Source organism: Triturus cristatus, chromosome 7 (genome assembly GCF_964204655.1).
Source record: "Triturus cristatus chromosome 7, aTriCri1.1, whole genome shotgun sequence".
NCBI classification, from domain to species: Eukaryota; Metazoa; Chordata; class Amphibia; order Caudata; family Salamandridae; genus Triturus; species Triturus cristatus.
This window is the reverse complement of record NC_140590.1, coordinates 369,414,022-369,558,200: the sequence shown is the minus strand read 5'-3', so window position 1 is coordinate 369,558,200 and position 144,179 is coordinate 369,414,022.

Genomic DNA, 144,179 nt, shown 5'->3' with positions numbered 1-144,179 from the left:
AATAAGAGACACGATACAAAGGTATTATAGTCTTCCTATTTTTCATCTTGGAGAGAGAGTATGATGGGGATGCCATTTGTAGTGTAATATGGGAGGTAAAGCTAAAAATGAAAACTCTCTCATACAGGTATACGGAGAATTTTTAATAAATATCGTATGGATCGGGGCTTTTTCCAACAATAAGAAGAAATAGAAGGTGTTGTTTGCTGGTAAGTAAGCACTGTGTCTGGATACAAGAAAGGCCCATAAAGATTATAGTAGAGTATAGTAAAATGAGAGCCCGTACATAATCGCAACTACCCTTTTGTTTTCTTTTTGTTTTGACTCTCTGAGGGTATCGTTACACAGGACATATCTGTGGTTACTGTCTGTTGTAACATCAGGAAGTATTGTACCCCAGTATCAGATTCGTATATAGTAAGTATCTATTTATAAAATTATGGCAGGACTAGACTAGAATACTCAAGCTGTACTTTAGAAATATTTTTTCTCATGTAATATAGCCTCACCTTGATAAGCCCCCTTTTTAGACTTGCTAGATCACTTCCCTCTATTTGTTTCTTTATAGGGGATGTAAGGTATCATTAAGCATATTGTCACATGTGTTGGGGTTACCAATATTTGTACCTCTGTATGAGACAAATACGATACCTGTGTACTGTAATATTTGGTATATATTGTAAATGTAGGTTATCTGGTCCAATCAGTGTCTTTTAAATTTTAGGTCGTTTCTGGGCTAGTAATTGATTTCATTTTATATATTTCTTTAGGAAACCCCAGGGTTTGAGAACCTGTGATGTGAGAAGTAGCGGGTCCTGATGAAGGTGGCTTCTACATTTCCTTATTTCCTTATGCCACCGAAACGCGTTGACCAAGTCCTTTTCAAATCCTACTAATGTTTTAGTAGTCCCCTTTCAGGGTTATAGAGACTGTAATCATGCTACAAGCGCTAACTGGGATAGCTATTTAGACTTACATATGGGATGTGTATGGTATGTGGATGTATGAATGAGTAGTATGAGTGATTTGTGTTCTCTACCTGGGTTTGGTTTGGAATAATAATTTTGTATTAGGGAATTGATGTAAATAATGGAAATGTATAATTGTGATAATGTCATAAATGAATATTGATTTATATATAAAACAAGGATAATCTAAAAACAAAATAAATAAGAGGAGTGATTCCATCTGGTCTTAGGGTAAGTAATGTCTCTGCACTATTTGTAGAAGTCCGTAAGTTCCTGGAGCGGTGGTCGCTTATTGCTAACCGCTGCTCCAGGGACTGGATGATTCTTATAATAGAGACTACTAGGGAAATGATGGAGGTTTTAAGTAAGGAAATTACATCTTTGGAGGAGAAATTGAATATCTCCGCGGCATTAGAGGAAGCTAAAGCTAGGTTAGAGAGAATTAACACTGATATGAAGGACTTTGAGGTGTACCTAAATAATAAAAAAACTGATAAGCTAAGGAAAGATATCAGGTGGTATACACAGGGGAAGGATTACCCATATCTCCGCCCTACTTATTATCAGGAGTCCAGTTACAATCAAGATTATCAGGGCAAGAATAATAATTACCAATGGAAAACTCTGAATTTTTCTAAAACCTTCTCATCAGATTCTGATAATGAGGCTATACAAGACTCAGATGTAGCCCAATATGACACTCGCCCGCGCAGGGGTAGATATATGGGAGCACAACCATTTCGTTGTCAGATACCTTTTTTATCAAGGGGTCAATATCAAGGCAGGAACAGGAGATGGGCACCAGACAGAGGGGACCCACAATCAATGGCCCCTCAACATCAACAGCCATATTTGAAAACCCGGAACCAACAGTATTGGCGCTAGGAGCCACTGTGGGTGGGTGTCAGAAAAAAGAAGATGTATTACCTATTTTTAATCTATCATCTGTAAATTTGGATTCGGAGGAGTGCTCCGTTTTGAGTGGAGGCTTGCCTTTTGTTCCTAGTACACGGCCCAATTTGTTTAAATTACATGAGGACTTGTTCACCTTCTTTAGGAAGGTGAGATTGAAGAAATACTTTCTGGACAGACCCTTAGAAACCTATGATGAGAACCAGTCGAAGTGTAAACCTCCATCTCAATTCACTCCGACCTTAGAAATGGTCGGCCCAGAAGTTAACATCTTTGAAAAGAATGTCCTAAAGGAGATTACCAGAGTTACTAAACATCTACCGTGGGTAAGGAGCAATTTATCCCCTACAGAAAATGTGGCTCTTCAAAAGATTACATCTAATAAAAACCTGATTGTATAACCATGTGATAAGGGTGGTGGGATAGTTGTTATGGATAAGTTTGATTATGATGATAAAATCTTTAACATGTTGGCTGTCCCCCAACATTACAAAAAATCCCATCCCAGACAACTATCTAACTTAAAAAAACTATTCAGGAAGTGATGACTAGAGCATTAGAGTGTGGCGACATTTGCCAACAAGAGTATAATTTTTTGAATAAAACCTGTCCTAAAACCGCTGCACTCTATGGTCTTCCAAAAACTCATAAGGATGTATTTGATCCACCTATGCGTCCAATTATATCGACCATAGGCTCTAGTACTGAGCCACTCTCTAAATATGTGGAGTCATTCTCATGTCCCCTTACCCAGACATATGTCTCCTATATCCGAGATACCGGAGACATCATTGGCAAGCTTGAGGGCAGACAATTTAACCCTATGACTGACATTTTGGTAACGCTTGACATTGAGGCGTTGTATACTAACATCCCTCAATGACAGGCTTTTCAGGCTGTATCCTCTTTGTTGCAGAGATTCCCTGGAGATAGACCTGATAGTTTTGTACTTAAATGTTTGGAAATTGTTCTGTTGAATAATTATTTTGAATTCAATGGATCCTTACACCAGCAGGTCAAAGGCACCAGCATGGGAGCCTCCGTTGCTCCCAGTGTCGCCAATACATACATGGGAGAATGGGAAATCAAGCATGTCTTCAATAAGGCGTCTCGATTTTTTGACAATGTCAAGAACTGGAGGCGCTTCATTGTTGACATTTTCTTTATTTGGAAAGGTGACAGTGACTCTCTCAGTGAATATATCACGTGGTTGAATGCAAGTGATGATAACCTGAGCTTCACAGTCAAGAGCAGTGCTCATTCTGTGGAGTTTTTGGATATCATGATGTCAGGATTTAATAACATTCTGTTTAGGAAACCCACTGCCAAAAACACCATTTTACAGTATCAGAGTTATCACCCTAGCATCCAAAAGGATTCTATCCCATTTGGTGAGTTTCTACGGGTAAGGAAAACTGTGCCAATATGTTTGATTTCCATATTCATGGTGATGCTCTCAGAACTAGACTTTTGGCTAGGGGATATCCTAAGAGATTAGTACGCCATGCATACAAGAGGGCAAAGTACTATAATCGTGATGCCCTTTTGGAGGGAGTACATCGTGCATCTAAGGAGCAAGTGGTTTGTGTGATCAATCATTCCTCTTTAAATTATAAGATAAAAACATCATCCAAAAGAATTGGAAAATCTTGAATACTAACACTGAAGAAATCCAGTTACAACACCCCCTTGTAGCTTATCGATGAACCTACGTGACATCTTGGCTCATACTAGACCTAGCACACATAATACCATGCGTCAGACTACTATAACGGGTCTATCGACTGTAACGGGAAACCACACTTGTGGATCCTGTCATGCCTGTGACTCTGCTCTAGTTACGGATTTATTTGTGCATCAGGGGTATAATGCCAAGCTTAAAGACCTTACAAATTGCAGAAGTCAGAATGTCATTTATATTCTCATGTGTCCTTGTAATCTAGCCTATATAGGTGAGACAGCACGTGAATTCAGGGTAAGGTATAGTGAGCATAAATCTGCTTTACGCACCTGTAAGGTTGCTGCCCCCCTTGTCCAACACTTTATTACAAAACACCATGCTGAAAAAGATATTAAATGGTATATTCTTGAGAAGGTAAAAGGTCAGGCAGGGACTCCCATCGAAACCTTACAAAAAAGAAGAGAAACTTTTCGGATTTTCACTTTGGACAGTGTGAAGCAAGGTTTAAATGAGGAAATCAAATGGAATATCACGCAACCATGGTGAATTCCTATAGAGTGACTATTCAAATTGATTTCAGGAATTAGTTGTGCCCCTCTGATAACCGTTTAGGCAGACTAATGTAGTATTGGTGAGTGATATGCCTAAGGTAATTTGGGTAATTTGAAAACGGACGGCTGTCCGTTCATGTACTTGTGGTTTCAACCCTATTAATATGTGTTGTTATTATGCTGTAATTCTTTACACACTATTGGTAGGGGCAGTACCAAGGAGTCTTTTGAAGATCTAATTTGGGTCTATTTAAGTTAGCCAGCAAACTGAATATATTCGAAAATTTGATGTCATCAATAGGTCCGGATGTAGACCTTATTGTCTCAGTACATGGTGAGATAAGTAGTGGCGCCTGCAATCCCTGGGAAAATTCTTTTAAAGTCTTTTTTCTATTTTTGTAATTAGCTTGTGATTTTGTGATTTTGTATTTTTTGTCTGTATTAGGTATTTGGGTATAGGTGAATAAGAATAGGTTATGCTTTTGACTTTGTTTATCAATCACAACATAACGTCGCTGGTCTGGTCATGACAAGTCTTTTTACGCTGTCAGTTAAACATCACACAAGTACCCTCTTTGTTTGCGGCGATGAAGCAATATACTCACTCAAGATGGCGCCGCAGTAGTATAGGTGGATAGTCTGTCATCCCTGTCAGTGATATTAACAGGTGATGTTGCTTTGGCAATCTTGTATGCGTTGCAATGGAGACCGGAATGGTATAAATAGAGACACATCTTTGCGGTACGTCTCACCGACCTACAGGAAGGAGACCCGACGACTTCGACATGCGAATGGAGAATTGATACGTAAAGTAAAAATGGTGAGTTAGGAGCGAATAGGCTGGATTTATTGTATTGGTAAAGTTTTAGACTTTTACCAATTGTAAAGTTCTTTTTTCAGCCTCCGCTTGTAAATGGATATTGGGGTTGTTAGCTTGAATTACTAAGAGATTGCCATATTGGAGTCCTCTTGTTTAGGGGATGTGGGTACAAGTCTATGTTGAGTAGCTTAGATTATTTAGTGTCTGCCGTTTGGGATTTTCTTCTACCCATGGGATGTAGGTATTATACTGTGTCGATTCTGAATACGTCACTTATATTGTTGAGGCTCCGCACTTTTTATTTTATTTTTTGATTCCGTAGTAAAATACATTACTACATTCATGTCCTGTTGTGATAGGAACACTACGAAGAATTATATAAACGCGAATCCCATCCGGGGCTGCTGTGTATCCGGATATTGACGAAATGGAAATATCATTGTGACTCCAATAAGAGACACGATACAAAGGTATTATAGTCTGCCTATTTTTCATCTTGGAGAGAGAGTATGATGGGGATGCCATTTATAGTGTAATATGGGAGGTAAAGCTAAAAATGAAAACTTTCTCATACAGGTATATGGAGAATTTTTAATAAATATCGTATGGATCGGGGCTTTTTCCAACAATAAGAAGAAATAGAAGTTGTTGTTTGCTGGTAAGTAAGCACTGTGTCTGGATACAAGAAAGGCCCATAAAGATTAGAGTAGAGTATATAAAATGAGAGCCAGTACATAATCGCAACTACCCTTTTGTTTTCTTTTAGTTTTGACTCTGTCAGGGTATCGTTACACAGGACATATCTGTGGTTACTGTCTGTTGTAACATCAGGAAGTATTGTACCCCAGTATCAGATTCATATATAGTAAGTATCTATTTATAGAATGATGGCAGGACTAGACTAGAATTCTCAAGCTGTACTTTAGAAATATTTTTTCTCATGTAATATAGCCTCACCTTGATAAGCCCCTTTTTTAGACTTACTAGATCACTTCCCTCTATTTGTTTCTTTATAGGGGATGTAAGGTATCATTAGGCGTATTGTCACATGTTTTGGGGTTACCAATATTTGTACCTCTGTATGAGACAAATACGATACCTGTGAACTGTAATATTTGGTATATATTGTAAATGTAGGTTATCTGGTCCAATCAGTGTCTTTTACATTTTAGATAGTTTCTGGGCTAGTAATTGATTTCATTTTATATATTTCTTTAGGAAACCCCAGGGTTTGAGAACCTGTGATGTGAGAAGTAGCGGGTCCTGATGAAGGTGGCTTCTACGTTTCCTTATGCCACCGAAACGCGTTGACCAAGTCCTTTTCAAATCCTACTAATGTTTTAGTAGTCCCCTTTCAGGGTTATGGAGACTATAATCAACCTCCAAGCGCTAACTGGGATTGCTATTTAGACTTACATATGGGATGTGGATGGTATGTGGATGTATGAATGAGTAGTATGAGTGATTTGTGTTCTCTACCTGGGTTTGGTTTGGAATAATAATTTTGTATTAGGGAATTGATGTAAATAATGGAAATGTATAATTGTGATAATGTCATAAATGAATATTGATTTATATATAAAAAAAAGGATAATCTAAAAACAAAATAAATAAGAGTAAAGAAATAAACTAGAGTGGCAAATTGATTTGTTTGCTCAAAAGCCCATGTTTCTTTATATGTCTTAATAACAGTTTGATAAATACAAGCAATTATACATAGGTCGTGAGGGAGCTTTATTTGTTAGATTGTTTATTATTTCCCCTCTTCTCCCTGACCTCTTGGAAAAGTATATTGTTAAGAGGGGGTCCCAATATTTTTTGCATTCCAACCTCCCATTACCAACATCCTATTTTATTGTGCAATGTTCTGAATGTGGAAAATCTCTACAACAGTAGTAGTATGTCCTATCCTATCAAAATAGTAAAATCTGGTTGGGCATTTTGTTGGCGGGAATTGTCGAAAAACATCAAGATTAATAAAGCCTCAAAGATTAAGAAGAATAGAAGGAGTACAAGAGGACAACCCAAAGGACTGGACTCATCAGTGGCTAGAGCTACTGGTGAATCTGAGTTTTATTTAAAACCTTTCAAATAAGAGTGGCCAACTGGGCAAGGGCATGCTTAGCTACTTACAGACTAATAGTAGTAGTACAGAGAGTCATAGCAGAGGCAATTAGAGGCAGGGATAACAAGAATCTAGAAACAGATAGTCTAGATCGAAGCGTACTTGTTGGTAAAAAATAGCATTAGGAAACGGAAACAATAGTTCGGGAAAAAAATACGGTGCATAAAAGTTAGTGAATAAAAATTAATATTAAAAACAGGAAGACTTACTGGGGCCAGCAGAAGAGCCCTCGTTCTAGTCCTCCTGTCCGACTGGAACTGCTCCCACCGACTTTGCCCCCGTCTTCTTGTCCCTGGGTGCCGATCATGAAAGATATAAGAAAGAAAGAGACAAACATTGATGATTGGGGTGAAACAAATATAATATTTTTATAAGACTGTCAAAAAAACATTTGTGTAAACAACAATTGCAATAAAATTGACCTATCTAATCTGGTCGACAAGTAGTATCTGGAGATTCCAGGACAGACTAGTTATTATTGATCTACACTAATCCAGTGTTCCTTTCTGATTCCAGAATACTAACTAATGCTAAGTAGTACGTACCACCTGACCTAGCTCACCTATTCCAGGCGTGCCAATTGTACATTAAGTAAGCATTTCCACTTATTTTAGTCCTCAAAAATGCATAAATGGAGGACATATGCCTGTATTGATGCAGATGTTCTGCTAGTGCTAAGCCTATTACCACTCACTGAACAAACTACAAAAGGTTCTACTAAGGAGTGGGGTAAGCACTAGCAGCACTCAGCAGCACGTGACGTAACAGAGGGGGCGTCACGCGTCGCAGACCACTAAAAAATTACAAACTTATAATAAGTGACTGAACCTAAGTATCAATCCACTCCTATCTCTTAGTGACAGGACAAAGAAAGGACTAGAGTCACTCTAGCATTACCTAACTTAAGTTTTCTAAAATAAACTCTTACATAATCACGCAAAACTAGCGCAAACGCAAAGTTGCAAATAACAAGATTAGTAGCGCAGAGCACCTGTGTCATAACAATCTCAGAAGACTTTTAAACGTAAATTACCTGTAATGTATGTAAGCAGCAGCATTCTAGCTGGTCGGAAAAAATTCGCAATATATTACACAGAGCAGCAGAACAGACACAAAGTAGTAATAATTAAATAGCTACTCACCAAGACCTGGGACCTCCACTCCTAGCAGGTCCAGCAGGTCCTGCTCCCGATCCAGGATATCGGACCACCGGTGCGTCAGCTGGTTCTGGCTGCGCCGGACACCCGAGCAGCGAAATACTGCCAGGCGCACCTTTCCCCACCGCTGCCGATGCTCTCGGAGCCCGTACACGGACCCAGGCCTGCTGCCAGGGTTGAGGGGAGGTGGCGCTGCACAAAAAAAACCAGTGCGGCCATCTCCACCTCCCCAAATAAGGCCCGTGCCTGCACCCTTGTGGGCGCCGCCTTCCACAAGGAAGGCAGTCGTGGCTCAGGCTGCGATGCCCCCTGTGGCCCTTTGCCATGGTTCTGGCGTAGGCGGGGGGTGGAAAAGAAAAGGTAAAAATTAAAAAAGTAAGTAAAAAAAATTAAAAAGCAGGTAATAGAAAAAGAGTGAAAAAGTAGTTAAAAACACACAAAAAGTAGACAAAAACAAAAAATATGGAATCAGGAAAATAGAGAGAGAGATAATAAATAAAAAAGATCAAAAAAAGGTCTTCAGAAACAAAGAATTGAAAAGATACAGGGAAGATTGAAAAGCAGGCCCCAGAACCATAGCATAGAGTGAAAAACAAGATGGCCGCGCCCATTGCGACTGCATGGGCAAGTTCGTGAGATATTTTCCCCCCGAGCACGCAAAAAGCGTTGCGAACACGTAATACGCGTTCCCGAATAGGAAATACCTATCGCGAACAAGCGCGAGCATGCATTGCGCGACCTGGAACAGGAAATAGCGTCGCGAGCGGGCAGGACAAGTGAAAACATGATGGCTGCGCCCATTAGCGACCGCATGGGCAAGTTGGCGACACATTTCCAACGCGATCACAGAGAAAACATCGCGAACAGGCAGGACGAAAACTTCCGCGTCTTCGTGATATTTCCACATGTTTGTGGAGATTTTTTGCGTTTTCACGAAGATTTGCGTAGCGCGATTACGCAATTTCCGCCCGCCCTTAATCCAGTTCCCAAGGAGGAGAGGTAGAACGTCCAAGTGGGAACACCTTCCTCAACCCCTCTAAGAAATCCTTTACTACAGGGATTTGGAAGCAGTAACTGCTGTGAGATGAACCCTAATAGAGGAGAACTGCAGAACAGATTTCCCCCGGAATAGGATGGAGTTCATTTTTAACACACGACATATAAAATCTCTTCCACTTGACAGCATAGGAGCATCTGGAAGATGGCCTTTTGAACTCCCTAAAAATGCCCATGCACTCCTGCGAGAGGCTTAAGTGTCCATACTGCAGGAATTCAGGAGCCATGTTGTCAAGTTCAGCGAGGGAAGGCTGGGGTGGAAAATCTTCCCTTCAAGCTTGTAGAGGTGATCAAGTCTGCATGGCAGCCTCCTGTGTGGTCTTTCTGAAAGGTGGAAGAGATCGGGGAACCAACACTGGAGAGGGCATTTCGGAGCCATTAGGATCATTCTGGTCCTGGCTCAGTACAATTTGTTGATGACTGTCGGTATCAGTGGGATCTAAGGAAACGAGTACAGAAATGACCCAAACCAGTTTATCAAAAGGGCATTCCCCTTTGTTCCTGGTCGGTAGAACCTGGGTGCGAAGTCTGGCCACTTTTTGTTGCTTTCGTCTACAAACAGGTCTATTCGCGGATGCCCCCATTCTCAAAAAATGTCTCGTACGACATCATTGTAAATAATCCAGTTGTACGTTTCTGTGAGTTTTGGATGAGAGAGTCCGCTTGTGTGTTCTTGGCAAGTGAAACGCCGAGACTGTCAGCTTCCTCGCTATGAGCCAGTTCCTGATGGCCTGCGTTTCCTGGTATAAGGGGCGGGAGTGGGTGCACCCTTGCTTGTTTAGATAGTGCATAGTGGTTGTGTTGTTCGCTTGGACCAGGAGAGCGCTGGTTTGAATGGATTGATAGAAGGACTTGTGGGCTAGATGGACCGCCCACAGCAACAGCATGTTGATGTGCTATTGTTGCTTCTTGGCTGACCACAGGCCCTGCATCTGTGGGAACCCATGTGAGCATTCCAGCCCTGGAGAAATGCATCTGTTATGAGCATTTGCGTCAGTGTCCTGGTGAAAGGGGACACCAAGCAGCAGATTTTGTCAGTGAGACCACAAAGCTAGCGATCATTTTGCAGCCAGTGACAGGATGAGTTTGTTGTCCTACTGGTCTGTGAATTGATTCCACTGAACGACCAGATTCTGTTGTAACGGTCTCATGTGCAGTCTGGCATTGGAGGCAGTGAAGATACATGAAGCCATGGATCCGAGAGGAGATGCCATCGGTATGGCCGATGGGCTTGAAGTGTGAAGGAGGTTGGCACACTTCTGAGCGACTGAAGATGGCCTCTCCTACGAAGGACACACTTTCTTGATTTTTGTGTCCTGGGTCACACCTAGATAGTGTAAACACTGAGTTGTCATTTGGATTGATATTTCCAGATTGATCTGTAGACCTAAGGATTAAAAGGTCTCCTTGCAGATGTGGTAATATTTTATCGTCTGATGTAGAGAGGAGCTTTTTACCAGTCAGTCGTCTAAGTATGGGTAGATGAATATACTTCTCCTTTCGTAAGGCTGCTGCTTCGATGGCCATGCACTGAGAATGTGCAGGGAGCTGATTTCAGGCTGAAAGGCAGCACCTTCTACTGATAATGCTTTTATGCCACTTTGAACCGTAGAAACGTCCGAAGCTTGCTGGCGACTGGTATGTGGAAGTAGGCATCCTGGAGATCAATGGAACACATCCAATATCTCTGATGGAGCTGGGGTATATCAGGTGTAGAGCAAATATTCTGAACTTCTCCTTGCGTATGTATTTGTTTGGCAGATATACGTCCAGAATGGACATGAATTCTGTATTTGGGCCTTTTTTCCATATGAGGAAATAAAAGAGAGTATACTCCTACTTCCCTTTGAGAGAATAGGACCTCCTCTATTGCTTCCTTGCGAACTAGAGTGAAGACTTCGCTATGTAGCAGCATTCTCTGGTGGCAAGAGGCTTCTGAAGGTGGAACAGCTGTAGGAGGGGATTTGAAGCATAGTGAGTACTCATTCTCTACAATATTTAAGACCAGTTGTAGGTGGTGATGGAGTGCCACTTGTTCAGATGTTTGGTGATACTTCCCCCCCACCGGAGTGGGTAACAAAGATGGGGAAAGTGACAGCTTATTGCTAACCTGGTGTCTTGGAGGAAGCTGGTGGTTACCGATTAGCTCCTCATCCAAGCGCTGATCTGCAGGAATTGTAGTGAGATTTGGCTTGTTGGCGGTGTTGTTGCTGACGTGGAACCCAATGAGGGGTTTGAACCATCTGATGCTAGGGGCACCTGTCATAATGCCTGTACCTTCTGGGGAAATCTTTCCATTTTATAAGACCCACTGCCTTGAGTGTGTCTAACTCGGTTTTCATTCTGGCCCTCTCGTCATCTGTGTGGGACCCAAACAATGAGTTGCCAGTAAATGGAAGGTTTTGGATGCGCTGTTGTGCCTCTGGCTTAAGGCCTGTAAGACGAAGCCATGATGTACGTCTCGCACTTATTCCATGCAAATATCCTTGTACAGCCAGGTCAGAGCAATCCGCAGCTGCTCTAAGTACCTGGTTAGTCACCAGGTCTCCTTCTTGTAGGATATCCTGGAAGTCCTGTCTGTCTTCCCCGGATAGCGTTTCTGAAAATTCTGGACAGTGAGTCCCAGAGAGCATTGTCATATCTCCCCAGTAATGCTGATTTGCAAGACACCTTCATAAATGAGGCAGAAGTGCTGCACATTTTCCTGCCCGAGGAATTATTTGTTTACTGTCCTTGTCCGGAGGGATGGATGATGAAGCTGCGATGGAGAGCGTCTTTCTGGCGCCGGCTATAATGACCGAGTCTGGTGGAGAGTCAGTTCTCAGACATAAAGGGTCTTGATCTGGAGCCTTATATTTCTTTAGAATCCTCGCTGTAGCCGCTCGTAGGGAGGCTGTGGTAAGAATAATTTTCATTACCGGTTGGAGCAGGCCTGCGACCAAAGGAAGTAATGGCTTTGAGGAAGAACTTTGATGTAAGTTCTTGAAAATGACAGATGAGGTTGTAATGGGTGCTGGAATATCAATATTCGGATGTATGACGTTACAACACATGCTGTTACAACGCATGCTGTTACAACGAAAGTTTTACAATGCGAGTGCATTGACAACGCAGGACATTACAACGCAAGTCTTTACATTGACTTGCACTAGATGGCGTGCTAACATTAAAAAAGTGAAATTTACTATTCCAACTCCAGTCCACGTAACAGTAGGGAAGGTGTTGGGATAGTAAACTACACTATTTTTAATGTTAGCACGCCATCTAGTGCAAGTCGATGTAAAGACTTGCGTTGTAATGTCCTGCGTTGTCAATGCACTCGCGTTGTAACAGTTTTGTTGTAATGGTAGTGCGTTGTAAAAGTTGCGTTGTAAAGGTTGTTCCCCTCAATATTCAGTTAGCAGCCCCTCTAACCAATACCTCCTTAAAAGTATTCAGGCCAGCTATAGGGGGATACTCTCACTGGTGGAGTGTCCGTAAGTATGGGTGAGTATCAGAATTGTATGTGCGGGAATGAATGACAGCTGTACAACAATTTTAAGTATGGATATTTAGAAATGGTTTTATTATTCTTCTGATATAAGTTTCAGGCCTCTAATGTCTCTTTCCTTTTCCTACCCAGGTTTGCAATCTAGGGTTTGGAGTTTTCCCTACCGAGGATCTTGGATTAAAATTAATAAACACAGGTAAGTCATTGGCCTTTTTCAGTATAACATGCTCCTCCAGCAATTTATCACCCGGTGGTGTTGGTGCAAATGGGTGAGCACTGGCAGCCACAACAACTATTAATGAACACAACAAAATAAACAAATAATAAGGGTAACAACACAAAGCTACGTACTGTTTTTAGCTTACTCGAGACTCCCAAAATAAGGATTAAGCGCTGCTACAGGCTTTGCTTGTGAAATTTTAGAATGGGGAATTGAAATGTTGCAATGAAACTTCAGCTTTAGTCTCCATGATTTCCACCCAGTGAACAAACAGTACTCTTCTTTTCCCGCCACCCCCAAGCCTGGATTTTTTAACACACCTGCTCAAACCACGGTCCTCCAGAAGACTTGTTGGGGAACACGGTGTTTAGCTTGGGCGTTTTTCTCTGGCCGACAGTATCTTCTTACGTCTCTGGGTCCAGTGGCTTTCCTTTCAGCAGCGTTTGGATCTCTCACTGTAGTCAGCCCACGGCATCTCCAGCAGACCATCCTTCTCTCTGCCTGATGCACCTTCTGGCTTATGCGTTATCCAATTATATCGATCTCCTTCGCGGGACCCAAGGTCTGATTTTGCGGATGTAGACCATGTAAGGGATCTTCGTGTGTGGTGGTGTCATCTAGAGCTTCAGGCAGATGTAGAGGATTGTGTTCTGGCGCTGAATTAAGATCTACTCATTGTCTGTGAGCAGGTTCTGCGCCGAGGACTGCTCTCTCTAGGTAACCTGGATCTCGTTGGGGACCTAGGTGGGCTGGTCTGTGCCAAACGGGCAAGAGGAGTCTCAGCTTGTGGTGCTGGGTTCGAAGACGGTGTCCGTGGAGGAGACCATGACGGAGAATATGCCCTTGAATACTGTGCTACTGGACTCTGGATCAGGCCATTTCCGTAAACTTTCCAGCCATCGTGGAGATAGGCGCATAGGGGTCTCATCTGCTTGATGAGGAGATATGTGTCCCCCTAGAGATGAGTGGGAGGAAGCTCCTGAAGTCACAGTTGAAGTTTGCCACTGTGGCGCTTGTCTAAAAGACAAGTGATGCTTCGACGTAGGCCTGGCAGTGTGTGAATGTTGCCTCAACATCGAGCGACAAGGGGCTGGTGTTGACGCGGGTCTTGTGAACGAATCATTATGTGAGACCCTGAATGAAGTCTTAGCCGGCGAATGAGACCTCGACGTCGGACGGCTTTGTCTTTCTCGATGTCAAATGGCACCTGGCTGCCACTGACGGAGATGTCTGTCTCGACGTCGAACGGCGACTTGTTGCTGTCGACAGAGACTATCCCGGCAAAGTGTGTCTCAACATCGAGTGGTGACGTGGGACTGTCGACAGAGTCTTTGTCTGCCTTGATGTCGAATAGCGATGGCCGGCAGTCAATAGAGTTTCTGTCAGCTGTACCTGCCTCGATGCCGACCAGTGAAGACCTGCCGTTGATGGGGAATTCTCCCTACAAGCATGTGTTGATGTCAGGAGACGGTGGCCAATGATGGAACTTCCCTCAACGTTGTGCATTTCAACGTCTTGCGGTAGTGTGTTGCTATTGATGGACACCTTTCAGGTGTAGAGTCTCTCGTCGTCGATCATCATCGTTTTATCGCCGACGGCGGTCTTGCAAGTGAAGATTCCCTCATGGAGGAGGGCACTTTTGATGTCAATCCTGATGCAGGCGGGGAACAGATAGGTATTTTCCTACCTCTAGCTATTGATCCTGTTTGCCTTTTTTCTGGCCTGTCAGGAGATCTGCTTGTGGAGATCACCTTGTGAAGAGAGGTAGTCTTTTTGTAAGAAGATGAAAGGAGTCCTCCTCCTGATCCAGTTTTACCTCTCTCTTGTAGACCATAGAGACGTATTTTCTCGCTATCCTTTAAAGTTCTTTTATACAGTTTCTGGTAATGGTGGCAAGACTCGGGCAGATGAGTGTCAGGTAGACACACAATGCAGACTGAATGTTGTTCAGCCCGTGCCTTCTTTTTGCCACAGGCAGGACACTTGACAAAAGTAGAGGGCATTTTTGACAGAAAACAATTTAATTTCCTGTCAGAAAATTCTTTTATTTTCACTCCAGATGGAAAAAGACGTAGAGTGAAGCTAAGAAATGTATCTTTATAAAGCAATTTCTTGACAAAAAGTCAAAGAAATGGGAGAGCTCAGTGCATCAGGATTCTCACTGAAGGAGCCGGAAAGAAGAAGTGCAATAACTGTCACCTTTGGGGAATGATGGAATACAGGAGGTCCTGGAGGTCTTAAAGGCACGATGCCTGTATAACACTTGTTATGCTTTGAATGCAGCCTGTTGGCTAATAATGCCTTTGCATTTCCTTGCACTTTTTTCATTCAATATATGTTGTGTTTGCATCTTATGCTCTTTTATTTTATTTTTTTATTTTCTGATGCACAGAAATATTTGAGTCTGGTGAGAGGTTCATTACATGAAATCTTAATGCAAATGGGGTATTTTGTAGCCTTAAGTATAGGCTGCAGGCTGCATATATATAAATTTAAATACGCCAGGAGAACAAAAACACAGGCAAGCAACAACAAGAGGAAGGCGACGAAAGAACAGACGTTGGGGCAAACACTATACAAAAAACAACCGTACAGACGAGACAGACGCAGGTAAATTTAATAAAGACATTGAAAACACAGTAATCAACCTTACCAATATGGCATTAACTGAAAAGAAACAAATAAATCTTGCCTTTGGCCTATCATTTTGCAACAAAACAAATTTTGACTATTCTCAAGCCCGAATTGATTTCTTTCAATTCGCAAGAAAACTAAAACTCAAAAAGCATTTCTTTAACGTGTCCAACAAAGACAATGAAGATACTTTGAGCGGAGAAACCAATAGTGGTCTAAATGTGGCATATGTCATTGCTACAGGATTTGATTCAAATGGAATGTGACGAACCAACCAACCTAGAAACATCAATGGAGAGAATGACAAATATCGGACTAGACACCTATGGAAGTGTGCGCATACCATTCAGACTGAAGTCAGTGTTCACGCCTATGATGCCTAAAGATGGGCCCAACATTTTTGCCGAAAATGTGATAAAAGACCTCAAGATTCTGGCTCTAACTAGCGGCAAAGAATTCAACAAGGCGCACAACGCGAACAGGACTGATTACAACAATGTAATCAACAAAATCAAGGAACGCCAAGACATAGTGGTTAGATGGTCGGACAACGGCGGCAATGTGGTCCTCTGGGCATTGGAAAAGTACAACACCGAAGCACTGAAACAGTTGAACGTTAGAGAATGCTGCAGCCGCATTGCCCCAACCAGCATCATGGGTATCAAAGAGAAATATCACAGAGCACTCTATGAATGGAGAGGCACAGGACTTATCACCAAACCTGAATTTGCATATCTAAAAACTGATTACCCAACAACCCCACTACTGTACCTAATTCCAAAAATACATAAAAATGCGACTGATCCCCCAGGTAGGCCGATCATCGCCGCAATTGGTGGCCTATTTAAAAATACCTCACGTTTTATTGACTATTTTCTACAACCAGCAGTATGTGAATTGCCATCTCACATAAGAGATATGGGTGACATTTTGACAAAAATGTATGATGTAGCGTGGCAAGATGACTGTGTTCTAATGACACTTGATGTTAACACGTTGTACACCAGCATTAGACATAAGGATGGTCAAAATGCATTGAGGTATTATCTTGATAAGAGACCGATACACCTACATGGGCACTCTTTGATGCTTCTGCAAATGGCTGAGTAGTGCCTGGAAAATAACATTTTTATTTTTGATAAATTGTATTACAAACAGCTACAGGGCACGGCCATGGGTACTTACTTAGCCCCCAGCTATGCTAATTCGCATATGGGCTGGTGGGAGGAGCAAGTACTCATGGAGACACAGAAAAAGGCCATGATAGAAAATGTGGCACTTTATGTCAGGTACATTGATGACATATTTGTCTTATAGCATGGTACACAGGAAAGTGCAGAATCTTTTGCACGTGAGCTTAATAATAACAACCTGAATTTATCATTCACTAGTCACACCAGTAGAGACTGCATACAGTTTCTGGACTTAGAGGTATATGTAGAAAACAACAGCTTACAATCCACAACATACATAAAGCCTACTGCAGGAAATGCTATCCTGCATGCCAACAGTTTCCATCACAATAGTGTAAAGGAGGGTATCCCCTATGCGGAGTGCTTAAGAATGAAGTGCAACTATAGCACAGAAGAGAGCTTACAAAAATCTACTGATGACCTCTTTCACAGACTACAAAGAAGGGGATATAAGACAGAAACCCTAGTAAAGGCAAGGGCTAGGAGTGAAAAACTGATGAGAGAAGATCTGCTATTTAACAACAAAAGCAAGACTCAAACTATGATAAGTAAACACTCCTAGAGTAATCACAGATTTCAATATCTATCATGCTTCACTGCGTAAAATACTATACAGACACTGGGGCGCCGTACGTAATGACCCGGTTTTGGGCCCCACCTGCGCAAAAGTTCCCTCAATCAGCTTCAGAAGAGCTAAATCCATGCGCCAGGAATTAGTGTGTAATGCGCCTACTACTGTCAGAACTAGGGGTGGGCGACAGTTTCCGTTCCGCCCGCGGAAATTGCGACAATTTGACATTTTCGCGTTCCGCGCGGAACGCGAAAATGTCGAATTGTCGCAATTTCCGCGAGGGAACGGAAATTGCCGCCTTGTCGAGTTGAAGGCAGCAGGCAAGCTCAAATTCAGTATCGCATTAATCAGCACAAAACATTCAGGAGCTAGGTCGAGGCTGGGCAGGTGTGCTTTTCTCCCCATATCTACCGTCAAAAATTAGCTGTGGTCCTGGCGACTCCTTACCCGATGGTGCTCTGTGCAGCCATGACTTTCTTGAGCGCAATCCCCGTGTAGTTCCTGACACCAGGAGGTTCTGTCTCCTCGTCTGCTGCTCTGATCGGTCTCTGGCCCGCGGCATGTGAACTGCATGGAAGCCCCGCCCCACACACCAGCGGTGGGCAACGTCTTCCCGCCCTTTCCCCCACTATGATGGACAGCTGACTCGAGGGGGCCCGTCGGCGCTGTGGTGTGCTTTTCTCCCCATATCTACCGTCAAAAATTAGCTGTGGTCCTTGATGGAGCTCTGTGCAGCCATGACTTTCTCGAGCGCAATCCCCGTGTAGTTCCTGACACCAGGAGGTTCTGTCTCCTTGTCTGCTGCTCTGATCGGTCTCTGGCCCGCGGCATGTGAACTGCATGGAAGCCCCGCCCCACACACCAGCGGTGGGCAACGTCTTCCCGCCCTTTCCCCCACTATGAAAGTGAAACCCCAACCGGAAGCACAATCTCCGTGATCACGCGAAATATCGCGTGATCGCAGAGATTTTGTGCCGTTTCGCGATATTTGGCGAAAGGCACTTCTGGTAATTCCGCCCACCCCTAGTCAGAACACCAAACTGGTTACAATCACCAAAGGGATTTACTAAATGCAGTAGATGCAAAAAGTGTAGACATGGAGCCAATACTAAAACAGTACATGTGCCTTTCAGACAAACACCCTATGAAATACGAGGTAGTTACAACTGCAAAACGGACTTTGCTGTGTATGTCCTGCAGTGCACTTGCAACAGACACTATGTAGGGAGCACCATCCACCTTGTGCATGTCCGCATTCTGCAGCATCTGAGGGCCATATCTAACAATGACTAATCCTACCCGGGTGCTAGGTGTATCAAATCATGCCATGCAGGAAAAGCCCAAGACCTCTCCTATTTTGTCATCGACACTGTTCCAAAAAATCAGAGGGGAGGTAACAGACAATTGGCATTAAGGAGATTGGAGTCAAGACATATTATTCTCCTCAATTCCAAAATCCCACACAGGATAAATGCTGATGAAGCGCTAAATGTACATTTATAAACCAATGCCTCTAATGCCACACAACTGATCCATTCCTCACAGCGTTAGGTTCTCTCTTATTTTTATTTTGGTTGTAATTTTGCACTTTTCCCTAAACACTTTTGACCGGCACCATCTCTGAATTGTGTCGGACTCTAATGGGGCAAGGACACCTTTCACACTCGTTGGTACGCCCACTGGGGCCCAATTCAACAACTTGTACAACTGTACATGTTTACCGTTACACTTCCTACGCCTGTGCATCTCATGGCGTTTGTTTACGCTCTCTATTTTAGGGAGCGCAGTACTAACTGATACCAACACAGGAGAGCTTAATTAGGAGGGGAACCTACATTGACTAGGGAGACATTGCCTTTTAATTAATTCGAATATACGAACCCATGGCAACCGTAACTGTAGTTCTGTTTCCGGAGTACCATATTGACCGTGTGCAATCCCGAATCAGGAAGGGTGAGAACGTCTATGTCCATCAGTTACTACGCACACATAACGGACACACCAAGATGAACAGGTCATTAGTATTTTACATAACACTATTTATGTTCTTTATCACCAATTGCTAGTGTGTGAATTCTTAACCTTAGCAATTCCTTGGTTTCAATTTATATTTATTTTTAATGCATTTGTTTTCATTGGGTTTGTTTTTGCATTGTCATGTTAACTCAGCAATATATTACCTTCTATGTCTATTGCTGAGGTAGGTTGCTGGGACAACCATGGGAGAGTGAAACACATGTATAAAAATATAAAAATGGCAGAGCACTTGATGCACTGAACAAGGCGGTTTTCCGCCGAAACGCATCTGGGTCCATGCCTATGCCAATTACTCACGGAGTCGGTGCCTGTTTGTGTATGCTGTCAGGATGGAAACATAAATTTAAATATATATAAATTTAAATATACTTAAATAAAAAACTTTTAAAAAATGATATAGATATATATATATTCCAGCTCCAAAGTTGCCCTGAGGTAAGAAGCACTCGTGTCACAGTACTTAGCTAAACAGCCTTTATAAGGTATGGGCAAGATTCAGCATGCAGATAAGTTGAGAACAGCGATTCCGTGTGCGGAAACAAAGCGTGCTCTTCCGGTCACCTTCCCTAATTAAATAATGTCCCGTAGCTAACTATAACACCCCTGAAACCTATGGTTTTTTTCAGTGAATTTCTAAGGTTTTTTAAATGCCAATTCCTAACTATAACGCCCCTGAAACCTTTGGTTTTTTCAGTGAATTTCAAAGGTTTTTTAAATGCCAATTCCTAACTATAACGTGCATGAAACCTTTGGTTTTTTCAGTGAATTTCAAAGGTTTTTTAAATGCCAATTCCTAACTATAACGTGCATGAAACCTATGGTTTTTCAGTGAATTTCAAAGGTTTTTTAAATGCTAATTCCTATCTATAACTTATCTCTGAAGATATCATGTTTAATGATTTTGATTGGATTTGTATATTTTTCAAATTCAGTGTGTCAATTTCATTAATTACGTTTTTTTTAAAATACTTTTTTATCACCATTTTTTAAACTTATTTTTTCAATTAATGCTTTTAAAAATTTAAAAATATTATTTGAACTTAATGGGTTTTTCAAATATATTTTTTTATATTTTTCAAAATATTTTTTTAACTATCTGTTCAAAACTTTATTTTATATATTTTTTCAATGTTTTTGGATCCGCGCACCCTATGCGCACTGTTCTCGATTCCTATGCGTTAGCATCCGCGCATGGTATGCGTCAGGTACGTGGTTAATGCGCGATTCCAATGCGACCGGTACGCAACTCCCAGCCTATACGTGACGCGCTCGATGTACGTAACGCGACGTTTACGCGCTTCCGCGATGCGTCATCTGCGTCTATGACGCGGTAGGTGTGCGGATCCCGCGAAGTATTTAACATTTAAAAAAACATATATATGTATTTCATGTGAATAATAATTGAAGACAAACTCTAAACTAGTCTTAAAAGTAATATATTTTTACATCTAATCCTATCATTTTTTTTAATTCAACTTCGCGGATGCGCACTGGGTGCGTGCTACATAAGCGCAGGGTGCGCGGATCCCATGTGACCTGCAAAAAAAGAGATTTGATTGGTGCATTACACTTCCTCTTCTATCTATTGAAAGACCCCACCCATTTCAATCATTCTTCTTTGACCTTCTTTAGAGAACCATCTCTTTGGAGAGAAGAAGATTTTTTAGACTAAGTTAACGCTCAGCTCTAACTTTTCTCAACCAAAAATGGCTTCAGGGCAGCAGGCATCACCTGCATCTCCTCATATTACTGAGGATGAATTTTTGGAGGAGGCACCACCCAAAGAACGTTTTTCTTCAGTGGTGTGGACATTTTTTACTTTTCCCGAGGGGCAGAATAAGACCAATGCCACCTTGGTCACGTGCAAGATTTGCAAAAGAGTCCTGTCGCGAGGGGATCCTAACATTAAATACTCGTGCGGCACGGCAAGTATGATGAAGCACATGAGGACCCTTCATCCGAACAATCTTGCACGAGAAGAGTGCCGAAGGATGAGAAACACTCCTGCTCCTGCGCCTTCCACCTCATCGCAGCCGAGCACATCAAGAGTGCATCCATCAGCCCAAACCTTGGACATCCGTCCTCAATTTCAATTTTCTAAAGTGCTCTGCACTAAGTGCAATGCGACTTTGTGCTATGGTGAGCAGTCGATCGATCTAATCTGCCGCCGGCAAGAGAGTCACATTTGCTAGTTTTTTTTTTAGTTTTTTTTTTATTGTTCCCTGAAGTTCATTGTTTGGTTTCTCCTGTTTTCTTTTTTGGGTTTTTTTTGCAGAAAAAACAAAAAAAATTAAAAATTGTTCAGAAAACCCCAAAAAAATTATAAAAGAAGAAAGAAGACAAAAAAAAGTTCTTGTAAGAACTAACTTTCCTGGTTTAAAAAAAGAGCTAAATTTCTTTGTTAGAGTGTGAAAGTGTAGATGAATGTATGTGTAGTACGTAATTGACTGAATGAATGCATTAGTAGCGTATGGTGAATGAATAAGTGCAGAACTATGAGGAAGTGCTGCAGCATCACACAGTAACCTCTTTAACTGCAGTGTGCTGTAGTAACTTTCCTGGTTTAAAAAAAGAGCTAAATTTCTTTGTTAGAGTGTGAAAGTGTAGATGAATGTATGTGTAGTACGTAATTGACTGAATGAATGCATTAGTAGCGTATGGTGAATGAATAAATGCAGAACTATGAGGAAGTGCTGCAGCATCACACAGTAACCTCTTTAACTGCAGTGTGCTGTAGTACTTCCGAAGCATAGGGATGCAACATATGTACATAAATATGTTGCAAATCTATGCTTCTGTCTGCACGGCTGCTTAAACTGCAGCCATGTGGTGACACAGGCACCCTTGCACCATAGTGCAAGGATATCTGTGTCATGTGCTGTTTGTTTTTCTACAGGAAGACACACCTTCCTGCACAAAAACAATGAGAAAATGCATTTTTCTCCTTCAATGTATGCTGAACATTTCAGCATGCATTGAAGATATAAAAATGTGGAGAAATTAAAACAATTCTCCTTGTTGTGCTTTCCTACACCAATTTTAGAATGGTGCACCATTCACACACATATCGAGATTTATGATTTCTGATAAATCTAGACATGTGTCTTGTTTTATGAGTATTAAGTGCAATCATGTACAACAACACTTATAGAACACCCTTTCAACACAAAGTGGTCTACATGATGAGGTTGTATTTACATGGACTATAAAAAGTGCACAGAGTGCCTTTGCCTCTTTGTAAATATGAAAGAGTATCTTACACAATAACTATGTTACAAAAAGTGACATATTTCCGTTTTTAAAATTCCTTGCGAATGATAAAAGGTAAGCACAGAGATTTGTCTGCAAAGATGTTCAAAGAAGAATGATTGAAATAATTGCGGTCCTTCAATAGCTATAATATTTTGAACCCCTCAAATCTCTTTTTTTGCAGGTCACATGATATCTGATTATGGTCAGATTTCAAAACTACATAGGTATAAACAGAGTGTTTTTAGAAACATGTTTCAACTTTGTAGCTTCTTGCAGACCTCCTCATTCTTCATATTGAGACTTAGTTAAACTTACCTTCACAGTAATAGGAATAAAAAATGGTACACATATTTTTCACATTTTCATTCAAATCTAAATTCATAAAAGTTGCTTATTTTAAAATGTTGGATCTGTGAAAGAAAAGGAAAAAAATATATAACATGTAATAATACATTTTTTACAACACAGCATAATTTCCACAAAGTAATTTTCTTGCCTTTTTTGCTGTTCTCCGAATATATTAAATTTCACTAAAAATAGTGATTTCAATCGTACTCATCACTTAAGAGCGGGCAAAAAAAAAAACAATCTCAAAGATTGTTAAAAAAAAACAACATGCTATTCTCAAACAAAAAAACAAGATACAAATCACAGATATATAAAATACATACAGCTCACAAAATGTTATAAGTTTAACTTACAAAAACTGTAAATGTTGTCGCTTTAAAATATTCACCGAATCTAAGGATGAATTTTTGGAGGATGCACCACGGCCACAACGTTTTCCTTCAGTGGTGTGTAAATTTTCGACTTTTCTCGAGGGGCAAACAAAGACCAATGCCACCTTCGTCACGCGCAAGATTTGCAAAAGAGTTCTGTTACGAGGGGATCCTAACAAAAAATACTCGTGCGGCACGGCAAGTATGATGAAACACCTAAGGACCCTTCATCCAAACATTCTTGCACGAGAAGAGTGCAAACGGATGAGAAACACTCCTGTTCTGTAAAAAAGAATCACAAATAAATGTATATTAATAACTTTCAAATTTATACTATTCCATTACTGTACAAACACATTTTATATAAAAACTGACTAAGAAACTATAGCCCTGAACCACAAGTGTGACGATCGTTAAAACACTAGGGGCCATATGTAGGTAGCATAACATTTACCGATTCATAAATACCGAATTTTACCGATTCGGTATTTATGAATCGTAAATAGTTTGTAGGTAATTAATCGGTAATCATTACCGATTCGGTAAATATCGGTATTTATGAATCGGTATTTACCGAATCGGTAATAATGCATCCCTTCTCATTGATTCCTATGGGCCTGGAGGCCCATAGGAATGAATGGGAAGCCAGTTACTATTACCGATTCGGTAAATACCGAATCGGTAATAGGGGAGGCATTATCATGGGTGGCAGGGTGTCACATTGACACCCTGTTGCACCCCTGATTCGTGCATGTGTGCACATGTGGTGCACATACATGCCCTAAGGGCATGTATGTCTGCCACATGGCACTTCACAAATTGCACAAAAATGCTTTTTTAAAGGTATTCGTCATTTACCATCAGCTTGTAGTTGGTGGTAAATAACGAATCCAGACACCAATTATGCACTCACTTGAGTGCCCCCTACATAGCATTTCTGGATTCGGTATTTACCGAATCGGTATTTTACCGATTTCTTAATATTTCGATTCGGTAAATACCGAATCCAGAAACCAGCCACCTACATCTCAAGTGCCTCAATACCGGTCGGTAACGGGATATTTACCGAATTTCGGCCGTTACCGACCGGTATTTGGCTTCCTACATATGGCCCTACATGCATAGTGCATACTACTTTAAAGCAGTTCATGCCCTAAAGCCTACCTCACTAAAAGACCACATGCTAACTGACTAAATGATTACAGTACTATAAGGAGACAAACTGGGTGAGTGACAGGGTGTTTGCTAGAAGTGTAGGAATACTAACTAGGGAATTGAAGGTGTGAAAGACAACTGTGTAGGTGATTAGAGGACTGCATCCATACTGGATAGGCACTTAAAGCAGTCCATGTGCTAAGGCCTGGCTCACTGCATGAGTACTTGGGTACTGACTGAATGATTAGAGTACAGCAAGGAGAGTGCCTAGGTGAATTTATAAGTGATAGGCTTTTCGCACAGGGAATGGATTAGTACTTGGTACTGAATGGGTCATTAGAGGAGTGCAAAGGGAGTGACAGGATGTTTGCTGGACTGTAAGGATACTGACTAGGGAATTGAAAACGTGAAAGGCAAGTGTCTAGGTGGTTAGAAGACTGCATACATAGTGGATAGGGGTTTGAAGCAGTCCATGTGCTAAGGCCTGGCTCAGTGCATGAATACTTAGGCACTGACTGAATGATTAGAGTACTGCAAAGATAGTATCTTGGTGAATTTATAAGTGTTTGGGTTTTGGCACAGTGAATGGATTAGTACATGGTGCTAAATGGGTCACTAGAGGACTGCAAAGGGAGTTACAGGGTGTTTCCTGGAAGTGTATGGATACTGACTAGCGAATTGAAAATGTGAAAGACAAGTGTATAGTATGTTGGAAGACTGCATGCATACTGCATAGACATTTGAAGCAATCTATGTGGTGATGTATGGTTCACAACATGAGTACTTGGAAACTGACTAAATCATCAGAATACTGCTAGGTTAGTGCCTGGGTAAAACTTTTAAATTTTCGGTTCTGGCACAGTGAAGAGAATAGTACATGGTACTGCACTTTAGTGTCAAACCCTGACTCATTTTATCAATGCATAAGCAAAGAATAGCTTCTAAAGCTACTAAAACTTGACAGCATGACCGATTTTAAAACAGTTATCTGTCATCAAATACACTATGTTACCAAATGCTTCTCTCACAATCCTTACCCAAATGTACACAGACTCACAGTGTGATTTTAGACAAGCAACACTATCCCTAGCAGTTTACCAAAACTCATTCACTAGTCTAGAAGAGGTAATGGTACTGCACACAATCTACATATTTAAGTACAGCACATTAGTGTCAAAGCACGACTCATTTAATCAACGCATAAGCAAAGACTGGCTTCTAATGTTACTAAAACTAGACAACATGACGGGTTTTAAAAGAGTTATCTGCTAAATAATACACGATGTTACCAAATGCTTTTCTCACAGTGGTTCCCAAATGCACACAGACTCACAGTGTGATTCTAGACAACAACTACTATACCTAGGAGGAACTTTTCTACTTTTCTAGAGGGGCAAACAAAGACCAATGCCACCTTCGTCACGCGCAAGGTTTGCAAAAGAGTTCTGTTACAAGGGGATCCTAACAAAAAATACTTGTGCGGCACGGCAAGTATGATGAAACACCTAGGGACCCTTCATCCAAACAATCTTGCACGAGAAGAGTGCAAACAGATGAGAAACACTCCTGTTCTGTATCTGTAAAAAAGAATCACAAATAAATGTATGTTAATAACTTTCAAATTTATACTATTCCATTGCTGTACAAACACATTTTATATAAAAACTGACTATAAAAACTGACTAAGAAACTATAGCCCTGAACCACAAGTGTGACGATCGTTAAAACACTACATGCATAATACATACTACTTTGAAGCACTTCATGCCCTAAAGCCTACCTCACTAAAAGACTACATGTTAACTGACTAAATGATTACAGTACTATAAGGAGACACACTGGGTGAGTGACAGGGTGTTTGCTAGAAGTGTATGAATACTAACTAGGGAATTGAAGGTGTGAAAGACAACTGTGTAGGTGATTAGAGGACTGCATCCATACTGGATAGGCATTTAAAGCAGTCCATGTGCTAAGGCCTGGCTCACTGCATGAGTACTTGGGTACTGACTGAATGATTAGAGTACAGCAAGGAGAGTGCCTAGGTGAATTTATAAGTGATAGGCGTTTCGCACAGGGAATGGATTAGTACTTGGTACTGAATGGGTCACTAGAGGAGTGCAAAGGGAGTGACAGGATGTTTGCTGGACTGTATGGATACTGACTAGGGAATTGAAAACGTGAAAGACAAGTGTCTAGGTGGTTAGAAGACTGCATACATAGTGGATAGGGGTTTGAAGCAGTCCATGTACTGAGGCCTGGCTCAGTGCATGAATACTTAGGCACTGACTGAATGATTAGAGTACTGCAAAGATAGTATCTTGGTGAATTTATAAGTGTTTGGGTTTTGGCACAGTGAATGGATTAGTACATGGTGTTGAATGGGTCACTAGAGGAATGCAAAGGGAGTTACAGGGTGTTTCCTGGAAGTGTATGGATACTCACTAGCGAATTGAAAATGTGAAAGACAAGTGTATAGTATGTTGGAAGACTGCATGCATACTGCATAGACATTTGAAGCAATCTATGTGGTGATGTATGGTTCACAACATGAGTACTTGGAAACTGACTAAATCATCAGACTACTGCTAGGTTAGTGCCTGGGTAAAACTTTTAAATTTTCAGTTCTGGCACAGTGAAGAGAATAGTACATGGTACTGCACTTTAGTGTCAAATCCTGACTCATTTTATCAATGCATAAGCAAAGAATAGCTTCTAAAGCTACTAAAACTTGACAACATGACCGATTTTAAAACAGTTATCTGTCATCAAATACACTATGTTACCAAATGCTTCTCTCACAATCCTTACCCAAATGTACACAGACTCACAGTGTGATTTTAGACAAGCAACACTATCCCTAGCAGTTTACCAAAACTCATGCACTAGTCTAGAAGAGGTAATGGTACTGCACACAATCTACATATTTAAGTACAGCACATTAGTGTCAAAGCATGACTCATTTAATCAACGCATAAGCAAAGACTGGCTTCTAATGCTACTAAAACTTGACAACATGACAGGTTTTAAAAGAGTTATCTGCTAAAAAAATACACGATGTTACCAAATGCTTCTCTCACAGTGGTTCCCAAATACACACAGACTCACAGTGTGATTCTAGACAACAACCACTATACCTAGGAGCTTACCAAAAATTATTCACTACTGTGGAACTGATAAGGGAACTGCACACAATCTACATATTTCAGGACTGCACTTTTGTGTCAAAGCATGAATCATTTTATCAATGCATAACCAAAGACTGGCTTCTAATGCTACTAAAACTTGACAACATGACAGGTTTTAAAACAATTATCTGTCAGAAAATACACAACGTTACCAAATACTTCTCTCACAGTGGTTCCCAAATGCACACAGACTCCCAGTGTGATTCTAGACAAGCAACACTATCCCTAGCAGCTTACCAAAACTCATTCACTACTGTGGAAGGGGTAAGGGGACTGCACACAATCTACATATTTCAGTACTGCACTTTAGTGTCAAAGCATGAATCATTTTATCAATGCATAACCAAAGACTGGCTTCTAATGCTACTAAAACTTGACAACATGACAGGTATTAAAAGAGTGATCTGTCAGCAAATACATGATGTTACCAAATGCTTCTCTCACAGTGGTTCCCAAATGCACACAGACTCACATTGTGATTCTAGACAACAACCACTATACCTAGGAGTTTACCAAAAATCATTTACTACTTCGGAAGTGGTAAGGGAACTACACACAATCTACATATTTCAGGACTGCACTTTTGTGTCAAAGCCTACTCATTTAATCAACGCATAAGCAAAGACTGGCTTCTAATGCTACTAAAACTTGACAACATGACAGGTTTTTAAAAAGTTATCTGTCAGAAAATACACGATGTTACCAAATGCTTCTCTCGCAGTGGTTCCCAAATACACACTAACTCACAGTGTGATTCTAGACAAGCACCACTATCCCTAGGAGTTTACCAAAACTCATTCACTACAGTTCAAGTGGTAAGGGAACTGCACACAATCTACATATTTCAGGACTGCACTTTTGTGTCAAAGCCTGACTCATTTAATCAAAGCATAAGCAAAAACTGCCTTCTAATGCTACTAAAACTTGACAACAAAACAGGTTTTAAAACAGTTATCTGTCAGCAAATACACAATATTATCACATACTTCTCTCACAGTGGTTCCCAAATGCACATAGACTCACAGTGTGATTCTAGACAAGCAACACTATCCCTAGCAGCTTACCAAAACTCATTCACTACTGTGCAAGGGGTAAGGAGACTACACACAATCTACATATTAAAGTACAGCACATTAGTGTCAAAGCATGACTTATTTTATCAATGCATAAGCAAAGACTGGCTTCTAATGCTACTAAAACTTGACAACATGACAGGTTTTAAAACAGTTATCTGTCAGCAAATACACGATGTTACCAAATGCTTCTCTCACAGTGGTTCCCAAATGCACACATACTCACTGTGTGATTCTAGACAAACAACACTATCCCTTGCACTATACCAAAACACATTTCTTCATCTAGAAGAAGTACTACATTTTAGTATAGAAACATAACATAACTAATTTCATAAATTCATAAACAATGACTGGTTTCTAATTCTACCAAAATATAAAAACAGCACAGTTATCTGTTTGCAAACACATGAAAAACACAAATGCTTATCACAGAATGGTTTCTACATGCACACACACTGTCAATAAGATTGTAGAGAAAAAAAAGTACTCCCTACACTTTAGCAGGAGAAATACATTAGTCTGATTAAAATCAAAATAGTCTACATACATCCCCTCACAATTAAATAACTCACCTTTCAAGTTGTTTTGTAGATTAAGAAGTATATCAGTCACACACCTGATTTTCTTTTACAGAATCTCTGCACTGTGCACCTCTCAGCAAAAACAAAGAATGGAAAAGTTTCCCTTTCATTTTCCACACATATACATGTAAACATCAAATCACAATCCTTCACACATAAACTCAAAAGCAAACACACATTTCTATTGGTTAAACATTTCAACCCTTTCCAACTTAAATACATTTCAACCCTTCCCCCAATCTGCCTTCTGCTTCTTACCATAGAAACAGGTCATGAAACACTGCACTGAGCACACAGGTCACAAGTTCAGCACACAATGTTGCTAAACAAGACAGGAAGTGTGCTTGACTTTTCAACATATCAGCTTAGCATATATAATGTTCCTTACAATCTGTTTTTGTTAACCAATAAGAATCATACCTTTAAAAAACAGAAATATACACCCTACCTTTCAGTGTAGAAAGTAGTCATACAACCAATGATTTCTTGTCTTTTTTCAAGAAAAAATTCCGTGGAACCAACGCGATAGGAGGGCCCCAGGGTGTCCTTCTAGGACCCCCTAAGCACCTCTAGAGGGTCAGAGTATTTCCACTCTGCCCCCTTTATATGTTTTACACACTTATTCCCCTTGCTTCTTCAGCCTCGCTTCTACCGAGGCAGAAAATGGCCGCCAACAGATCCTGGTTTCGAATGTAGACAGACACTCGAGAGCCAATTAGCATTCAGAGCGCGATCGGGTGGGTGCGCGCTCAGTTCGGGGAGGGTGCGCTCACGGTGCGGGTAGGGTCCGCGGATCCTCCCCGGCCATAGATATTTATGTACTTTTAACTCTAATTTTCTCAGGAACTACTGAACAGATTTACACCATTTATGCAAAAGGCACGAGTCTGAACTGAGGACTACCTCTTTGCCAAATTTGGTGTAATTCCGTTCAGCGGTTCGGCTGTAGCTGCGACAACAGATCCTATGGGAAATTGCATGGGGAAAATGCGTTTTGGAACCCCCCTTTTTTCTCGGCCCCCGCTTGACGAATCACCACGAAACTTTCAGGGTAGGAGCGGAGCGGAGCTGGCCAAAAGTTTGGAAAATTTTGCGAGGATTCGTCAACCGGCGCCAGACTTATTGGAATAGAATGTTGCGGTATCCTATGGAAAATAGGTCCTAACTATAACTATCCACTGGCGACCGCCAGTAGATAATATATATACATATATATATATATATATATATATATATATTAGCAAGACGACTCCTTCATGATGTCTGTTTCCACAGCAAAGAGTCACGGACCCAAGAATGATGGCTCAAACCGTATTTATTTCACCAAGCCTTATATATATATATATATAGCTAGCAAAATACTACTCCATTTCGTTGTTTTCTCACTCTGTTTCTCTCTCTCTCTCTCTGAATATATATATATATATATATATATATATATATATATATATATATTATAATGTGCTCCGGATACCTGCACGCAGGCAGGATTATTCAGATATTCAGTGCCTATGACTTTGATGAGGATCCCCTGGAAGAGCAATAAAACTTCCCACCCTGTTCCCCTACAAACCCAATTACTCACTACTCAAGTATAAATTACTAACATACATTTATAACATAAAATATAAATTAAATTTAACAAATTAATTTGAATAAATAAAATAACAATTAAACTATTTTTATAACTAATAGTCAGCTAAACATGTACTGAACAATAAAAATAATGTACTTTAGAATAAATTGATTATAATTTTATTAACTTTCCATCCTTTTTTTTCCCTACAAACTTAACTTGCTGGTACATTATAAATTACTAATTAAATTTAAAAAAAACTAAATTACGCATTTAAAATGACAAACTATGAACGATGACACATGACAAGTGTGCTTCTCCAAGCTTTCTGAGGCGCCCCGGGGGTGACAGTCTATAAACTTCCCAGGGAGGGGCCGTTCATATCTCCTTGACGACTCCAGGAACCGACTCCAGGAATTATTCCCTCCTTCACTCCACGGACTCAACATATATTCTTTGTTGCTTATGGACCTAACGTACAGCTGTAGCTGTTCACGATTTCCTTATCCGAACTCATGGAGGGGGGTCCATCTCTGCCATAGTCATGTTCCACTAATCGTTTTAGCTTAGCAACCAGTCTCTTGTTGTTTAACTTGTTTTCCTTTGCAGGGCGACAGATGCTTCATGTTCTGAAGTGTAGGGTGGGGGGAAATGGGGGGGCAAAAGTGGGGAGGGAGACCGTTGTCTCTAGTTTGCTTGTTGTTTTTAGCTACCTAGGGGCCGCTGTTCTCTGTTCCTTTTGGTAGCTCCACACACATACACGCTGCCCGCGACGACACATGGGTAACCTTGGAGTGCACCTCCTGCCCCGAGGTCCCGGCCAGGGGGGATTTGTCCACACTGGGACCAGACGCTGCCTGCGCTTGCAACTCCTTTTTATACCACAAAGCTGGCGCCTACCTTATCTAGGGCTCTCCACCTAGTCTCGTGGAATGTCAACGGCCTCCTAAACGCATAAAACGCACACGCCCACCGATATACACCGGATATCCTGTTCCTGCAGGAAAAGCACCTACTGGGCACACAATGTAATTTCCTTGCCCGGTATGAGTTTGACAGGGTCTGGCACTCTGGGTTCACGAGGGGATCCCGGGGGTGGCCATTCTACTCCGGAAAGGGCTGCCCTTTACCTTGACACATGCCGACACGGACACGCATGGCCTCTACGTGGCCCTGACGGGTAGGATTGAGGGCCATCCCAATTTTTTTCCACTAATGCAGGCTCGGTCTCCCCATCGAGCACGCTGTGGGAGGCCAGCAAGGCTGTGATGCTCGGGGTGGCTAGGGGCTTGGTCCACGCGAAACGCCTGGAACAAACTGCCCGGCTTACACAGCTAGAAACCCAGGCGGCGCAGTTGGAGGAGGACCAGGCTACCACCGAAAGTGAAGACTCTGCCCGTCAGCTCACCCTGATCTGTGAGGAAATTCTGCGGATCTCAATGGAGTCCGCTAAAATGCTCTGGCGCTCTTCTGTCACGCGGGTGTATGGTTGGGGTGACAAAAACAGCAAACTTCTTCACAATCTGGTGTCCTATCCTAGAGCCAATCGCATTATTCCCGAGATTCGGGATGGAACCGGAACTCACCACACCACATCCCAAGACATCGCCCAGACTTTCGCGGGCTACTACACAACCCTTTACGCAGCCTGCCCTCCCCAGTCCTCACTGGCAGCTCTGCTGACCGAGGCCGGGACTCAATTGCCCCGCCTCTCCCAGATAGATTCTGAGGCTCTGGACCAGCCATTTACCCCGGAGGAGATACATGGGGCTATCTCTCTGTTGCGCTCCGGCAAAACGCCCGGGCCCGACGGTTACCCCCAAGAGTACTACGCGGCCTACCGAGACACATTGGTTCCACACCTACAAGACCTGTTCAAGCAGGTAGTTGAAGTGGGGGCCTTCCCACCAGACACGGATATGGCCACCATAGTAGTCCTCCCAAAGACGCAGCCGCCCTCCCTCGAGTGTAAGGACTACCGTCCCATCTCCCTTATTAATACCGAAATTAAACTCTTTGCCACCGTGGTGGCCCAACGGCTCCGTCCCTACCTACAAGACCTGGTGCATCCTGATCAATGCGGCTTCATGCCTGCCCGGGGAACCCGACACTGTATACGCCGGCTTCACCTCGCCCTTGCGCATCGTCATCTGCTCACCCCGTATCTCACATTGCTTTTCCTAGACGCTGAAAAAGCATTTGATACGGTGGATTAGGGTTATCTGAGGGACGAGCTGGAGAGGATGGGCTTCGGCCTCTCCTTCCGACGCCTCGTTCGGGTCCTCTATTCCACCCCCAAGGTGAGGGTCCTCATTAACGGTGTGGTTTTGGAGGCATTCCATGTCCGGAGGGGCACCCACCAAGGCTGCCCGCTCTCTCCGCTCCTATTTGCACTAGCAATGGAACCCCTGGCCTCCCTCATCGACCAGGATCCTCTCATTCGCGTCTGGGCTTGGGACCCGCACCAGATCGAAAAAAATTGCCATGTACGCCGATGACGTCCTCCTCTTCCTGGCGGACCTGGAGAGCTCGGGCCTGCGATGTCTGGTTGCCCTTTCGGCCTTCGAAGGGGTCTCCGGCCTCAGGCTCAATCCGGCTAAGTCCACCCTAGTCCCCTTGCACTCTTCTCGAGCGTGCTTCGATTGGCAAACAACCATCCCCCTGCGTGGCAATCCTTCAAGTATCTGGGGGGGTGGGTGGCCCTCCTCCCGGAACTCGAGTCGGCCCTGAATATCTCGCCCCTGGTCACTAAAGCCAAGGCGGACCTCAGAAGATGGCAGACCCTTCCCCTTAATTCCCTCGGAAGGAGTGCCCTCTTTAAAATGATGGTCCTACCCCGCTTCCTATACATCCTGCAAAATGTGACCATTCATCTCCCGGGTAGTTGGTTTCAGGAGCTAAATGGAGTCCTCACCCGATTCTTATGGGGTGGAGGGAGAACGCGTGTGTCTCTAGCGCATTTCCTCATACCCCCCTACGATGGAGGACTGGGGGTGACTAATCTCCACCTCTACTATTTGGCTACGAGGTTGATTGTGATCCACGATTGGATCGCGGGAGGCTGGTCTGACCCGGCGTACCGAGTGGAGCTCTGGATGACAAACTTTGCTCGACTCCAGGCGTACCTGTGTGGGAGCCCAGTTCCCCAGGATCTCCCCCCTGTCACTAGAACGGTGCTTATGGCATGGAGTACTGCTTTACGGTATGTTAAATGGGATCGGAAACTCACGAGGCAGACGCCTCTGTGGAGTGGGGCTTGGTTAGAAGAGGTCTCGTCCCACCAATACTTCTGTAAATGGGACCACATCGGGATCTCGCAGCTCGGGATGTTTGGGTGGGGGACCATGCAAGATCGTTTGCAGACCTACAACACCGCCACTCCCTCCATTCCTCCCAATTTTACAAATATTTGCAGTTGAGGCACGCTCTCCAAGTTCATATCCCGGCCCCTAACTCCCTTCCTGAATTTAGTCTCCTGGAGGCCCAAGTGATGATGGGGAACCTGGGCAGAGTGTCCCCGATTTACCGCTCCTTGGTGAATAATGGCCCAGCGTCCTTAGACTCGCTCTGTGCCCGGTGGGAGGGGTGGTTGGGCCCCCTAGAAGACGCAGAGTGGAGGGACGCCCTTATGGCACCTAAGACCCTGACGACCTCCTCCAAGCTGCGTCTAGTTCAACTCTACTACCTTCGCACGGCTTACCTCACTCCGGCGCTAATGTTCAGCGCTCACTTGCGGTCCTCCCCAGCTGCACCCACTCCCCTGCCGACTTCTATCACATGGTGTGTCAATGCCCCGCTCTTGCCCCGTTCTGGGCAGGGGTGTAGTGTGAACTTATGCAAGCTCTTGGGTGGGAGGTCCTCCATGACCCGCTGCGTCTGATCCTGGGAGTGTTCGACAGCCTTGATGGATCAAAGGCCAATAAGCATCTTTTGGGCACGGCTGTGGCGATAGCAAAGCGTGATTTTGCTGAGCTTTGGTCCCAGGCCAAGCCACCCACCATGAGGGCCTGGAGGCGGGGGTGGACTGGTGTGGTACCCAAGAGGAGCCCCTCTTCGAGGCTCGAGGCTGCCCAGACCTCTTTGGCAAAATATGGGGCAAATGGTTTAATTTATCACCAGTGTGAAGGTCCAACTGGTAGTGTATGTGCTGAGCAACGGGCGTGGGCAGGGTTTCACCCACTAGTGTTTTTTGAGCCAATTGTGTCTCGCTTATTACAAAGTACTTGTATAATGTGTATGTGTGCTACCAATGTTTTTTATTCCGAAAAATTCAATAAACTTGATTATCAAAAAAAAATGACAAACTATATTTTAGTAAATTAAAAGCAATTATAACAATACGAACACCTAAAACGAATATACTAATTAACATATCTTAAATTAATAAAAAATTATATTTTTTACAACTATATTAAAGTAAACAATATAGCCTTATACCGTGCAGCCGAGGGCTACACAGGTTGTTAAAGTCCCTGAACCCGCCTTTGACGCGGGTGAGGGCCTTTAACAACTGGTATAGCCCTTGGCTGAAGGGCTATAAGGCTATTCAAACATTCCATCCACTAAGGGTAGAATGTTCTACATTAAAAAGAGAGAAGTATGAAGATAAGCATTGGATTGTTGGATTTTTGGGTGCATTACCTTGCTAAGATATCTCGGAAGGATTGGAAAGAGAGAATTTATGAAGAAATAAAAAGTAAAATATTTGTTTTCCTTTTCTTTTATGTGTGTATGTTATGGGGGGCTGGAGGTTGAGGGATACTGTTTATACAAAATACGATTTATTTAGTATATGTAAAATAGTTGTGCAATTCTGATATATTTATTTAAAAAATCAATTATTTAAATGCCTTTTTTTACTTTTTTATGAACACTAGCGTTAGAATTGTAAACCTCATATATATTTACCCTTAGTTTAGTAGAATACAGTTAGATTAATAAATCTGACCCCTCCAATGTGTATACTTTCCCCAATGTTTGTTAGAATGGAAATAGATAAGTAAATCTGACACCAACAACCCCCCACACCCAATGTATGCATTTCCCCAATATTTGTAGTTAGATTACTAAATTTCAAATGTATTCTATTTTTTTAATGATTTTGGATTGCAATTTCATTAGTACATGGAACTTTTTTAAAGATATTTTGTGTATATTTGATTTACGATTACATTTCATTTCATTATTGCACTTTTCGTTTTTTTTTAAATTAATATGATGTTTTTAATCTTGGGGAATGTGATTGAATTATTGATGTTCTATAAATACACAGGGAATTATATTGATTTGTGTACTTATCACTTTTTCCAGCCCTGATGACGTCCAAGTGAGGTCGAAACGCGTAGGCTGACAAATGGATATTGTTATATTTGGTTAACGATTGGATACTGTTATATTTTCTCTATTGTCCAGAGTTTTCTGACCCCCTTCTGCGGAGCGTATTGCCTTCCCAGCTTCCAACTCTTGGTGTGAGAAGCTGTCCTGTTTCTTCATAGATAAGATCCAAATGATCCAGGACAGTTTTGGGACTAGTATTATTGGGTAGACGGGACTCCATATTCAGAATGCCCCAGTCTCTGATCCTGTCCTCACTTCTTTGATGGGTTTTTCACCCATTTCCCTGCATGATTCACTTTCCATTCTCAAATCCCTGAAATCGGGTTCGCCAGCCGATCCCTGTCTAGCTAGGCAGATAGCAGCAGCTGCAGAGGTGGTTAACTCTGAGGTTAACACCATTATCAGTATGTCGCTTCAGACTGCCACAGTTCCACTCGAGTGGCAACAGGCTAAATTGCTGCTGCTGTTTAAAAAGCCCTCTTTAGATCCTGCTACGCTAGATAGCTACCGACCCATCTCAATCCTCCCGGCTGTGGCGAAAGTGTGTGAGAAGGCAGTTTATAAACAACTTTCCACGTTTGTTGAGTCATCTGGTGCCCTCCACCCAGCCCAGTCGGGATTTAGGGCCACATACAGCACAGAGACTGCCCTTGTTGAGATGTCGGAGGCTATAAGAGAATGTTTGGATGCAGGCGGCAGCACAGCCTTGATTTTACTGGATCTCTCTGCCGCCTTTTATACAGTGCCTCATTGCCAACTCTTGGCCCGTCTCTCAAACATTGGAATCTCAGGTTTAGCTTGGGATTGGCTTAAATCATTTTTAGAGGACAGAACACAGCAGGTATGGCTGCCCCCATTTTCCTGGGCCCCAATAAAGGTGACAACGGGAGATCCACAGGGCTCCACTTTGAGCCCCCGTCTCTTCAATGTATACATTACGCCTTTAATCTATCTCACAGAGGAGCTGGGAGCCAAGATCATAGCTTACGCCGACGACACTCAGCTCCTCTTTACGTGGAAGGAAAAAGATTTGTCCCCAGATTTACCCAAAAATTATCTTTCAGACGTTTTTAACTGGCTTGCTAGGGCCCAGCTCAAATGCAATGAGGACAAGTCTGAGGTTCTTCTGTATAGGTCTTTCCCCCCCCCAATTCAGGGAAGACCTTTGGCCTGCAGATTTTATCAGGCCTAACTCAGTTGGCAGTCGGGTTAAGAATCTGGGGGTCTGGTTTAGCAAGGACCTCCGATTTTCTATGCAGATAAAAAAATTGGCCGGAGTGTGCTTTGGCACACTGAAATCACTTTGGAAGTTCCTGCCATTGCTGCCCAGACCGGCCAAGGAATTCGTAACTCGTGCCCTCATTTTGTTGCGTATTGATTACGTTAATGCATTACATATTGGCCTTCCTGGATACTAGCTGAAAAAGCTGCAAATCATTCAAAACGCGGCAGCAAGAGTGCTGCTAGATATCCCTGGCAGATCATGCACAAAGCAACATCTTCGGGATCTGCATTGGCTCCCTGTGGCACAACGTGTCCAGTTCAAGGCCCTCACTCTTGCCCATGGTGCAATACATATATCCAGGCCTCCATATTTCAGGAGATGCTTTGATTTCTATGTTCCCTGAAGACAACTGCGTTCAGCCGCATTACGACTTGCAGTTATTCCTCAATTTCGCCTTACACGAACAGGGGTTGCTCCCTTTCTTTTAAGGCAGCTAAAGCCTGGAACGCCCTTCCTTATGAATTGCGAAATACTCAGGATCTCAGGTTGTTTAAAAAGCAGTTAAAGACCTTGCTTTTTAACTAACTCACAGCTCCTCCTAGCTCCATGCTCTTTGTTTTCTGCAGTGGGCTTTCGCACCGGGACACTCTTGAGTATTCGTACACGCTATAAATGCTTTATAACATAACATAACATATTTTGGAGCTATGATTTTCCTTTGAATTAATACATGGAAAATACATATGAAACAAGTTTGCCTATGGTTTTGATTCTCGAAAAACAATAATTGTTTGGATACCATAGCGGATACATTGACGCTCCTTTCCATTTGTAGACTTCATTTTTGTATGTTACATTAGATTTATGTAAAATCAAAAATGTTTGTAGCAAATGACTGGACCACAATTTTTTTGCACAATATTTTTGTGGTGATATTTTATCATAAACTGCATGCTGGTACCTGTGCTCCTGCATTCATAATGGCAAAAGCAAACAGAAGTTAAAGAAAGGAACTTAAATGCCATGACTGGATAGGCTACTCAGAGCTTACCATGGACATCTGCAGAGTTGTGACATGTATTACCCAGCCGTGCCTTTCTTTTATTAAAATCTCTTATCTTTCTCATGCATTTCTTAAAGTGGCTAAACTCCCACAGCCTGTTTCTCTACTATCGCGATGCCCCGATTTTCACACTTCAACCCTGGTTCCTTGTTCTTTCAACCTAATCCTCCTCTGTTCTTCATTCCACATTGCCTAATTCTCTTACAACCTTCTCTCTAATCTTACTTCCCTCCCTATCGCCTTTTCTTTCAGATCGCACTGACCTTATCTTTACTATATTAATGTATTCCCCCTCCTGCCTTCTTCAGCCCACTTCTTAGTTATATACTATTTTCTCTCTTGCTCGCGTTTTGTCTCTTCCATGTGTACAGCATCAAGAAAATCGATAATATACAGATTCCTTATGTACTTCTACCACTGTGTTCATATATATTTTTATTTGCCCACCCTGTAATTATTATTGTTCCAATTTCACAGTGTTCTTACGGATTTGGACCCTTTGTGTGTTATATACAACTGCAAGAGAATAATACATAAGTAATAATAGTGGCCCAGATGGTTTACATTTTTCCGATATAGTAAATCAATGCCATCTTGTCCACAGACTGTAGATGGTATTACCACAGCATAGCAGCAATAATACTGCCAGGCGTAATTCCGTTGGTCAATTGCACCAATGGCCGTTTTAATATATTCACTGGGGATTTGCAGACTTTACTCTCTCTTCCACCTTTATATCAGGCCCTGTCCCTTCCTTGGGTGGATGTGAACCTGTGACTTGTATTTTATGCAAAGATCTCTGATTATTCATCCCTAATTTATTTTTATTTCTGCTACATTAATGTGACCTTAATGTGTTGACACTTAAATTCTAGTGTCCTGTCCTGTGCTCTGAAACCTGTTATGTAGGACAACATATGAATGAAAAATTAAGGACCTGAAGTACTACGAATGAAGGCAAAAGTGGTCGCAAATTTTGCACCGACTTTTATTGAATTCTTTCTGTTTTTGCAAACTGACCTAATTACTAATAGGTCGATTCACAAAAACATAATTATTAGAGGGTCACAATTCAACCTACCTCATGAATACTTTTGAAGTAGGTCGTAAATACGATTCACTATGAATCACAGCTGTCACAGGCCAGCAGACCACAGGGTCTGGGATTGTTTTTAAAAATTTGTTTTTTTTATGCAACCTGTTTTCCTCAAACAAAAACGGGATGAGTTAAAAAATATGAAAAGTTTAAGGAGCATTTCTTAAGATTAGCCAGGGGTTCCTGGAACCCCTGCCCAATCTTAAAAAATGCCATTTGTGAATGGTTTACCACTACGCGTTTGTAGTTGGTCAAGTGTTAAGGTTTTGTAACCGGATTTCGGTCACAAAACGTTAATACATTTTATTCGAATACAGAGTATGGAAAGGGCACCACTTCACAGGTACTTCCGCTCCTATACTATTTTATTGTAATTTGAACCTGTGATCTGCAGTTAAGGTACAGATGTCCGTAGTAGGCACATTTGATAAGGATTGGAAACAATGAACTATGTGCCTGGCATATTAAATACCCTGGGTCCCCAGAACTTATCTTGGAATTGGAATTTAAGATATGTAATTTACACATTGATATCTGCTGCATTAATATTAATCTAACTGGAAGCAGTGACCTGCAAATTAGACAAAGATCTATGTAAAAGGCACAATAGGCCAGATGTATCAAAGGGTTTTACCCATTCTGTGTCTGTGGGAAAATGTGTTCATACATATGGCCCAATATCTTCTAAACTTTCTTACTGGAGTTTGAACCTGCAGCCTGTTAGTTAGACACAACTTTCTGCAGCTGGTGCATTCAACCCCTAGACTATCTTGTTGAGCGTGGAAGATGTCACTTGAGGGGTGCGCTCACATCTCCGCAGCTGTTGCATTATCCACTGAGGTATCCTGCTTGCACTAGAACCCATGACCTACACGGTGCACACAATTCTCTGCTGCTGAACTGCCTTAGTGGGATCTGAACCGCAAACTTGCAGGTTAAACTCAAATCTCAGCTAAAGACACTGTACCCACGGAGCAATATCTGAAGGAGTAACAGCACATTACTGCTTTGTGAAAGAGGAGCAAGCAGGAGAGAATTACAATCCTGTCAATATCTGGTGTTAATTAACGACCCTGCTCTGGGAAGTACGTGTTTCTGCAGACAGCAGCGGACTATTTGTCAACACAGCGAGTCAAACTGGAGCCTCCTGTCCGGAAGGCTTTACGATACCTTCCCAAAATCCTGCCAAACAATGCCTCAAGTGTGCGTTGGGAGGCGGGTTCCCAGACCTCGGTCACCAGGGACTGTATGACGAAGGCTTACGTACAATGACTGCAGCTCGGTCATGTGATCCACCTCCTCCCATTGGCCCCAACACCCCGCCTCTGAGCATGCCGATAAATGTAATATAGCAGCAAACTGTGCAGTGACGTAACGTAAAATGATGCCCTTCATCACTGGCAAGTGACAGCAGGGCATTTGGAGCTCTAACCTACCCCCCCCCCCCCCCCCACCCCCGAGCTCTCCCCCCACCCCCCCCCAGCCTGCACCGCAGGGGCGGTAGGCTGTCCATTAGTACCACAGTGGTCAAGTAGCCCTGTTTAATTCCCACCAACAGCCACCAGGGAGCAGCAAAAGCACCCCAAAAAAATCTGGAATTAATTCAAACAGCATCCCCTCGTGTCACATTGGGTTGTTATTTTACCTGTTATCAACGGGTATGTTTAGTTGAGTCATATAATATTGCGTGGAATGTTATATTTAACGTAATATGTCACCACGCTACTTTCATTGTCAAAATTATTATCGTAGTATGATTTATTATGGAATGCTGTTGTGTGTTTTGTGACACTGTATCACCTGTTATTCTGTATACTGAGTTTTATAGTTCCTCAGACAAGCGGAAGTTTCTACTGGGAAAAGGAAGGTGGTTACTGGGCAGCATTCTTCTGCAGCTTGCTCACGGTGAGCCAGATTTAGAGTTACTACATCCAAAGGGGTAGCTCACTGGGTTGAATCCCTGTTGAGAAGATATCCGAACACGTGACACGAGTAAAGTCATACATTCAGGCTCCCGCAAACGTCGCCTTTCATTCTTTCCAGACGGATGGAAAGACTACGACTCAGATGGCCAGGAGGATAATAATTAGGTCCCGAAGTACTATTCAGATACGCAAACGCAATTTTCACACCAATTGGTTTGCAAATTGGAATACAATTTGCAACGCACACTATGCTTATAGGAAACACACAATTTCCTTTTCACAGAAGGTTGCAAAACAACCTGGCAAATGAATATTAATTATGTAGGTGGCTATTTGCAACCACGTGTGATTAGCTACAAACACAAGGATGGTGGTCTGCAAGGGACAACAGACCACAATTTGTCTAGCGGGCGGTGCTTCGGCAGTCCCAGGCGGTGAACCTTAGAAAGACACTGACTGGGAGCGCCAAAGCCCATTCCTGCACGACATGAACTGTGAAGTTCATGCCGTGCAGGAACAGGGGGTGCAGGCATACAGGAGGGCACAAGATGTCCCCCCGCATGCATCCCCTTGGACCTGAGGCAACAAAGGGCCTCATACGGCAGGGTGGATAATAATTAGGGCCTGATGCACTATTCTGATACGCAAACGGAATTTGCAGACCAATTGGTTTGCAAAGTGGAATACAATTTGCAAAGCAACCTATGTGCTTATATGTCACACACACATTTCCTTTTCACAGAAGGTTGCAAAACAACCTACCTGATGAATATTAATTATGTAGGTAGCTATTTGGAAACCACGTGTGATTAGCTACAAACACAAGGATGGTGGTCTGCAAGGCACCGCAATGGGTATGTCAAAGCCCATTCATGCACAACATGGACTGTGAAGTCCATGCCATTCAGGAACAGGGAATGCAGACATACAGGGGCAAACATGTGCCTCCCTGCATGCATCCCCTGGCCCAGAGGCAACAGGGGTCCCTGTAGGGCCCCCTTTGTTCCCTCGCCGCCACAGTTTTAATGACGGACTCACCGGCATAAAAACTAGTCCGCCAATAAAACTGTGATGGTGAGGAAACTCCTTATATACTCGGTTGTGCAGCAACGGCACCACCAGCATATGAGGGCCTCACACCGCTGCGACACCGCCGCAGGATCCATGATCCTCGGCAGCAGCGACGGGCCTATGACGGTGGGGGATGTATGACATTACATCACATACCAAAACCACACGTGCCATTACAACGCGGGTATTACTACGCGATGTCAACGACATGCCATTACATCGCAAAATTTGACCATGATTATGCTTTTGCCACGCATGCCATTACAACGCAAAGGCATGCGTGGTAAAGCTATACTCGTGGTTAAAGTTTGCAAGGTTAGTGACTCTACCCTACTCCTGCACAACCCTACCCCGACCCCCCAGTCCTCTCCCTACAATACCACTACACTACCCTGCACGACCCCCCTGACACTGCCCTAAAGCACTACACTACACAAACACTACCCTAAAACACTACACTAACACTACAACACTACCCTAAACCTTAAAACACTACACTACACAAACACTACAACACTACCGTAAACCCTAAAGCACTACCCCCAGCACGACCCTGCCCCTACACCCAGTCCGGACCCTACACTGAAACACTACCCTGCACGACCCCCCGGACACTACCCTAAAGCACTACACTACACAAACACTACAACACTACCCTAAAGCTAAAACAATACACTACACAAACACTACAACACTACCCTAAACCTTAAAACACTACACTACACAAACACTACAACACTACCGTAAACCCTAAAACACTACCCCCAGCATGACCCTGCCCCTACACCCAGTCCAGACCCTACACTGAAACACTACCCTGCACGACCCCCCCGACACTACCCTAAAGCACTACACTACACAAACACTACAACACTACCCTAAACATAAAACAATACACTACACAAACACTACAACACTACCCTAAACCCTAAAACACTACACTACACAGACACTACAACACTACCCTAAACCCTAACCCTAAAACACTACAGTACACAAACACTACAACACTACCCTAAACCCTAAAACACTACACAAACACTACAACACTACCCTAAACCCTAAAACACTACCCCCAGCACGACCCTGCCCCTCCCCCCAGTCTGGACCCTACACTGAAACACTACCCTGCACGACCCCCCCGACACTACCCTAAAGCACTACACTACACAACACAAACACTACAACACTACCCTAAACCCTAAAACACTACACTATACATACACTACAACACTACCCTAAACCCTAATCCTAAAACACTACAGTACACAAACACTACAACACTACCCTAAACCCTAAAACACTACCCCCAGCACGACCCTGCCCCTCCCCCCAGTCCGGACCCTACACTGAAACACTACCCTGCACGACCCCCCCCTACACTACCCTAAACCCTAAAACACTACACTACATTAACATTACAACACTACAATAAAAGTAACCCCCACCCCACGCGCAATTCCCCTTACCTCACTCTCCTCGTGGTTCCTCTCTCCTGCTTCCAGCGTTGTCTGAGGGGCGGTGCGCGTCGTTGTGAGGAAACAACCTCAGTTTCCTCACAACAACGAGGATAGCCATTACATCGCATGCGTTGTAAAAGCGCATGCGATGTAATGGTATGCGTAGTAATGGCTACGCGTTGTTACATCGCATGCATTGTAATGCATGCGATGTAATGGTACTGCGCAGTAAAATCCGCCTTGTTATTGCTGTTTCCCACGGTGGGACCGCCGCACTCGTAATGCGGTGGTTGGACTGCCAGATTGGGGGTACCTGCCACCCCACCGCGTGTTTCACTGCCAAACTCGTAATCAGCCCCTTAAAGTCCTACCTATGCATACTGATATTAAAAGGCAAGCGGTCCACTTTTTAAGGAATCAGTAAATGATGTGGTTGAAAACAAATGAAAGGTACCAACGTGGCTCACAAACAAGAGGGCATGCCTTATTTATGTCCTCTCGTAAATGCAATTCGGAAAGGGTCGCAAAAACAATTTTCTGACTCCCAAAATGGGGTTAATCATTGCACTTAAGTCTTCGTTTTTGGAAACTCTGTCATTTTCAGAATCGCAGGGCTTGGGAAAGCAAAACTGTAAGTACATGAGGCACCTTAGTTACACACATCCAGTGTGTAGGTGCAAAGCAGTTTTCAGTCTCTGACTGTGCTACACAAAGAGTAATATTAGTATTATTTATAATCATGTTGAAGCACCCCCTGCAAGACTGTTAGTTTATTCCTGCCACAGTCCCATGCCTATAACCACTGCCTTTGACGGGCTGGAGGGAGGGAACAAGATGGACATCTTGAAACCAGTGTGAACCTTCTAAGACAGGTGCATAACTCTATAGTGACGTGTGCCAGGTTACATGGAGGCATGGACCGCTTCGGGGCGATTGGGGTTGCGGATTAAGGTATCCTGACAACGAGCAAGGCGACAACAGTTCTAATGTTGGTGTATTATGGTACCCCCAGCCCCTTATGTTATGTTATCCAGTTTTTAAAGCGCAAACAGCTGCCCCAGCAACGGGGCGTCCCGGCGCTAACCCAACCAGAACCTGAAGGGTGAAGGAGGAAACCAACAGAGGACTAGATAAGGGAAAAGAGATGCGTTTTTAATTCTTTCCGAAAGGCAGTTAAGTTGGTTAGGGTACGGATGTGTAGAGGCAGGGAGTTCCACACTCTTGCCCCCAGGACCTTGAAGGAACGTCCACCCATTCTACACAGCTTGGAGCGGGGGATTGTCACAAGGTGTTGTCCTAAAGAGCGTAGAGTACGCTGAGGGGTGTAGGGAACAAGGAGCGGGCGTAGGAGTTCAGGGCAGTCCGAGTTAAGAATTTTTAATGCCGTGGTGAGGGTTTTAAAATGGATGCGGGATTCAATTGGCAGCCAGTGCAGCTTGCGGATGGTGGCTCTGGCCGAGCACCTGCGTGGGAGGCCAACCACTGCTCTGGCGGCCGAATTCTGAATACGCTGCATCCGTGCTAATTCTGCTTTATTTGCCCCTAGGAATAGCACATTGGCATAGTCCAGCCGGGCGAGAATCATGGACTGGATGATGAGTTGGCGGGTTCTAGAGTCGAAGAAACCGAGTATCGGGCTAAGACTTCTCATTAGGCCCACACACGTAGCTGCCACTTTCTTTGTGTGGGACTGGTAGTTAAGAGAGGAGTCGAGCCAAACACCTAGGTTCTTCACCACGTCTTTCGGCACGGGGGTTGGACCCAGCAAAGAGGGCCACCAATGGTCACTCCAATGGCTAGGGTTTTTGCCAAGGAGAAGCACCTCCGTTTTCCCGGCGTTCAGCTGCAGACAATTGTTTGTCATCCACTGTGCAACTGCCGCTAGCCCATCCTTGAATTTAGTGGCCGAGGTGGAAGGGCCTTCGGAGAGTGTGATGACCAGCTGTGTGTCGTCGGCATACGATACAAGCGTAAGGTCCCACTCTTTTGCCACTGCTGCAAGAGGCTGAACGTATAGGTTGAAGAGTGATGGGCTGAGCGCCGATCCTTGGGGGACTCCCTGTTCGATGGAATGGGGTTGGGAGATGTAAGGAGGGGCTGAAACTTGAAAAGACCTGTCTTTGAGAAAGGACCGGAACCACTCAAGGGCGAGTTCGTTGATCCCTATGGCCTCAAGTCGAGTCAGCAATATGCTGTGTGAGACCGTGTCAAAGGCCGCGCTGAGATCCAGCAGGATCAGCGCGGCACTTTGACCTTACTGATGTCATTGTTATAGAGGACAGCAGGGCAATTCCCATTTCCTACAGTGATGTTCATGCAATCGAGTTTGTGAAAAAACAGCAAAATATATAAATATTTACAAAGCCAAAATGAACAACCGAGACATGGCGCGCAGAGGACATCTTAAGTAATGAAACAAACAAACATCTGCAGAGGATTTGTTAGAAGGTGAACTGCCTGCAGAGAAATGTCCATTTACAGACTCTTCTCAGGCTTACTTTTGCATTGCAAAAACTCCAAACTTTGTAGTCAAACATTCTTTCCTGCTATCTCGAAACTAGAAACCTGTTGAATAATTTCCAGTTGTTGGATAGCAATCAACCTCTTGCAGTATGGCAGAAGAGCTAGTAACCACTAATAAAGACGAGCAAGCCTGTGCAGTGATCTTTTCTGAAGCCCTCCCCACCATCTACTGCAAGCAGTTGACCCAACGCGGTATACATCTTTCAATATTTATTAATGTTTTCATTTATTTATATATTGTCTTATTAAGTGCAAACTCTACCTGAAACGGGGTTCCGAGCACTGTACAATCTGAGTAAAAGCTGCAGGCCTGTGGTATGGAGGACTGGAACAATAAAACGGGATACACCTGCAACATGGCATGAAAATCCCAATTATTCAAATTGAAAATTATAGCAGATTGTAGGGGAGAACTTTACAATCAGGATTAAAGTGAAAATACGTGGCTAAAAATCGATATAAAAACAGCAGTATCCAAGAATCACATTTAGTCACAAATGAATTGAGAGTTTGTCATCTCACTTATGGTATAATATGGTATTTAAGTAATGTTTACTACCCCTAACAAGGCTTTGGACTTATTTTTGGATAAGTAGCATGCTTCTTTGTGGGAGCGCAGTGATAATAATTTAGTACTGCACAGTAAATGGTCATGCTTCAATTACTTACTGGTAAACTATCGCTCCAATTCTACTTTCTCGTCCCAATCTTTACATCATGAGATGTGTCCACACGCTGGAGACAGGCCCCATATTACCTACTTACAGAAAAAAACCTATTGAGTCGACTGCCAAAGCAGCCCAGCAGACGTTGATGGAAGCCAGGCACATACACACAAGGGAGGGCGGGAGGAGCGTAAGGACTGATGCGAGGAAGTAAAATCACAGTAATGGGTTTACCAGTAAGAAATCACAACATTTCCTCCATCGCCTCCTCTCTCTAGTTCTTAAATTATAACGATATACCAAAACAGTCAGCACCTGCACCAATCACCCACAAATTTAGCTAGCCTAAAAATGGCAAAGTCCAGCCACAAAGGAAGAAGGGACATACGCAGAAGGTCAGCAAAATCCTATGTGCCAGTACCAAATCAACCCAATAAGCACTAGAAGCCTAAAAGACAGAGAGCACAACCAGTGCGCCCAAAAGACCAGGGACTCAAAAGTTGAGGATACCCGCAGAAGCGACCAACAAGAGTAAAAAAAGGAGTCAAGGAAGCCAAAGGCATGAGCGTTTACCCACTACCAGCGATGTAGACAAACAGCAAGAAGAGACCAAAAGATAAGAACACAAACACCGTTCAGAAAAAAAGGCATTCCCCAGCTCGAACAAAAAATGAGAGCTCAAGGAAGAGAAAGCCACCAAAATCCACCACTAGAGAGAGGCACGAACAGAAACTACAAACACGAAAACCCTTACCTGAGACAGGAGACATATGCTCCCAAAACAAACCCAACCTCAAACACCATTGAATTTGAAAGGGAAAGAGCATAGATATGCAAGCCACACCTAAAACAGGGGACAAGAGAATATCCGCTCAAGCAAGTAACCAAAAGAAAGCCAGAATCATGGCTAACAATCGCCAAGAAGGCAGCAGATCAGATGGGAAAGATCCATCCAAAAGGAACTAGTATGTCACGGTTTAGAAAAAAAAGACAAAGAAAAATAAGAAGACCCAAAGTAAGTACACCCTACAGATATTCTAACTAGGACATAGTATGCAGCTGAAGGAGATATGCCAGAGAAGACAAAATATATGCAAGCCATGCACCAAGGCACAACTAACCACACCAGAGGACAGAGAACCTGAACAGGAAGCAAGGAACCAAAATAGCCACAGCCAAGGGCAGATGCAGCACCTGTCAGGTGCCTAACAATGGGCATCGATCAAGGGCATGATTAGATTACACACCAAAAAATGAGAGGACGAAGCATACCAAGACCGCCAAAAAGAAGGCAGGCAACAGTAGGCAATATAGGCTCTGGGAAAGTGAGATCCCACCCCAACAAATAGCAGAGGATGAGAAGCCAAAAGAATCCTGAGCAAACAGATCGAACAAGAAAGGGTGCAGCAATCGGAAGAAGCACTTCAAGATTATTATATGCACTAAGTGTAGGAAAGTGCCCCTTTTACATGGTTACCCCCTAACTGTTTGCCTCGAACTGATTCTAACCTCACTAAAGTGTGTGCTGGGGACCCGCTCACCAGGCCCCAGCACTTGTGTTCCTTGCCATAACTGTACCTTTGCATCCACAATTGGCACAACCTCTAGCCCACATGTTAGTCCCTTGTAAAAGGTACACCTGGTACCAAAGGGCATTGTGACCAAAGAGAGCCTCTGAGGGCTGCAGTATCTATAATGCCACCTTACATATACACACTGCCACTGCAGCCTGTGTGTCAGAGTGGGACCCCAAACCCAAAAGTCGACATGGCACTCGACATGCCTAACAAGCACTGCCTGTGGCATAGACAAATCACCCCTCTAGCAGGGTGCACTATACCCCAGGTGAGGGCACAGTGGCACAAGCAATGTCCCCTACAGTATCTGTGCCATTCACAGACATTAGAAGTGCAGTGAAGTCATTTTGAGTACATGGGCTGGGAGTTTGTCATCACTAACTCCCCAGCTCCATATTGGCTTTACTGAAGACTGAGAAGTTTAACATCAAACTTCTCCACACATTAAACCTGCACTTATGCCAGTGTCTGCTTTAATGTAAAATGCACTCAGAGGGCATCTTAGAGATGCTCCCCGAAACACGACCAGCCCGGTGTCGTTCCTGACTGGCTACCAGCCATGTTTCTGGACCCCTGGGTAGAGAGCCAGCTGCTCTCTGGGTCTGAAAACAAAACACCACCTGGGCAGAGGTGTCATGCCTCCTCCCCCAGGATGGGTAGGGTCCACAAAGAGAGAGCTTCAAAGGCCTGCCGCCTTTGTTAGCTACCCCCAGCCTTTTGCTGCTACCAGCAACCGGTTCCCAAACAGAAAAAACTCTGCAAGAATCCCACAACTTGCACCCGGTTCGACAACTGGTCCTACTGACCTTCCAGAAACCCTGCCTGGCCTCCAAGAAACCCTGGAGGTCCTGCAACCTGTGCAATAGAACATCCCTTCGGACTAGAGGCGGTACAAGAACTGCTAAAGTGAGGACTGACACTGGTGTCGATGCAACTCACTGCTACAAAAAAAACTCCCCAACCGCAGTGGTAGAGGACTGGCACTTGAGTCGACACGATTCTGCCCAGCCAGGAGAAAAGCATCCCAGCCAGACGGCGTCCATGACCTCTAGAGATCCTCTATGCCCCACAACCACAGCTGTGCCCAGTAGGTGCCCAACAGCCCGCACCCTCCTTTAAGTGGCCCTGGAAGGCCTCCTCCGGCACCTCTGGCCCTACTAACCGATCGCGACCACCCCATGATGGTCTGAAAATGGCAGATCTCTTTCAGTTGGACGACAGCAACCAGCCGCTGGCAACTGCGATGGTAACTGTGTTGGCGGTCTGCTGAAAACCAACCTGCTACACTACTCTCTGCGGACCACAAGGGTAAATCTCATTGCTTGTATTGACCGCCGTGGTGTAGATACTGAATACCGCACCTCTTGTTGCCCCCAGGCCCCCACGACCGACATTGCCTGCAGTGTTGGCCTGAGACCACCCGAAGACTGGAATTGTAAGCTGGGTACTTACTTGTAAGTCTGTCACCTGACTTTCCCTTCACAGGATTGCATAGCATTCTGTCTGTATTTCACTAACTGTATATCCTGAACACCAAGTATTTTCTTTCTGAATGAAAAATATTGATTGAAGCTCTACAAATCTATCTACCTGAAAAGCTTTGACACTTTGAAAGTATTACAACTTACCTGCGTTAAGTAACCCTGGGTTCTTAAATAAAATACAAAGTATAACATTTTATACTTACCAATTGGTCTGGATTCAGTCTTGGAGTGTTTGACACCATTTCTTGCCTGAGTGTGTACAATAAATGCTTAACACTGCACTATGATAAGCCTAATGGCTCGACCACACTACCATAAAGAGAGCTGCTTGTATTATCTACTTTAGCGTCTGCTATTCCTCTGGGGATCCACTGGACTCTGTGAATACTATACCTTGCTTTGGTACAGTATATACAGAGCTAGCTTCCAACATTGGTGGATCAGTGGTGGGTCCTACGACTTTGCATCTGTTGGACTAACTTAGTCAACACCTGATCACACAATAAGAATCCAAAAATTTACTTTTGAATTGACTACTTTTCTAAATTCCTAAAAGTCTTGTTAGGGACTTGGTTAAGTCCCTTTAGCATTTTTCCAGCAAACTAAATATTCACTTTAGTTAGAGGCTGTAGTTAAAAGTTATAGCCTCGTCAAAAAAGTCCCCTACCATTAGTGTGATAATGGATGATTTAAACATTGAGAATGAGGAGCTCGACCTCACCCCAATGCTCCTCCAGAGATGAGTGAACTTAGGTCTCTATGTAGACTTAAGAATATCAACATGGGGTCTTGCCAGTCAAAGAAAAAGCTTAAAGAGCTCTTGGCATTGTATGCTAAAGCTCTACAATAATGGTATGCAGTTCCTAATGTCTAAAGCAGGTAGTTGTGTATGATCAGGGGCTCCAGCTAGTGGTGTAGAGTTAAAAGTCAGGAGAAGAGTCTCCTCCTTTCGGAAAAAGACCCTCACACACCCAGCCAGCTAGGTGTCTTGCTTCATCATCGGGTCTGCTCCTTATCGGGTTGGCGCTGCAATACCCAATCAGCACCCGAGATGGGGCCTTCTTGGCGGAGATCTTTATTCCTTATGCCATAGGGTGAAGTCCGTGTGAGGGCCCTAGATCAGTGTAGGTGATAGTGATGTATAGGGATGTGAATTAAAATAGGGAATGGAGGGCCACTCAAAATAATTTTAATTAAATATGGCCACCACCCTAATTAAAAGTAAAAAGGCGCGTATCTTTACTCTAAGGATGTGAGGTTATGCGCTTGTGACATGGGTCAACATGTTTCTTGCCCTTTTATCTATTAGATGGAAATTCTTCAGGACCTAATATGATCTACCTACACTTTTTGGTGGTGGTCAACAACAAGGTGAAGTGAGGTAATGACCACCCTTACAGCACCCTAAAAAGTGGTACCTGTAGATCTAAAGACAACCTGCAACAAAACAGAATAACAAATATTAATGTATCATGTCAGAATATTCTGGTTATAATGAAAAGCTTGCGCACCATTCAGTATCTACGGTGCACCACACACATGCTGGACACAAGTGACTGGTGGCATGCGTGAGGTGAGAGCTCAGTATGACTCAGTATGAAGGGGTAAAGGGTGCAAAAACCTCCTCGCTACTTTAACCGGCAGGAGGTTTTTCCCGAAGCGGGTGGCGCCCGACTACGTGTGAAAATAAGGACTGGACAGATTAACTCGTATGTCTAGTATTAACTAATCCATTGACGTTTTTTGCATACCGCTGAGGACTTCACAAGGTGGGCCTCAATATTGGATTCTCTTTTCACCACTATTGGACATCATTGACTGGATTACTACTGAAGTGTCACTGCGTCTCCTGGGATGCCCATGTGGCACCAGTATTAGGTTGCACCCCTTACCCCTTCGTCCTGAGGAAGACTCGCAGCTGAGGCATGACTGACCCTCTAAGCGCAAGCCGAGTCGAAACGCACCCCACCCATACAAGGCCTGGACCTTATCCCATCCCCCCTCTACTCAATGCTGCTTATATGCAATTTATAAAGTATATAAAAAACGTTATAAATAAATTGTTTAGGCCAGGCTTGTTGTTCTGGTTCCTCTTACCAGTATTTCGCTAAAAAACTTAATGTATAATTCCAAATATCTGTGACTACTTCACCTCTCTACCTTCTCACCAGCACATCTATTCTCTCCCCCTTTTTGTTTGAGCAACCTTTGTATTTAATCAACTCTGATATAACTGAAGTATATGATAATAAATGTACTGAATTCAAATTTACCCTGGTGATCTTTGGCTAATACTGACTGTATGCTATGTTATCTTGGATAGCAAGGTATGTTGTTTTGTTCATTGTGGTATTCACTACCAGTGTTTGACCTATGTAGCTACACTTACAAGTACAATTGATAAATCACTTCTGCTTTAAAGCAGTCACGGACCACTTTCTTTCATAGGTGAAGATGCCCAGGCCGCCCAGAGCAGGTCTATGGTGCTTGGGGATCTGCCGATTAACAGGTGGGCCTGAGCAGGGTTTGGCCCAGGACCCTACAAGCATCTCAATAAAAGAGCCTCATTGAATAGAAGGAGGGGCTCAGAACTCCTTTGGCCAGGCTGCATAACCTCCATCAAGACATAGGTTTTGACTTCCTGAGTAGGAAGTGAAAGACTGAAAACCTCCACCAACCTTCGAATAACCATAGCAAAGGAGGAGCTCTCTTCCATGGCATGGCCCGGAGATGAACCCAATCCAATGTTTGGAGCAGTATCGTGACCACTGGCATCTTGGAAATCTTCATATTTGTTATCATCCAGATATGGCTGGGCATATTCATCCCCAGCATCATAGCCATCATTATCAAAGTCTAGGCCAAGCTCTACTTGGAGGATATGGCCCCTTCTTGAGGGCAAAGGCACTGTGTCAGAGTCAAAAGGGTGACTGAATGGTTGCAGCTCAGTTAAAGCCACAGGCGGTGCCGGTCGAGGTCAGGGCGGCGCAGTCTCGCCGTCGGACAGCACAATGGGTTGGCCATCATTGTGGAGTTGATGGCACCGGCATCGGCATCATGGGTTGTATACTACTGTAGGTTGTGGGGCCAAAGAGGAAAATAGCACCAAATTCGGTTTAGAACCCAAGGCCAGAGGACCCAGCTGGTGCTTAAGTCAGACCCGCCAGCAGAAGCCCAATTGGGGGGCCTCTCTGCTCCTTGTGGCCTAAAGGCGTGCTAGAGGGAGCTGGTAATGTGCCACAAGGCCACAGCATGGCTTCACAAAGTTCCTCAATTTACTTCAGTGTTGCTGACGGCCCGGGAAACTCAGGTTTCCACAAAACAAGGGTCAGACTCTGCTCCGAAGTGGAATGACTTCAGGAGCGTGACCTCGAGACACAATGACACTCTCACCCTTCTCCGCAGAACAAGAGTTGTGGAAGTATCCAGCTTGGACTTCTTGAGTTTTTTCTTGGACTTGCCCATGGATTTGTTCCGCAATGAGAATCTGTTGCGGAAACAGCTTCGGGAACAGAACCAGGACCTCTCCTTGGACTTCGAAGATCAAGACTTGGAGTATTGTGGTGTTTTGTCATGATGAGCGTTGCTTCCCAGTCTCGGGAAGCCTTGAGGAGCATCAAGGTACAGTCACTTAAGGCCTTCGAGTCATGGCCCGACCGCAGGCACCACAGGCAAACCACGTGTGAGTCAGTCACAGACATCTTCTTGCAATATTCCCCACACGGTTTGAACCCTGTGGATTTGGAAGGTGACATTTTCCCTAGCAGACTGTAACCTTTTATGACAAAAAGGTGGTCTCAGATGAGTGGTAGCTCTGGATCTGCATGTCATGGTGCCTATATAGCCCTGGGCACATCATGTCCGGCACAGAATGTCGTTAATGTGGAGCCTCCAGCACCACCTGCCAGCATGCAGGAGTACTGATGAAGATTTACCAGATCCTGTCTGATGCCTGGGGAAATAATCAAAAGGAGAGGAATCTATGGTTAGAAATATCTATCAGACCTAAGTGGGTGAGTGTTTTTTTTTTTCATGGTGGGGAGTATTTGGATTTTCCCCCTGGATTTACTTACATTTCGTAAACACAAGCAGAAATACAACATAGCTCTGTGCAATTAAAGGAGGTCAACCCCATTAATCCAGATGTTGAATGGGTAGAAACCTATGAAAATGTTTCAAGGAAGGGATTCAGCCTACTGCTCTTCATTTACAACAAATGAGTACAGTAACAATTGCAACAACAATTACAGTTGTTGACCTGAAGAGGGCCTATGCACCTCTTAAAGGTGTAGATTTCGTGTTCTTCTCTGTGTTTAAACAGGCCCATTCTGAAAAGGAGTTCTAGCCTTTGCTCCTCTTATGCTCACTAAGGACCCTGAGGGCAGATCTCCAGTCCGGCCAGTTCTTCTTGGGACATGCCTAAAATACCGGCCGTGCTAAAAATCCTAGGCATCTCTTGAGATACATAAAGCTCTCGGCAGACTACTGCATTAGAACTGCCCTCACCTCTACATCCAACTCTAAAGCCATCCTTTAGATCTTTCTCTACCAGACATTCGCTGATTCGGGCCAGAACATGTCAATCAATTAGAACCCTATATTTTGGCAGTCTGACAAAGAGATATATACAATTCTTCTAAAATAGAATGATGCGGTGACACACAAGTATCCCTTATGAGGTAGTGTCCAGCTATGGGAGAATCTGCTCAGCGGGTTGCATCAGTTATTGAGAGTTCATCGCCCTCACACACCAAGTACTACTTGCGCTCAGTAAGATGGGGTTCTTACTGTGCTGATTACGAAAGGTAATCATGCGGCACAAGAACAAGCACGTTATCAGCACTCCTATAATTGCTACAAGCAACAAAATGGTTCATTTAGTATGTGTTAACAGCATACCGTTCAGCGCATGTGCATAAATAACAGATAAGTACTTCCACGTGTATAGCTTCTGGTCCTTTACTGCCATCTGTAGCTATATTTCACAAACAACCACAGAGCAAAAGGAAGACCACAAATATCAAAACAACTAACACGAAGGACAGACTCTAGAAAGTTACGTTCAGTGAAAGGGAAGATATTCTGAGTTAGGATGTGACATGGAAGCTGCTTGGGCATTTAAATGCAGTGGTGCAGATGGCACAAACATCAGTAAATACTCGTTTGAGCCTCCATTACCAGGAAAAGAAATTCTGTCGCTAGAGCCTCCCACAGTCATCAGGTATCTAAGCAAAGGTGGAAATACATGTGGTATATGGAACGTCCGTATCAAGATGCACAATGCAACCTACGGAAGCACAACATTGTAGCTTGCACCCTCTGAGCAGAGTGTCTATCCTCACTTCGACATGTCCGGACTGGAGGGGGATAAAGCAGAGTTTTTTATGGGCGCACAAGTGAAAGGCCAGAGTAGATGACATATAAATGACAAACTGTGACTTCACAGGTCAAATCGAAAGAAGGCATTTCATGAAAATCTTTTTACATCACAAAAGCAGGCAATAGTACACGTGAAAACCGCAGGTGAAGTCCTCCTTAGTGTATGAACTATAGTAGACAGACCCATGTGAAATATGACAAAATACTTCTATACACAATCAAGGGTTAGGTTATCACAAACGGCCAATACCAATCACTTCGCAAAGAAAGTAACACTCGCAAATAAAGCACATCGGCAACATTCACAAATCGCTAACATACCCTGAAAAGAAAACTAATAATAATAGTGTTAGGCCTGAAATAACTATTCTAAACTACAATATTCATCAACATGGAAGCATAAAATGACAGCCCCAAAGGCAAAATACACAGTTAAAATGTACAAATGCTGACCCACACACCCTAGTTGGAAAGCATAGCATTTGATGCATACTTTGGATGAAAAATACACTACACCCAGGAACATAATGTGGTCCCATGGACCACTGTCATTCAGTGCCAGAGGCGCAATATTGGACATGCCACGAACACTGAAACCTTGACCACATCATAAAGGCCTAATCCAGCCACCAGGTTTATGATTGGAACATCAGCTCTAATCACACACATTATGGATTTAAGTAGACACGCCTATAAATCAATCCGTCAATCATTTATAAAGGAGCATGGCAACTCAACCATTAAGGTCTCAGGCTCTTGTGCGCTTGTGGCTACTGCAGGTTATATCTCATTCGAACTACCATGTCTTGAGGTCTTTTCTGAATTTTTGGAGTGATGGGGCAGTCCCTACATGTAGGGGAAGGGCGTTCCATGTCTTGGCTGCCAGTTGAGAGAAGAAGCATCCTCCGCTGTTGGCACAGCGGATCCAGGAGGTGTCTACGAAGAATCCAGAGGCAAATTGAAGGTGTCTGGTTGGTTGTTGAAAGGTCAGTTGTTTGTTGAGGTGTGCTGTACCTTTGTTGTGCAGTGTTTTGTTGTCAGACATTGAGTTTCGGCGCCTGCATAACAGGCCAAACAGGGGTTCTTGAAAGTACACTACATCTCCCAGACTGCTTTCATCTGGGCGGGGCTTAGTGTATTTAAGGATGTCGACTCACGCTAGCGGCGTGCATAATTCTAGAACCTATTGGGAGTAGCGATACGGAGCTGCTGAAGAGTTCGGCAAGATCGTCTTCTGTCATTTACACAGTGTTTATGTGGCATCTGAGACTCACTAGTCTCTGATGTCAGGGTTCCATGGTTACTTACGGTTCCATGTTCTCATGGTTGTGTTCTGTACAGAGTTTCCTAGGTGTTAGAATGTCTTGTTTCAAATGCATGGAGCTGCCTGTTACCCAGACTGGCTGTGGCTTGGATGGGTCTTCCTTCTCTTTGGAATAAACCTGAACTCCTTCATCACATCCTTGTGTCCTGCGACATCCTTTCAGCTGCATGAGGATTTTACACTGGCGTAGCTGGCAGCTGGAAAGAAGGAGGAGGACCCAACAGCCACAACATCTCTTCTATTTTGTGCTGAATTCATTCATCACTCTCAAGGTACTGTGCTACTTTACTTCACTTTGGGGACTGGGAGCTTTCGCCGCGTTTACACACCTTTACTGCTTTGGTGTTGGAAAGTCGACACAGGTTCATCCCTACTTTGACCCTTCCTACTACCTACTGGGCTCCTGTGGGTACTACAGTGCAGTGCTATGCACGTTTTGCCTTCTACAAACTTCCGGGGACTTGCGTGTGCCTAGAGCGTACTCTGTCTTCCCACTAACTTCTGGGCACTTGCGGGTCCTGCGGTGCAGTGCTAGGCATACTTTTCTTTCACATTGAAAGTTTCTCAGGCACTTTTAACTCTACTCCAGCTTATCCCTGCTTTGCCTCTGCAGTGACTTTGCTCTTTCATTTGCCTAATGTAGCGGAGAGGAGGCTGCTCTTGTCCCCACAGTTGTGTACGTTTAATTCCCCTAATGGCTTCTCTCCTCTCGAGCACTAATTTTGCCAGCACAGTTACAAAGCCACCACAGTTGTGTATATTTGAATTCCGTAACGGCGTCTCCTACCTCCATTCTTCAGCCTCGGAGCCTTGGGGAGTCCTTCGTTCTTCAGCCTCAGATCCTTCAGGAGTCCTCCATTCTTCAGCCTCAGAGCGCTCTCTCCCCTCTGCGTTCCTTCGCTGAAACTTCATTAAGCTGCGTTCCACGTTGGGTCTTTTTTTTTTTTTTTTTTTAAAAAGCTTTATTGAGATAAAAATTATACAGAAAAATATCAGCAAGAGAGAACATAAAATAGTAAACAAGTAACACAAGATATGAACATAGCTGATATTATTTTAAAAACCGAAAAAGCTTTTTTTATACATTTTTAAGGGGAAAAAGAGGGAAGAGGGAGGGAGGGAAAAGAAAGAAGGTGGGAAAGTGGAAAGAAGAGGAAGGGAAAATAATATTTAATGCTAAAACATGTCAACAATAATCATTAAGGAATGCAAAACAGGAGTGATCCATGGTCAGTACATAAAATATAAGATATAATACATTATAGATAATAAACCAGAGGAGTAAGCAAAAGGTGATAGAAAAGAAGAGAGTCAAAAAATATTTCTAGGTGGTTTAAAGTTCTCCGAATTAGTTTGTGAAACCTTCTTCGTGGTCAAAAGATCTAAATATGAAGTGAGAGGTAACCAGAAAAGTTCCACATTGCGAGGTGGCTTACAGGAAGAAGCAAAAGAAACATCATGTCTATGAGTGTGACATAGTGCGTTCCACCAAGCTTGAATGGAGATGCTGGTAAGGGATTTCCAGTTCGAGGAAATGTGCTGGAAGGCAAGAGCAATCATGAGGTCGTAGAGACCATGAGAGTGTGGAGGAATATCAAGCAAGTCAGAAAGACTGCCAAGAAAAAGGAGGGGGATAGAATACGGAAAGGAAAGATCAAAAATATGGGTGATATATGACCAAACTTTATCCCAAAATTTTAAAACAGAAGGACATAAAAAAAAGAGATGAAGAGTATCAGCCATAGGCGAAGCACATGTCCAGCAGTTAGCATTAGAGATAGAGGGAGAAAAGCGAGATAAAGAGAGAGGAGAGCGGTAAAGGCGATGATAAAAATAAAACAGGGATTGAGTAAGAGAAGCAGAACGAGAAATCTTTAAAGATCTGGCCCAAATTTTATCCCAAAGAGCAACAGACCAGGAAGTACCCAAATCCAATTCCCAAGAGAGTTCTAATTTAGTTTTATTACGAGATGGATTGGGGGAAGAAAAGAATTTGTAGATAAGAGAAGCTTTGGGCAAATTGAGAAGAATTGGAAGGAGAGGGGAAGGGGTAGAAGTGGATATGGAAGAGGGGAGAGAATAGAAACGGTCAAGAATAATTGCCATAAGGATAGAAAACTTTCGTAAAAAGGAATGGGAACAATGAAATAGAAGTTGAAATTTAGGAAAAGAGCAAGGTACTAAGCCATCAAAAAGCTGATTGACCCAAATGATACCTTTTGAACGCCAAGATTTCCAACAGATAGGTCTGTTTTTGAGAAGAATGAGTGAATTATACCAAAGAGGTGAATTTAAAAAAGACTCACGCGTCGTGTTGGAAAGGAGAAATAGGGGACGCAAAAGAGAAGAAGTATGTTTAAATAAGGGTGGAAGAGTATATGGTGAGTTGGCGGAAAAACGTAAGATTTCGGCGAAAGAGAAAGGTAACAACAACGATTGTTCGATGAGGAGCCAAAGAGGAGTAAAAGGAGAGGAGCCTGATGTAAGCCATCTGGATGCCTGGCGGAGAGAGAAAGATTTATGATATAGACGGAAATCTGGAAAATTGACTCCTCCATTAGACTTAGGCTTCCGAAGGTTAAGTAAAGAGATTCTAGATTATTTGCCCTTCCAGAGAAATTTTGAGAGACATGAGTCAATTCGTTTAAAATAGAGAAGAGGAATGTGAACAGGTAACATAAAGAAAGTGTAAATCAACACAGGAGCTATCATCGTTTTTATGGTATCTAAACGACCCCACCAGGAGAGAAAAAGAGGGTTCCAAGTAGTAAACAGTTTTTCAATACGAGACTGAACGGCAGACATATTTAATTTAACGGAAGTGGCAATAGAAGAAGAGAACCAAATTCCTAAATATTTAATTTTTGATTTATTCCATGCAAAACCTGTAGAAGAGAAGAAGTGAGGAAGACAAACAGACGTAAGGGGGAGGATCTCAGTCTTGTCAGCATTGATTTTATACCCCGAGACTAAAGAAAAAGAGGTGAATTCAGATAGTAAAGAAGGAATAGAAGAGGTTGGATCAGATATGAATAAGAGAATGTCATCAGCATAAGCAGATAACTTTAACTGGTTATCACCATATGGGAAACCGGATATAGAATCATTATTGCGAATAGAGGATAAAAAGGGCTCAAGAGCAAGAACAAAAAGAAGCGGAGATAAGGGACATCCCTGACGAACCCCTCGATGAAGCATAAAAGAAGAAGAGATCTGACCATTGACAAGAACAGAAGCTTTAGGAGCAGAATAAAGTAAGGAAATAAGAGAAATAAAATTGGGTCCAAAACCATGCCAACGTAAAGAAGCAAACAGAAAAGACCAGTCAACTCTATCGAAAGCCTTCTCTGCATCAACAGAGGTGGCTGCTAAGGGGATAGAAAGAGAGGAAGCTTTATTTAAAACGTTTAGAAAAAGACGAGAGTTATCAGAAGTGAGCCTTCCTTTGACAAAGCCACATTGCTCTCTGCCAATGAGGTGCGGCATAAAGGATTCCAGACGCAGAACAAGTACTTTAGCCAGTAACTTATAATCCACGTTAACTAGCGAGATCGGGCGATAATTTTTGCAAAATTGAGGATCCCGACCTTCCTTAGGAATAAGGCAAATAGTAGCGTCCTGGAATGTGCCATCTGACTTACTAGAAGCATAGAAGGATTGGAAAAGGACAAGAAGTTTAGGAAGCAAAAGGTCAGAAAAATGCAAATAAAACTCAACCGAAAAACCATCTGGACCAGGAGTCTTCCCCTTAGTGAGAGTATTCAAGGCAGTGGAGAGTTCATGTAATGAGAGGTCAGTTTCCAGATCTGGAAAATTGAGGTGAGAAGTAATGGGTTTAGGGATTGCCTCCAAATAAGCCTGGATAAGAGTGGGGGTAGGAGGGGATTCCGGAGTATAGAGTTGCTGATAAAAGGAGCGTAATTGGTCGAGAATATCACTATTCTTATGTAAAAGAGTATTATCTGAAGAAAAAATAGAGTCTATAGTAGTACGATCCTTCCGTGCCTTAAGATAATTCGCTAAAAGTTTCCCTGATTAATTGCGACCACCATAGAAAAGGGCACTACTACGGAGAAGTATAGATGAGGCATTGTCCGTGGTACATTTATTGAACTCCAATTTAGCACGTAAAAGGTCCGGAGGAATCATTTTGTCCGAAGAAGTATAAAATTTATGTTCTAACGCCTTGATAGTAACTAATGTAGACTTTTTTATTTGGAGACGTTGTTTCTTTTTCTTGGACACAAAATCAATTATAAAACCTCTAGCAGTAGCTTTAAAGGAATCCCATAAAATATGAGGGGAGACGCTAGGGTCACAATTAATTAAAAAGAAATCCCGAGTAAAGGCACGGAATGAAGAGGAAAAAAGAGGGTCAGTAAGAAGGGAAGCATTAAAACGCCACCGAGAAGATTTAGGAGAAGGAGAGAGTAGTTCAAGATCTGTCACAACAGGTGCATGATCCGAGATAACTATGGGCTCAATAGAAGAAGATAGTAAGAATTGAGATAAAGGTTGAGAAAGAAAAATGTAATCAAGACGGGAGAAAGAGAAGTGAGGCGGAGAGAAAAAGGAATAGTCTAGAGTGTCAGGGTGGGATAGCCGCCAAGAGTCCACAAAGTGAGATTGGAAAAGAGTGTCAAGGAATTGTTTATGAGATTTGTGGGGAAGAAAGCGTACTGTAGATTTACGGTCAAGAAACGGGTCAACAATCTGATTACAATCTCCACCTAAAATAAAAAATTCATTTTGATATTGAATACATTTTTCTGTAATAGAGGGCCAAAAAAGGAAATCAGGTTGCGTGGGGCCATAAACATTGAAAACAGTCAAAGAAACAGAATTAATCAATAACTTAGCAAGGATCCATCGACCATCAGTATCCTTTTCTTGAGACAGAATTTTACATTTCAACCGCTTGTGACATAATATAGCAACCCCGTTTTTTTTGTGAGCAGCAGGGGAAAACAAGACCGTACCCACCCAACTCCTTTTAAGTTTAAGTGATTCAGCTTCTGTAAGGTGAGTTTCTTGCAAAAGAACTAAATCAGGGTTATAAGATGCTAAGTGAGATAGGACTCTCTGTCGCTTAATTGGGCTAACAAAACCTTTTACGTTCCAGGAAATAACTCTGAAATTGCAAACAGCATAAATCAATAAGAACAAGGATCACATTAACAATCAAAAATATAAATATTCCAAAAATCGTATGAAAAGTACAAAGGATAAGAAATAAGGGCATGCAATAAAGAAAAAGAGCATAGTTACAAAAATCAACAAGGCATGAAGAGGAAGAAAATAAATAAGATCGTATAAGAAGGATGATAGAAGAAGAATAAAACCAATACGGAAAGGTAGGAGAACCAGAAGAGAAAGGGAGGGAAAGGAAAATGGAAAAGAGGAAGAGGAAAAAAAGAAGATAGAAAAACAAGAAGAGACAGTACATGTCCAGCGGGACGACTGAGGGAAACATACCTGAGGGGAACAAAATGAAGAACGATGGGGCAATGACGACACGCAACAAGACGAGCCAACCGAAGACCGGGGAATCCAGCCACCCCAGGACGGGAGACGTAAGGAAATAGAGCCAAATATAACGGAGGGAAATACAACGAGTTGATCTACATAAATGAGAAAAGAAAGTACAGAAAGAAATTAACAACAAGAAATGGAGAACCAGCAAAGACAAAAGCTTGAAAAGAGATAAAAATACTATGACACACTTATCATAGAACCTGTGAGGAGAAAACGTTAGGCATAAAGCAGTAAACAGTAAAAAAGATAAAAAACACTATGACGCACTTATCATAAAACCTGTGAGGAGAAAAATTTAGGCATAAAGCAGTAAACAGTCAACCATTAGGAGTAGCTGAGGTATCCATGCCGCTATTAGTCTGGATATGAATAAAGTTTTTAAGTTCAGCAGGATCATGAAAGGACCAGGTGCGATTTTGATGAGTAACTTTAAACAGGCAAGGGTGAAACAAGCCATATCTCGCCCCAAGAGCTCGAAGAGGCGCACGAAGATTTAAGAATTCTTTCCGTCTAGAGGCCGTAGCATTGGAAACATCCTGTGAAAGAAATACTCTCTGACCCTGCCATGTTATTTGACGCTTAGATCTTGCTGCTGAAAGAACAGATAAAAGATCAGTGAACTTCAGAAACAGAATAATGACACCTCTTGGTTTAACAGCTGCATCAGAGCGGGGACCCAAACGATGAGCCCTTTGAATGGTAAGGGACGTAGAAGGTGACATATCCAAAAGCTTCGGAAGGAAGGAAGTAAAGAAAGTCACAGGGTCATCTCCTTCAAGGGACTCCGGCAAGCCATAAATACGAAGGTTATTCCTCCTATTTCTATTTTCCAAATCTTCAGTGTGCTGTTGAAGGGCAAGAACAGATTTTTCCAAACAGGAAATACGCTGAGAATGAGTACTTGTTTCCGAGACTTGCTGCTCAACTGATGACAATCTACTATCCAAAGCCAGCCATTTCTCCTCAAACTGTTGCATCTTGGTATTGGTCTCCTCAACAAAAGGACGCAAAGCGCGAATCTCCTCTAACAATAACTCCATTGAAATAGAGGACGGAGGGGTAGATGGCGGCGGTGAGTCCTGCTTTTGTCGTTTCGTAGATGAAGAAGAAGAAGCAAGTTTAGTCGAAGCCGACTGTGTAGAAGGGAGACGATGAGGAGCAGCCCCAGCCATGTGACCTGCAAGTGAAGAGGGAATAGATTGTGAAGAAGAGGCTGATGGAGCCGTAGCAGAGGTGCCCCTCGACGGAACAAAAATAAATTTGGGTTTGCGCAATTTGCCCATAAACTCTCTTCCAGAGAAATGAACTATGCGAAAACCACTTGACGTGAAGAGATGGAGGTCCAACCAAGGTAGTACCGTTACTAGTGAGACCTCAAGGGTAGTATCGAGGTAAACATCGATGACTTGACAGAAAAAAAACAGCTCCCAATATGTATCTCGCTAGTGAAGAATATATTTCAAGTCATTAAAAACTGGGATTGGTGGAAAACAGCGCCATCAAAAAACTGACATTTGGAGGAAATTGTCAAAATAAATACATGCCAAACACCATGGCAATTGAAATGTTATAAAAAACCTTCAGTCTCACAGGTAAAAGGATGAAAAAAGCCAATGAGAATGCCACACGACGCCAGAAACATCATTGCGGGCATGTCAGTTTAGAACAAAAGGTTTAATAAAGGAAAAGTTCTCCATAAAGGGCGCAGTTGCATGAAGAGGCCAATAGATGGCACCAGCGTATCACACCATGTTGAAGGAGAAAGCTTCGTGAGGAGATTGTAACCTTGATGAAAAAAGGTCCAAAAACGGCTCAAATCATGCCGAAAAAGCACTCACCGGCGTCGCTCTGTGTTCCGATTAACGGAACTAATCAAATTAGGGAGATTAAATGACCCAAGTCAGGAGCGGTGAAGAGAAAGCCGTCCCGTTGCGGCGGAGCTCCCGTCTCAGGCGGCCATCTTGATCGGCGCCGAGACCACGCCCCCTCCACGTTGGGTCTTGATCTTTGGCGGTGCGCATTTCACGCAGCGTGCCGCCATCTTGTATTTCATCGGGTTGTGACTGGTTTCTATGCGTGCCACGACTGTGAAACGCACACATCAAAGTGAAACGTCTCTTTCCGATTTACCCTGACGTCAACCTTCGTTGCCAAAAGACGTCCTACGCTGGAGGAAGAATTTCCAGAGCTCTTGGGTTGTTTTTCAGGATTATTTTTTCTTTTTCACTGTCGTCAGCTGTTACGCTTTGATTCATACACATCAGCGGCTCTCACGGTAAGCCTCCCCTGTACTCCGGTGACAGGCACACCTTTACATTATTTTTTAGTACAACTGCTTGCCTGCACTTTGGTGACAGGCACACCTCTATATAATTTATTACCACATCTTTCCGCCTGCACTTCGGTGACAGGCACACCTTCTTATTTAACTCAAATTAAATAGCAGCATATTCAGTGACAGGCACGCTATTGTTTCAACAAATACATATGTGTAAAGTTAACTTGTGTTCCACATCTGTGACACACTCACATTCCTGCCCTTGTTTGCTGTTTGCCACTTCTGTTACTCACATTTAACAGTTGTTTATATTTTCTGCAACACACACACACTTCATTATACTTGTCTGTAGTGTGATTTTTCAAAGTTGTTACGCACATTTAAAAAAAAAAAAAATGTTCTGCTTTCTGCTCCTTTCATGCAAAATGTGACAGCTCCTCCCTTCTTTTTAATGTCACCGGGAGAACCTGGAATTAAATGGCAAAAGTGGAAAAAAGTTTTTGAGTGCTATGCCAAGGTTTGTGGCGTAAGCCTTAGTGCTGAGCGCAGAACATCTCTTCTTTTACATTGCCTTGGCTCAGAAGGGCAAGATGATTTCGATCACCTGCCCGAGCTTAGTGATGCAGAAAGCAGAGATCTAAATTAATTTGAGATCTGTATGAAAAAGCTTGACAAGCATTATTTGCCCAAAGTAAGCACCATACTAGAAAGGTATCAATTTGTCAAGAGACTACAAAATGATGGTGAATCGGTTGAGTTGTATGTCACCCAACTTAGGAAACTCGCCTCGTTCTGCAAATTTGGTGACTTGCTTGATGAGAGAATCAGGGATCAATTCATGCTGGGGTGCAGTATTGAAAAGGTTCGTGAGTAACTCTGGCTTAGAGACAAACCTTCGTTAGATGAAGTGTTACAAGTGGCTAAAAGGATTGAACATTCTTTAAAGTGTGTTGATACATTGAAGAAAGACAAACAAGTTTCTCTACAAGTTGTCAAGGAAGAAGGCAAGACAGTATCTAAAGGTTATAACACTCTCAGGTCTAAAAACAATACTTTTGTTCCTAAGTGTTTCAGGTGCTACAAAGTTGGACATTTTGCCAATGATAAAAAATGTCCCGCTTTGAAGGTCATCTGTTCCAAATGCAAGAAAAAGAGTCATCTTTCTATTGTTTGCAAAAGCAAGTTGTCTGCATCTAATGTTAAATGTATTGAATCTGGTGTTCTTGAGGAAGACATTGTATGTGGACACATTGTTGTGCAGGTTGATTTTAGTTTGGAACAAACATTTTCTCCAGAACAAAAATCTTGTCCGGTTGACACAATTCAGATGGAAGGTGAATCTACCAAAGTCCTTTTTGATTCAGGGGCTAAAATCACCATTGTATCCAAAATCTTCTTTCAAACTAAACTTGCGTGCAAGATTTCACTTCTGAAGCCTGACATATGCCCCTTGGCCTATGGTGGTAAGCCCATACCACTGTGTGGTTACTTCCTGGGTCTCATTGAGTAGGGGGGCGATATGCTTCGGGTAAAGTTTATGTTTCTCAAAAAGGTGACAGCAACATTAGCTGGTTTCACCAGGTAGACTTAGGAGTCATGCTAGATCCAAGTAGTTTTATCCCATCATCCTTAAACAAAATGTTCAAGCTATTCATGTGAATTCTGATGTCAATGTTGAAACACGCATTAGAAAGAAATTTCCAAAAGTTTTTAGAGAAGAACTTGGTTTAAATTGGTCATTCCTTTATGCCCCAATTCACAACCTTCTAGCTGTAAGGTCAGAAGTGTACCTTTAGCTGTGAGAAAAGAGATGAAGAAAGAATTAGAGAAACTCAAGGAAGGAGGAATAATTGAGGAAGTTACTACCACAGATTGGCTTGCTCCGGTTGTGGCCGCACGCAAGGCCAATGGGTCTCTACGCTTGTGTGTGGACTTGAGGCAACTTAACAAATGCGTAGTAGTGGATAGGTATCCACTGCCAAATATTTCTTAATTACAAGCATTGTTAGGAGGTGCCAAAATCTTCAGTACCATCGATCTGGCATCTCCCTATCACCAGATTGAGCTAGCAGAATCTTCAAGTGATCTTACCTCCTTTATAACTCCGTTTGGGACTTTTAGGTTTATTCGGATGCCTTTTGGCCTGGTGTCAGCGGCATCCGTTTTTCAGCGTGCAATGGAGAGGGTTCTCAAAGATTGTAATGGTGTTTGCGTCTACCAAGATGACATTCTTGTGTTTGGTAAAGATCATGAGGAACATGAGAATCGCCTTGATGTTGGCTTGGGGCGCTTGAAGCAGCTAATCTCACCATAAAGTTGGAGAAGCGTTGGTATGCGACTGCTTCTATTCACTACTTAAGACACACATTCTTAGGAGAAGGTATTGAGCCTAAATCAGATCCGGTTAACACCATCTCTCATATGCCAGCCCCATCTTGTAGAGAAGAACTTATGAAGTTTTTCGGTATGACCGAATATTACAATAAGTTTGTTGAGGGGTTTGCGGAGCATTGCACCAGTATGAGGGGGCTCTTAAAGAAAGGTACTGAATTCAAGTGGAATAAAGATTGCGATCGTGAATTTGTTTCTCTTAAGAGGAAACTCAGTGATACCCCTAATCTAAAAGGTTTTAATCCCTCCAAAACCTCTGTTGTTACCACGGATGCCAGTCTTAAGGGGTTGGGTGCTGTTCTTCAGCAGGAAGGTGAAAAGGGCATGGAAACCATCACGTTCATCTCTCGAGGGCTTAAGGACCCTGAGTCACTTTACTCCGTGATTGAATGTGAAGCTCTTGCAGTATTTTGGGCCGTCAAGAAACTGAAGAAGTTTCTTTGGGGGACCAAATTCTTAGTTAAAACTGATCACAAGCCCCTGTGTGAGATCTTCTCTAAAAAAGGATAGACCAAGTCTATGGTAGGATAAGCAGATGGGTCATAACTCTCCAAGAATATGACTTTGAGATCAGATACATCCCTGGTGTGGAGAACAGTGTGGCTGACACGCTTTTTAGATTGGTTGTTGATGGACCCCTTGATGATAACGTTGATAATGATTGGAGTGAAAATGATTTTCATGAGTGTGTGGGGGGCGAAGGGATCATTGATGAATGTCAGTGGCACCTCAAGTTATCCTTGGATCCTGTATTGTCTGAGGTAATGGGTCTCATCCGCAGTGGCTGGCTCACAAAAAAACAGGCATCTAAGGAGTCTTCCAAGTTCTGGGGGGTTAAAGATGAATTGGCAGTGTGTGATGAGATGCTTGTACGTGAAACACGGTTGATACCTCCTCTTGAGTTGGTGGATATGGCTCATGAGTCTCACTCTGGTATGCCTAGGACCAAGGAGAGGCTTCGGGCTTCTTACTGGTGGCCTGGAATGGATATACAGGTTGAAAGGATCATTGGAAACTAAATGGTGTGTGCTACGAGTGATAAATTCAAACTTTTGAGAGTTCGACCGATGGTTATCAGGGAACTTCCCAGTGGGCCTTGGAAGGAAGTGGCTTTAGACATTGTGGGTCCAGTTCATTCCAATGGTCAGCAAATTTTAATTTTGGTTCTCCTAGATTTATTTTCCAGGTGGCCTGAAATCCATTTTACTTCTAGCATAGAGACTGTTCAAGTAATTACATTTTTAGAGACTCTAATAGCCAGAGAAGGGTACCCTAAATCCATTCTCACGGACAATGGTGTGCAGTTAGTCTCAAAGGAAATGGAAATGTTTTTGAAGAACAGGGGCATAAAACATAAAAAGTGCTCCCTTTACCACCCGAAAACCAATGGGATGGTGGAAAGGGGTAATAGAGTATTGAAAGAAACCATCTCCTGGGCCAAACACTCTGGGCTTAACTGGAAGGAACAAGTCTTCAGAAAGGTTAAGAATTACAGAATCACTCCTCACAGTTCTACCGGTCAGTCTCCCTTTGTTCTCTTTAAAGGAAGGGCTCCATGTACCTTAGTTGAACCCTCATGGGTAAGGCGCCTAGAGGAGTCTGTCTCTGTATCTTCTCCTCAAAAGAATACAATTGATTGGCGGAAGAAAGAAGAGGCTAAATGTTTAGCTAGGAAATTGCATTTTGATGTCAGGAAATCCACTAAAGACACGGTTGTTAAGGTCAGTGATTGGGTGGTTATCAAACTTCCTGGCTCTAAAGTTAAGTTGTCAAAGCCTATGCATGTTGTTAAGGTGTTCAAAAATGCTGTAAGGTGTGTCTTCTAGGGTTGTTAAGAAGCCATGCTATTTAAAGGACTATGTTTCGTAATAATCATATTGTTTTTTGTTTTTTTTACCTGTTTTTTTTTCTTGTTTTGTTGCCTCCATACATCTTTCCTTTCTGTGTTAATGGGGGAAGGTGTGTGGCATCTGAGACTCACTAGTCTCTGATGTCAGGGTGCCATGGTTACTTATGGTTCCATGTTCTCATGGTTGTGTTCTGTACAGAGTTTCCTAGGTGTTAGAATGTCTTGTTTCAAATCCATGGAGCTGTTACCCAGACTGGCTGTGGCTTGGATGGGTCTTCCTTCTCTTTGAAATAAACCTGATCTTCTTCATCACATCCTTGTGTCCTGCATCATCTTTTCAGCTGCATGAGGATTTTACAGTTTACCTTTTGAACTTACTTGTTCCCAACGCCTGGTCAGAACGGAGGCTTGCAGTCAGTGTGGGGGGATTCTGTACTTCGGTTCACGGCGTCTCATTGATTCCGCAGACGGCGGTCTGCAGGCTCTAGCTAAATGAGAGCCGTTCACGTGGATTTCCAAGAGGCAGCTAATTTCGGCAGTCAGCGGATTAGCAGCACAGGCAAGGTTTGCGTGTGTCGTTTTCTAGGGGTTGTCCTGGATTCAGTGTTTACAAGGGAATTCCAGCGGCGTCCTGAACACCGATTGTGGCTCTGGCTCGAGTATCAAGTCTTTCCAGATCTGGAATCCTGCTTCCTCTGTGACCAGCAACTCAGGAGGTACAATTCCCAGTGGTTAGGTGAGCGTTTTAGAGACAGAGACATAACTGCTTACTGAGCACTAATTGTGTTTTCTTTATTGTTTGTACCTTTTCATATATTTTTGGGATACCATTTCTTCATCGTGGAACATATTTACACAGAATCAAGTACTCATTTTGGTTCGGGGAGGTTGCACCTCCTGTCTTCTTTTTGACCTTTTTGACCTTGGATATTTACTTTCCAGAACTAGTATTTGTCATTGGAACCGAGGTGCTAACATCTGATTATTGACTTCCGGTTTAGCCACTAAGTAGAAGAGGCATTCTACTTCTTTTCACGTGTTCCTTTTTCTTCAGTTCAGGATGGGAATGTGAGAGGGGTACGTATGATCCAAGAGTGGTTTATGGTTATCGGTGTGCAAGAGGTGAGAACGGAGAACGTATTAATGGCCTATGTTTTGTTGTTGTAGGTATATGGTTATCCAGGATAAGAGCAGTATCTTTACTGGAGTATAGAGAGGAACACCGCGTCTTCTTAGTTCTTGTTATCAGGTACTGGTCACTATAGTGAGACTAACTGAGAGTAGACAGTATTATAGAACTGTAATAATTTTGTGTTTTCTGTTCACAGGTGTCCCACTCCCGGCTGTTCCTACCCTAATTCCCATCCCTCACTTGATCGCCTCAATACTTTGTGTTGCTAGGTCAGAGTTGAGGATATCAAGAGGTGGACCCCTTTGTGCATCACCCGGATTCTGAGGAGTTTCTGTACCCATTACATTTGTAGGTATGAGCCATCTTGAACTGGTATCTCTTCTGCATCTGGAGGTAGTGTAGTTTCTTGAGGTGGGGTGTGATGAGTGTGATGAGCGTCTTTCTGGGTAGGTCGAGGATTAATTTATGTTGGAAACAGCCCACTCCCACTCCGCAGGGTGGTGGTGGACTCCCCCGAACACACTGTGGTAGCTTGGCTCGAGTGGTCAGGAAACAGGCGCAGTGCTAAGCATACAATATACCCATACAAGAACCATGCGTGCATCCGTTCCAAAAACGACTCTACACCGTAAAAAATTATGAAAATATTCTTTCTTTATCTTTTTCTCTTAGTTGCTGATTGGAAAAATAAATAGGTCAATCACAATATACAAGTTTCAATTAGTGCAGGTCAAATAAATATTGGCTGTTTGATTAAATAAATAGGGGTGATCATAAATAACAGGGCATAAATACAAGTGCAATATATACAGACAATTAAATACTTTGAGGCAATAAATACTGTACCAATAAATATTGTACACCAACAAGTCCTGTGGACCTATAAATATAGTGCAGCAATAAATAGGTAAAAATTCAATAAATACAGTACCCCCAATAAATAATTAAAAGTATACAGCAACCCTCATATAATCAGATGACACTTCAATTCTTATGGGCTGATTTGGCCCAGGCACAGCTTGTAGGGTTGTGGAAGGCTTGAGGGGGGCTACTCCCTGGCTGGGACAAGGCTGAGGCCTAATCTGAGGTAGATCAAAGGGGGGAATACCAGTGCCCTGGCTTTCTCTCTCCACACAACCTCTCTAGGTTAGTCCCAGTTCACCCCAGGCACAGTCAGGTGGGTTTCAGCACCTCCCTAGCCCCTTAGAGCAGTCTCTCAGGTCTCCACAGGGCCTTAGGCGCCCTCTACTCCACTTACTGCCCTTTTTCTGATGTTCCGACGCCGCTGGAGTCGTGTCGACGCCGTGAGGCGGTTCCGGTTCGGTCTCGGCGGCCTCGGCACAATGTCAGTTCTTTGACGACGCCGGTAGGCGGTTCCGGTCCGATGTCGGTGGCCTCGGTTCGATCTCGACCTCCGATTCGACGGCGTCGGGCAGTCTCTTCACGATGTCGACTTCGGGCGGCTCCGGTCCGATGGCGCTCTCGGCTCCGATGACGTCAGCCGGCCTGGCCTCGATGTCGACTTCCGGCGACTCCGGGGTGCGATCCTCACCCCCGACCTCCGGTGCTCCTCCACACAGGTTCCGGGCGACTCCGGAGTGCGATCCTCACTCCCGACCTCCGGTGCTCCTCTACCTCGGTCTCCGACGACTCCGGAGGGCGGACTTCACTCCTCCGATGACGCCGCTCGCTCGACCTCGGTTCACTTCCTCCTCGACCTCTGGTATTCCTCACGACCTCCGTCGGCGCCCTCTCACGACCTCAGGCGGCTCCGGGTACGACGTCTGCTACTTCAGTCAGCGCCGCTTCTCCACCTCGGGCTCCAGGTCTTCAGGCTACTCGACGCCGGACTCCAGGGAAACCAGTTTCCAGGTCAGGATCTTGCTGCTTTCTGCTTCTAAGGCCTGTTCCTGCTGTCCAGGTCCTTAGGATGAGTTTTTCTGTCTTCTTCCCACACAGGGCTATAGGCTGGGATCCATCAGTAGGGACAAGTATCAAGGGTGGGTTTATGGACCCCACTCCAGGCACAAGTTTCCACCCCTGCTGCTTCACTCCTTCCTCCTTCACTGTTGTGCTCCTCTCTCTTCACCAGTCAGGTGCCAACTGCCAGCTCCAACTGCCAACTGCCTCTCTTATCCTCCCAACATTCTAAACGGTTTCCAACTGTCACACAGTTCTGGAATCTCCTGGAATGTTCTGGAAGGTGCTGGTAGGTTCCAGTGGATGCTGGTGATGTCACAGGAGGCCACCATTTTGTGCTCCAGGCCCTCAGACAGAAGTTTCAGGGGTAGCTAAAATGGCTCCCTGAATCTGTAGCAACACTAAAAAGTCTGGTGGTTCCCAAAAAGGAAAAATTCAAACAGGGTTTGAGGCAAAAGTGGGACAAAATAAATAATGATGAGGAGGGACCACCCAAAGGGCTGACAGGTCTAACACGCGTCCCCCCCAGCTGAAAGTGGGGAGAGCTACCCAACCCCTTGGGAGTTCTCATCACTAAGGCGGAAATACCTTGAGAGACCGTCTGCATTGGCGTGGTCCACTCCAGGCCGATGTTCCACCTGAAAGTCCATCCCCTGTAGGGAAATAGACCACCTCAACAACTTGGGATTCTCCCCCTTCATTTGCATCAGCCAACGAAGGGGTCTGTGGTCGGTCTGAACCAGGAAGTGCGAGCCAAACAGGTATGGCCGCAACTTCTTCAGAGCCCATACCACTGCAAAGGCTTCACGCTCTATTGCACTCCACTTCTGTTCCCTGGGAAGTAGTCTCCTGGATAAGAAGACCACGGGTTGATCCAGACCCTCTTCGTTGAGTTGCGATAACACTGCCCCAATGCCATGTTCTGATGCATCTGTCTGGACAATGAACTTCCTGGAAAAGTCTGGGGCCCGTAAGACCGGGGCCTCGCACATGGCTTTCTTCAATTTCTCAAAGGCTTGCTGACAAGCCTCCGTCCAGACTACCCGTCGAGGTTGTTTCTTGGACGTGAGCTCCGTGAGAGGGGCTACGATGGTACCGTACCCCTTCACGAAGCGGCGATAGTATCCCGTGAGGCCCAAAAATGCTCGGACCTCAGTCTGTGTCTTGGGGGGTTCCCAGGCCATGATGGCCTCGATCTTCGCCTGGAGGGGCTGCACCGTTCCCCTACCCACCAAGTGTCCAAGGTACACTACCGACCCCTGCCCGATCTGGCACTTGCTGGCCTTGATCGTCAATCCAGCTTGTCTCAGGGCCTGGAGAACAGCTTGCAGGTGACGCAAGTGATCCTCCCAGCTGTTACTGAAGACGGCTATGTCATCCAGATAAGCAGCAGAGAAACTCTCCATCCCGGTGAGGATCTGGTTTACCAGGCGCTGAAACGTGGCAGGTGCGTTCTTGAGCCCAAAGGGCATCACACAGAACTGGTAGTGGCCATTGGGCGTGGAGAAGGCTGACCTTTCCCTTGCTCCATCAGTCAAAGAGATCTGCCAGTACCCCGAAGTAAGGTCAAAGGTACTTAGATATTGGGCAGCTCCCAGCCGGTCAATTAATTCATCCGCCCTAGGGATCGGATGTGCATCAGTCTTTGTCACTGAATTCAGTCCCCGGTAGTCCACACAGAACCTCAGTTCTGGTTGGGCACCCGGTGGTGCAGCTTTTGGTACTAACACCACCGGACTGGACCAGGGGCTGCTAGAAGGTTCAATCACTCCTAGCTCCAGCATCTTAGTGACCTCACTATGAATGCTGGCCTTCACCTTGTCTGACATCCGGTAGATCTTGGACTTCACAGGTGGGCTGTCTCCTGTGTCCACGTCATGGACGCACAGGTGAGTCCTACCCGGGACAAGGGAGAACAACGCAGAGTACTGCCCCAGGGCCTGGCGACAGTCCTCCTGCTGTTCAGGAGTTAGAGATGGGGAGAGTATCACTCCCTCCACCGACCCATCCTTTTCCTGAGACGCAAACAGATCAGGGAGAGGCTCGCTTTCCACGTCCTCTCCTCCGTCAGTCACCATCATCAAGATGACTTCGGGCCTCTCGTGGTGGGGTTTGAGGCGGTTGGCATGCAGCACCCGCAGGGGCTGACGAGGGGTCTTCAGGTCCACCAAGTAGGTAGCCTTACCCTTCTTTTCCAACACCTCAAAGGGTCCTGACCAGCGATCCTGAAGGGCACTAAGCTCTCCGGGTTCGATCACCCACACCTTCTGGCCAGGCTCCAACTCCACCGGGTGAGCGTTGTGGTCATACCACGCCTTCATCACTGCTTGGCTGGCTTCCAAGTTGTCAGAAGCTTGCTTCCACAACTTAGCCATTTGGCTCCGGAAGGCCAGCATGTAGCTCACCACATCCTGGGGGAGCTTTCTGGGAGTTCTTTCCCATCCGTCTCTCACCAGGTTAAGAGGTCCACGTACAGGGTGCCCATACAGAAGCTCGAAGGGGCTGAAGCCCACTCCCTTCTGTGGCACTTCCCTGTATGAAAAAAGTAAACAGGGTAGGAGGACGTCCCATTTCCTCCGCAGGCTTTCAGGCAGACTTCTGATCATGCCTTTCAAGGTTTTATTAAACCTCTCCACCAGACCATTGGTCTGGGGGTGGTAAGGAGTGGTGAACCGGTATGTCACTCCACACTCCTTCCACATCGCCCGCATATACGCTGACATGAAGTTGGTCCCCCTGTCGGACACAACTTCCTTGGGAAAACCCACTCGGGTAAAGATTCCCATCAGGGCCCTAGCCACAACAGGTGCTGTTATGGTCCTCAGAGGTATTGCCTCTGGGTACCGTGTGGCATGATCCACCAGAACCAGGATAAACCTGTGACCAGCTGTAGTTGGCGGATCTAAGGGTCCCACAATGTCGATGCCCACCCTTTCAAAGGGGGTGCTAACGACAGGAAGTGGTTCCAGGGGAGCTTTCAGCTTCACCCCTGTTTTCCCACTGGCTTGGCAAGACACACATGTCCGGCAGTAGGTATCGGACGACACTTTCATCTGAGGCCAATAAAAGTGTGGGACAAGACGGGCGAAGGTCTTGTCTTGCCCCAGGTGTCCTGCCAATGGTATCTCATGAGCCAACTCTAAAAGGAAGGCTCGATAACGTTGAGGACCTACCAAGGCTCGTGACGATCCATGTAGGGGTGCCTTGGGTTCACTGTAGAGGAGGCCATCCTCCCAGTAAACACTGTAGTTCCCTTCAACGTTCCCTGCTGCCTGGGCTTCGGCCTGTCGCCTCAGCCCCTCAAGGGTAGGGCACTCCCTCTGGCCCTGGCAGAATTCCTCCCTGGACGGGCCTCCCTCCACGTGCCACTCGGCCGGGATGGGTAAGTCCTCCAGGTTGGTAACGTCCCCCTCCGCAGACTCCTGGTCCACCACCTCCGGTGGCCTATCCGTCCTACGGGGTGGAGACGCCGAGGCAGGCTCCTCCTGTCCTCGGTTCTTCCCTTGACTGGCAGCTGGCTGGGCCTTTGTTCCAGGCTCCAGCCGGAATGAACTCCCTCTTCGGGTAGTCTCGGACCTTGTGCTAACACAGGCCCAGTCAGGTGTACCCAGCATCTCGGTGTGAGTCCGGTATTCCACCTCCTTCCAAGCGTTGTGCTCCATGTCATTGCCCAGCAGACAATCGACTGGCACGGCAGGGCTTACGGCAACTCGAAGTGAACCTGCAACCCCCCCCCATTCAAAGGGAACCTCGGCCACTGGATAGTGACCTGTTCTGCCGTCAGCCATCGCGGCTGGGTGGAGTACATCGGGAATTACCTGCTCTGGAGACACCAGTTGGCTACGCACCATAGTCATACTGGCTCCTGTGTCTCTCAGAGCCTCCCCTCTTTGGCCGTTGATGGTGATCCACTGCCCATACTTTGCGGTATTTGCGGGCACCTGGATCTTAGGAACCATCTCCCGTTCTCCCAGGGACACTAAAGTGACACCCGCCCACTCCCTTCCCTTAGTTAAGGGCATCTCCTCCCCGAGCACTACACTAGCTACTCCGGGGGGCTTTCCTCCAGTGGGAGGGGGTGATCGTTTCTGACACTTCGGATCTCCTTTATAGTGTCCAACGCCACCGCACTCGTAGCAATGGACAACCCTTGGCTGCTGACTCTGGCCAGGATTAGGGTTTCTGGGTGGGTTAGCCTTAGAGGTGAATCCTGTTCCCTTCCCTTGGAAGTTATTTTGGGGGCCTTTGGAGAACTCCTTTTTCTTTTCCCCTCCCTCTTTCTTCTGGGGGGCGCCCTGTCCGGCCTTTTGAGTATCCCCTCCAGTCCCCCTTGTGGACACCCGGGTACTGGCCCAAATGTCCGCCTCCTCAGCAAGCTTCCGGGGACTGGTCAGCTTGCTATCCACCAGGTGTTGCCGCAGTTCAGGGAAACATTTCTCGAGTAGGTGTTCCTTCAGTACTAGGTCAAACAGCTCCTCGTAGTTCCTTACTTCACTGCCCTGAATCCAACCTTCCACTGCCTTCTTTGCATAGTCCAGGAAGTCCACCCAATTCTGCGTGCCCAGTTTGTGACTACCCCTGAACTTCTGTCTGTACTTTTCAGGTGTTAGTCCAAACTTTCTGATGAGCGCCAGTTTCATGGCGGGGTAGTGGGTCTGCTCATCCTCCTCGAGGGCCAATAAAGCATCCCTACCAGCTGGAGGCATGTACTTGTACAATCCCCCTCCCCAGTACTTCTCCGGAACCCCATGGGCCCTCAGTGAGACCTCATAGGCCGCTAGCCACTTGGCGATATCGTCGCCCACTCCATAGCTAGCTACTATGTCCTTTGGCAGGTATGGTTTAGATTCCCTGGTGATCTCTTGGGTTTGGCTGCCACCATTAGGAACAGGTTGTGCCCCGATTCTCAAGATCTGAAGATCTATTTCTTTCAGTCGCAATTCATGGGCCATCCTCTGCTCCTCCTTCTCCTTTTCCAGCCTTGCTAAGTCCCATGTGAGCTGTCTTTTCTCCCTCCGGTCCGTTAGCTCCACTTCAGACAAGCCACCGCTGGAGGCACGGCTGCCCCCCCTAGAAAGTGTCCTGGGCCCTGCTGACAGGTTCCCCACCTCAGGTTGGTACATCTCAGCCCCCTCGGGGTCAGGCTCTCCATCCCTGTCTTCCTCCTCAGCCTTGCTTTCCCGGCGTGCCTCCCCCCAAGCCCTTAAGCTGGTTTGGAGTGCACCCTTCTTTGCTCCTGGGGGACAGTACACCCCCTCCCGCTGGCAAAACTCCCTGAGTTGGGCCACAGTGTACGTTTCTAGATTTTCTAGTACAAACTCCATCTTGCCCACTCAGGTTAGAGGACAGGTTTTGTGCAGTAACAATGCAGGGGGGTACCTTTAATAATACCTCCTCCCACCACCAGAGTAAATTTGGAAAAAACAAAAACCCACAATTAGGAAGGCCGCTGTGAGAAAACTCCCGGTGTAGGCCTATGGACTACCCACAGTTATTGTTGAGTATATGTAGGCACAGCTCGGTCCCACCACTGAACACCAATTTATGTTGGAAACAGCCCACTCCCACTCCGCAGGGTGGTGGTGGACTCCCCCGAACACACTGTGGTAGCTTGGCTCGAGTGGTCAGGAAACAGGCGCAGTGCTAAGCATACAATATACCCATACAAGAACCATGCGTGCATCCGTTCCAAAAACGACTCTACACCGTAAAAAATTATGAAAATATTCTTTCTTTATCTTTTTCTCTTAGTTGCTGATTGGAAAAATAAATAGGTCAATCACAATATACAAGTTTCAATTAGTGCAGGTCAAATAAATATTGGCTGTTTGATGAAATAAATAGGGGTGATCATAAATAACAGGGCATAAATACAAGTGCAATATATACAGACAATTAAATACTTTGAGGCAATAAATACTGTACCAATAAATATTGTACACCAACAAGTCCTGTGGACCTATAAATATAGTGCAGCAATAAATAGGTAAAAATTCAATAAATACAGTACCCCCAATAAATAATTAAAAGTATACAGCAACCCTCATATAATCAGATGACACTTCAATTCTTATGGGCTGATTTGGCCCAGGCACAGCTTGTAGGGTTGTGGAAGGCTTGAGGGGGGCTACTCCCTGGCTGGGACAAGGCTGAGGCCTAATCTGAGGTAGATCAAAGGGGGGAATACCAGTGCCCTGGCTTTCTCTCTCCACACAACCTCTCTAGGTTAGTCCCAGTTCACCCCAGGCACAGTCAGGTGGGTTTCAGCACCTCCCTAGCCCCTTAGAGCAGTCTCTCAGGTCTCCACAGGGCCTTAGGCGCCCTCTACTCCACTTACTGCCCTTTTTCTGATGTTCCGACGCCGCTGGAGTCGTGTCGACGCCGTGAGGCGGTTCCGGTTCGGTCTCGGCGGCCTCGGCACAATGTCAGTTCTTTGACGACGCCGGTAGGCGGTTCCGGTCCGATGTCGGTGGCCTCGGTTCGATCTCGACCTCCGATTCGACGGCGTCGGGCAGTCTCTTCACGATGTCGACTTCGGGCGGCTCCGGTCCGATGGCGCTCTCGGCTCCGATGACGTCAGCCGGCCTGGCCTCGATGTCGACTTCCGGCGACTCCGGGGTGCGATCCTCACCCCCGACCTCCGGTGCTCCTCCACACAGGTTCCGGGCGACTCCGGAGTGCGATCCTCACTCCCGACCTCCGGTGCTCCTCTACCTCGGTCTCCGACGACTCCGGAGGGCGGACTTCACTCCTCCGATGACGCCGCTCGCTCGACCTCGGTTCACTTCCTCCTCGACCTCTGGTATTCCTCACGACCTCCGTCGGCGCCCTCTCACGACCTCAGGCGGCTCCGGGTACGACGTCTGCTACTTCAGTCAGCGCCGCTTCTCCACCTCGGGCTCCAGGTCTTCAGGCTACTCGACGCCGGACTCCAGGGAAACCAGTTTCCAGGTCAGGATCTTGCTGCTTTCTGCTTCTAAGGCCTGTTCCTGCTGTCCAGGTCCTTAGGATGAGTTTTTCTGTCTTCTTCCCACACAGGGCTATAGGCTGGGATCCATCAGTAGGGACAAGTATCAAGGGTGGGTTTATGGACCCCACTCCAGGCACAAGTTTCCACCCCTGCTGCTTCACTCCTTCCTCCTTCACTGTTGTGCTCCTCTCTCTTCACCAGTCAGGTGCCAACTGCCAGCTCCAACTGCCAACTGCCTCTCTTATCCTCCCAACATTCTAAACGGTTTCCAACTGTCACACAGTTCTGGAATCTCCTGGAATGTTCTGGAAGGTGCTGGTAGGTTCCAGTGGATGCTGGTGATGTCACAGGAGGCCACCATTTTGTGCTCCAGGCCCTCAGACAGAAGTTTCAGGGGTAGCTAAAATGGCTCCCTGAATCTGTAGCAACACTAAAAAGTCTGGTGGTTCCCAAAAAGGAAAAATTCAAACAGGGTTTGAGGCAAAAGTGGGACAAAATAAATAATGATGAGGAGGGACCACCCAAAGGGCTGACAGGTCTAACAGTCTTGCTGTTGTGTTCTGTATTGTTTGCAGTCTCTTAAGGAGGCATAGCTTGATTCCTACGTAAAGAGTGTTTCCGTAGACCAGCCCGCTGATGACAAGGGCCGGTGTGACGGTCCTTCTGATGTTCACTGAGAGCCACCTGAAGGTCTTGTGAAGCATGCAGAGGATGTGAAAGCAGGCTGATGAGACTGTGCTGACTTGTTTTTCCATCTAGAGTTTGCTGTCCAGGATGATGCTGAGGTTGCGGTCATGATGTGTTTGGGCCGGTGGTGGGCTGAGACTAGCTGGCCACAATTAGTCGTTCCAGATCAAGGTGCTCTTCCAGAAGATAAGGACTTCTGTCTTGTCGGTGTTGCGTTTCAGATAGTTGGCTCTCATTCAGTCATTGACGTTCATCATGCAGGAGTGGAAGCTGGATCTGGAAAGGTCTTTGGTCAGTGAGATGATGAGCTGGGTGTCATCAGCGTATGAGATGATGTTGAGTCAGTGTGATCTGACGGTGTGAGCCAAGGGAGTCACATAGGTGTTGAAGAGGGTGGGCCTGAGATATGACCCTTTGGTAACTCCACAGATGATCTTCTTGGGTTCTGACATGAAAGGTGGGAGACGGATCCTGTGGGTCCTTCCGGAGAGGAATGATGCTATCCCTTTGAGGGTGTTTCCCTTGATTCCAAATATGGTGGAGTCTGTTGATTAGTGTATGATGGGAGACGGTGACCAACGCAGCCGATAGAACCAGAAGGATAAAGGCTGCTGTTTCACCGCGGTCCAGGAGGACCTTGATGTCATCAGTGGCTGCTATCCGGGCCGTCTCATGCTTTCTTAGGCCCCATGGCTGTCCTCCAAGTAGTGACTTTTACAAATATGAGACTGTGCTCCAAGAACTGAAACTCACACCCATCAAATGACACTCTGTTTCCAGGTGTATGATTAACACCCAATTAGCAAGGCTGAACTTGCTGCCCTCTGCTGTCACTTTGACACCTGTGCTTCTTGTCCTCCACCTGCCTATCATTGATTTGCTCTGTGCTCACATACTTGTTGCAAATTTGCCCTGAGGTTATGTGCTGTCCAACACTTTCTGCTTCAGGACATACAACCTTCAGCAGACCCAACCACCATGAAGACCAACTTCCACAACTGCATTAAGAATGTCACCGACTGGATGAAGACCAACTGTCTAAAGCTCAATACCGACGAGACTGAAATGCTGATCTTTGGCAACAACACCTCTCCTTGGAATAACACCTAGTGGCCCACCAAACTCAGACCCACTCCCACACCGACAGACCACACCGCCAAAAGGGCATCATCCTGGACAACAAACTCACCATGAAACGACAGATCAGCGCAGTCTCCTCCGCCTCCTTCCGCACTCTGCATGGTCCAAAGAATCTTCAATTGGCTTCCCATCAGCACGAAGAAAAACGGTCACTCAAGCCCTAGTCACCAGCCAGCTGGACTATTGCAACGCACTGTACGCAGGATCCACCACTGAACTCATGAGGAGACTACAGACAATACAGAACTCAGCGGTCAGACTGATCCTTAACCTGCCCAAATGGACCTCCACTGGCTCCCCGTTCAGAAAAGATGCCATTTCAAGATATTGGCACACGTCTATAAAGCCCACCAGGTCCTGGGACCAGCATACTTCAACCACTGCCTAAACTTCCACCAACCATCCAAAGACCATCGATCCGCCTCCCTTGCCCTTACACAGATACCATGCATCTGCCAAAGGCACCACAGCAGATGCCGTTCCTTCCCCTACCTCGCCACCAAGTCCTGGTACAGTCTTCCCCTCCACCTCCGGACACTACCCTCGCTAGCAGAATTCAGGAAGAGACTCAAGACCTGACTTTTCGACTGAGCCAAGCAACCCGGCACATGGATACCCTCACGGGTGATAGCAGCTCTTGGAACTGGCACGTTCTGGTTGGCTGAGGCGGGTGAATATACTCACTGTATAACCTGCACTCACCCTTGGGTAGCTTGGCACTGAACAGTCAGGCTTATCACAGAGGCAGTGAATAAAGCATGGACATAGCACTCTCACATAATAAATACACTGAGCGTCACAAAAGAGACTTCATGCATGATGTATGTAAATAAAGTTTGTATTCAACACACACATTAATTTAACACAACATGAACATTATGTATGTCCACACATAAATCACATTAGGAAATATCACTAGCACTACTAGGCCCAACCGTGTTAAAATGACATCAGTAATGTGCATACGTGGGAAAGATCTTACTTTACCCTCCCCCAGTACCCTTATGCGGTGCGAAACGTTGTCAGACCAAAGTCCACCCCGGCAATTATTATAATTAAAAAACACACAGTTATAGATAACTGAAATGTGTACATACAGATAATTACAACACTTTTCAGAAGCCCGTGCGCCCAGGCCACATGGATAAAAACCAGGCCGCACAGGTAAAAAACAATGTCAAACGTAATATTATTTTGGCAAGGAATCAACGTGTAAAGCAACACCGCCGTGCGGTGTAAGTAATTACAGCCAGTCACTCCCACACACTTACTCAGCACCGCTTGGCGGTGCCACGGATATCAGGTAGGCCCGTATGAAACAAACTCACACACACACAACACCCTAATGCAGTGCACTGATCTCCGGAAGGTCAGTTGATAATGCACATGCAGATTCTATGGCTGAAGCCCGTCTCCAACAGTCAGCTAACCCCGACCACCCGACACCCCCCGGCTGGAGATAATGAAAACCTTCTCCTGGATCCTAGGCTGATCGCAGCCATAGTGGCACTTAATCAGGAGCCCGGGGAAGAAGGTGGGGATTAGGCAGCAGGACTTAATAGGCGACAGTCGATAAATGAGATTTTGGCCACTACTCTGGAAGTTCACCCATGGCATGAAGAGAAGAAGTGGGGTGAGGGCGATAGTTGTTCACTCAAGGAATTCCACACTTTGCCTTCCGGCACAAGCCCAGTTTTGCGCAGCATGGGGGGAGGGGCACTTGACCCACTTCCAATCTCTCTCTGAAGCGTTCCTTAGTTCAGTGCCCAGTCAATCACTCTCACCACTCCAGCAAGGTCCAGGCAGTACTACCTGGTAACACGAAGTCGCAGGGCAGCATGAAGAGAGCTGCACTGAAGGCGCAAAAGGAACAATCAATGAGTGAGAGATGAAGCGGGGGAGACTCTCAGAAGAAAGAGGAACCCTGTCGGACAAACATCGATCAAAGTAGTACCCAAGAAATCTGGGCACCACGGAACACAAATCCGCTCCTCTCTGGAAATGAGGCTCAATATCTGGAGCGCGTTGGTACAAATCGCACCTATCAATTCCATTCACACATACGAAGAGTTGCAAATCCCATACCTCCCGGGAAATGAGACATAACGTCTGGTGCGAGTTGTTCTGAGTCGCACCAGACTATTCCGGTAACTAGCAACGAAGAGTTGTAAATTCCTTACCTCCCTGTAAATGAGGCACAACGTCTGGTGCTCTTTGTTCTTAGTCACACCAGACAATTCAGGTTAGACACACAGGCGCAAGTTCAGCAGTGCCGCACAAGGTAGAATGAGGCACTACTACAGGTACTCCCCCACCTCCAGCGGTCGCAACCTGTGAATTGGACACTGCATGCAATGAGCATGCAGTTGGCATGTTGCACGAGAGATATGCGGCACAAGCAATGAAGCGGGCCACACGGGGTCCAGCAACCCGTGAATCCGCTCACCACCAATAAGATGCTTATGCACTTTGAGGCCCTACGATGCAAGTCTACACTCCTTAGATGTGGACTGTACTTTTTAGGGCTCCAAACAAACCAATCCAGTCTTCAGGCACAATTCTTGGTTCCACGCTCACATCGCACTACCAGTTGGGATCCAGCAATGATGTGGGTACTTAAGAGGGCACCGCTCTCCAGGTGTCACAGGTAGATGGTGTGGTTCCCTTGCAGGATTTCTTTGATGTCCCTGAAACCTCCACGAAAGAACAGGGGGCAAGCCAACAAGCCCTTCGACAGCACACTTCAGTGTGCCACAGAGCAGCAGGTAGTCAGCCCAGGCCAGGCACTATTCAGGAAAGGTGTCTGGTCCCTTCCAATGGCAGTAATCCTTCTTGTGCTCAACAGATTCCACTGCGGTACAAAAGGAAGTGGTGATGGACGGAGCATCAGAACCAATCAAACACTCACACCCAGTCAACAGATCTGGGTTTGATCCATCACCGTTCTTTAGCCCACTCTGCCACCCCAGTTCAGACATGGCCATATGCAAATCAGTCTGACCCTGTGCCTCATGGGATCAGTCCAGCCCGAAATGCCAAGCCATGCCTTCCCTGGACCGGAAACAAGCTTCCTAGGACCGGTTTCGGGCATTTCAGCCGTCTTCAGCCAGGCTTGCTTGAATCCAGTGGCAAAGTGAGCAAGGGACTCACGTCTGAGCATACCCTGCCAACTTATGGCGAACAAAGCGGTACAAAAGGAAGTGGTGATGGACGGAGCATCAGAACCAATCAAACACTCACACCCAGTCAACAGATCTGGGTTTGATCCATCACCGTTCTTTAGCCCACTCTGACACCCCAGTTCAGACATGGCCATATGCAAATCAGTCTGACCCTGTGCCTCATGGGATCAGTCCAGCCCGAAATGCCAAGCCATGCCTTCCCTGGACCGGAAACAAGCTTCCTAGGACCGGTTTCTGGTATTTCAGCCGTCTTCAGCCAGGCTTGCTTGAATCCAGTGGCAAAGTGAGCAAGGGACTCATGTCTGAGCATACCCTGCCAACTTATGGCGAACAAAGCGGTACAAAAGGAAGTGGTGATGGACGGAGCATCAGAACCAAATAAACACTCACACCCAGTCAACAGATCTGGGTTTGATCCATCACCGTTCTTTAGCCCACTCTGACACCCCAGTTCAGACATGGCCATATGCAAATCAGCCTGACCCTGTGCCTCATGGGATCAGTCCAGCCCGAAATGCCAAGCCATGCCTTCCCTGGACCGGAAACAAGCTTCCTAGGACCGGTTTCTGGCATTTCAGCCATCTTCAGCCAGGCTTGCTTGAATCCAGTGGCAAAGTGAGCAAGGGACTCACGTCTGAGCATACCCTGCCAACTTATGGCGAACAAAGCGGTACAAAAGGAAGTGGTGATGGACGGAGCATCAGAACCAATCAAACACTCACACCCAGTCAACAGATCTGGGTTTGATCCATCACTGTTCTTTAGCCCACTCTGACACCCCAGTTCAGACATGGCCATATGCAAATCAGTCTGACCCTGTGCCTCATGGGATCAGTCCAGCCCGAAATGCCAAGCCATGCCTTCCCTGGACTGGAAACAAGCTTCCTAGGACCGGTTTCTGGCATTTCAGCCGTCTTCAGCCAGGCTTGCTTGAATCCAGTGGCAAAGTGAGCAAGGGACTCACGTCTCAGCATACCCTGCCAACTTATGGCGAACAAAGAGGTACAAAAGGAAGTGGTGATGGACGGAGCATCAGAACCAATCAAACACTCACACCCAGTCAACAGATCTGGGTTTGATCCATCACCGTTCTTTAGCCCACTCTGACACCCCAGTTCAGACTTGGCCATATGCAAATCAGTCTGACCCTGTGCCTCATGGGATCAGTCCAGCCTGAAATGCCAAGCCATGCCTTCCCTGGACCGGAAATAAGCTTCCTAGGACCGGTTTCTGGCATTTCAGCCGTCTTCAGCCAGGCTTGCTTGAATCCAGTGGCAAAGTGAGCAAGGGACTCACGTCTGAGCATACCCTGCCAACTTATGGCGAACAAAGCGGTACAAAAGGAAGTGGTGATGGATGGAGCATCAGAACCAATCAAACACTCACACCCAGTCAACAGATCTGGGTTTGATCCGTCACCGTTCTTTAGCCCACTCTGCCACCCCAGTTCATACATGGCCATATGCAAATCAGTCTGACCCTGTGCCTCATGGGATCAGTCCAGCCCGAAATGCCAAGCCATGCCTTCCCTGGACCGGAAACAAGCTTCCTAGGACCGGTTTCTGGCATTTCAGCCGTCTTCAGCCAGGCTTGCTTGAATCCAGTGGCAAAGTGAGCAAGGGACACACGTCAGAGCATACCAACAGATTCTACTGGCAGTGTGCACAACGCAGTTCCAGGATCTCCGGTCCCATGTCCCTACAAGTGTATCTTTGCCCCACTGAAGTATGCCACCAGTAGATATACTGTAGTATGCCTTTGAAGTTGGGGGTGGTTCAGAGGGTTTCCCTTTGAACCACAGATGTCTCCCCTAAATGTCAGTCCTGTCTGCCACCATGGGGCCGTAGAATGCAGATCTTAATGTTTAGTGGGGCCACGATCTAGCTCCCAGAGGCCATGTGTCAAAACCACTTCCTCTAATCTATCGAGCCAGGCCCTCAAATGGCAGAGGGCTATTGGTCCAGTTGCATGCCCAATGTTTATAGCTGTCTCTGGGGAATGCACAGATGTGCTCCACTATCCTTCAGTGTGGACTGGAGTCAAACTAAAATGCACGTAAAGAGTTTTAGAGCAAAGCAATGCCCACTTTCTACAAGTAGTATTTCTAAGCTATTAATGACATCCCTCTTTACCACAGGACAGGGTTTGTCAGTGTGAATCCAATGATAGGAAGCATTATGGGGCTACTCCACTGTAAGCCACTATTGCAGCTTGAAATAATTTCAACGATTCACCATGTTTACCTATGGGAAGAGCAAAATTCATAGGTAGTGAAAACACCAATGGGTATTCTTCACTACCTGGGCAGGGAACACACATGGGTACCTGCCCTGCCTTTCCACTAATACTTGCTTCACCCCTTAAGACTTACCTTAGGGGTGCCCTAGTGGTAGTGAAATGTCCCCCTAGGATTGGCCGGTGGTTTAGAAAGGTCAACCTGAGCATAAGTTTAACTGCGCACAAACAGTTCCGCAATGGCTGGCTTTGACACATGTTTAAACACACCCTAGGAACAAGTGTGCCCCCTCAGGCCTGCGATGGCAAGCTTGAGACATGTTTAAAAATATCAGGTAAGCACCACTTCCTAATATGAGTAGGGAGAGCGTGCACAGTTTTACGCAGCATTTACAGTGGGAAAGTGCCCAGGGCCCTAAGGCCACTAAAAGTGAGTCAGCAAAACCCATGTGTTGTCCCATGGAAAGAGCCAATTTCCTAGATAGGGAAAACCCACATGGGGGTTCTTCACTAACTGGGCAGGGAACACTCATGTGTACCTGCCCTGCCTGTTGCCTACCAGTTGCTCCACCCCTTCGGGCTTACTCTAGGGGGCCTCTAGTGGTAGTGGAAGGCCCACGTAGGGTTGGCTAATGAGTTAAAAATGTCAATCTGAACATAGGTGCGACAGTGCACCCACAGGCCTGCAATGTAAGGCTTGATACATGTTTAAAAAGCTTTTCTGGTGGGTGGCACAATCAGTGCTCCGTCCCACCATTAGCCAGTGTAGTAACTGCCCTGGGAATGTTGTGTACCTTTTTACAGGATACTCACAGGTACAATCGTAAACCAATCAAATAAGCACCACTTTCTAGCATGTGTAGGAAAGGTGCACGTACTTTCACATTGCATTACAGTGGGAAAGCGCCCAGAGTCCTAAGGCCACAGAAAGATAATCCGCAAAAACCAGCAGGAGAAAAAGAAAAAAGAATTAGGGAAATCCCCTAAGAAGGGCCGTGTCCAACAGCAGAGCAATACAAATACTGTTTGATTGATTGATGGAACCTTTGAGCTCCAGAAGCAGACTCAGTAAGACAAGAAGCAGAAGCATATGTAACATATTTCGCGCATGGAGTCACTATAAAGTGAACCATAAGACAATAAAGAAGTTTAGCTCTATGTTCATATGTACTTTCTGCACATACACCACCGAGACCACAATTATGGTGCCCATGTTTGCATTCATTGATGGTACAAGACCTCCCACGCTACTGCACTGCCATCAATCCTATAACAATGGTAATGCACCATTAACCATGAGGCATGTGGGTACGCATAATACCACTCACAAAAAACATGCCCGGGTCTAAGAACTATGATCTAAATCAAATGTCGTGGGGGGATCATGGCCGAGCCAGCGACCAAGATGGCTGCACGCCATTGAAGCTCCTGTGCATCGCCGGGAATATCCCTCCAATTGAAAGCCATACTGTATGTGCAGCTGCACAGGCCCCTGAAACAATCGCTGCCGACCGACGGAGTTCATGGCTGGATCACTGTGATCGATATTTGCTCCTACTTTCTCTCCATTAGGCGGCTGACGCGCCGCGGCCTGACGTGGCCTTTGGAGGCCCAGTGGGGACAGGGTCCACAAGTGAGCCTGATGGCGGGGCCGCAGTGTGCGTTGCATCGGAGGCCCGGGAGCTTGTTGGAGGATCCCGGATTGAGTCTCATTTGCTGCTGGTTTGCCAAGCAGATCTCACTGCCAGGGAGCATCTGCCATGCTTAACTGCCTGTGCCGTACAGGAACTCTGGTTTGCGGCCCCTGGCTGTGCTGCAACCAGTCTGCTGCTCAACATGAGCTGCCCAGCCGGGCCTGTCCGCTACGGTGGCTGGATCCCGCGGTCTAGCTGATGACCGTGACCTCTTGGACGGCATCCTGCTGAGGCGTTAGGCCACACAGGCACGCATTTATGTGGCACTGATTTGTAGGCAGCACTGATTGCTGCCATTGTATTAAATTTTGGCCCCAGCCTCCGACCTACTTCACCATTGACCCCCGCAACAACACCTGTTCCTTCCTCCTTGCACTGCAGCCTATTATTGCCTCCCTCCTGCTTCCTTTTTACGCTTCAAGCACTAGTGACCCACCTTCATCAACGTGGTGCTTGAGGACATTGGAGGTGGAGAGTTCGGTCCTGGGTGTGAGGCACATGGCGCATCCCCTATGCCCACTATGCCCACTATCTATGTTGTTTGTCCAAGGAGGTACCCTCAAATACTGTGACCAGCTATTAGGGATTTTCATTGACTGTGGTAGCTAGCTGCATATTGTACCTGCCAATCATAGTTCTATTGCTGCGAATTTTGCCCCCACTGCCTCCTTGTCTGCTATCTGGCTACAATAGTGATTTTTCGTATGCCTGTCCATACTTCCATTGCAGTCCATATTGATACCGCTTCCTTGGTAGGAGCAGTGCAAACAAAGCAAGTGGACGCGGCGACCCTAAACAGAAACAGCTAAAATTTGAGGCTGCTAGGACCCGCTCTGCCAGCGCTCACCCTCGGATCTACTAGCATAACGGCTCACACAATGGAGGAGCCCCCATCAGACAGTATGGCAGCTATAAAGGCCGAACTCGCGCTTTTGTCTTGTCTGCAGTAAATGTCAGGCTCACCCCTGCACACGCTCTTTATATTTCTTATCAGCTTGCATTACCATGTCCCCAACGGCTATTAGAGACAGAGAATTCTCATTTACTTGCATGTCATCAAATATTAGGGGTTTGAACAACCCCCATAAGGGGAAGCAGGTTCTTGCTTATTTGCACCGCGCTGAAATCCAGGTCGCCTTTCTTCAGGAGATGCATTTGGCTCCCAGTTCAGACTGCAGATACGTAGCCGCACGAGATACACACTGCTACATTTCCCACTATAGTTCCTACTCGTGTGGAGTGTGCATTTTAATACACAGCCGTGTCCCCATTTAGCTGACACAGTCTGTCACGGACCCTGCTGGTCGATACTTGATCGTGATGGGTGAGTTGGTGAGTCGTACAGTGTTATTGGTAAATGTGTATGCGCCTAACACCGACTCCCCAGACTTCTTTGCCGATTTATTATCACAGATCAGCCAACACCAGGCCGATTAAATTTTTCTGGGTGGTGACCTAAATATCACCCAACAACCAAACAGCACATTTCACTCCATAAGGGTGCCCCCCCCCTCCCTTCCCCAACAATGGTAGCTTAGTTGAAAGGCTCATCTTATTGTGACACTACATCCGATTTATAGGCCTCACTACAGCCAATTACATCAAGGCCTAAAGATATTTGGGGAACCATTGCATAATTATTTGTTAACCATGGTTGATTCTGCAGATGAAGTCACAACAGATTAGATATATGCCCTCTGCCATTATTGTATTTGACATCCTCCTGTGTTGCTGTATGACAGCTAAGCATGCACTTATTTTTCTTTTGTGTTCCATGCTTAGTTATTTGTCTCCCTCCCTTTGCCTGTGTCTCCTTCGCTTGAATGTCTTTAATTATTTTTTTCTTTTCTTAATTTGGTAACCTTCTGGATCCCATCTATGAAACTTTGTAATTTATTGTCATTACAAAAATTGGCTTCGTTGTTTGTTTGTTTTTTGTTGGGAAATGATAAATAAAGGTTTTTTTAAAATGGTGCAGGATTTGCTGAAAGTCACTGTTTCTGACAAACAGAAAAGAAAGCCTTTTAAGGACGAGAACCCTCACCCATCCTAAGGTGGCATGCTTCATCATAGGGCTCCTCCTCACACCAAGGCTACAAGTCCTAAAGTTAGATGTTTTGCCCTACCCTATGAGAGTCAGATGTGCGGGTGAACTGTGAGTGTAAAAGAGGGAAATGTTGTGAGAAAAAACTATCCCCCGGTCAGACCCTGCAACTTTATTCTTGTCTACCGGGGATAGGATTAAAAACAATGGGGTGAAACATATTTCTGTCCTATAAGATTCAGTCAGGGACGACTAGCCACTTTTGCCTTCTCTGAAGGCCTTCCAGAGCTGTCTGCTGACCGGTCAGGAGGCGATCAAAGTACCAAAACGCTAGCACCCATTTTGGGACCAGGTTGCCTCACTGCAAGGTACATTGCAGGGTGGCGGGGTGGCGGGGTCACAAGGCCTCAACACGTGGCCTTGCAGTGCATGTTCTTCCCTGGGCTACAGCAGGCCAATGTCTAGTTCATACTGCACAGCTCCTCATGGCCGTCATTTTCTAGGTAGCGTGTCCTTCTGCAGAGATACCTGAAGTACCCCTTTTTAGAAGCCCTTGGGCTATTTCCTTCAAGGTGCTTTATGACAGCCCCTCATAGGAAGAATTCAAGATTTCCAGGTTTTAGTTCCCAAACCTGGCAAAGGAGAGCTGGCAGTCAAAGACCCAAACCCTGGCGGACAGAAGTCCTTCTTGGCATCCACTGGGCTGGTCAATGAGCAATCTGGGCACACTGACTTAGGATTTCTCCTCAGAATTTCTCCTATTATGCAGATGTGTATCTCAGAGTCCAATTCTGTTTCTTACCAGGTCTGGCTTCAGGGGAGCTGACTCCTGTCACACATACTATTCGGTCACTGTTCTTTGATCTCCATATTATGCAAGAACGGAGGTGGAGCTGTGTATTCCCTGTCGGGTCTGTAAAAAGTGCCTCAACGGAGGGGTCTTCCTTGCTTGACTACACAGAACTAACTGTGTACAGCACACCTCTGGTGGAAGAATGAAGCAGTCCAGGGCACAGGTGGCCTTGCACTTCAAAAAGAGTTATGCCCCCACCCCTACCCTCAACTCAGGTTTGTTTAAGCCTTTCAGCCTCCAACCTTCAGTGAGTAGTTATTATGAAAGAGTGGAAATATGTACAGGACTCTAAATTTGATAATGAAGAACATGAGAATACTATTCAAAACATAGAAAAGTAGATATCAGGATATCAGTAGCTGTGCTGTTGGTGAAACAGTGATTTGAGTGATAAGTATTCGAGAGGTTAGTGAGGGTTAAAAAAGTTTGATCATTAAAGAGGAAAGATGGATTAAAAGGATACGGTCAGCAGGCAATGACAAAGTGTGTGTTTTTGTCTTGCTGATGCCTTTTCTGCTGTGATTTGGGAATTTGAGGTGTCAGCAGGTTTGAAGGAGTAGTGCTGGATAGTACAGTTGTGTGCAAGCAGGGCTTGCCCTGTTATCGTGCAGAGCTAATTAATGAATGAATTAAATACGTATTAACTGCAAGCATTCGCCACTGGGGCATCTTGGCACTTGGAAAACGAGAGAAGAAAATAGGGAGCGACATATAAGCAGTCTTGTAAATTATTCCGGACAATTGTCTTTATTTTGAGACCAACATATAAGTTTTTGATTTCTTGTGAAAGACTCCATGATCCGCATTTGCTTGGAGGGCAGTTGGTTCCACGCCTTAGCTTAGAGGCTCAAGCTGAAAGAGAATTTCCTCCTAGTCTGGCTTTTTGAAACGGAATGAGTGCCCTGATCTGCACAGCAGATTGCAAAACATGCCCACAAGTATATTTGGTAACAAAGACCATGGGAGCTGGGACCCCGGAACATATGAGCCAGACATAAAGCTTTGAAAAATACCCTTCGTTTAACTGGAAGCCAGTGCAATTTATTCCTGGCCTCATTGATGGAACGGAATTTCCTGCACTCCAGCAGTTGTCTTGCGGCTGTATTGTTCAAATCTGAACAACATTGTTTTCATGCCTAGACAGCAGCCCCTGACAATCAATCCTGGAAAGGATGAATGATACTGAGATGGTTAGAGATTCTGTAGGGCGTGCACTACTCGCCCCAATTCAGAAAAGATGTTGTTACCTTGGGGTCATCCGATGCGGGTAATGGAAGGTCTCTGGGAGGTTTGAGCACATGGAGCCCCCCCTGTGCTGGTGTGATGCCTGCTGTGATAGTGCATCTTGGATGTGGGAGTTTATTATAAAGACCATTGCATGCACTGCAGGTATTCATATAGAATAACGCATTTCAAACTTGCCCAGGAATGTAACCTGATAGTCTACCAATGCACACCCATGGCAGGCAGGCTCATGCTCAGCCATGATATTCAGACATACATGCACGACTTCCAAAACGGTTTCCTGCTTGCCCATAGTAAGCACCACATACATACTCCGTGCCTACTCTGTTTATTCCAGAGGTCTCCAGCAGGTCGGTCACGAGCTACCAGTAGCTCGGAGGCTACCTCTGAGTAGCCTCTCATAGTATCGCCATTGGCACCCCTCAGTCCCCCCTCCCCCAGAATACATACCCAAATAACACACACACAGACTGTTAGGTTGGGTAAAGTTTGCTACAGGTTTATTACATATTCCAACATGTAATGGGTGGGTTATCTTACGGGTGATCCAGGGCAGGCAACCAACTGGGCTGCCTGCCCGCCTGATGAGCCGGGCAGCGCTGGGGCGAACCCCGCCGTTGCTGCCGTCCAGGTGATTCTCTTACAGGATCACGTGCCGTTGGTAACTTCTACTCACGCCCCTTCCGGGGCAGAGCGTCGCATAGCAAACCCCCGGTTGTTCAGGCCCACAACCGCCCGCAGGACTAGCGGGGCGCTGACACGGCTTCCAGGGCCCTCCCCTGAGGCTCCTCGGATTTGGCTCAGGCGCCCCCTATGGTGCCGCGCAGAGGTACCCTTGGTACCGGCCTGCTTCCAGATTGCCCTGTAAATCCGCCACAGCCCTGGAGGTGGCCCCCGTCACCGCCAGGGCCCCCCGACCACACAGTATTCTACCTGCAACCCCTTATCTCTAACACCTCGCTCAAGTCTAGGAGAAATAAATCCACGCCCACTTGCGACAGGTGCACCCCATCTTTGTCAAAGTACCCTTTCACGCTTTCTTTGATCATCTCATGTCGTATGAAACCTAATCCTGTCCGTAAACTTCCACATTGCCCCATTGATGCGCCTCCTGGAGTGCTCTACTGCCTCTGCTGATTTGGCCCCCCGCCAATATCTGCGCGGGATAATCTCTCACCAAATGACTTTGCACTGCCCTACGCACTTGCATATCTCCCCCAGGTCTCTTTTCATGGTTTGCAGCAGCAGCCTCCTACCTAGGGCAATTAGGTCATTCCCCCCCAGGTGAATCACTAAGGTATGGGGGGGAGCCCTGAGCGACCAGCATCTGCTCCAGCTTATTCCGGAGGTCGCCAGAGGTCACAGAGGGCCGGAAGTGACACGCCGCCGCGTCACTTCCGGTTGGTAGAGAGAGGAGGGAGACACCGGCCAGCATCCCCGCCCCCTGGAGGGGGGGCGAGGAGGGGTGACTGGTGCCCAGGCGACACTAGGGCGCCGACCGCTCTAGTGGGCCCCTGCGGGGGCCGCGGTCGGCAGCATTTGGTTTGCTACTATACAGCTCTCTATCTCAGACGGCAGCACTTTCAACGCTGTGTGTTGAGTTAAGTGAAGTTGGGAAGCTGACAGTGCAGGACCCTGCAGCCTAACCTCTTCTCAAAAAAGATTTCTTTATTGTTTGTTATTTATTTCCCAACTACTTCCTTTCTTTTTTCTCTCTATTCTCTGTATTCCTCGATCATTTTTTCCTTTTACCTTTCCTTGTATTCACTCATTCTTTCTCCATGTATGTCCCTCTTTCTCTCTTTTTCTACTTCTTTCGTTCCTTTGTTCATACTTCTCTTTCTCCACTTCCTTCTGTCTCTACTGTTTCTTCCTTTGTTTTGCTTTCTGTTTACATTTTTCTGCATTTCTCCTTCTGGCATTCTCCTATTCTTTCTTTCTCCTTTTCTCTCTCCTAGTTACACTCTTTTCTTCATCTACAATTGTTTTTTTCTCTTTTCTCTCTTTCTATTTTTCTTTCAGTGGTACTCTAAGGGTGGTGTTAGAGTTACTTGGCCTTTATGTATCCCTTTTGCTAATAATATCTTTTTATTACATTTTGGATCGCATAAGTATCAGAATAAATAGTACCAGAAAAGTTTAAACAAAGAGGCTAGATCATCAAACCTGTAACGATAGTGCCAAAACCGTAATATATGAGCCTAAGAACCGTACTCCTGTGCTTGCCTGAGGAACCACATCAAAATGAATTTCTTGACTCCGGTCGCTCTGGGGTGAACTTTGTGTGTCCCTATTGAATGCCTTTATTAGGCAGTAGCTTCTCAGAAATTGCTCTCGCTATTGGAAAGGTTGGAGACTCCTGCACTAGACACTGCATGTGCAGCAGTAGTGCAAGCTGCCCTTATAAACGCAGAAAAGAAGTAGCACAGGAAGCAGCAGTCAAGCTTCCCTCACACTGTGTATGTGAATGTGCACTTCCGATGATATCTGCACCGTGGACTGCATGTTCACGTACAGTGTGTGTACGCCCTCTTGCTGCCCTTGCCTACACTGCTAATCCTCACCAGGCACACTGTGACTCTCAAGTAAACAGCCCCCACTAGCTCCTTCCACTCTCAGGGCCACAGCTCCACAGAAGCTTCGGCAACAGATGAATAACCCGTTTACCTATCTTGCTGGCAGCGGAAAGTGTAATCTGAAGGTACTGTAGTTGCCTTAACCTGACGTCACATCTTACTGGAATTGATGCCACAAATAGTCACTCTTAGACACAAACATTATATATAAATACAGCCACCTCCCTGTGTGCCAGATACTGACCCGACTGAGCTAAACTATCAATAATCACCAAGCAGCCTGCAGATCGCACAGCTCTCTGAGCCGTTAGCAGCTCAGCTTATGCGCTCTGTGGGGGCAGCATTGCATGGTGCAGCTCTGTAAAGAAGTGCGCAGTGAGTCATACATTTCTCAGCGGAGGGATATTAGTATATGCTACAGGTAAAGCCCTGCTGAACTGTCAGTAATTCAATATTAGTGTGTAGTGCATGTCAGTATGGAGAGGCGCTATGCAAGGAATTAAGGTCTCATTGGTGGGATAGCTGTGCATTCTGCAGATCAGATCAGAACATACGTTCATTAGGAGAGTTCTGCAAATGTAACAACACAGGGACAGGAGTGTATGCTGAAAGTCTAAAGGAAATGATCTGTGAGAAACCTGTGCATATCCCAGTGGTGGGAGAGCGGGGCAGGCGAGTACTGGAGAGCATCCTGAGAGCTGGGACGTTAATTATCCGAGTAATTTGTTATCAGCACAACATACAAGTCGGTATAAAAGGGGCATTGTCAGTATGTTGTGAATGTCTCGGAATGGGCTATCAATACATCATGCAGGGAGTCCATTGTGAGTATTCTGTGAATGTCTTGGTACCGACTACTAGTGCATGATGCAGGTAGGTACAGATGTGCACTGTGTGAATCTGGTGAATGTCTCGGGATAAGCCATCAGTGCATGATGCAGGTAGGTACAGATGTGCACTGTGTGAATCTGGTGAATGTCTCGGGATAAGCCATCAGTGCATGATGCGGGTAGGTACAGATGTCCACTGTGTGAATCTGGTGAATGTCTCGGGATAAGCCATCAGTGCATGATGCAGATAGGTACAGATGTGCACTGTGTGAATCTGGTGAATGTCTCGGGATAAGCCATCAGTGCATGATGCGGGTAGGTACAGATGTGTACTGTGTGAATCTGGTGAATGTCTCGGGATTAGCCATCAGTGCATGATGCGGGTAGGTACAGATGTGTACTGTGTGAATCTGGTGAATGTCTCGGGATAAGCCATCAGTGCATGATGCGGGTAGGTACAGATGTCCACTGTGTGAATCTGGTGAATGTCTCGGGATAAGCCATCAGTGCATGATGCGGGTAGGTACAGATGTGCACTGTGTGAATCTGGTGAATGTCTCGGGATAAGCCATCAGTGCATGATGCGGGTAGGTACAGATGTCCACTGTGTGAATCTGGTGAATGTCTCGGGATAAGCCATCAGTGCATGATGCGGGTAGGTACAGATGTGTACTGTGTGAATCTGGTGAATGTCTCGGGATTAGCCATCAGTGCATGATGCGGGTAGGTACAGATGTGTACTGTGTGAATCTGGTGAATGTCTCGGGATTAGCCATCAGTGCATGATGCGGGTAGGTACAGATGTGTACTGTGTGAATCTGGTGAATGTCTCGGGATTAGCCATCAGTGCATGATGCGGGTAGGTACAGATGTGCACTGTGTGAATCTGGTGAATGTCTCGGGATAAGCCATCAGTGCATGATGCGGGTAGGTACAGATGTGTACTGTGTGAATCTGGTGAATGTCTCGGGATTAGCCATCAGTGCATGATGCGGGTAGGTACAGATGTGCACTGTGTGAATCTGGTGAATGTCTCGGGATAAGCCATCAGTGCATGATGCAGGTAGGTACAGATGTGCACTGTGTGAATCTGGTGAATGTCTCGGGATAAGCCATCAGTGCATGATGCAGATAGGTACAGATGTGCACTGTGTGAATCTGGTGAATGTCTCGGGATAAGCCATCAGTGCATGATGCGGGTAGGTACAGATGTGCACTGTGTGAATCTGGTGAATGTCTCGGGATAAGCCATCAGTGCATGATGCGGGTAGGTACAGATGTGCACTGTGTGAATCTGGTGAATGTCTCGGGATTAGCCATCAGTGCATGATGCAGATAGGTACAGATGTGCACTGTGTGAATCTGGTGAATGTCTCGGGATAAGCCATCAGTGCATGATGCAGGTAGGTACAGATGTGCACTGTGTGAATCTGGTGAATGTCTCGGGATAAGCCATCAGTGCATGATGCGGGTAGGTACAGATGTGCACTGTGTGAATCTGGTGAATGTCTCGGGATAAGCCATCAGTGCATGATGCGGGTAGGTACAGATGTGTACTGTGTGAATCTGGTGAATGTCTCGGGATTAGCCATCAGTGCATGATGCGGGTAGGTACAGATGTGCACTGTGTGAATCTGGTGAATGTCTCGGGATAAGCCATCAGTGCATGATGCAGGTAGGTACAGATGTGCACTGTGTGAATCTGGTGAATGTCTCGGGATAAGCCATCAGTGCATGATGCGGGTAGGTACAGATGTGCACTGTGTGAATCTGGTGAATGTCTCGGGATAAGCCATCAGTGCATGATGCGGGTAGGTACAGATGTCCACTGTGTGAATCTGGTGAATGTCTCGGGATAAGCCATCAGTGCATGATGCGGGTAGGTACAGATGTGCACTGTGTGAATCTGGTGAATGTCTCGGGATAAGCCATCAGTGCATGATGCGGGTAGGTACAGATGTGTACTGTGTGAATCTGGTGAATGTCTCGGGATTAGCCATCAGTGCATGATGCGGGTAGGTACAGATGTGCACTGTGTGAATCTGGTGAATGTCTCGGGATAAGCCATCAGTGCATGATGCAGGTAGGTACAGATGTGCACTGTGTGAATCTGGTGAATGTCTCGGGATAAGCCATCAGTGCATGATGCAGATAGGTTCAGATGTGCACTGTGTGAATCTGGTGAATGTCTCGGGATAAGCCATCAGTGCATGATGCGGGTAGGTACAGATGTGCACTGTGTGAATCTGGTGAATGTCTCGGGATAAGCCATCAGTGCATGATGCGGGTAGGTACAGATGTGCACTGTGTGAATCTGGTGAATGTCTCGGGATTAGCCATCAGTGCATGATGCAGATAGGTACAGATGTGCACTGTGTGAATCTGGTGAATGTCTCGGGATAAGCCATCAGTGCATGATGCAGGTAGGTACAGATGTGCACTGTGTGAATCTGGTGAATGTCTCGGGATAAGCCATCAGTGCATGATGCGGGTAGGTACAGATGTGCACTGTGTGAATCTGGTGAATGTCTCGGGATAAGCCATCAGTGCATGATGCGGGTAGGTACAGATGTGCACTGTGTGAATCTGGTGAATGTCTCTGGATAAGCCATCAGTGCATGATGCAGATAGGTACAGATGTGCACTGTGTGAATCTGGTGAATGTCTCGGGATAAGCCATCAGTGCATGATGCAGGTAGGTACAGATGTGCACTGTGTGAATCTGAAGCTGCTTTGCACGAATATGGTGAATGTCTCGAGACGAACTAACAGTGCATGAAGAAGGTAGGTATAGAGGTGCATTATGAGCATCTTGTGAAGGTCTCGGAATGGGCTATCAGTATTTCAAGGGGGTATAGATGTGCGTTCTGAGTAGTCTGTGAATCTCGGAGGATCTACCAGTGCATGATGCTGGTAAGTACAGAGGTGCAATGTTAGAATCTTGAGAATGTCTCAGAGCAGGCTATCAGTGCGTGATGCAGGTGGACATAATGGTGCATTGTGCAGATCTAGTAAACGTCTTAGGATGAGCTATAAGGGTACATATAGCGGTGCAAGGTCAGAACCTTGTGAATGTCTCAGTATGGGCTATCGGTGCAGGTATATAAATGCAATTTGAGGATCTTGAGAATGTCTCAAGATGAGTTATCAGTGCATGATACAGGCAGGTGTAGAGGTGCATTGTGAGCATCTTGTGAGCGTCTCAGGAGGGGGCTTTCAGTGCATGATGCAGGTAGGTACAGAGTTGCAATGTGTGAATGTCTGGTGACTGTCTCGGGATGAGCTACCAGTGCATAATGCAGATAGGTATATTGGTTCATGTGGGCACCTTGTAAATGTCTCAGGGTGGCTGTATTGCAGCATGGTTTAAATTACAACAACCTGCTGCCTTAAAATAAAACGAAATTACACTTTTAACTGTGGTGTACGGCACTTTGCAAATATAAAATGTGTAATCAAATTCCTGCACTTGTGTATGTTGCTACTTAGGGTTATTGATTAATGCGGCCAAAGATGTTGCATACTGTCCAGAAAACCATTCCAGAATACCGCTGTCCAGAACACCACTCCACAAGACCTCCTACCTCAGCCTATCTCTTCTCCCACACACTGCTTGCAAGTCTTGTTGTACTTCCCATATACAGGCACTGTAGTGGGCAGGTAAATAAGAGAAACAAGCTATCCTCGTGTATATATATATTCACTGAAAAAACCATAGGTTTCACACATGTTATAGTTAGCTGGACATTTCACTCGTAAAAAACCATTGAAATTCCCCCGTTATAGTTAGTTCAGGTAACTATAACTCGCACGACCGCAATCCACTGCTGATGACGTCACATATTACATCACTGTATTCACTAAGATACTGTTAATAAGTCAGTTATACAATTAATTTTACCCCAAAAAAATGCTAATTCCTAACTATAATGTGTGTGAAACCTATGTTTTTTTTAGTGAGTTTGTAAGGTTTTATAAATGCTAATTTATGTATGTATTATTATATTTTTTATATATTTATTTTACAATAAACTACCTATGTATATAGTTATAGATTGACTGTATCCTTTAATATGAAATGGCTCAGCTCTTTTATTTTGAATTTGGATAAAGTTGAACAGCATAGTTAATATCTTCTATAAACTTATAAACAGTTTAAAATGTTTTTTGTTTTTTTTAAGGGTTTTTCAACATGCGCGCACGGTGCACGCACCCCGCGATTTTTTGAAAATAAATAAAATGTTTTTTTCACCCTTCGGGGTCCTTCAGGGACCCCCTGACAAAGGCTAGGGGGTCAGGAAGTCTCTACCCTGCCCCCTTTTCACGTTCTCCACCTTTCTTTTTCACTGCCACACACAAAATGGCGTCCGACACTTCCTGATTTCGACCGATTCGAATGTTGACTGACATCTAACCACCAATCAGAATTACGCTCGCGCACATTTGGTGCGCGCATATAGATATTTATGTACTTTTAACTGCAATTTTCTCAGGAGCTACTGAACAGATTGACACCATATATGCAAAAGGCACATGCCTGACCTGAGGACTACCTCTTTGCCAAATTTCAAGTAATTCTGTTCAGCCGTTCGAGCTGTACCTTCGACTAAAGGTCCTATGGGAAAATGCATGGGGAAAACGCGTTTTGGGACCCCCCTTTTTTCTCAGCCCCCGCTTGACGAATCACCCCGAGACTTTCAGGGTAGGAGCTGAGCGGAGCGCCCCATTAGTTTTGAAAACTTCGCGAGGATTCGTCAACCGGCGCCAAAGTTATTCAAAATAGAATTTTCAGATTTCCTATGGGAACTCTGTCCTAACTATAACTATCTACTGGCGACCGCCAGTAGATAATATATATATATATATATATATATATATTAGATATAGATATATACATACAACACACACACACATACTTTTTAAACAACAGAATTAAAAAGAAAATCAATAGTTCCACGCAACATGTGAAAAAACAGCTGACGTAATGGGCATGAGCGCCAATTCACCGAAATGGCACGGGTAGCCATAGTGACATCACATGTCCTTTGACCTTCAATTTCATTCATACACACATACTTACACATTATACACTGTTAGTGTAATAAAAAAAATGATAGAAAACAAAGCAAGTAGAGCCCCAACCGACATATGTAATGAAGAGCTGCCCCTGTGCCCCTGGCGTTGATTTTGCCCCCTCTGAGTTCACGGGTCGCAAAGCCAGTGCCAGGGGTTGCAAGGGGCAGCTGCGACCACTAAATGACGTCCATGATAGTATGGGATTCCCGATTCAGTACATATCTTAAAATATATTTTACTGCAATCACTTTATTGCTGGTAATATTACTCTTTATGAATAATGAATACAATATACACGACACTCCAAGATGGTAAGACATTCAGCATCCACAACGATATTTTGTGAATTCCCTCATTCTCTCTGTAAGGGAAAGTTCTATTAAGGAATTTATCGAGCACTGAATTGTAGTTCCACTGCCATAGTCCACCCCCTTCGTCACATTCCCCACACCTTACAAAGCAGTTCCAGCCGTTAGGGAGCCCCTCCTTTCAGGACCCCCTCCCGAGGTTTCCCTCCATTTAACGCTTTGCTTATAGGAATGTCAAATCCTATATGGCAACAAGTATGGATAATAGGCTCCGGTTAGAGTCTCTTGACCATGGCTCTTTCCGTCAAGCACACCGCCAGGGATTACCGTGTGGGTTTCCGCAGTGTGGAAGTGCACTGGACTGTATCAGTATTGGAATGCCCTGCCTCTGCCCCAGCTCTGAGCTCCGTGATTTGTGAGTCACTCGCTCTTGCCGTTTTGGAATCAGGCTTTCAGTGCACTGCACCCAGGACACCATTCGCTTTCATTCACGATCACGGGTTATGTGCTTCACATCAGCATCTCTAACGTGCGTCACTATCTACAGTGCAAATGGTGTATAATGGGTCTTCACTGCAGGCCCGCTATCAAAGTGATGCCGAAAAGTAGGAACTTCTTCCCGACCTCGTCATTGGGCAGGCACGTTGTACTGCCGAAAACGCCCCTTTCCGCTGCAGCTGTGTGCAAACCTTTCTTATGCTTATGCTAGCGTAGATCTGTGCAGTTCCCGATAACTGACCCTCACCTAGTTTGCAGAGTTTAGGTTTTCCTGTCAGTAAATGGCACTTAGAAACAAAACATGCCAAAAATGTGTAAATAATGCTTCTTTTACTTCTCTTTCAATCCCCTAGTCTGAAAATATGTGGATGAGAACTGAAGATCACGTGCACACATGACTTCCTCACAGGCAGGGCATGAGTCCTAAACAAGCATTTACTACAAAAAAAAAATGCCTTTTCTTGCAGATCCAACCTTATCTTGATTCAGTAAACAGATCGTCGCGTCCTAATACGGTGAGGGTGTCCTTTACATATTTTGACCACAGCATTTTTAACGCGTAATCAAGAGAAAGGCAATCCTGGATTACCAGCCTGTTCAAACCTGCCTCCTTGTTTGACCAGATCTTCATCAATACAGGAGGGGTTTAACAGCCTCCATATCAGAGACATACTTAGACCCTTATCCCTCATGTAGGGAGTACACGGGTGTACTATGAGGGACTTTCAAAATCCGCCTAAAATATTTATTTTATTCAGTTTGTAATTTGTTAGCCACCAATACCTCACTACCGTATATAACTTTAGAAATACAAAAGGAGTTGAATAACTTTAAAATTGTCCCCGGTGACTAATGCCTAATCTTTGAGCATAGTTTTAATTGCTCCAGTAGACCTTGTCATTTCTTGACACTTCTCCGCTAATACATGTTTAAAACTCAATTTCTCATCGAATAAAATGCCCAGATAAGAAAAGGACGGTACTTTTCCTAGACTATGTGGGCCTACTTTGTATGTATTGGGCTTCCTGCTCTGCTTTCCAATTTCCATTATATAGGATTTAGTTAGATGAGGTGACAGATCCATCGTATCCATAAAAGTCACAAACCCATCTAATAAAAGCTGTAAGCCCTTCGGGGTACGTGCAAGGAGTACAGCGTCATCCACATATATTGCAAAACGGAGACCGGTCTCGTGCCTATCCCCGGGTGTCAGCCTGTAAGGCTGTCATGGCTGAGTCTAGACCATTAATGTATAGTGTAAACAAAAACGGCGCTAATATACAACCCTGTCTGACCCCACTAGAGCAGTTAAAATGACCAGTGGTTTTCCCCTCCTGTGAGTATCTGACTACTGCAGTGGTGTTAAAGTGTAAGGCCATTAGGGTATTAGTTATTGCCAGGTCCAACCCGAGTTCTCCAAGGAGTTTACAGAGTTTACAGCGGTTCACTCGATCAAAGGCCGCGGTAAGGTCCATAAAACATAGAAACAATGCCCCTGATTTAGCTATTGTGTATTTTGCAATTATAAGGTAAAGATCGAGGCATTGATCTGTAGTAGATTTATCAGCACGGAACCCATATTGTACAGCCGATATTATTTGGACAACCTATTCAATAGGACCCAACCCAGAACCTTCGCTGTCACATCAATAAGGGATACGGGGCGATAACAATGTGGGCTGTCCCTATCTCCCATCTTAAAAATCGATACTATGGTGGCGGTAGACCATGAATCTGGCTTTGCTGTTGCTACTGCCGCATTTAAAATCCTCACGAGCAGAGGGGCCCATATCTCTGTATTGCAGTGGAAAAGGTCTGGCAGGATCCCATCTGGTCCTGGCGCTTTATTCCGCGAGAGTCCCTCAATTCCTAATCTGACCTTATCCAGAGTAAATGTAATGGGATCAGATCTTTGGTAAGGATTTAATTCCTGTGATTGTTCCTCTCTTTGGGATTGATTGTAAACACCCTCAAAATGAGCTTGCCATTGCTCTGGTGAGATATTATGACTTAGCCCTGGTTTGTTCAGATCTTCAAAACATGGGTTATTAATGACCGTCCAAAAACGGGTTTTGTCCAGATGCCTCCATTAGGTCCTCCCAGGCTTTTTTATTGCAGTAAGCACTTCCGCCCCTTGACGGCTTGCTTGTATATTCTAGGGCAGCCCGCCACCTGACACTTGTCTGTCAGTGTCTGTTTAAGGGCCATCTTAAGATTTCTAAGGGCCCAAGAGCACTCCCCATCAAATCTTCTTGGGACATCCATGCTAGAGAGGTTTGCCAGCACTGTTAATAAACCGTCCACTACTTGTGTAATAGCAATAAATGCATGAATTATTTCTTCCCCCTGTCCTTGCAGGTCTAAACATTTCAAAATCTCCTGTTTGCCTATACTGAAAAGTGAATTATTAAAAGCAAAACTGTCGACCTGTGCCTACCGTAGACGCCTTCCTTGGTCAGTTGCAGAGATTGTTCCCCCAGTTATCCTACGGGGTACAGGATGATTCCAAGGGCCTACAAGTGACATAGTCACAGGATTGGGGTCACTAAATATACAGGAGTGAATATTAAAAAAGGATATAAACCTCCTCAATGTGAGAGACACAAATATGAAATTCATAAATTATGAGCAGCCTCTACCTTTATAGGTCAGGGGCACAGGTGAGTCAGGGTGGGTAGCAATCAGATCCAAAGTATGAGTTAGGCCATAAGTGTTCAGGAGGACACTCAAATCCCGCCCTTCTGAGTATGTTCCATATGCATTCCCTCACTTATTGTGCAAGTCGACCAATCTCGATGGGTCACCATTAAGTTGAGACACAGATGGCAATTAAAATCTCCCACTAGGATTAATTGAGACTGCGACAGGCCTTCCCCCTGGAATTGCTCCAACCTTCTACTTAATTCACCAAGGCTAGCCGATCCCTGTGATTGTGGTCTCGGGTTATCAAAATTAATTAGAACAAATCGATGTGATTCACTCGTTAATGTGAGTCCTTGTACGACATCAGAGTCTCACAACAAGGTCTTCCACATACCGTGAATCCTGAGGTCTATAAACATAATAAGACACCCCCTTGCTCTCCCTGAACTAGACCTTACTGCCGGGCAGAAAAAAGTTTTGTAGACCTCTATGAAAAAATTATAAACTGGCTCCCACATTTCCTGAATACATATTATGTGAAAATCTCTGATATATTGGAGCCACTGCTCATCCAAGAATTTACTACCTAAACCTGCCATGTTCCAGGAGACTATTTTTAAATCACCCACAATGAGCCTACCCTGAATAAAGGAGGGGGCAATGGTAGCCATCCCTGCACTACCTAGCCCCGTCTGTCTTTGGTCCCTAAGCCCGGGAGAAAGGCCTGTTATTCTCCTGGAATTGGTCTCCATCACACGGGGTTCAACAGGGGGTTGAACCCAAATGTCAATAACTCTGCCCGTACCCTCCCCTACTTGTAGTCAGTCTATATACTTTAGATCCCTCAGGGGGGTGAATGCATTGCATAATGTCGGGGACCCCCCATACAGGATAGAGCCCTCTTCATGCTCAACAAAGCGTTGGGGTGGTGTAGGACGAAACAGTGGCCTATAAAAAAAACACAGGTAGTGGTTTAATCCCCGATTCTACTGAAAATGATTGCAAAGAACGAGACATAATCTTGTGTGCCAGTTCTGGGTATCTAAACGTGACAATCACGCTGTCTCCTAAAAGTGTTTTCTTAGTCCTACCAATCCACGCTACCCTCCTAGCCATTAAAATGTGCCTATGCCCAGCCATATTAAACCTTGCATATTTACATAACCAGTGTGTTACTTTATTAATCAACTGGTTGGTGGACTTGTCCTTTGCGCTGTTTAGTCCTGTTACCCCAACCAGGACCATGGTATAAGGGCAGCTCGCTGGCAGGAGATCTATAACCGGTAGGTCTGGGGTATTTGGGGCGGACCCACTATCCCTGCTGACTGGCCGTTGTTGTGGCTGGTGACCCCTTTGAGTCGGACCACTATTGTGGATTACCGGGGGTCGGGATAAACTTATCCCCAAATTAGAAACCTGTGTCACAAACCCTGTTGCACCAGAGATTATTTAAGGAGTCTGGGTCTCGGTGTGGGTCACTGAAGGGAGAGTAATTGGTTGAGCAATTTGGTGGTGGGAAACTGCGATCTGCATGGCCTGAATAAGGGGAGATAATGCTTTATCAACTTTGCCAAATAAGACTCTGGTGTCATCCAAAACTTTAGAGATTTCATAAAAAAAGTTATTCAATAGACCAGTCACTGCTTCTACAATTTTTTGTTTCAAGGGCACCCATAATTTTTCAAAGACCTTGGTGTCCTTGATGTCCATGCTTGCAATGCCCTTTCCCTTCTCTACTGGAACTGTTTTCTTATTCACTTTCCGTTGTCTCTTGGGCGCGGGGGCCACTTAAATCCGCACCATGGGCGGTTGCCATCATAGCCCTATTCCGTATGTTCTGTCCAGCAGCAGTGTTAGTTTGGCCTTGGCTAGGACTAAGGCTGGGGGCCCCTAGGTCCTCCTTTTGGTGTCATTGTCCCAATGCTCCCTCTAAAGATTTTTCAGCCTCCAGATCTGAGGACACACCCAGGAACGATGATACTGTCCCTGCCTGTCCAGAGAGAGTCACCGCTCCACCTAATCTATTTCTTTCGTAATTGCCCCCACAGTTTTTATCAAAAATGAGTTTATGGTTCCCTTATTTGAGGCCTGTGGGGAGCACATGGGTGCGACTTTCCTCTTCCCCATGGTGCTTTTATCCTGTAAACCCACCTCCCAAACATGGGGCAAAGTGATTACGACAATCCAGAGGAATGGGAAAAGTACTCACACATACCGGTTCTCTAATCAGTGTCCTGCATCAGCAGCAAACCACTTCCTTGCCCTCCTAGCTCCTTGCTGGTACTAAATGATGCAAAGCCACTCCAGTCGTTAATGTCAGCTGCCGTCCTGCTAGCATGGAGCCAAAAGAGTGAGCCCAGCCCGGCCACAGTCGGCTACGGACGGGCACCGACAAGCCCGACCTTGGCCCGGGCACACCCGTGCTCGTCCCGCACTGCAGGAGACTTAAGGCCCAGATAAGCGCCTCCTGGCGCGTGACTGTCATCAGAAGCGGTGGTGCTCAGCCACGTTAGATGATGGGGGCTGCAGTCCCTTCTCTTCCCGGTTCAGAAAAGTTTAAACAAAGAGGCTAGATCATCAAACCTGTAACGATAGTGCCAAAACCGTAATATATGAGCCTAAGAACCGTACTCCTGTGCTTGCCTGAGGAACCACATCAAAATGAATTTCTTGACTCCGGTCGCTCTGGGGTGAACTTTGTGTGTCCCTATTGAATGCCTTTATTAGGCAGTAGCTTCTCAGAAATTGCTCTCGCTATTGGAAAGGTTGGAGACTCCTGCACTAGACACTGCATGTGCAGCAGTAGTGCAAGCTGCCCTTATAAACGCAGAAAAGAAGTAGCACAGGAAGCAGCAGTCAAGCTTCCCTCACACTGTGTATGTGAATGTGCACTTCCGATGATATCTGCACCGTGGACTGCATGTTCACGTACAGTGTGTGTACGCCCTCTTGCTGCCCTTGCCTACACTGCTAATCCTCACCAGGCACACTGTGACTCTCAAGTAAACAGCCCCCACTAGCTCCTTCCACTCTCAGGGCCACAGCTCCACAGAAGCTTCGGCAACAGATGAATAACCCGTTTACCTATCTTGCTGGCAGCGGAAAGTGTAATCTGAAGGTACTGTAGTTGCCTTAACCTGACGTCACATCTTACTGGAATTGATGCCACAAATACTCACTCTTAGACACAAACATTATATATAAATACAGCCACCTCCCTGTGTGCCAGATACTGACCCGACTGAGCTAAACTATCAATAATCACCAAGCAGCCTGCAGATCGCACAGCTCTCTGAGCCGTTAGCAGCTCAGCTTATGCGCTCTGTGGGGGCAGCATTGCATGGTGCAGCTCTGTAAAGAAGTGCGCAGTGAGTCATACATTTCTCAGCGGAGGGATATTAGTATATGCTACAGGTAAAGCCCTGCTGAACTGTCAGTAATTCAATATTAGTGTGTAGTGCATGTCAGTATGGAGAGGCGCTATGCAAGGAATTAAGGTCTCATTGGTGGGATAGCTGTGCATTCTGCAGATCAGATCAGAACATACGTTCATTAGGAGAGTTCTGCAAATGTAACAACACAGGGACAGGAGTGTATGCTGAAAGTCTAAAGGAAATGATCTGTGAGAAACCTGTGCATATCCCAGTGGTGGGAGAGCGGGGCAGGCGAGTACTGGAGAGCATCCTGAGAGCTGGGACGTTAATTATCCGAGTAATTTGTTATCAGCACAACATACAAGTCGGTATAAAAGGGGCATTGTCAGTATGTTGTGAATGTCTCGGAATGGGCTATCAATACATCATGCAGGGAGTCCATTGTGAGTATTCTGTGAATGTCTTGGTACCGACTACTAGTGCATGATGCAGGTAGGTACAGATGTGCACTGTGTGAATCTGGTGAATGTCTCGGGATAAGCCATCAGTGCATGATGCAGGTAGGTACAGATGTGCACTGTGTGAATCTGGTGAATGTCTCGGGATAAGCCATCAGTGCATGATGCGGGTAGGTACAGATGTCCACTGTGTGAATCTGGTGAATGTCTCGGGATAAGCCATCAGTGCATGATGCAGATAGGTACAGATGTGCACTGTGTGAATCTGGTGAATGTCTCGGGATAAGCCATCAGTGCATGATGCGGGTAGGTACAGATGTGTACTGTGTGAATCTGGTGAATGTCTCGGGATTAGCCATCAGTGCATGATGCGGGTAGGTACAGATGTGTACTGTGTGAATCTGGTGAATGTCTCGGGATAAGCCATCAGTGCATGATGCGGGTAGGTACAGATGTCCACTGTGTGAATCTGGTGAATGTCTCGGGATAAGCCATCAGTGCATGATGCGGGTAGGTACAGATGTGCACTGTGTGAATCTGGTGAATGTCTCGGGATAAGCCATCAGTGCATGATGCGGGTAGGTACAGATGTCCACTGTGTGAATCTGGTGAATGTCTCGGGATAAGCCATCAGTGCATGATGCGGGTAGGTACAGATGTGTACTGTGTGAATCTGGTGAATGTCTCGGGATTAGCCATCAGTGCATGATGCGGGTAGGTACAGATGTGTACTGTGTGAATCTGGTGAATGTCTCGGGATTAGCCATCAGTGCATGATGCGGGTAGGTACAGACGAGTACTGTGTGAATCTGGTGAATGTCTCGGGATTAGCCATCAGTGCATGATGCGGGTAGGTACAGATGTGCACTGTGTGAATCTGGTGAATGTCTCGGGATAAGCCATCAGTGCATGATGCGGGTAGGTACAGATGTGTACTGTGTGAATCTGGTGAATGTCTCGGGATTAGCCATCAGTGCATGATGCGGGTAGGTACAGATGTGCACTGTGTGAATCTGGTGAATGTCTCGGGATAAGCCATCAGTGCATGATGCAGGTAGGTACAGATGTGCACTGTGTGAATCTGGTGAATGTCTCGGGATAAGCCATCAGTGCATGATGCAGATAGGTACAGATGTGCACTGTGTGAATCTGGTGAATGTCTCGGGATAAGCCATCAGTGCATGATGCGGGTAGGTACAGATGTGCACTGTGTGAATCTGGTGAATGTCTCGGGATAAGCCATCAGTGCATGATGCGGGTAGGTACAGATGTGCACTGTGTGAATCTGGTGAATGTCTCGGGATTAGCCATCAGTGCATGATGCAGATAGGTACAGATGTGCACTGTGTGAATCTGGTGAATGTCTCGGGATAAGCCATCAGTGCATGATGCAGGTAGGTACAGATGTGCACTGTGTGAATCTGGTGAATGTCTCGGGATAAGCCATCAGTGCATGATGCGGGTAGGTACAGATGTGCACTGTGTGAATCTGGTGAATGTCTCGGGATAAGCCATCAGTGCATGATGCGGGTAGGTACAGATGTGTACTGTGTGAATCTGGTGAATGTCTCGGGATTAGCCATCAGTGCATGATGCGGGTAGGTACAGATGTGCACTGTGTGAATCTGGTGAATGTCTCGGGATAAGCCATCAGTGCATGATGCAGGTAGGTACAGATGTGCACTGTGTGAATCTGGTGAATGTCTCGGGATAAGCCATCAGTGCATGATGCGGGTAGGTACAGATGTGCACTGTGTGAATCTGGTGAATGTCTCGGGATAAGCCATCAGTGCATGATGCGGGTAGGTACAGATGTCCACTGTGTGAATCTGGTGAATGTCTCGGGATAAGCCATCAGTGCATGATGCGGGTAGGTACAGATGTGCACTGTGTGAATCTGGTGAATGTCTCGGGATAAGCCATCAGTGCATGATGCGGGTAGGTACAGATGTGTACTGTGTGAATCTGGTGAATGTCTCGGGATTAGCCATCAGTGCATGATGCGGGTAGGTACAGATGTGCACTGTGTGAATCTGGTGAATGTCTCGGGATAAGCCATCAGTGCATGATGCAGGTAGGTACAGATGTGCACTGTGTGAATCTGGTGAATGTCTCGGGATAAGCCATCAGTGCATGATGCAGATAGGTTCAGATGTGCACTGTGTGAATCTGGTGAATGTCTCGGGATAAGCCATCAGTGCATGATGCGGGTAGGTACAGATGTGCACTGTGTGAATCTGGTGAATGTCTCGGGATAAGCCATCAGTGCATGATGCGGGTAGGTACAGATGTGCACTGTGTGAATCTGGTGAATGTCTCGGGATTAGCCATCAGTGCATGATGCAGATAGGTACAGATGTGCACTGTGTGAATCTGGTGAATGTCTCGGGATAAGCCATCAGTGCATGATGCAGGTAGGTACAGATGTGCACTGTGTGAATCTGGTGAATGTCTCGGGATAAGCCATCAGTGCATGATGCGGGTAGGTACAGATGTGCACTGTGTGAATCTGGTGAATGTCTCGGGATAAGCCATCAGTGCATGATGCGGGTAGGTACAGATGTGCACTGTGTGAATCTGGTGAATGTCTCTGGATAAGCCATCAGTGCATGATGCAGATAGGTACAGATGTGCACTGTGTGAATCTGGTGAATGTCTCGGGATAAGCCATCAGTGCATGATGCAGGTAGGTACAGATGTGCACTGTGTGAATCTGAAGCTGCTTTGCACGAATATGGTGAATGTCTCGAGACGAACTAACAGTGCATGAAGAAGGTAGGTATAGAGGTGCATTATGAGCATCTTGTGAAGGTCTCGGAATGGGCTATCAGTATTTCAAGGGGGTATAGATGTGCGTTCTGAGTAGTCTGTGAATCTCGGAGGATCTACCAGTGCATGATGCTGGTAAGTACAGAGGTGCAATGTTAGAATCTTGAGAATGTCTCAGAGCAGGCTATCAGTGCGTGATGCAGGTGGACATAATGGTGCATTGTGCAGATCTAGTAAACGTCTTAGGATGAGCTATAAGGGTACATATAGCGGTGCAAGGTCAGAACCTTGTGAATGTCTCAGTATGGGCTATCGGTGCAGGTATATAAATGCAATTTGAGGATCTTGAGAATGTCTCAAGATGAGTTATCAGTGCATGATACAGGCAGGTGTAGAGGTGCATTGTGAGCATCTTGTGAGCGTCTCAGGAGGGGGCTTTCAGTGCATGATGCAGGTAGGTACAGAGTTGCAATGTGTGAATGTCTGGTGACTGTCTCGGGATGAGCTACCAGTGCATAATGCAGATAGGTATATTGGTTCATGTGGGCACCTTGTAAATGTCTCAGGGTGGCTGTATTGCAGCATGGTTTAAATTACAACAACCTGCTGCCTTAAAATAAAACGAAATTACACTTTTAACTGTGGTGTACGGCACTTTGCAAATATAAAATGTGTAATCAAATTCCTGCACTTGTGTATGTTGCTACTTAGGGTTATTGATTAATGCGGCCAAAGATGTTGCATACTGTCCAGAAAACCATTCCAGAATACCGCTGTCCAGAACACCACTCCACAAGACCTCCTACCTCAGCCTATCTCTTCTCCCACACACTGCTTGCAAGTCTTGTTGTACTTCCCATATACAGGCACTGTAGTGGGCAGGTAAATAAGAGAAACAAGCTATCCTCGTGTATATATATATTCACTGAAAAAACCATAGGTTTCACACATGTTATAGTTAGCTGGACATTTCACTCGTAAAAAACCATTGAAATTCCCCCGTTATAGTTAGTTCAGGTAACTATAACTCGCACGACCGCAATCCACTGCTGATGACGTCACATATTACATCACTGTATTCACTAAGATACTGTTAATAAGTCAGTTATACAATTAATTTTACCCCAAAAAAATGCTAATTCCTAACTATAATGTGTGTGAAACCTATGTTTTTTTTAGTGAGTTTGTAAGGTTTTATAAATGCTAATTTATGTATGTATTATTATATTTTTTATATATTTATTTTACAATAAACTACCTATGTATATAGTTATAGATTGACTGTATCCTTTAATATGAAATGGCTCAGCTCTTTTATTTTGAATTTGGATAAAGTTGAACAGCATAGTTAATATCTTCTATAAACTTATAAACAGTTTAAAATGTTTTTTGTTTTTTTTAAGGGTTTTTCAACATGCGCGCACGGTGCACGCACCCCGCGATTTTTTGAAAATAAATAAAATGTTTTTTTCACCCTTCGGGGTCCTTCAGGGACCCCCTGACAAAGGCTAGGGGGTCAGGAAGTCTCTACCCTGCCCCCTTTTCACGTTCTCCACCTTTCTTTTTCACTGCCACACACAAAATGGCGTCCGACACTTCCTGATTTCGACCGATTCGAATGTTGACTGACATCTAACCACCAATCAGAATTACGCTCGCGCACATTTGGTGCGCGCATATAGATATTTATGTACTTTTAACTGCAATTTTCTCAGGAGCTACTGAACAGATTGACACCATATATGCAAAAGGCACATGCCTGACCTGAGGACTACCTCTTTGCCAAATTTCAAGTAATTCTGTTCAGCCGTTCGAGCTGTACCTTCGACTAAAGGTCCTATGGGAAAATGCATGGGGAAAACGCGTTTTGGGACCCCCCTTTTTTCTCAGCCCCCGCTTGACGAATCTCCCCGAGACTTTCAGGGTAGGAGCTGAGCGGAGCGCCCCATTAGTTTTGAAAACTTCGCGAGGATTCGTCAACCGGCGCCAAAGTTATTCAAAATAGAATTTTCAGATTTCCTATGGGAACTCTGTCCTAACTATAACTATCTACTGGCGACCGCCAGTAGATAATATATATATATATATATATATATATATTAGATATAGATATATACATACAACACACACACACATACTTTTTAAACAACAGAATTAAAAAGAAAATCAATAGTTCCACGCAACATGTGAAAAAACAGCTGACGTAATGGGCATGAGCGCCAATTCACCGAAATGGCACGGGTAGCCATAGTGACATCACATGTCCTTTGACCTTCAATTTCATTCATACACACATACTTACACATTATACACTGTTAGTGTAATAAAAAAAATGATAGAAAACAAAGCAAGTAGAGCCCCAACCGACATATGTAATGAAGAGCTGCCCCTGTGCCCCTGGCGTTGATTTTGCCCCCTCTGAGTTCACGGGTCGCAAAGCCAGTGCCAGGGGTTGCAAGGGGCAGCTGCGACCACTAAATGACGTCCATGATAGTATGGGATTCCCGATTCAGTACATATCTTAAAATATATTTTACTGCAATCACTTTATTGCTGGTAATATTACTCTTTATGAATAATGAATACAATATACACGACACTCCAAGATGGTAAGACATTCAGCATCCACAACGATATTTTGTGAATTCCCTCATTCTCTCTGTAAGGGAAAGTTCTATTAAGGAATTTATCGAGCACTGAATTGTAGTTCCACTGCCATAGTCCACCCCCTTCGTCACATTCCCCACACCTTACAAAGCAGTTCCAGCCGTTAGGGAGCCCCTCCTTTCAGGACCCCCTCCCGAGGTTTCCCTCCATTTAACGCTTTGCTTATAGGAATGTCAAATCCTATATGGCAACAATGGGAGCCTGGGGGGCAGCCGAGCACCGCGAGGTCTGCCGCCCGGGCAGGTTGGGAGGGGGGAGAGGGGGGCGTGGCCGAACGGCCATTTTGTAGTAAATTGGGCTACATTTGAGGGATAGCCCAAATGTAGCCCAAATCCAGGGGCAGTAGCCCAAGAGGTATATAAGTAAAACGCGCGATATCCCAGCCACCATTTTAGACTTGGTGACCTGGTGGCTGGGTGCGCTAGTGTAAAAGTTTTCTTGCGTGTATTAGTAGGTGAGAGTAGGTGTATTTAAAGTACCTGGAGGCATGTCTTGCGGCGACTACCGTGTCCTGGAGGCTATCCGGTTGTTGAGCGAGGCGGGGAGGATGGACTTGCTGGTCCAGGAGGCCAATTGGACGAAGCGCCCGGCGAGGCGCGCGTCCGCGGGGGTGGCGGCCGCCGTCGCGGCTTGTTCGCCACCCGGGAGTCCGTCGCGTGTGGCGGTAGCGCAGCGACAGCAGGAGCATCGCGGGGTACCGGACTTGGCAGGGCTGGGAGCGGCCTGGCGACGCCAAGGAGAAGGGAGGGTGGAGCCTCGGGCGGCGTGCCCAGTACCGGCGAGGGATCCCGCCGCGGCTGGCACAAGTAGGCCCGTGACGGGCTCGCCAGCCCCAACACCCACGGGGTCACAGCGCCCCGGGGGACAGCGCCGGAGGAACGCTGGAGAGGAAACTTTGTTTGTATCACGGAGACAGGTGGCACCACCAGCGGGCAGCGCTGAGGGTGCGGGGCAGGAGACTTTGGACTATGAGGAGGAGAGTATGGAGGAAGGAGAGTTGCGTGAGGTGGGAGACGGTAGGGACGGGGGGCCGAGTAATGTTGTGGATAGTTTCTTACAGGTGTCACGACGCCAGGCGCAGCCCACGGGTCGGACATCCAGGTGGGAAAGCAGCTCGGCCCCCAGGACTGGACGCCGCGAGGAGCGACGGACGGAGACATTGGCGCCAGGTAATGCACATTTGCTCGGGCGGCCAAGGATGGTGTCGAGAGGGGTGGGGGGGGTGGGGGCGGAGGGGGACGTAGGGGAAAGATTGCGCAAAGGTACGTATGTGGTTGATGTGGCTGTGGGCACGGACGGCGTAGGGCAGGGCGACAGCGGGCAGACCAAGAAGGAGGGGACAAGTGAGAAGGGAACAGGGGACGCAAAGGCAGAGGAGACAAAACTGGAGAGTAAGGAATTGAAGGTAAAGCGGTTACCATATATGGGAGTGACCAAGCCCTTGGGGGCGCACTTGATGTTGACTACAAAGGAACGGATCTGGAAAGGGGAGTATGTGGAGATACTCAAACTCCTGCACAGGGAGGTCAGGGCGAAAGAGGGTTCGAAGGAAGAGGAATTTGAGCTCGCAAAGAGGCCTAAGGTGCCGCTGACAATAGAAAACTGGACAGCGGCTTTTCTGATATATGCCAGCGTGTATTGCGAGAAGTTTCCGGAGAGGTCAGTGGCCATGTTCAAATACATGGACGTTATTAGGAAGGCACAGATTACGGGGGGTGGATATGCCTGGGCTCAGTATGATGAGGAATTCAGGGCACGCATGGCATGGGATGCGGAGGCAAAATGGGGAGAGCTGGACACGGATTTATGGCAGCATACCATGGGCCTGGCGGGGTCGGGGAAGACTATCTTTACTGCCAGCGGGCTGCCGCTTGTGTACCAGCCCTTTCGAGGGGGTCCCACCCGCGGGGGGGTGGGGGGAGCCGGCAGAGGGACGGCAGGAGACAAAGGGGCTTGCTGGGACTTTAACAAAGGCCTATGCACGAGAGAATATTGTAAGTTTCGGCACGAATGCTCGGGCTGCGGCAAGCGACACCCGCTGGTCAAGTGTTGGGGGACACAAGGTCCGGGCCAGAGCGGGCAGCATTGGCAGTCGGGAGCCCCTAAGGCTGGAGCCCAGCAGCAGTCACAGCAGGGGGGGGGAGGGAGGGGGGCGAGAGGGGCTGGGGCGAAGGGCTCATACGCCGGTTAGGGTAGAGCAGTTGATGGGGGCGTTGGGGGCCTATCCGGACAGGGCGGCGGCGGAAACACTGAGATTGGGGTTTCAAGAGGGGTTCAGATTGGGGTACGAGGGGCCGAGGGTCCGGAGATGGGCAGATAATTTGCGATCAGCAAGGGAGCATCCACAAGTGGTACAGGCAAAACTAGACAAGGAGGTGCAAGAGGGCCGCATGGCGGGACCATTTTGCGAGTGGCCCTTGCCCAATCTGATTGTGTCACCCATTGGGGTGGTACCTAAAAAGGAGGTAGGCCAGTTTCGCCTCATTCAGCATTTGTCATGGCCAGAAGGTGAGTCGGTCAATGATTTTATTGCGGAAAACGCGGCCACTGTGTCCTATTCATCGGTTGACGTGGCCATGGCACTGGTGGTGTCCGCGGGCGCAAAGGCTCAGATGGCAAAGTGCGACATCAAGTCAGCTTTCCGGTTGCTGCCAGTGCATCCAGATGACTGGGATCTGTTAGGCATACAATTCGGCGGTCACTGGTATGTGGACAAGGCATTGCCGATGGGCTGCTCCATGTCCTGCGCACTTTTTGAATGCTTCAGCACGTTCCTACAATGGTTGTTTACGGAACGAACGGGTCACCAAGGTGTAACACATTACTTGGATGACTTCTTCTTTGTCGGCACCTCAGACTCCGCGGACTGCCAGAAGGGTCTGGACAGCTTCCATGAGATCATGGGGGACATGGGCGTGCCGCTGGCCCCGGAAAAAACACAGGGCCCCAGTACGGCACTGGCATTCCTTGGTATTGAGTTGGATTCGGTACGCATGGAGGCGCGCCTCCCGGAAGAAAAGAAACGGAACATGTTGAGTTTGCTGACCGAGGTGTTGGCACGACAGAAGGTGACAGTCAGGGACATACAGGTGTTGCTGGGACATCTCAATTTTGCTTGTAGGGTGGTCAGAGTAGGGCGGACTTTCTGCAGGCGACTGGGGCGCGCACTGGAGGGGCAGAGGCCTCCGCACCATCATGTGAGGTTGTCAGCAGGGGTGAGAGAGGACTTGCGCATGTGGCAGTTTTTCCTGCACCAGTTCAACGGGGTGCCTTTGATGAGGGAAGTGGACATGGTATGGGACGTACAGATTTTCTCGGATGCAGCGGGGAGCAAGGGATTTGGTTTGTATTGGCAGGGGAGATGGTGTGCGGAGCCCTGGCCCGGGGACTGGTTGGAGGGAGGCAGGAGCATCGCGTTTTTGGTATTTTTTCCCTTAGTGGTGGCAGTCACACTGTGGGGGGTTTTGCTGGCACACAAAAAAGTCACGTTCAGGATAGACAACATGGCAGTGGTACAGGTGGTGAACAGGCAGTCGGCGCGGGATGCGCAGGTGCTTAAGCTGTTGCGGGTTTTTGTGCTGGGGTGTTTGAGGCATGATATTGCGTTTCGCGCGGTGCATGTGCCAGGTGTGGACAATGACATTGCGGATGCCTTGTCTCGTTCACAGTGGGGGAGATTCCGTGGGCTCGCCAAGGACGCGGACGTGAACCCGACCAGGATGCCGAACCAACTCTGGGAAGTAGGCAATACCGGATGCTACAATTGGTTCTAGGTTCATTGGCGCGGTCAACGAAACTAGCATACAGGGCGGCATGGGAGGAGTTTGTTCACTCGGGGGCGAGATGGCGGGCTTCGGAGGCGGAGAGACGGGAGGACGTGGTGCAATTTATTCTGGATTTGGTGGAGAGGGGTTTGACAAGGGTGACTATAGTGGGCAAATTGGCGGGGGTGGCGTTCGTCGGCAAATTGTTGTGGGGTTATGCGCCATCCGCGGGGGAGCTGGGGGCGCGGATTTTGGAAGGCTGGGCGCGGGAATGTGGGAGAGTGGCCAGGGTGCGGAGGCCTCTGTCCTGGGAACTCTTAGGTAGGGTGATAGGGGTTCTGCCAGCGGTGTGCTGGGACGGTGGGGAGGCCTTGCTGTTCGCCACACTCATGTCTTGGATGTTTTTTGGGGCGTTTCGGGTATCAGAGCTGCTGGGGTCGAAAGGGGACCGGGGTTTGATCTGGGAGGAGGTATCATTTGGGGATCGGGTAGTGAGCATTTGGCTGCGAAAGGCAAAGACAGACCAGAAGAGTCGGGGGAAGTGGATTACGTTGAAGAAAGGGCGATCTCCGGGGGTGTGTCCGTTCCGCTGGGGTATGCGGTGGAGGGCGTGCGCTGGGGGTCTGGGGGGACTGGTCTTCTCCCATCAGCAGGGGCGAGGCGTTAAAGCTTCACAATTGCTGGCAGTACTGAGGAAAGCACTTAGGACTTTGGGGGTCGAGGAAAAGGGTTTTGGCACGCACTCGTTTCGCATCGGGGCAGCGTCGGAGGCGCATGCGAGGGGCTGGGACAGGGACGAAATCATGAAGTTGGGAAGATGGTCTTCAAATTGCTACCAGCGTTATGTGCGCAGCGAGCCGGGGGGTGGGGCGCCATTATAATAAAAAAAAAAAAAAAAAAAAAAAAAAAAAAAAAAAACAGGCAAAAGAGGGACTTTACACAGGACAGCGGAGCTTTTTCAGAGGTTGTGGATAGGTTTTCATTCTTGTTTTTCTTTTCAGGTTCGGTTATGGGACCTCTGGCCCGAGAAATGTCTATCTGGATTGTGGGGCACTCGTTCGTGAGGAGGGCCCAATTGCAGGCGCAGGAGAGCTATTTTGGGGAACAGTTGGGTTTTAATAAAGATGTGTTCTCTGTGGGGTGGAGGGGTAGGGGGGGGATGCGTTGGAAGGAACTGGTGCCGGTGTTGAATGGGATCTTACGGGCGGGTCGGTGCCCAGATGTATTGGTTCTTCATTTGGGGGAGAACGACATGGTAAGGGAGACTGGTTTGGCACTAATGCGGGCGATGAAGAAGGATCTGGCGTTGATCAAAGAGCGATGGGCGGGTTGTTCGATTGTGTGGACGGAGTTCGTCCCCCGGAGGAGTTGGAGGGGGGCGGTGAACCCAGGTGCGGTAGATAAGGCGCGGCGAAAACTTAATACTGAGATGGTGAGGTTTTGTCGGCATTTGGGGATTGACCGCGTAGCACACGGGGACATTCGTTACGATGCACGGGAGATGTTCAGGGATGACGGGGTGCACTTGTCCCGGATGGGAATGGATCTGTATCTTTTGGAGTTGAGAGAAGTGTTGGCGCGTCTGTTGGGAGTTTATAGGCGTTAGGTCCTGCGGGGTCGCGGTGCGTGGGGGGGCAGAAAAAGGGGAGGAAGAGGCGCAGTCGCCGACACTTCCCCCCTTTTCCTGGGTGGCGGGGTGGTTGACAGTTGGCCGGGATTGGCTAGAGTTTGTTGTTAGAGGTTTGGTAATGTGGGTCCAGGGACAGGTAAAGGGTAGACAGGTTGGATAAGTTTAGATTAGAGGTTTGATAGTTACAGTTGCATTAAAGGCAGGTAGGGGTTACGGTCAGGGGAGTTTGGGAGTTGGGAAAGGCTACATGGTGTAGGATTGGGTTATATGTTGGTTAGGAATGTTATGTTGTATTTTTGGGGGATGGGGGAAATGATGGGGGGATCGTAGGGGTGGGGGGAAAACACAAGGGGTCAGGAGGTTATTGTATAGCGAGGCGTTAGTTTTGTAAGGCAGTGGCCAAGGAGTTAAAATTGTGATATGCACCTGTTTCAATAAAGCGGCCTTTTTCACACACAATAAAGTGTTTGGTGTCGGATTGCCCCCCTCTCCCCCCTTAATCTCCCAATGGGAGCCTGGGGGGCAGCCGAGCACCGCGAGGTCTGCCGCCCGGGCAGGTTGGGAGGGGGGAGAGGGGGGCGTGGCCGAACGGCCATTTTGTAGTAAATTGGGCTACATTTGAGGGATAGCCCAAATGTAGCCCAAATCCAGGGGCAGTAGCCCAAGAGGTATATAAGTAAAACGCGCGATATCCCAGCCACCATTTTAGACTTGGTGACCTGGTGGCTGGGTGCGCTAGTGTAAAAGTTTTTCCCACCCTCCCTCCCTATGGGTTGTGGGGTTTAGGGTTCCGGGTTCTGGGGGTGTTGGGGTTGCATTTTTGCGGGTTTTGGGGCAGCATTTGTTGGAACAGGTACATAGGGGCGTTTTGGTTGTATTGTCGCTTGGAGCAGGTGCAAGCGGGGTGGTTGACAGTTGGCCGGGATTGGCTAGAGTTTGTTGTTAGAGGTTTGGTAATGTGGGTCCAGGGACAGGTAAAGGGTAGACAGGTTGGATAAGTTTAGATTAGAGGTTTGATAGTTACAGTTGCATTAAAGGCAGGTAGGGGTTACGGTCAGGGGAGTTTGGGAGTTGGGAAAGGCTACATGGTGTAGGATTGGGTTATATGTTGGTTAGGAATGTTATGTTGTATTTTTGGGGGATGGGGGAAATGATGGGGGGATCGTAGGGGTGGGGGGAAAACACAAGGGGTCAGGAGGTTATTGTATAGCGAGGCGTTAGTTTTGTAAGGCAGTGGCCAAGGAGTTAAAATTGTGATATGCACCTGTTTCAATAAAGCGGCCTTTTTCACACACAATAAAGTGTTTGGTGTCGGATTGCCCCCCTCTCCCCCCTTAATCTCCCAAGTATGGATAATAGGCTCCGGTTAGAGTCTCTTGACCATGGCTCTTTCCGTCAAGCACACCGCCAGGGATTACCGTGTGGGTTTCCGCAGTGTGGAAGTGCACTGGACTGTATCAGTATTGGAATGCCCTGCCTCTGCCCCAGCTCTGAGCTCCGTGATTTGTGAGTCACTCGCTCTTGCCGTTTTGGAATCAGGCTTTCAGTGCACTGCACCCAGGACACCATTCGCTTTCATTCACGATCACGGGTTATGTGCTTCACATCAGCATCTCTAACGTGCGTCACTATCTACAGTGCAAATGGTGTATAATGGGTCTTCACTGCAGGCCCGCTATCAAAGTGATGCCGAAAAGTAGGAACTTCTTCCCGACCTCGTCATTGGGCAGGCACGTTGTACTGCCGAAAACGCCCCTTTCCGCTGCAGCTGTGTGCAAACCTTTCTTATGCTTATGCTAGCGTAGATCTGTGCAGTTCCCGATAACTGACCCTCACCTAGTTTGCAGAGTTTAGGTTTTCCTGTCAGTAAATGGCACTTAGAAACAAAACATGCCAAAAATGTGTAAATAATGCTTCTTTTACTTCTCTTTCAATCCCCTAGTCTGAAAATATGTGGACGAGAACTGAAGATCACGTGCACACATGACTTCCTCACAGGCAGGGCATGAGTCCTAAACAAGCATTTACTACAAAAAAAAAATGCCTTTTCTTGCAGATCCAACCTTATCTTGATTCAGTAAACAGATCGTCGCGTCCTAATACGGTGAGGGTGTCCTTTACATATTTTGACCACAGCATTTTTAACGCGTAATCAAGAGAAAGGCAATCCTGGATTACCAGCCTGTTCAAACCTGCCTCCTTGTTTGACCAGATCTTCATCAATACAGGAGGGGTTTAACAGCCTCCATATCAGAGACATACTTAGACCCTTATCCCTCATGTAGGGAGTACACGGGTGTACTATGAGGGACTTTCAAAATCCGCCTAAAATATTTATTTTATTCAGTTTGTAATTTGTTAGCCACCAATACCTCACTACCGTATATAACTTTAGAAATACAAAAGGAGTTGAATAACTTTAAAATTGTCCCCGGTGACTAATGCCTAATCTTTGAGCATAGTTTTAATTGCTCCAGTAGACCTTGTCATTTCTTGACACTTCTCCGCTAATACATGTTTAAAACTCAATTTCTCATCGAATAAAATGCCCAGATAAGAAAAGGACGGTACTTTTCCTAGACTATGTGGGCCTACTTTGTATGTATTGGGCTTCCTGCTCTGCTTTCCAATTTCCATTATATAGGATTTAGTTAGATGAGGTGACAGATCCATCGTATCCATAAAAGTCACAAACCCATCTAATAAAAGCTGTAAGCCCTTCGGGGTACGTGCAAGGAGTACAGCGTCATCCACATATATTGCAAAACGGAGACCGGTCTCGTGCCTATCCCCGGGTGTCAGCCTGTAAGGCTGTCATGGCTGAGTCTAGACCATTAATGTATAGTGTAAACAAAAACGGCGCTAATATACAACCCTGTCTGACCCCACTAGAGCAGTTAAAATGACCAGTGGTTTTCCCCTCCTGTGAGTATCTGACTACTGCAGTGGTGTTAAAGTGTAAGGCCATTAGGGTATTAGTTATTGCCAGGTCCAACCCGAGTTCTCCAAGGAGTTTACAGAGTTTACAGCGGTTCACTCGATCAAAGGCCGCGGTAAGGTCCATAAAACATAGAAACAATGCCCCTGATTTAGCTATTGTGTATTTTGCAATTATAAGGTAAAGATCGAGGCATTGATCTGTAGTAGATTTATCAGCACGGAACCCATATTGTACAGCCGATATTATTTGGACAACCTATTCAATAGGACCCAACCCAGAACCTTCGCTGTCACATCAATAAGGGATACGGGGCGATAACAATGTGGGCTGTCCCTATCTCCCATCTTAAAAATCGATACTATGGTGGCGGTAGACCATGAATCTGGCTTTGCTGTTGCTACTGCCGCATTTAAAATCCTCACGAGCAGAGGGGCCCATATCTCTGTATTGCAGTGGAAAAGGTCTGGCAGGATCCCATCTGGTCCTGGCGCTTTATTCCGCGAGAGTCCCTCAATTCCTAATCTGACCTTATCCAGAGTAAATGTAATGGGATCAGATCTTTGGTAAGGATTTAATTCCTGTGATTGTTCCTCTCTTTGGGATTGATTGTAAACACCCTCAAAATGAGCTTGCCATTGCTCTGGTGAGATATTATGACTTAGCCCTGGTTTGTTCAGATCTTCAAAACATGGGTTATTAATGACCGTCCAAAAACGGGTTTTGTCCAGATGCCTCCATTAGGTCCTCCCAGGCTTTTTTATTGCAGTAAGCACTTCCGCCCCTTGACGGCTTGCTTGTATATTCTAGGGCAGCCCGCCACCTGACACTTGTCTGTCAGTGTCTGTTTAAGGGCCATCTTAAGATTTCTAAGGGCCCAAGAGCACTCCCCATCAAATCTTCTTGGGACATCCATGCTAGAGAGGTTTGCCAGCACTGTTAATAAACCGTCCACTACTTGTGTAATAGCAATAAATGCATGAATTATTTCTTCCCCCTGTCCTTGCAGGTCTAAACATTTCAAAATCTCCTGTTTGCCTATACTGAAAAGTGAATTATTAAAAGCAAAACTGTCGACCTGTGCCTACCGTAGACGCCTTCCTTGGTCAGTTGCAGAGATTGTTCCCCCAGTTATCCTACGGGGTACAGGATGATTCCAAGGGCCTACAAGTGACATAGTCACAGGATTGGGGTCACTAAATATACAGGAGTGAATATTAAAAAAGGATATAAACCTCCTCAATGTGAGAGACACAAATATGAAATTCATAAATTATGAGCAGCCTCTACCTTTATAGGTCAGGGGCACAGGTGAGTCAGGGTGGGTAGCAATCAGATCCAAAGTATGAGTTAGGCCATAAGTGTTCAGGAGGACACTCAAATCCCGCCCTTCTGAGTATGTTCCATATGCATTCCCTCACTTATTGTGCAAGTCGACCAATCTCGATGGGTCACCATTAAGTTGAGACACAGATGGCAATTAAAATCTCCCACTAGGATTAATTGAGACTGCGACAGGCCTTCCCCCTGGAATTGCTCCAACCTTCTACTTAATTCACCAAGGCTAGCCGATCCCTGTGATTGTGGTCTCGGGTTATCAAAATTAATTAGAACAAATCGATGTGATTCACTCGTTAATGTGAGTCCTTGTACGACATCAGAGTCTCACAACAAGGTCTTCCACATACCGTGAATCCTGAGGTCTATAAACATAATAAGACACCCCCTTGCTCTCCCTGAACTAGACCTTACTGCCGGGCAGAAAAAAGTTTTGTAGACCTCTATGAAAAAATTATAAACTGGCTCCCACATTTCCTGAATACATATTATGTGAAAATCTCTGATATATTGGAGCCACTGCTCATCCAAGAATTTACTACCTAAACCTGCCATGTTCCAGGAGACTATTTTTAAATCACCCACAATGAGCCTACCCTGAATAAAGGAGGGGGCAATGGTAGCCATCCCTGCACTACCTAGCCCCGTCTGTCTTTGGTCCCTAAGCCCGGGAGAAAGGCCTGTTATTCTCCTGGAATTGGTCTCCATCACACGGGGTTCAACAGGGGGTTGAACCCAAATGTCAATAACTCTGCCCGTACCCTCCCCTACTTGTAGTCAGTCTATATACTTTAGATCCCTCAGGGGGGTGAATGCATTGCATAATGTCGGGGACCCCCCATACAGGATAGAGCCCTCTTCATGCTCAACAAAGCGTTGGGGTGGTGTAGGACGAAACAGTGGCCTATAAAAAAAACACAGGTAGTGGTTTAATCCCCGATTCTACTGAAAATGATTGCAAAGAACGAGACATAATCTTGTGTGCCAGTTCTGGGTATCTAAACGTGACAATCACGCTGTCTCCTAAAAGTGTTTTCTTAGTCCTACCAATCCACGCTACCCTCCTAGCCATTAAAATGTGCCTATGCCCAGCCATATTAAACCTTGCATATTTACATAACCAGTGTGTTACTTTATTAATCAACTGGTTGGTGGACTTGTCCTTTGCGCTGTTTAGTCCTGTTACCCCAACCAGGACCATGGTATAAGGGCAGCTCGCTGGCAGGAGATCTATAACCGGTAGGTCTGGGGTATTTGGGGCGGACCCACTATCCCTGCTGACTGGCCGTTGTTGTGGCTGGTGACCCCTTTGAGTCGGACCACTATTGTGGATTACCGGGGGTCGGGATAAACTTATCCCCAAATTAGAAACCTGTGTCACAAACCCTGTTGCACCAGAGATTATTTAAGGAGTCTGGGTCTCGGTGTGGGTCACTGAAGGGAGAGTAATTGGTTGAGCAATTTGGTGGTGGGAAACTGCGATCTGCATGGCCTGAATAAGGGGAGATAATGCTTTATCAACTTTGCCAAATAAGACTCTGGTGTCATCCAAAACTTTAGAGATTTCATAAAAAAAGTTATTCAATAGACCAGTCACTGCTTCTACAATTTTTTGTTTCAAGGGCACCCATAATTTTTCAAAGACCTTGGTGTCCTTGATGTCCATGCTTGCAATGCCCTTTCCCTTCTCTACTGGAACTGTTTTCTTATTCACTTTCCGTTGTCTCTTGGGCGCGGGGGCCACTTAAATCCGCACCATGGGCGGTTGCCATCATAGCCCTATTCCGTATGTTCTGTCCAGCAGCAGTGTTAGTTTGGCCTTGGCTAGGACTAAGGCTGGGGGCCCCTAGGTCCTCCTTTTGGTGTCATTGTCCCAATGCTCCCTCTAAAGATTTTTCAGCCTCCAGATCTGAGGACACACCCAGGAACGATGATACTGTCCCTGCCTGTCCAGAGAGAGTCACCGCTCCACCTAATCTATTTCTTTCGTAATTGCCCCCACAGTTTTTATCAAAAATGAGTTTATGGTTCCCTTATTTGAGGCCTGTGGGGAGCACATGGGTGCGACTTTCCTCTTCCCCATGGTGCTTTTATCCTGTAAACCCACCTCCCAAACATGGGGCAAAGTGATTACGACAATCCAGAGGAATGGGAAAAGTACTCACACATACCGGTTCTCTAATCAGTGTCCTGCATCAGCAGCAAACCACTTCCTTGCCCTCCTAGCTCCTTGCTGGTACTAAATGATGCAAAGCCACTCCAGTCGTTAATGTCAGCTGCCGTCCTGCTAGCATGGAGCCAAAAGAGTGAGCCCAGCCCGGCCACAGTCGGCTACGGACGGGCACCGACAAGCCCGACCTTGGCCCGGGCACACCCGTGCTCGTCCCGCACTGCAGGAGACTTAAGGCCCAGATAAGCGCCTCCTGGCGCGTGACTGTCATCAGAAGCGGTGGTGCTCAGCCACGTTAGATGATGGGGGCTGCAGTCCCTTCTCTTCCCGGTTCGTCTTGTTGCGGTCTCCAGCACTGCAGGAGACCTAAGGCCCAGATAAGTGCCTCCTGGCGCTTGACTGTCGTCAGCAGCGGCGGTGCTCAGCCGCGTTGGATGATGGCGGTTGAAGTCCCTTCTCTTCCCGGCTTGTCTCGTTGCGGTCTCCTCTATCTGGGCAGCTGTCTGGGTATGTCACAGCCCATGGATACTGGCAGAAGCTAGTGGATATTGGTAGAAACTGGAAGGTTGTCACAGCCCCATGGGCACTGGTAGACGTGGTGGCTGGTGACTGGTGTCTCAGCCCCTGAGGTGCTGGTGGGTGGGGGCCAGGTTTCGCCAATCGTCTGCTTTCATCAAGGAGCACAGTGTCTCTGGGTCCCCCACAATGGGTACAGCGGCTTCAGAACGACTCCTCAGTATTTCAGTGACATCCCAGTAATTATGTATAAGGTAGTTGTATAAGGCTGTGCTGTACAACTACACCCTTGTAGACAGTCTGTTAGACGGTACGTATAGCAGGGCTGGGAAGGTTCTAGAGGTAGCTGCTCATACGCATGGTGGCCATCTTAGGGTTAGGCCCAAACTTGGGTGAATCCTGCCTCCAGGTGCATAAGAGGGGTAGTGGACACATGAATAAGTGTTCCTGCCGGCTTTTGATGTGCACTCTAACATAGGGGAAAGTCACAGTGCAGTACTGTAGCGCTAACTGGGTCGAGCTGAGGCACTCGTGGTTCAGCTTTAGATCGTTGTCCTAGCATCAGCCATTTTGAGTCCAGGCAAGCACACAAGGGCAGAGACTGCTTCCAGATACGCGGCCCTCGAGCACTGTCAAAATCGCCTCCAAACAGCTCTGAAAATTCACCGCATGTTATCCGGTCGGATGAGGTTTCGCGTGGGCGCTTAAACCTCCATCCGACGACAGCTTCACATCAGCATCCCTAATATGCATCACTATCAAACAGTGCAAAAGGTGTATAATGGGTCTTCAATACAGGTCCGCTATCAAACTGATACCGAAAAGTAGGAACTTCTCCCCAACCTCATCATTGGGCAGGCACGTTGTCCTGCAGAAAACTCCCCTTTCCGCTGCAGCTGTGTCCAAACCTTTCGTATGCTTATGCTAGTGTAGATCTGTGCAGTTCCCAATGACTGACCGTCACCTATTTTGCAGAGTTTAGGTTTTCCTATCAGTAAATGACTCTTAGAAACAAAACATGCCGAAAATGTGGAAACAATGTTTCTTTTACTTATCTTTCAATCCCCTAGACTGAAAATATGCGGACGAGAACTGAAGATCACGTGCACACATTACCTGACTTTCTCACAGTCAGGGCAGAATTCCTAAACAAGCATTTGCAATGCAGTGGGTTTTGCATTTTCGAGAGTTTAAGCTATTGGCATCATAAATGATAATGCCTTTTATTTATGTGTTTACAAAACCTGAAAGCGGTGCGTAAATACAGCTTGCAGGTTTTGTAAACACATAAATAAAAGGCATTGCCATTTCCAATGCCAACAGTTCAAACTCTCGCAAATGCGAGACCCAGTAGCGGCTGGTGGAATTTTAAACTGGTGAGCGTATTTCGAAAGGAATCAACGTACGGGAGCGAGCGAGCGCAGCGAGCGTGCCGGACAGCAATAAGGGGGATTCGGGGAGGTTCTCCCCCGTGAAGACATTTTTAAAAAATTGGCATTTTCTGGTGCAATTTTCAGTACTATTTCTGTGATAAATGAACTGAAAAATCAGTTCTTCTAGGCATTCATAAAAGAAAACTCATACATTATTTCAGAGAATTTCTGTGTTGCAAACCAAGTCTGACTTCTTAAGAGGGCTAGGGTACTAAGCAAAACTGCTTTGTCTCCACCCATTCCAATAGAAAACACCTAACATAGGTGCATAAACATCCACAAAGAAACACACTTGTAATTTTGTTCCTACCGGAAATGAAGGCTAGCCACTTCCATTTCTGCATCAGCTATTCAATGTTGATTGCCCAGTAATCTTCATGACATATTAAATAACTGCAAGTATAAGAACTATCCATTCGAAACAACCATTTAATTTTTAGGAAGTCAGCAAAAGCTTTGCATTTTTGAGCTTAAAATAGTTCATATTGCGCTCTGAGGCCCTTGGGTCCATCAGTATTTTAGAAAACCACTAAATAAAAATAAGTTATGAAATGAGTGTAATATGCATTGCTTAAAATATAAGAAATATCCATCAAAAATCTTTCATTTATTTTAGAAAGAAACAACACAAACTTTATATATAAGCAGGCTAGGTAAAAAAATTTACTTTATTTTTAAATACTTTGCATGCCACTCTCAGTCCCTTGTGCCAGTCAGTACAGTAGAAAATGGCTACATACAAATAAAATATGAAAATAAATAAATATATATTTTAAGAAATATCCCTTCAAAACCAATATGATATTTGTAAACACAAACAAAGTTATTTTAAATAATACTATATAAATACTTTGCATGCCACTCTCAGATCCTTGTGCCCTCCAGCCAGCACAGCAGAAAAAATTGAATAAAAGGAAATTATGAAAATTAATAAATGTACATTTTAAGAACTTTCAAAACCAATATGATATTTTTAAACACAATTTAAAAAAATTTATTTTTTTAAATACTTTGCATGTCAATCACAGGTAGAAGGGTTCTTGTCCTTGTTAGTACAGTAGAAAACGGTTAAATAAAAATAAATTAGGAAACTAACTAAATGTTGTACATATAAAGACATATACCTTCAAAACCAACATACTTTTAAACACTGACAACACAAATATTTAAAAAAATTATAAAATATGAAAACAAATATCTATAAATTCACAGATACATAAACACACATTTAAATACATATCAACTGTACAGGAGTTGTATGAATATTAAATGGAATGAGTACATTTCCAACAGTACTTCCTAATGTTATCAAACAAAACAAACCGAGCTATAAACACCTGAAAATATGATTACACATCAGATTCATATTTTCTATTTATATAGAAAGTTTGCTCGTCGATCTTTAATACGAACAAACTTTTCGATTGTTCTTTTGTTGAATTCCGGTATTTCCTTTATTATCTCTTTTTCCATTGACAGCATAGCCAATGCATTAAGTCTAGCTTGAGTCATAGTGTTTCGCAAAAACGTTTTTACCCTCTTTAGTGTGGAAAAACATCTCTCAGACTCTGCTGTTGTCATGGGTGTAGTAATGACAACTCTTAAAAGATTAATGGTCTCAGAAAAAGATTTCTCTAAGTTGTTTTCACACAAAAAGCTAAATAAAGCCATGGCACCACCAGTAGTTTGACGGAAGTCACGTCTTCCATACAGGACCGAAAGTTCTGTACGCAATCTGGCCTTGTCTAACATAGGATAGGCTTCTATCGTTTCTGCAAGTGCCTCAGCTGGGAAAGATTTGTCATGTCTTTCAAAAAGGTCACTTTGCAATAGTGTTGCACTTACAAGACGCTTTGTAAATGCAAAGCGCTCTTTAGCATGGATCACAATAATGTCACAGACTTCTTTTGCTTCTTGGGTCAAAGTATTTATTTGCAGTCTCCAGTTTACGAATGTAATGGCAGTGTAGAATCCAAACTGTCAATGGATTCCCGTACTTTGGTGATGCTTGTCACAAAGTCTGTAGTAGCTTTCTAGACATATACAGTGTCAATGTCTCGCTTTTGCAATTGATTATATAAAATGTCTACCTGGGACATTATACGGTGAAAAAGAAACAGAGAGAATATAAACTCTCTATCATCTAATGTTCTACTAAATCCCTTAGCTTCACATATAGTATTTGACTCAAAATCACCACTGTTTGCAATGGTTGACATGCATTCAAGAAGATCGTCTCTGTATTCATAAATTATCAATATTGCTCGAATATTGAAGTTCCAACGAGTTGCAGACCCTCTTGGAAGTCTTCTTGAAACTATTTGTTCAAGAATATTAGTCCTTTTCGGGGAACGTGCAAAAAATGCTGTTATGCCACCAATCTCTGAAAAGAAAATTTTAACTCTAGATATTTTGGAGGAAGCCTGTTCCATAATTAGGTTAAGTTGGTGGGCATAGCAATGAATATAATGTGCATTTGGGTAAACATCCCTGATTTTCTTTTGCACCCCACCTGTTGCACCACGTATGACGCTGGCACCATCGTAGCTTTGAGCAATTAGTTCTCCTTTAGCACATTGCTCAGGGAAAACAATGTTTAATTCATTAAGAATGGCTGAGGCAATTGTTTCTGCAGATGAGTCTTTTAGATGTGTGAAACAATAAAATCTTTCAGCTACCTTGCAATTTCCATTAATGTAGCGGAAGACTAGAACTGACTGTGTCTTAGTAGAGACATCAGTTGTATCGTCAGCTTGGATAGCTACATAATTAGTGCTTCTCAACTGCTGTGTAATATATTCTCTTATTACTTCCAGCATACAGTCCAGCAATTCATTCTGAATAGTTTTAGACGTGCCTTTAAACACTGTGGCTGTTTTTAAATGTGTTTCCATAGCACTGTCAATGCTGGAGACAAAATCAACAAGGCCCCTGAACACGCCAGGATTTAGAGACTCTTCAGTTTCATCATGGCCCCGTAATGCCAATTCAAAGGCACCACAAAAACGAATACAGTCAATCAATTTTGATAAAATGTATCGGTTTTTATCCACTTCTGCATTATGTTTTCTTACTCCCACACGGTATGCTCCGTTCAATTGCTGTACAATGTCCGATTTTCCGAAAAGAGATAATTTCAACATATTTGTCAAATGGGATTTACAGGAATCATGTTTTTTTATTTTTTCAGCACGATGCTTTAGGTCAGTAACTCCTGTTTTTGTCCAGGCAACTTCACCTCCAAAAAGTAAGCAAGGGAAACAGAATAAAGCATTTTTAGAAGCGCTACCAGTAAGCCTCTCTATCCTATCATACCATGTTCTGGTAAACCGACGTGTATAACCCTGTCCCCTATCTATTGCAGACTGCTCACTTTTAATTTCAGTTTTATCAGCTCCTAATGTTTTCACTTACAGTTTATCTGCATGTGTCAAGCCCAAAAAGGGGTTTACGAGTAAACTGTCAACTGTGTTCATTGTGTCTGGCAATAGATCAGACTGGAAATAGAAAACCTAACCTGTTTTAAATATTCCCTAGGTTGAAGACACAAAAACTATATTACGCAAAATAATGAATACACTAATATGAATTGTCATGCACACAATAGTAACAGCAATTAGTCATCCATCCTCATTCTGACAGGAATGCAACTGCAGCAGCACGTACAGCGATCCCCCAAGCGGTATAGCCTTGTAACAAGTTCAGAATTCCTCCTGGGATCCTGTTAATAATTAAAATATGATGTAAGCATTGAGGCTAGGTGCCATTGCATGCACAACACCAGTGGCGATTGAAAAGCTTGAGCATGTCTCAAGACGCCATTGCATTGTTCAAAGATAATTTCTGACGAAGCTAAATCACTCCCTGAAAGACTGTGCCTTGTAAAATATCCGTGTTGGTTGAGATTGGCTCCGACCTGGAGGACCTCTCTTAAATCCATTCTTAATGGTTTGAGAGACTCCTCTACATTCTGTTAGGTTCGTTCTTGCACTTTTTAGTGAGGTTCTCGGTCTAGTTGTTCTGGGCGCAAGACACTTCGCTGGTTACAATGCGCCTGCGCGACCTTCGCGTGGCGCACTTCAACTGTAGAAATCCCCGTAACGGTCGCCTCTTGTATTCCTGAATGACCGTTTTTCCTGAGGAGAGTCAAACGAGTGAATTTAGTGACACTACAATCCCAGTGAACAGAGAAGTTATTTCAGAAGTGATTCTAGTAAGTTTTTGGAGCAATTCTGACGTGCCTTTTGACATTATTTTCAGTCGTCAGAAGTGAGTAGACGGAGATTTGGGAACCTGAAGAAGCGTTTCTGTGAAGAGAAGCCTTCTCTCTTATGAAGTAAGAGTGTTCATTCTACTTCCATTTTCCAGTGGGTTAACAGAAAGTAAGTTTGGAGAAAGCACAGAAGAATACTTTGGCTGAACTTCTTAATAGCTCACCTGCTATAATTCTCTAGCAGCAAGAATTGCAGAACTGCTTATAGTAATTCCGCAAATGACTCAATTTGTTGCCTGCAAGAAATAAAAGATACAGTAACACAGGAGGAGAGTAGTTGCAAGACTGTCAGCAATCTCTTTTTGAAAGTTGCAAAGACTGTTCTACCATTTATCTTCGATAGAAGAGATGGTATTCTAAGTGGCAAGATTATCCAATAGAGATTAATACCGAATTTCCGAAGACTGATCAATATTCAATAGACAGAACATAAATAGAGAGTTGCTAGATCTCTGGTATTAAAAAGGTAAAAATTTAGGTTGTGAAGATAAAATAAATAAACGAAAGTAAGGAGGCAGGGAAAGTATAATACAGTGTGTTTATTATTTCAGGTATCTTCATAAGAAATCCCAGTGAAGCACCAGTGACCAGAGGCAGTCTCTCTTATGTTTGTCTTCCACTTCCCCTTTCCCCCTTGGCTGAATTCAGAGACAGAGGTTAATCTTCTGCCACTGGCTTTGGTGAGAGGGATTTGTGGATTAGTCATCTGTTCCTGGGGAGATCGCATTTGTGGTTTGACAGCATGTCAACTGAGTGATCTGCCTAGAATATAAAGGGTATATTCCAATTATGGGGTCCTTGAATTACTATTATAAGGATAAAATCAGTATATGTTAGGAGTAAACCTAAAACAAAGTACTTATACATTTTGGACTTGGCTTTAGATGGTAAATAATACAAAACATGTTGAAATATTTTGTAAAAAGCATACGACTTGCATTGAGCAATACCCTTTAAAAGAGGTTTATGCAGATCTCTGATATATCCAGCAGCCGTCTGTACCAAGCACAGCAAAATACATGTATATTTTTCCAATTAAGAGTTTACCATTGCAGTTAGACTATTTCCAAATTCTAAAAATATATGGATGGAGCTATTCTACACACAAGACAGACTATAATTACATCCTTTAGACAGTGCTAGTCATTTCAGTGAACCTATTACTAAATGGTTAGGAGTCACACTGTCACAACACATTAGATAGATTTTATGTATCCTACTCACTGTACATACTCTGTGTGCATTAAAAATATGGTACGGAAAAAAGTAGACTGAAAAACATCGGTGTGAAAAACATTTTTGACTGAAAAAATAGAATGAAAATAAGTAGTGGCTTTCATGCATTATACAGGAAACATAAGTGTACTCGTAGCAGGGCTAAGGGCCATCCTCCCAAAGTAGACAGGAGCATTTAAAATGAGGTGGGGTAAAGGGTCAGGAGACTAGCAATGAATTGTAATGATTCAGGTAAAGTTAGCGTTAATGGATAATTACGGGATTTTAGGGTAGCACTAAGGAGTAGTACAGGGGTATTATGAATCAGGGTAGCATTAAAGAGTAGTCCATTTTTTAAGCATTAAGAAACGACAGAATGTATGGGCAGTTTGGGGTTTAATATCTTTAGGGACGGTAAGCATTAAGGGATAGGAAGGGATTATTAGGCTACAGTTAGATAAATGAAAGAGAGCATACAATAATAAAAGATTTAAAAATCAACATTTTTGGACTTCTCATAGGTAATCATGAAAAAACACAAAATTATCCCCTTTAAATCTTTACTCGCCACAACCTCATACTCTCTGCACTGTTCTGCTAGGATAAACCAACAGGCCTCCACACCTAAAGACCACACAGTTGGCACCCATACACAGCTGAATGTAGACCTTTGCGGTAAATAGCGAAGCATGTCCTACCTTCTGGCCTGAGGTCTAGGACCAGGAAGCTGAGTTTCGATCAAGGTTCTGTCGCAGCAGGGCCGGAGCCACCACGTGTCTTCTTTCGATATCTCGCAGTACTGATCTTGAATGTGATTATATTACGATCAGTCTTAACTCCAATTTCTCATGTGCTAAAAGAATTAAAACAAGAATTATTACCAACAATTACTGCACTGTATTCATGTAATGTTTCTAGCAAATGTGATACCTGTACAATACTGTTTTACACAAAACAAATAAACACAAACATTTAAGATAATAAATTCAGGTGGCTTTAATGGAATGTGCATGAGTACAAGTGAGATCCTGGGTCTCTGCAAGCATTGTGATTTGTGTCATTTTGTGTAGAGTTTCTGGTTTCTGCAAAGAAATGCATACACGTTTAAACGAATATATGTGAACCAATGTGTGTGTATGCTTTAGTATGTGTGCATTGCAGTGACTGCCTGTGGCGCTGTGCATGAACTCTAGAATCCTGTTGGTTTAGTGAGCAGAGTTATGGGAACACCTCATGTGACTCTTCTGTGGCTGAACCCTAGCCCTGCCTGCCTCTGTGCCTCTTACCAACATTGGCTCCATGTGTGAGGCCTGCCAACACAGCAGTATGGGGCCATAGACTTGACTGTGCTCCTTCGGCCTTGTTGGTACCCAACTCAACTTCCCGCCCTGTGGACCCCATGTGCGAGACCGCAGACAGCCAGAGCAGCGACTCCAAGCCCCAGGTACTCTCTTGAGGGCCCTCGGCCTGACTTCAACCCCCATTGCATTGAAGACCTTTCTGAGGCGGAGGTGACCAGTGGACTAATTTGAGGATTACTATGTTACTATGACTCCCTCAAAGGGAGCACCTGCATCTTTCTTGAGCATTGTGATGCCTCAGGAGAATGAGCAATTAACTTTACTACTGGCATAACTCTTAATAAACTGATTAGACTGTTGTCCTTTAGGCTTAGCTTTAATTAGATAAAGATGGCCTCTTTTTCTACAACTGGTGTGACGTTTTTTTGTGGTGTCTTTTACTTTGTTACTTTACTATGTGTTGCACTAATACTTTACACATTGCCTCTTTGATAAGCCTGCCTGCTCTGCGCTAAGCTACCAGACGATGAGTAGAGGTAATCTTACATGTGTATCTGAATTAACCTGACCATAATGGTGGGTTATTGCTGGCTTAGGTGTATACCCTAGCCAACCAAAATCCCCATTTGTAAGAGGGACACATTCAGCAGCGCCTGCAGGTTGTCTGCTTTCATTCCAAGCAGCAACATGCAAAGGGGGTGGGGGGGCTTATCAGATTCTATCTGGCCAAATTTAAAGGGCCATCGGCATCCTTTTGTTCCAAGGAGCTATCTAGAGCTTCACACCTAGATGCAAATGCCTCAACCGAAGCGAAGCAGCTGCCCTCATCCTCCTGGACCTCTCAGCCTCCTTCAACACCGTTTCCCACCAAACCCTCTGAGCAAGACTCCACGTCGCTGGCATTCGCGACAAAGCCTTGGATGGATCAACTCCTTCCTCACCGGCCGAACACAGAGAGTCAGTCTTCCACCATTCAACTCAAAAGCCACTGAGATCAGCTGCAAAGGGCCTCAGGGATCCTCCCTGAGCCTCACCCTCTTAAGCATCTACAGGGCTCCACTTGCAGCCATCGTCAGAAACCGCAGACTCAACATTGTCTCCTATATCGATGACACTTAGCTGATTCTCTCCCTCACAGAAGAACCCACAGCCACCAAGAGCAACTTCCACAAGGAGATAAAGCAGTCTCCACCCGGATGAAGGACAGCTGACTCAAGCTTAGCTCAAACAAGACCTAAGGGGCTCATTATGATGGTTTTGACTGCCCACCAGACGTGCAGCAGTCCCACCAGTGCAATTAGGATGCACCCGCCGTACTGCGGGCGCATCCTGGCCTTTTAACATTGCGGACAGTGCTGCTGGCTGCAGCACCGTCCGCAATGTCAAAAGAGCATGCACAGCATTTCCCTGCACCACGTGGCAGGCACCACGCAGTGCCTGCCACTTGGTGCTTGGAACTCATGGTACCCCCCCAGTGCACCCCCCCCCACACACACACACACAGAGGCGGCCCACAATGACCACTACCCACTGACCATGCGCAAAACCCTGGCATCTTCCTGGACTCCTCGCTCTCAATAAACCCCCAAATCAACGCCATTTCATCCTCCTATTTCCACACGCTCCATCTACTTCATATGATCTAGCAGTGTGTCCCCACCATGACTTAGAGATCCGGGACAAGGCCCTCGACTGGATCCACTCTTTCCTCTCCGGCAGAATGCAGCGGGTCAGACTCCCACCTTACCTCTCGGACCCTACACCAACCACCTGCAGAGTCCCCCAGGGGTCCTCCCTCAACCCAAGGCTCTTCAACGTTTACATGGCTCCGCTCGCCCCATCGTCAGAACCCATGGACTTAGCATTGTTTCATACGCAGACGACACCCAACTCATTCTCTCCCTATCCAGCGAACCCAATGCAGCCAAACACAACTTTCAAGAAGGCATGGAAGCTGTTGCAAAATGGATGAAAAGCAGATGCCTACAACTCAACACTGACAAAACAGAAGTACTCATCATGGGCCCACACCCCGACGCCTGGAACGACACCTGGTTGCCCCCGCCCTCGGAAGCCCACCCACCCATGGACCACGCATGCAACCTTGGTCTCATCCTGGACTCCGAGCTCAAAACGGACCGCCAGATCAACTCCGTCGCATCCTCCTTATTTCACACCCTCTGCCTCCTACCTAAGACCTTCAAATGGATCCTCCTCGAGCACAGAAAGACCGTCACTCATGCCCTCATCTCCAGCAGACTCTACTACGGCAACGCACTCTACGCCGGAATAAACAAAAACCTTTCCCACAAGCTATTAAACATCCAGAACGCCGCCGCAAGATTGGTCCTCAACCTGCCAAGACACTGCCATATCTCCCAGCACCTGCTCACACTCCACTGTCTCCCCATCGAGGCTAGAATCACCTTAAAGGTTCTCACCTACGCACATAAAGCCCGCCACAACACCGGACCAGCATACCTGAACAGCTGACTCAAATTTCACTCACCCAAAAGTGCCTTACGATCAGCACATCTCTCCTATGCCATTGTCCCCCGTGCCAGAAAAACCAGATCGGGAAGCCGCTCCTTCTCCTTCCTCGCGGCCAGAGCCTAGAATGCCTTACCGCTCCACCTTAGACAGACAACATCACTCCCATCTTCACGCAAAACCTACAAAGCTTGGCTTTTCGACAGACCCCCTCCTTGATGGACTGGAACCTGCACCTCCCCTCCTCCCCAGCGCCTTGAGACCCTTACTAGTGAGTAGTCGCGCTTAAGAAACACATGATGGATTGATACCTCAACCACCACTTCTCCCTCTACACACACACCAGACATCTCCACTCCGTCCAACTGGCCCAGGCCATCATACCATGTATCAGCAAGACCACTGCTGGAGAAAGATCCTTCTCCTAACTCCTGGATCTCCCTGTCTGTCCACCTCAGGCAATCACCATTAAGTTCGCAATTCAGGAAGGACCTCAAGACCTGGCTCTTCGACTGAACCACAGATCCCCTCACCCGCTCCCCTCACCCCCAAACTGCTTGAAACCCTTATGGGTTAGGAGTTGTGCTTTATGAAAATGAGTGTGGAAATGAATGTACAGGTTGTGTTACATAAGTGAGTGAGGGATACAAGGTGTAAGAGTTGCATGTTGTTTATAGCTCACTGTGCTATATTAGAAGGGTTACAATTTATGAACTGTCGATAACAACTATCTCTGTGTTAAAAGCAGTGACCCACTTATCTGGCTACATAAAGTAAAAATATTGTCATCTGCATAGTACATGATCTGCTTTGCATCAGACATAGAGTGCATTTAAAAAAACTTGCAAGGGTTAATATCATATTAACCCTTGCTAATTTTTTTTAATGCACTCATGAGGCATTATACTAGACCTGGTAAACCAACTGGGCAATATGCTAAAATAATTATATAAATCAGCATATTTAAACAATGCAAACATTGCACAAAAAATTTAAAGTACAAATTATTATTTCACACTTACCTTATCAGGCAGCTGCTTCTGTCTTAGTCAGCTAGTTGATGGCCTCGATGCTGGTTGCTGTGTGCTTTTTGCTTCTCTGGACCTGCTCCTGCCACCTTCAATTCAGAGCTGCTGCTGGTTCAGAGGAGCTGAAAGTGAAAGATCGACTCTGTGCAGCATGTAGCATGTGACTCCACCTCACAGGGTCATGAGTTAAGTCTCATGACTCTGTGACACAAGGAAATGTGTGTGTGTTTATTATTTTTTTAATCAGTGTCTGTAAAGATATTACAATAATGCTGGACATCATTATTGTAATAACGAGAAAAAAAACCCTACCTTTCCCAACTCGTCATAGAGATGGGTGGGGTCAGTTGTGCTTGATCCCACCCCATCCAGTGACGACTGGTGAAAGGGGGGGTTGAGGCAGGGCAGTGTGGTCGAGTAATGCAGCCTCTGGCTTATACAGTACCCACCCGAGGCGGCTCTGGAATTTTGACCTTCCTGGCGTCATCAGTGGGCAGGCAGCGGGCCCTAACTGGGCTGTCAACATAACTACCGGGCTGACACCATGTCCGCCCGGTAGATCTAAAATTTCATTTTGTGGCACATGCGCAAAGCGCATGTGTCACGAAGTTGCCCCACACCTGCATTAACTAGGTGCCTGCCCTGCTGCCTTGCCTGCGTGATGCAATGACGCTGGAGTCTGACTCCGAGCGTCGCAGGCAGGCAGCAGCAGCAGGACTCCGACTCGGGCTGAAGAACACTGCAGGCTGGGCATTCGCGTGCACCGTTCCGCATTCGATTTAAAATTATAAGTAACATTGCTGTTACTTATCAGATATAGCGCTCAAGGATTATTTATTTCGGTAAAAGACTAATATTTCAAAAAAGTTGTTTTTTTAAAAAGATTCAAAGCACATAAAAAAGATATATAAAATTCATATACAGCATGCAGTATTTAATCAAATACAGTATATGCTCATGTTAAAATACGGCGAAAAGTATTCACAATCATAAACATCAAAACAGTAAAACACATGAAAATGGGAGACCCTTTTACACAGTTCTAAGTGAGCTGTTGCGTGAACTGATCCAACACAAAACATCAAGTTCATATTTTGGTAGCCGTTTCAATTTATTCCTTCCCAGAATTTCTTATGGTTGGATTGGTCGGCGTCGACGAGTTTCGGTGGTACATCACTCTATTTAAAGACCACTTTCATCAGGACACAAATTTAAATTTAGATCTGAGATTCCTGATAGCTTCCAGCCAGGACACTCCAACAAAAGGGGGCCTGATGACTCCTTAACTTCGGAGTTTGTTATGGGCCCCCGCCTGTATGTCACTGCTCGAAATGAAAGCAGACAACCAACGTGCAGAGAAGCTACTAAATGTGTCCCATGTCTGAAAGCTACACCACGACAAGTTCAGCATATTTTGGGGAGGGCCCAGCCTCATGGCAGTGTAGAAGGCGCCCACCCTGTGAAAAGAGTGGGTAGACGCCATCTACCGCGTGTAACCTTGACTTGTGCCCTGCTCGCAGGTAAGCATATTAGGGTAATATTTTAATACATTTTCCTGTATGATATGAACATTATGTTGCTAGATAGGCAGATCCTACTCTTGCCACGGTTAGAAGAGATTTAATGATCTAAATGCAGGAAGTACACCAATCTAAGCCTAGGTAGCTACATGAACTTTTATCTACATTTCTCCTACCTTGCTGTGCATAACGGTTCTGGCACTGACCTTTTACCCAGTTATGTGCTGAATAAATATCGATTGGAAACTAGCCTAATTTATTATGCATGAGGATTTTTAGAAATGTCCTCCACACATGACGCACATCACAGCATATCAAACTCTGCGTAAAAGTAATCGTCACCTTCATCCTAGGGCAATATAACTACTTTGCATAATTACAGGTATTTTTCTAGGCTCATTTGCATAATCGTACTCACAACACACCGACTGTGTAAGAATCCCCAAGGCTATCTTTTTGGTATAAATGAACCATACCGAACACTAGACAGTTAGAGAAGCTTCCACGCTGACATAAGATGCTGTGGTCCCCACACACAGAAACACCATTACGCAGTGGGCTGACATCCCTTGCGGGCTGTCCAACTCGAGAGGGGTCCTTCCTTCTCTCCCATCAGGTAATGGGGTTGGCTCTTTCCTAGGGGATTCTTGGCTTTACACCCACATACATGCTAGGTATATTTAGGTACACTTAAAAAGGGTCCGCATAGTAAGAGTACGCTTGATTACTGCCATGTATCTATATGCCTGCATATATTCACTGTTTTAGCACCATGGTAGAATTCTACCTTTTATTTACTCTGTTGGTGCTTGTAATCCTATACATTTGCTTCTATCTAATGACTGTCGCAGACAATTTTTTTTATACTAGAATGAGGCTGGTTCCATAAATGCTTATTGAAAACGTCCCCATTTTTTATTCTGTATATCTCTCATAGACTAAGTGAGCACGAGTGACTGAGCGAAAAGTACTGCACTGTTTCCACGATCTCTGAAGGATCAAGGGTTGTCATGTTGGATAGTTGTCAGAAACTATTCGCTCCTCTGTAAGGTTAGGGGGCATATGGTGGCACTGTGAGCTTGCTGGTCTAAAGGCTAACATATCCTTTGGGGGTGTCTGGAATCAGTCTGGATACCAATCCCTTAGTTTATGTTGTCTAAAAACACAGAACCTATATAGATTTGTAGAAACTACACAACAGGGTGTTAGGCATGTAATTTGAAAAAGTAAGGATTTGTCAGAAAACCATATTTTGTTTGTTCAAATATATACATTAACTTGCTTTAAACACAACTATATTTACCCTTTCAAATGGCATATGCAAATTTCGGTAACATCGTTTAACTGCTGCCATAAATAGAGCTGAGACTAAACAAATTAAAAATATATTATAGGTGATCAAGATTTTAAAAATGATGTTTGAGAAAATCTTGATGTAATGCATAACACATTGTTAAAAAAAAAGATTTAACACATATAGGGCCATATGTAGGTAGCCTAACATTTACCGCTTCATAAATACCGAATTTTACCGATTCGGTATTTATGAATCGGTAAATGCTATGTAGGTAATCTATCGGTAATATTTACCGATTCGGTAAGGGTCGGTAATTTAGAATCGGTATTTACCGATTCGGTAATGATGCATACCTTCCCATTGATTCCTATGGGCCAGGAGGCCCATAGGAATCAATGGGAAGCCAGTTACCATTACCGAATCGGTAAATACTGAATCGGTAATGGGGGGAGCACAATCAAGGGTGGCAGGGTGTCACATTGACACCCTGTTGCACCCCTGATTCCTGCATGTGTGCACATGTGGCGCACATACATGCCCTAAGGGCATGTATGTCTGCCACATGGCACTCGTAGTCCAGCAAAATATTGCTTTTTGCAATGGATTCGGTATTTAGCACCAACATATATTTGGTGCTAAATACCGAATTATTTTTCCTACACATCACTCATTTGAGTGTCACCTACATATCATTTCAGGATTCGGTATTTACCGAATCGGTAAAATTACCGATTCGGTAATTTTACCGATTCGGTAAATTACCGAATCCTGAAACGTTCGCCCTACATAGCAAAAGCCTAAATACCGGTCGGTAACGGGATATTTACCGAAAATCGGCCGTTACCGACCGGTATTAGGCTACCTACATATGGCCCATAATCTTTTGGCTGTGCCCTACTGTGGAGCACTGTTCTTTTCACAACTGCAAGTTTGGAAATAATCAAAAACTACAGTTATTGGCAACGCAAGAAACACAACCAGTTGTGCACATGTTATAGACTGCCAAAGAAAGTTTGTTCAAGCATACTCTACCCTTCTGAGCTGACCATTAAGCAGTATGATGTATTTGATCAATGTCACTTTTTTTGATAGTTCATCAGGAGAGACAATATTAAAACTGCAATCATCCAAATATCTTTCATTGCGGCACACCTCTTTAGAAGCACATTTGAAATACCTTCAAAAAGAAAGAACGTATCCTCTAGGTATGCCCTAATCTACACATTTCCGTATCTGGTTTTACCACACGGTTCACTGTCTCTAGATTTACTGTGATAATTAAAGTTTTAACTATCTTTTACATGTACAACGATTGTTGTCATAAATTAGAAACACAAAAGTGCCCATGAGGGAGTGTGAAAGATCATGTGCTCATAAGGGTTGTATCAGAAGGGTATGGATCAAATCCCAGCTCCCTCACACTGAGTCTGTGCCAACATGAGCAAAGACCAACATTTCATTTTTTCTCTACAATGCAGGTAGGTGCAAGTCTGTCTCCTCTCTCGCTCCAACTCAGACATTATTACTTCTAAATCAGCAGAGGGTATAATTATTTACATTTATCCAACCACTTCAGAGGTACCTGCAACTATAAACAAATATATATTCTCATACTTCTCATATCTGTCCCCCCTTTTGCAAGACAGTCCTGATGTTAAGATCTTTTTTGGCAAAAATATAAATGTCTAGTTTCTTTTTTTTGTTCTGCAGAATGCTTGAAGGTACATTTTTAATTGTTGCACAATGGGTTGTAAGTTTATCGCCGATGCTACTGAGTCCTCCCTCCCAAATGGAGAAACAGCTTAAGAGGAACATCTTTTATTATTGCCATATGCACCAGCACTCATTTACCTTGGATTATAGCATTTCCAAGCCAACATAAAGGAAAGGTTTCAATTCTATTAAGGATACAGATGCGAGAATGGTGCTTTTTTTCCTTCACTTTAACAACTCTAGCAACCACAAGCAAACAATTCCCAAGAAATGTTTGTAAAATATAAAAATAAGGAAAGCGAGATGGGGTGGAAGAGGCTTTTCACACCTGGTTCCAAAACTTTGGAATGCAATGGACCCAGAACTAAGACTGATCAAAACCGAACAGTGTTTCAGAAAAAAACTCAAAACCTGTCTGTTTCCATGAGACCTCACATTATGTCTGCTCCTCTCGGCAGCGCTGGAAAGACTGCGGGTAGCCATGCGCTTTATAAATCCCATAAACATAAATACAGTAGTACAGTAACAATCAATCACAGTCTGTGACACTCTATGTAATTATGTTTCTTCTGGCCTTCTCCCTCTTTTTTTCTTGCAAGCTCACCCACCTTTTGAGTCAGACTATACTCCTGTTTTTTGTGCCGTATTTGTTGAACAAGAAAGACCATTGAGCTCTGGTATCTAACCCACATATAAATTCAACAATTAACAGTTTTAAGTTTTAAACTGCAACTGTACATAGATATCATGAATAATCAACATCTAATAACTGTTCTTCCGCTTAAAGACTTCATGGGTTCAGATACCTAAATAGGATATGGGATCCTTCAAATATCCACCAGGAGAGATAATCTCACCACTGTGTCCTTTACAGCATTGAAAACCTTCCTTTCCGCTAGCTAGGAAACTTTATATCTTATGTCAAGGCTCGAGGTGAGGAGTATGCTAGCCAACTCACCTCCTAACTCTTTACAGGGTTGGAACTCAATCTGTTGCCAACACAAAAACAGATTCATAAATAGGTTCACATTCCACAGGGCCAGATATTTCTACTTTAACCGTCAGTCTGACACCCTTCAAAAACCTATACATCAAAGGTGTAGGACTTGGCCTCTTTGGCTAAAGTTCCCTAAAACTTTTTGCTTTACCCCTAGACCATTTTCCTGACATAGAGTTGCCAATTTAGATGCTTTGGGTACTTTGCCACTGCTGAGCAGTGTCAAAGTACAAAGGGTTCCCTTTGTAAAGTGTAATGGTAATTGGCTGGCCATGATTAGTATGTTGCCTTACTAGTAAAGTCCCTAGTGATGTTCACTGTATGTGCCAGAGCTAGTAATGCACGGGTGCGCGGAGAAGGGAACTCAGGCCTGCAGTGTAGGGCCTGCACGCAGTTTGCTAAGTTAGCATGTGTCCTGACAAGTGCAACCACTTGTCAGGCCTTACTTTCCCTTTTGCGTACACAGTGGGGACCCCTGTGGTAGGTCCCGGGTAACCCCTGGGCAGGGTGCAGTGTAAGTAAAAGGCACAACATATACTGAGGTGTGTGTTATGTCCTGACAGTGAAAAACCCCCCATTTAGTTTTTCACTGGTGAAAGGCCATTCTGCCCATAGGACAGAATGGGGAGGCTGGGTATTGTGTATTTTAGCCTAGTTTCCCATCAGATTAAAATGGAGAGGTGAAGTTTGGTATGTATGAACTCGCAGTGTCATAACACATCTTTCTATGAAAGTGGTTTTGTCACTGTGTGTTCAGAAACCACTCTTTTAGAAGTGGCTGAATTTTGTGCTCTGGGCATTTCTGTGTGTCTCTGCTGTATGTGGATTGACTGTCTGGATCTAAGAGGGGAGGGGTGAGATGGAACTAGGCTGACCAGCATCTGGAGAGGGGGCATAGGTTTTGTTGGGTGGGGCCTGCGGCCATGATAGCCGCTCAGAGCTGAAGCTCCCTGAAGAACCTGCACACCAGCTTCCGGAGCGGCGCTTTGCCGCGTTGTATTCTCACCGAAAATAACTAGCCCGAAATTGGAATGCAGGCAGATCAATTGGATCCAACGATCGCCTCTCCCCGATCCTGAGTGGCTGAGATATGGGCTGTTTTGTCCCTGTGTGC